Source organism: Hyperolius riggenbachi, chromosome 4 (genome assembly GCF_040937935.1).
Source record: "Hyperolius riggenbachi isolate aHypRig1 chromosome 4, aHypRig1.pri, whole genome shotgun sequence".
Lineage (NCBI taxonomy): Eukaryota > Metazoa > Chordata > Amphibia > Anura > Hyperoliidae > Hyperolius > Hyperolius riggenbachi.
Window position 1 is genome coordinate 62,942,335 of NC_090649.1, and position 144,179 is coordinate 63,086,513.

At 46.0% G+C, this 144,179-nt stretch overlaps 1 protein-coding gene across 1 annotated transcript; it reads left to right on the forward strand.

Annotated features, from left to right (window-relative positions):
* Nucleotides 1-18,587: 18,587 nt before the first annotated feature.
* On the forward strand, nt 18,588-60,751 carry CCDC25 (coiled-coil domain containing 25). The gene is made up of 10 exons (XM_068280114.1): nt 18,588-18,672; nt 23,180-23,286; nt 27,659-27,706; nt 31,947-31,986; nt 33,692-33,743; nt 37,398-37,473; nt 40,682-40,785; nt 41,411-41,613; nt 57,610-57,655; nt 60,114-60,751. Exons 2-10 carry the CDS (start codon nt 23,262-23,264, stop codon nt 60,141-60,143), a joined length of 624 nt encoding a protein of 207 aa, XP_068136215.1. The 5' UTR covers nt 18,588-18,672; nt 23,180-23,261; the 3' UTR covers nt 60,144-60,751.
* The last annotated feature ends 83,428 nt before the right edge of the window (nt 60,752-144,179 follow it).

The window sequence follows — 144,179 nt, forward strand, 5'->3', positions numbered from 1 at the left end:
ACCCACCACTGCATACCTGTGCTGTGAACCCACCACTGCATACCTGTTCAGTGAACCCACCACTGCATACCTGTGCTGTGAACCCACCACTGCATACCTGTTCAGTGAACCTGCCACTGCATACCTGTTCTGTTCAGTGGACCCGCCACTGTATACCTGTTCATTGAACCCACCACTGCATACCTGTGCTTTGAACCCACCACTGCATACCTGTTCTGTGAACCCACCACTGCATACCTGTGCTGTGAACCCACCACTGCATACCTGTTCAGTGAACCCGCCACTGCATACCTGTTCTGTTCAGTGGACCCGCCACTGTATACCTGTTCAGTGAACCCGCCACTGCATACCTGTTCTGTTCAGTGGACCCGCCACTGTATTTCTGTTCATTGAACCCACCACTGCATACCTGTGCTGTAAACCCACCACTGCATACCTGTTCTGTGAACCCACCACTGCATACCTGTGCTGTGAACCCACCACTGCATACCTGTTCAGTGAACCTGCCACTGCATACCTGTTCTGTTCAGTGGACCCGCCACTGTATACCTGTTCATTGAACCCACCACTGCATACCTGTGCTGTGAACCCACCACTGCATACCTGTTCTGTGAACCCACCACTGCATACCTTTTCAGTGAACCCGCCACTGCATACCTGTTCTGTTCAGTGGACCCGCCACTGTATACCTGTTCAGTGAACCCACCACTGCATACCTGTGCTGTGAACCCACCACTGCATACCTGTTCTGTGAACCCACCACTGCATACCTGTTCAGTGAACCCACCACTGCATACCTGTTGTGTTCAGTGAACCCGCCACTGCATACCTGTTCTGTTCAGTGGACCCGCCACTGTATACCTGTTTAGTGACCCCGCCACTGCATACCTGTTGTGTTCAGTGAACCTGCCACTGCATACCTGTTCTGTGAACCCGCCACTGTATACCTGTTCTGTTTAGTGAACCCGCCACTGCATACCTGTTCTGTTCAGTGGACCCACCACTGCATACCTGTTCTGTTCAGTGGACCCGCCACTGTATACCTGTTTAGTGAACCCGCCACTGCATACCTGTTCTGTTCAGTGGACCCGCCACTGTATACCTGTTCAGTGAACCCGCCACTGCATACCTGTTCTGTTCAGTGGACCCGCCACTGTATACCTGTTCAGTGAACCCACCACTGCATACCTGTTGTGTTCAGTGAACCTGCCACTGCATACCTGTTCTGTGAACCCGCCACTGTATACCTGTTCTGTTTAGTGAACCCGCCACTGTATACCTGTTCTGTTTAGTGAACCCGCCACTGCATACCTGTTCTGTTCAGTGGACCCGCCACTGTATACCTGTTCAGTGAACCCGCCACTGCATACCTGTTGTGTTCAGTGAACCTGCCACTGCATACCTGTTCTGTGAACCCGCCACTGTATACCTGTTCTGTTTAGTGAACCCGCCACTGCATACCTGTTCTGTTCAGTGGACCCGCCACTGTATACCTGTTCAGTGAACCCGCCACTGCATACCTGTTGTGTTCAGTGAACCTGCCACTGCATACCTGTTGTGTTCAGTGAACCTGCCACTGCATACCTGTTCTGTGAACCCGCCACTGTATACCTGTTCTGTTCAGTGAACCCACCGCATCAGTGCGCATACCTGTGCAGTTAAGTGAACCCACCTACCTACGTGAGTGCACGCAGTGTGATATACCACTCCGTGCATACCCGATATGGACAAAACAGGTAGAGGAAGAGGTAGTGCCAGAGCCAGAGGAAGGCCACCCGGCAGGTCTGCGCGAGGTCGTGTAAATGTAATTTCGTGTGGACCTGGCCCACAGTACAGTGCTCGGAAGAAGGCACGTCCCATCACCTCCCAAGATTGTCAGGACGTGGTTGAGTATTTAGCGACACAGAACACCTCATCTTGCTCAGCCACCAGCGCTACTACTAGCACCACTTCCGCTGCATTTGACACTTCGCAAGAATTATTTAGTGGTGAAATCACTGATGCACAGCCATTGTTGTTACAGCCAGATGAATTTTCACCAGCTCATATGTCTGAGTTACGCGGCAACACTATGGATGTAACGTGTCAGGAGGATGAAGGACCTACTGATGGTGCAAGTTTGGATTTGTCTGAGGCAAGCGAAGCTGGGCAGGATGACTACGATGATGACGGTAATAGGGATCCTCTGTATGTTCCCAATAGAGGAGATGAAGAGGGGGACAGTTCAGAGGGGGAGTCAGAGAGTAGTAGGAGGAGAGAAGTTGCTGAAAGAAGCTGGGGCAGCTCTTCGTCAGAAACAGCTGGTGGCAGAGTCCGGCACCATGTATCGCCACCTATGTACAGCCAGCCAACTTGCCCTTCAGCATCAGCTGCTGAGGTCCCCATAGTGCCCACATCCCAGGGTGGCTCAGCGGTGTGAAAATTTTTTAATGTGTGTGCCTCAGATCGGACCAAAGCCATCTGTTCGCTCTGCCAACAAAAATTGAGCCGTGGAAAGGCCAACACTCACGTAGGGACAAGTGCCTTACGAAGGCACCTGGAGAAAAGGCACAAACAGCAATGGGATGGCCACCTGAGCAAAAGCAGCAGCAGCACACAAAAGCAAAGCCACCCTCCTTCTCCTCTTCCTCCTCCATCAGGTGCATTATCTGCTTCTGCCGCTTTCTCCCTTCCACCTTCACAGGCACCCTCCTCCACTCCGCCTCTGCCCTTGAGCGGTTCCTGCTCCTCTGCCCACAGCAGCAGTCAGGTGTCCGTGAAGGAAATGTTTGAGCGGAAGAAGCCAATTTCGGCCAGTCACCCCCTTGCCCGGCGTCTGACAGCTGGCGTGGCGGAACTGTTAGCTCGGCAGCTGTTACCATACCGGCTGGTGGACTCTGAGGCCTTCCGTAAATTTGTGGCCATCGGAACACCGCAGTGGAAGATGCCAGGCCGCACTTATTTTTCGAGAAAGGCCATACCCCAACTGCACCGTGAAGTTGAGAGGCAAGTGGTGTCATCTCTTGCGAAGAGCGTTGGGTCAAGGGTACACCTGACCACGGATGCCTGGTCTGCCAAGCACGGGCAGGGCCGCTACATTACCTACACAGCCCATTGGGTGAACCTGGTTGTGAACGATGGCAAGCAGGGCGCAGCGGACCAAATTGTGACACCTCCACGGCTTGCAGGCAGGCCTCCTGCCACCTCCTCTCCTCCTGCTACATGCTCTTCGCTGTCCTCCTCCTCCTTGGCTGAGTGGCAGTTCTCCTCTCCAGCTACACAGCCCCAGCTCCGCAGGGCCTATGCTGCATGCCAGGTAAGACGGTGTCACGCCATCTTAGACATGTCTTGTCTCAAAGCGGAGAGTCACACTGGAGCAGCTCTCCTTCCTGGCTGCTCTTAAGAAACAGGTGGATGAGTGGCTGACCCCGCACCACCTGGAGATAGGCAATGTGGTGTGCGACAACGGCAGCAATCTGCTTGCCGCTTTGCATATGGGGAAGCTGACACACATACCCTGCATGGCACATGTCATGAATCTAGTGGTTCAAAGATTTGTGGCAAAGTACCCTGGCTTAGCGAATGTCCTGAAGCAGGCCAGGAAGTTCTGTGGGCATTTGAGGCGGTCTTACACAGCCATGGCACGCTTTGCGGAAATTCAGTGCAAAAACAACATGCCGGTGAGACGCCTCATTTGCGATAGCCCGACTCGCTGGAACTCGACCCTGCTCATGTTCTCCCGCCTGCTAGAACAGAAGAAAGCCGTGACCCACTACCTCTACAACTACAGTAGAATGAAACAGTCTGGGAAGATGGGGATGTTCTGGCCCGACAACTGGACACTGATGAAAAATGCATGCAGGCTCATGCGGCCGTTTGAGGAGGTGACCAACCTAGTGAGCCGCAGTGAGGGCACCATCAGCGACTTAATTCCCTACGCTTACTTCTTGGAGCGTGCTGTGCGTAGAGTGGCGGATGAAGCTGTAAATGAGCGTGACCAGGAACCGTTATGGCAGGAACAGGCATGGGACCAATTTTCATCAGACCCAGCTGTTTCCTTAACACCTGCGGCAGCACAGGAAGGGGAGGAGGAGGAAGAAGAGAAGTCGTGTGCAGAAGACGAGTCAGACTCAGAGGATGATGAGCAAGGTGTTTTGTTTGGGGGAGGAGGAGGAGGAGGAGGAGGAGGGGACAGCGGCAGGAGAACAACCTCAGCAGGCATCGCAAGGGGCTTGTGCTGCTCAACCTTCCCGTGGTATTCTTCGCGGCTGGGGGGAGGAGGTTGACTTACCTGACGTCACTGAGGAAGAGCAAGAGGAGATGGAGGGTACTGGATCCGACTTTGTGCAGATGTCGTCTTTTATGCTATCCTGCCTGTTGAGGGACCCCCGTATAAAAAACCTCAAGGGGAATGACCTGTACTGGGTGGCCACACTACTAGACCCTCGGTACAGGCACAAAGTGGCGGACCTGTTACCAACTCACCGGAAGGTGGAAAGGATGCAGCACATGCAGAACCAGCTGTCAACTATGCTTTACAATGCCTTTAAGGGTGATGTGACGGCACAACGCCAGCAAGGTACCACTGCCACTAATCCTCCTCCCGTGTCCACGCAGTCAAAGAGAGGACGCTCCAGCGATCTCATGGTGATGTCGGACATGCGGACGTTCTTTAGTCCAACGCCTCGCCGTAGCCCTTCCGGATCCACCCTCCACCAACGCCTGGAACGGCAGGTAGCCGACTACCTGGCCTTAAGTGTGGATGTAGACACTGCTGTGAACAGCGATGAGGAACCCTTGAACTACTGGGTGCGCAGGCTTGACCTGTGGCCAGAGCTGTCCCAATTTGCCATCCAACTTCTCTCCTGCCCTGCCGCAAGCGTCCTGTCAGAAAGGACCTTCAGCGCAGCTGGAGGCATTGTCACAGAGAAGAGAAGTCGCCTAAGTCACAAAAGTGTTAAGTACCTCACCTTTATCAAAATTAATGAGGCATGGATCCCGGAGGGCTGCTGCCCGCCCCAAGACTAAGTCAGTCCCCGCACACACAGCATCTCTGCCTGCACGCCGTGTGACTGGCTGCCTGCCCCGCCCCAAGAAGACTAAGTCGCTCCCAGTCCCTCCACACAGCATGTCTGCCTGCAGGCCGCTTGACTACCTTCTCCGCCACCACCAACAGGGTCCGGGACTCCAGGCGGATTGCTGAATTTTTTAGGCCGCTGCTAGCAGCGGCCGCTGTAATAATTTTTCTGGTGCGTGTACATGACTGCCTAATTTTTCTGGCTGCACTGCGGGCAGCTGCTGCAACAACAAAAGAAAAGGCATGTACATGCGCCCATTCCCCTTCGTGATCATTACCTTGCCGTGGTGAAGGGGCTTGCGTATCACAATGAAGCAATGACCGGCGCCTAGATGAGTGTCTCGGGGGGCACACCCACGATAATAAGGTCGTTGCCTCATTGTGGTCAGACCAAATTTGATCAGCTGGACAGTCACTGTTCTGTCATTCAGCTACATCAGCCAGGCGACCACATGGGCTGTAAAGCCACCAAAACCTGCACTCTCGCCATGGTGCGCACCAGTCCAGCACGGCCGTCACTACACAAACAGCTGTTTGCGGTGCGTTACACGGTGAGTTTGGTGTGTCAGTGTGAAGCAGTACCTTAATTACACTACCTGATTGATGTATACACATGCAAGATGTTTGAAAGCACTTTAGGCCTGTCATTTAGCATTCAATGTGATTTCTGCCCTTAAAACGCTGCTTTGCGTCAAATCCAGATTTTCCCCCGGGACTTTTGGCATATATCCCACTCCGCCATGCCCCCCTCCAGGTGTTAGACCCCTTGAAACATCTTTTCCATCACTTTTGTGGCCAGCATAATTTTTTTTTTTTTTCAAAGTTCGCCTCCCCATTGAAGTCTATTGCGGTTCGCGAACTTTAACGCGACCCGAACCTTCCGCGGAAGTTCGCGAACCAGGTTCGCGAACCTAAAATCGGAGGTTCGGCCCAACTCTAGTGAGAACCCACCTCACTGCATCTTAAGTACCTTTACTGTTGAGTGAACCCAGCTCACTGCATCTAACTACCCAGTACCTGTTGTGTTTACTTAACCCACCTCATCACTGCATATACCTAGCCTTGTGTTGAGTGAACCCAGCACACTGCATCTAATTACCTGTTGTGTTGAGTGTGAACCCACCTGGCCACCTCACTGCATCTAACTACCTGTTGTGTTGAGTGAGAACCCACCTCACTGCATCTTAAGTACCTTTACTGTTGAGTGAACCCAGCTCACTGCATCTAACTACCTGTTGTGTTGAGTGTGAACCCACCTGGCCACCTCACTGCATCTAACTACCTGTTGTGTTGAGTGAGAACCCACCTCACTGCATCTTAAGTACCTTTACTGTTGAGTGAACCCAGCTCACTGCATCTAACTACCCAGTACCTGTTGTGTTTACTTAACCCACCTCATCACTGCATATACCTAGCCTTGTGTTGAGTGAACCCAGCTCACTGCATCTAACTACCTGTTGTGTTGAGTGTGAACCCACCTGGCCACCTCACTGCATCTAACTACCTGTTGTGTTGAGTGAGAACCCACCTCACTGCATATAGCCAGCATACCCCCGAGATGGACAAAATGGACAAACCAGGTAGAGGAAGAGGTAGAGGCAGACCCAGAGGAAGGCCACCAGGCACCGGCAGGTCTGTGGCTGTGCGAGGTGGTGTTGCTGTGATTTCATGCGGACCTGCCCCAAAATACAGTGCTCAGAAGAAGGCACGTGCCATCACTTCCCAAAATCGTGAGGAGGTGATTGAGTATTTAACACAGAACACCTCATCTCCCGCAGCCACCAGCGCTACAACACGCACCACATCCGCTGCATTTGACACTTCGCAGGAGTTATTTGGTGGTGGTGGTGAAATCACTGATTCCCAGCCACTACTGCAACAACAACAAGAAGGCGCAGGTACACCACCTCATACGTCTGAGTTAGGTGGCGATAGTATGGACGTAACGTGTGTGGATGGGGATGATGGTGGACCACCTGAAGTTGGTGCACTTGAGGAGGTGTCTGAGGAAAGCGCAGCTGGCCAGGAGGATTATGATGACGATTATACGGATACCACATATGTTCCCGGTAGAGGAGATGACCAGGGGGACAGTTCAGAGGAGGAGTCAGAGAGGAGTAGGAGGAGACGACTCCATGATAGAAGCAGAGGGAGCTCGTCCTCAGAAACAGCTGGGGGCAGTGTCCGGTGCCATGTATCGCCAGCTATGGCCAGGGAGCACACATGCCCTTCAACGTCAGCTGCTGCTGATGCCACAGTAGCGCCATCACCCCAGGGGGGCTCAGCGGTTTGGAAATTTTTTCACGTGTGTGTCTCAGATCGGAGCAAAGCCATCTGTTGTCTCTGCCAGCAAAAATTGAGCCGTGGAAAGGCCAACTGTCACGTAGGGACAAGTGCTTTACGAAGGCACCTGGAGAGAAGGCACAAACAGCTATGGCAAGAACACCTGAGGAAAAGAAGCACCCCTCAAAAGACAAGCAGCGGAGAACAACCGTGGCAGCCGTCACAGGGGGCTTCTGCTGCTCCACGTTCCCATGGTATTGTTCGTGGCTGGGGGGAGGAAGAATGGATACACTTTTAAACAATTTAAAAATACAACCATCTAAACTTTCAAACAATTTAAAAATACAACCATCTAAACTTTCAAACAATTTAAAAATACAACCATCTAAACTTTCAAACAATTTAAAAATACAACCATCTATCATTTTCAAAAAATTTAAAAAAAGGGCAAAAAAACTTGCCCTCCGTAAAACATTCTTGGCAAATGCTTTCGACTTGGTTTGTCTTCCGCTGGCTCAAGGGTCCATCTGACCACAGATGCCTGGTCTGCAAAGCACGGTCAGGGCAGCTACAGCATGGGTCTCAGCAGGCTCCCACTTCGGGCCGCAATCCAACCTTCATTCCCCGCGGTGACAATGGCAGACTTGCCCTCCATAACGGATTCCCGTTAAAGGATTTAAAGTTAATTCATTTCAAATACACAGCAGGGCCTCGAAAGTCCGCCTCCTGTATTGTTATTTTCCGCCTTTCCGGAGAGACTGACTGGTCACACTGGAGTGTGCTACCTACTGGCTACCGCCGCCGCCCGCCTCAATTTGCCTGTGCTGCAGACAGTGAAGTCTCCCTGCCTGGCAGTGGCAGCATGCAGCACACCGAATCGGTGAGTGACCCTCACCCTGTGTGCACAGTGACGCCAGCCCTGCCACTTGCATGACGTGCCGCCCACGCCCACCCACCATGCCGGACTTCCGAGTCCGAGGTGAGCTCTGCCGCCTACTAGGCCTCTGTGAGGCTGTCTTGGCTGCACCGCTGCGCTGCCTCCGCTCCGCCTGCAGAATCCGGGACCGGAAGTGACTGGAGGAGTCACGCTGCCTACCGCCCGCTGCCCGCCATCACCATGATAGTCACGGTCACTGAGTGCTGCCGTGACCGTGACAATGATGAGCACGCCGTTGCCCCCCGGCCTTGCCCGCCAGCGAGAGATGGAGGAGCAAGCTCGCTGCCCTCTGCCCGCCAGCGCAAGATGGATGCTGGCTCGTGCCCGACGCCTGGCCTGCCCTCCGCCATCGTCGTCGCCGGACCCCACCATCCCCGGTGAGTCACTATGCTGCGGCTGCCCCAGGCTCTGGCTCTGGCCTCTGGCTGCTCTTCACGGTCGGGTCGGATTCCTTTTTTGTATGTTCTAATGTTATGTAGTCAGACTGACACTGACTGGTGGTATATTTATTTGGAATGTGGTAGTAGACTGCAGGGCCAGTTCTAGCTACAATGGGGCCCCTGGGCAAAAGTAACCTGCCCCCCCTCCCCCCCCCCCGACACCTACCCCGGCAACAACCCCCCCCTCCAGACCCTGAGACAAGTCAGGAGGAGACCTAGCAGGGCCCGGCAGCACTTACAGGCTCTGGAGCATTTGCTAAAGCACTGCCCCCCTCCCCTAAGTATTATAGCCAAATGAACCCCTAATTACCCCCTACCAATATTTTAGCTATATGTGCCCCTAATAACCATCCCTCCAGAACAGTATTATAGCCTTATGCACCCCTAATTACCCCCCCTCCCAATATTATAGCCATAAGTGCCCCTAATGATCACCCCTCCTCCCAGTATGATAGCCATATGTGTCCCTAACAAACAATGATAATTATATGTGCCCCTAGTGTCCACTCCCCTTCCCCCAATATGATAGCCATATGTGCTCTTAATGCCCCCCTCCCCACAATATGATAGACATATGTGCTCCTAATGCCCCCCCTCCCCCAATATGATAGCCGTATGTGCTCCTAATGCCCCCCTCCCTCAATATGATAGCCGTATGTGCTCCTAATGCCCCCCTCCCCACAATATGATAGCCGTATGTGCTCCTAATGCCCCCCCTCCCCCAATATTATAGCCGTATGTGCGAGGGGGGCCTGGGGCCCGGGGGGGGGGGCTCCTTCACAATCTTTGCCTCAGGCAGCAGAAAGTCCAGGACCGGCCCTGATGCCTACCTGCTGCCCTCCTTGGATGTGTAGTGGTAGCCGTTTCTCAGGCTCCACACCGGATTCCATCCCTCATTCCCCGGCCATTACCCGGGGTCACAAATGACAGACTTGCCCGCCTCCATATGATTCTCGTGAAAGGAATGTGGTGTCATCTTTGCCCGCCATAACTGGTTCTCGTTAAAGGATTTAAAGTACATTCATTTCAAATACACAGCAGGGCCTCGAAAGTCCGCCTCCTGTATTGTTATTTTTGGTCACTACCTCGGGGCGGGCGTGCATGCCTACCTGCTGCCCTCCTTGGATGTGTAGAGGTAGCCGTTTCTCAGGCTCCACACCGGATTCCATCCCTCATTCCCCGCCATTACCCGGGGTCACAAATGACAGACTTGCCCGCCTCCATATGATTCTCGTGAAAGGAATGTGGTGTCATCTTTGCCCGCCATAACTGGTTCTCGTTAAAGGATTTAAAGTACATTCATTTCAAATACACAGCAGGGCCTCGAAAGTCCTCCTCCTGTATTGTTATTTTTGGTCACTACCTCGGGGCGGGCGGGCGTGCATGCCTGCCCGCTGCCCTCCTTGGATGTGTAGTGGTAGCCGTTGCTCAGGCTCCACACCGGATTCAAACCTCTCATTACCCGGGGTCACAATGGCAGACTTGCCCACCTCCACAGGATTCTCATTGTAGCGGTACTGAACAAGTACACAGCAAGTAGAAAATGTAAATTAAAAACAAAACGTGAGCTTTTTAACAATGCCATGGAAAGTTGAGAAGGAAGTCACACATTACCTGACATCACTGAGTGAGGAAGAGCAATCACGCCATGTTGCGCAGTAGTCCAGCATGGCCGTCACTACACAAACAGCTGTTTGCGGTGCGTTACACAGTGAGTTTGGTGTGTCAGTGTGAAGCAGTACTCTAATTACACTCCCTGTTTGATGTATACACATGCAAGATGTTTGAAAGCACGTTAGGCCTGCAATTTAGCATTCAATGTGATTTCTGCCCTTAAAACGCTGCTTTGCGTCACATCCAGATTTTTCACCGGGACTTTTGGCATGTATCCCACTCCGCCATGCCCCCCTCCAGGTGTTAGACCCCTTGAAACATCTTTTCCATCACTTTTGTGGCCAGCATAATTTTTTCTATTTTTCAAAGTTCGCCTCCCCATTGAAGTCTATTGCGGTTCGCGAACTTTTCCGCGAACCGAACCTTCTGCGGAAGTTCGCGAACCCGGTTCGCGAACCGAAAATCGGAGGTTCGCGACATCTCTATAGGTCAGTCATATGGGCATACAACCTGACCGATAGTCATTGACCAGACAAGTCTGACATAGGTGATAAGGTAGTGGAGAGGGAGGTTAGTGTTAGGTGATAAGGTAGTGGGGAAGGAGGTTAGTGTTAGGTGATAAGGTAGTGGGGAGGAAGGTTAGTGTTAGGTAATAATAAGTTAGTGGGGAGGGAGGTTAGTGTTAGGTGATAAGGTAGTGGAGAAGGAGGTTAGTGTTAGGTGATAAGGTAGTGGGGAAGGAGGTTAGTGTTGGATGATAAGTTAATGAGGAGAGAGGTTAGTGTTAGGTGATAAGGTAGTGGAGAGGGAGGTTAGTGTTAGGTGATAAGGTAGTGGGGAGAGAGGTTAGTGTTAGGTGTGTAGAAGGGGGATTCGTGTGAAACATGGAGGGGTGATTAGTGTGAAACATGGAGGGGTGATTAGTGTTATGCGTGGAGAGGGAGGTTAGTGTTAGGCAATACAGCAGCCAGGAGGGAGGTTACTCTTAGGCATGGAGGAGCAGGGCTGCTCATCCGGATTCCGGATATCCGGGTAACCCGGTTATCCAAACTTTTTTCAGCTATCCGACCGGATTTGGATTCCGGATATGTGGGCCCAAATCCGGATAGCTATCTGCAGATATTTGGGCGCATACCGCGGATATCTGAAATACTGTAACTAAGGAGATGATGTCCTGGAGCCAATCAGAGGCCTCCCAGCCTAAGCCCTGGCACCCAATCACAGAAAGGAACACTGGCCAGCCCCCCTGTATAATAAGGAGGCCTGCCATGATGAGACAGATCGTCCTAGCTGCTGAATGCTCACTGAGAGACATGCTCCAGTGCTGGTGGCCTACAAAGGGCTGTACACAGTTATAAACCTAAAGCTGTCCAGTGATTAACCCCTTCACTACTATCACTACAGTATGGTTAAATCGTTAACCTTTTCGGGACCATGTGCATGAGATCCTACGCCGCACTTGTGGCTGTTCTAGCCTGATGCGGCGTAGGATCTACGCCGGCCCGAAATTTCCGCTCCCGACGCGATCGTGCGCACCCGGAGGGGGAGATCAAGCTGTCATATGACAGCCGACATCTCCCCCGAGTGATCAGCAGCCATCGCGTATGGCTGCTGATCACACGATCACTACGATCGCCGTCGGATCGTAGTGATCTGTTTGACAGCTGCGGCGGCAGGGGGGGAAAGAAGAGGATCCACTCACCTCCCTGCCGTTCCAGCGACGATCGGCGCCCCCCTCCGCTCTGGCCGGCATCTCCGCTTCATCTGACGTCAGCGCCGGGTCCCGGCTTGATGACGTCATCAAGCCGCGACCCGGAACTGCTCGTCAGATGAAGCGGAGATGCCGGCCGGAGAAGAGGGTCCCGTGCGGCTCATCGCTGGAGCCTGGAAGGTAAGTGAAGGCTGCTGGCAGAAGGGGGGGCCCAGGCCACCAAGGGGGGACACAATGCCCGGCAGCCACACACGGGATCCGGCCGCCTGACCCCCCCAAACGCGCGCACCCCCTTCCCGCCAAAAATGCCTGGTCCTTAAGGGGGGGTAGGTGGCCGGTCCCGAAAAGGTTAATTAGCTTGATTGTTGTCATAGACTAGTGTGACAGTTAGAGTGTGTGCTCCAGTGCTGCTAGCCTAGGGCTGTACACAGTGATAAGCTGTTCAGTGATTAACCCCTTCACTATCACTACAGTATTGTTAAATCGTTAATTATCTTGATTGATGTTATAGTGTGGCAGTTAGAGTGTGTGCTACAGTGCTGCTAGCCTAGCAAGGGCTGTACACAGTGATAAACCAAAAGCTGTTCAGTGATTAACCCCTTCACTATCACTACACTATTGTTAAATCATTAATTAGCTTGATGTCATTTTTGTGACAGTCAGTGTGTGCTGCATGCAGCTGCTATGTGTCTGTGTGTGTGCTGTGCATAGACCAGGCTAGCTGCTGCCTTCTGGCCAGCTATTAGCCTTAGGTATAGGTTATTTTAGGGATTAGGGGATAAGATTACTGTGTTATTGTGTATTTAGTACTGTAGTACAGCAGTCAGTGCTAGTAGTTGTTAGAGTAGTAGTACCACTGTGTTAGCTTTCTACAGAACAGCTGTGCCTTGAGCAGTGCCAGTGTGACAGTTAGTGTGCACTAGTGTCTTCTCCTCTGCTGTCTGACTGTCACTCGGCACTTGCCACGTGTCACTTGCTAAGTGTCACGTGGCACTTGTCACGTGGCACTTGCCACATGTCACTTGGCGCATGGCATGTGGCACTTGCCACATTTCACGTGGGACTTGCCAAGTGTCTCGTGGCACTTGGCATGTGTCACTTGGCACGTGTCACTTGCCAAGTGTCACTTGGCACGTGTCACATGGCACTTGCCAAGTGTCACATGGCACGTGTCTCGTGACACTTTGCACATGTCACTTGCCATGTGTCACGTGACACTTGGCAAGTGACATGTGCCAGGTGCCACGTGACATGTGCCAAGTGCCACTTGCCAAGTGCCACGTGACACTTGGCAAGTGCCACGTGCCACGTCCGGCATGCTCCTGGCACACGTTACACCTGCTGCTGCTGCATTGCCCTAGTCCTTCTGCCTGTGCAGCTCCCACCGCCAGGCCAGGGTGCCACAGGCCACTGATACCACCTATATTTAACCCAAAACACAATTGCTGCATAATTTTTTGGAGGTGTCTTGGCTGAAAACTGTCATGTCCCAGTTGTGCGGTTGGACTTTGGACACAATGTGGGCTGCACAACCGCTGTCTGGAATCTAGGCCTAATATTAACTGACAGCCATTTTTTTTATTTTTTGGGGGGATTTGAAGTCCCCACATCATCAATTAGTATTCCGCTTTGCAAAATAATGATGATACATGCCTTATTTACCCTAAAAACCCTTTTTAAAGCAATTTAAAGTGCACTTCCGGTTTTTCGATCCAGATATCGGAATCCGTCCGGATACCCCGGATACTGAGGTCAGATATCCGATTCGGATGCGGATTGGAAAATTTTGAACTCGGATATCTGACCCGGATCGGATATCTGGGTATCCGGATCCGGATCCAATCCAGATTTTGAAAAGGGGTAACCGAGCAGCACTGTGGAGGAGGGTTAATATTAGGCCTGGGTAAGGGGGATTGCTGCTTGCAAGAATCAGGGACTTTATACCCAGAATAATAATGCAGGCAGGTGTAGATGACATGCACCCTTCTGGTTCCCTGATTCCTGTGAGTGTCCTTCAGTGATAGGTTCTCTTTAAAGTGTATTTGCAGACAGGAATGATTGTAGAATAAGCAGAGAGTTGGCCTGGAAATGGAGCGTGTGGCTCTTTACACTGCGGTCACATTCAGAGCCTGGTAGTTCCGTACTTGGAAATGTACACTGAAATGTTTCAGCTTCAGATTTGCATCCGAGCTGTGAGCATGATTTACATTGCAACATGGAGTCACTGCTTTTACATATCCATAGTGCAGAACTGAAGCCACTAAGCTATGCTCGAATACCTTAAAGGGGAAAGCATTAGGGTTTTAATCCATCATCAATGATATCTTATTTTATGAATGTACAAGACTACAGATTAAGATAATATATTTTAACTGTAAAAAGCATTTATTTAAAAAAAATAAAATACAACATTTATTTTGCACTTTTTCCCTGGTGGACTCAAAGCACAACAGCTGCAGCCACTAGGACGCGCTCTATTGGCAGTAGCAGTGTGATGGAGTCTTGCCCAAGGTCTTTTTACTAAATAGGTGCTGGCTTACTGAACAGAAAGAGCCGAGATCCGAACCCTGGTCTCTTTTGTCAGAGGCAGAGCCGTACCTCCCAACTTTTTAAGATAAGAATGAGGGACGCTTAAGCCACGCCCCTGCCAAACCCCTAATCATGCCCCCAGCTGCACCCAAACGAGGGACAGTTCCGAGCTATGGTAGAGCCTGTAATCAATATATGATCCAGCCACTCCATGTAATGGTTCATCAGCAAGCCATCATTCTCAGTTTGTAAAGTCTGCAGAATATTCAAATAAAAAACACACAGCATTTGCTGCATGCCCAGTGCCATTTCCTGTACCCCTGGGAACATTCTACAGATATGTGTCTGAGTCTGACTTATATAGCTTCCAAGTTTACCATTTTTTTTTCTCTGAATGTAACAGCACCACTCTTTACCAAGACCTTTTTCAAGCATCCACAGTCAAGTGTACAGAAGGGGAGTGCATCAGGGTATAAGAAAATGCTCAGCTGTAGTAGATAATGACCAGCCTGGGACAAAGGTGGCACTACTGCATGGACAGCACAGCAGAGGCGGAACAGGAGGGGGGGGGGGGCATGAGCTATTCAAATTGGGGAGCTGCTGATTAACAATCGATGCACACAAAAGTTTTGGTTCAAATTTAAAGCTAATTTGGTTATTAGCTGGAATATTTGCTTATTGCAGGGCAGAGCAGGGACAAGGTCCTCCAGCACCCAAGGCTGAGACACCAATGTGCGCCCCTCCATCCCTCCCACCCCAGCCGTCACACATTGATTGCTATTAGACTAAGAGGGCCCCAGGGCACCCAACCACCCAACACCTTAATCTCTAGTTATCTGGCTTGCAGTCTCTGCTATGTATCCCCTTTTCTTATTTCTTTCTGCTTCATTTACAATTAGGAATGACAGCTGAATGAATTGTGCGCCCCCTCCTACACTGCGCCCTGAGGCTGGAGCCTCTACAGCCTATGCCTCGGCCCGGCCCTGTTGCAGGACATTCGGTTAACACTACCTCCTATTAAAATAAAAAAATAAATAAAATAAACCCTTCAAGGAGGCTTGTATCCCAAAAAAATTTGTGACTGGGATATATAAGGCCTCTTGCAAACTACATGCGATTCCAATTTTTTATATGATCTGATTTTTGATTTTGATTAAAAAAAGAGTACTGCTACGTTTTTTTTAATCGGTATAAAAAAAAACGGATCTTATAAAAAATCGGAATTGCATGTAGTGTGCAAGAGGCCCAAGGCCCGGTTCACACTGCAACGCTAATGCAGCAGATGCAGAAACAGCGCGATAAGCCTATTCACTCAGAATGTGCTTGTATCCGCGCTGCGCCATTCGCATGCCTGCCATTTTGCATCCGTTCTGTTCGGGTCACCAGTGGTCTGCTTTATCCGCTGTACCGTCCAGAGCTGTTCCTCCGCTCGTCCTGAAACTGATAGGAGCCTGGCAGAAGCATGGAGCACCCATTATATTGGAGTTCTACCTAGCAACAGGGAGGATTCTCATACGTCCACCTTCAACCAATGAGAATTTTCCCTGTAAGGCCTTGTTCACATTGCGTTCCGATCGCGTTAACATTCGCGTTGGGCGTTTTTTAATGCAAATTTTTTTTTGCGATTCCCACCACTTGGGTTTTGCGTTTTTGTTCAAAATGCTTTTGTAAGTGCTTTTTCAGAGCGTTCTTTTCATTCGCTCCTTGACGCAAGTCAGGAAGTGACCCGGAAAAAAATAAAAACTATGTATTCATTCTTAAAAACGCGAACACAATGGCTGCACAAGGCGATTTTGTGAGCGTTTCACCTTTTTCCTATACCTTCCATTGAGGCGGAATTGCCTCAAAAAAGGTACAGGCACCGCTTTGCTGAGCGTATCAAAAACGAACCACTCAGATGTGAATTCTCTCATAGGGAATCATTGCACAAGCGTTTTAGGGTGATTTTGAAAATCGCCTGCGCCTGAAAAAAGAGCAGAAACGCCCTTAGTGTGAACGAGCCCTTAAAGTGAACCCGAGGTGAAAATAAACTAATGAGGTAAAGAATTGTATTTATCCTCCTACTCCTAAAAATAACTCCTTTTTTTTAGCTATTCCATTATTTTATTTTGTATTTAAACATTTAAAAAGTAGATTAAATGTTTTGCTGTCTCTGCTCAGTTGCAGCCTATTAAGTGTCCCTAAATGAAAATGCATAAACGATTGACCTTTTCCTATCTCCCTCTGATCTCAGAAGCTGTATTCTACCAGGAAAACTTTTATGTCTGTAATCTGCTTATCAGAGACGTTTGCTATATTCCCGGCAAGCTACCCACAAGACAGAAGCTGTCACTTCCAAGCCTAGAAATTAACTCTTTCAGGCAGTAAAATAAAACAGCCTGGTTATTAATGTTTTGCCATGGGGTAACAATCACCCCTGCGACCTCTGCCATCGCCCAGAGGCTTTGGGGGCCCCGCCCTTTCCCAATCGCACATGCAGCCAAGTGGCAAACTCCCCCCTCCCCCCATTTGCTCACAAAACCCATCCCTACCACCTTCTCCCAGCATGCAGAGTAGCAGGAGCATCTGTCATTTTTTCCTGCTTCCAGATGCTGTTTCATGGCAAAACACTCTCTGCTGCCATTTGCCGTCTCCCGATCACGTGACCCTCATGGTGTTTGGGGACCAAGTGGGGCCCCATGCTGTCATTTTTGCAGGGGGCCCTATTAAGTCTAATTACACCACTGTGTTTTGCACTGCGCATACACATGTTTATGTCATCATGTCACATCGGGTACAGTTTAAAGCAGGATTTCCATTGGTGTTTGCAAAGCAATGGGGTGCCCCATACTTCTGCTGGGCTCTGAACTGCTTCACCCCTGCAGTGGACCAAATGGCAGCGTTTCACATGTGGCAATTCGTCTAGTGTCAACGGATGCTGCCTGTTCCCATAGGCTTCTATTATGTCTGATTTGCTGCGTTTGCGATCACAGACAAATGATCAAGGGTGTGGCAGGGGCGTGTCTTAAATGTCCCTCTTTCTCATCTCATAGAATGCGTTCACACTGTCAATTGAAAAGTGAATGCAAGGACCAGATTGCAAACACAAAATAATTTTGTGTTTGCGATCTAGTCCTTGCATTCACTTTTCAATTGACAGTGTGAACGCATTCTATGAGATGAGAAAGAGGGACATTTAAGACACGCCCCTGCCACACCCCACCACACCTATAGTCACGCATACCATAGAGGTGTCAAAAGAAAAATATGTTATTTTATAATTCAACCCACACCGGTCCTTTCTATCCTGGTTCATTTTCCTTCATAGTAACTTTTTAAAATTAGTAATATATCAATTTAAAGGATAAGAATAAGGTTTAGAGTCAATCAAACACATTTTTCAGTAGAGAAATATAGATATTTACATAGAAAGAGGGACAAAGTCCTGAAAGAGGGACAAATTAGGAGTAAAGAGGAACAGAGGGACAGGCCTCCCAATGAGGGACTGTCCCTCCAAAAGAGGGACAGTTGGGAGCTATGCTATTGGTCGTGTTGGAAGCCTCGCACACTCACTCCCTCCTTCAAGCCGGAACGCAGGGCAGGCGGCGGAATTATGGGTAACTAACCCCTTCTCGTACAGCCAATTAAGGCTAATTTAAATAACGAATTTGAGTGCTTAGGCACTAGTGATCCCATCCCTACTGCCAAGGGCCTCAGTATTCACTATAGCTTAACCCATCTCTGTATAAAATAGTAAAATGATGATGAAGATTATTATAGATCATCCTTATTATTGAAGAATGTTATTATTATTCAGTGTAAATAAATATTATTAGTAATGTGTTATTAATGTTCAGAAAACAGATCAGCGCAGTTTGCCAAGATCCCAGTTCTGCATTTCTCACAGTGGTTGTTCCGCTCTCGGCCAGCAGGTGAGGCAGTCAGTAAGGATTCTCTCTGTACTGTGCTGTGCTGTACTGGGCTGTCTCGCCATTCTCGGGCGCTAGGTGGCAGTGTGAGCAGCGCCTCTGCACGGAATGACGCTCTGCACACATTCCCATCTCACCGCTGTGTTCCGGTGTGTGAGGACTGTGAGCAGCAGAGGTGCTGCCGGGAGCTGCGGGTGAGAGATTGGGGTGTGTTGGGGGCAGCGGGTGAGAGGGGACCGTGCTGTTAGGTGGAGGGGGACTATAATTCCCATCCAGGCACACCTGATGCGCTATGCAGGGGTGCACTGCAACTCCCAGCATGACCTGTGGCAGTGCAGCAGGGGGTCAGGTGGCTGCTGTGCTATATGGCAGTGTCTTATGTAGAAATAGCTGCTGATGCACTGCAACTCCCAGCATGACCTGTGGCAGTGCAGCAGGGGGTCAGGTGGCTGCTATGCTATATGGCAGTGGCTTATGTAGAAATAGCTGCTGATGCACTGCAGCTCCCAGCATGACCTCTGGCAGTGCAGCAGGGGGTCAGGTGGCTGCTATGCTATATGGCAGTGGCTTATGTAGAAATAGCTGCTGATGCACTGCAACTCCCAGCATGACCTGTGGCAGTGCAGCAGGGGGTCAGGTGGCTACTGTGCTATATGGCAGTGTCTTATGTAGAAATAGCTGCTGATGCACTGCAACTCCCAGCATGACCTGTGGCAGTGCAGCAGGGGGTCAGGTGGCTGCTATGCTATATGGCAGTGGCTTATGTAGAAATAGCTGCTGATGCACTGCAACTCCCAGCATGACCTGTGGCAGTGCAGCAGGGGGTCAGGTGGCTACTGTGCTATATGGCAGTGTCTTATGTAGAAATAGCTGCTGATGCACTGCAACTCCCAGCATGACCTGTGGCAGTGCAGCAGGGGGTCAGGTGGCTGCTATGCTATATGGCAGTGGCTTATGTAGAAATAGCTGCTGATGCACTGCAGCTCCCAGCATGACCTGTGGCAGTGCAGCAGGGGGTCAGGTGGCTGCTGTGCTATATGGCAGTGGCTTATGTAGAAATAGCTGCTGATGCACTGCAGCTCCCAGCATGACCTGTGGCAGTGCAGCAGGGGGTCAGGTGGCTGCTATGCTATATGGCAGTGGCTTATGTAGAAATAGCTGCTGATGCACTGCAGCTCCCAGCATGACCTGTGGCAGTGCAGCAGGCGTACGTTAAAAAGGGGCGCTGGGAAAAAAGGGCGCCGGGTTTTTAACGATAAGCATGGATAACGTTTAAAAATGTATTGTACTGTATTTCGTTTAAAATTAATGTTTTTTAAAGTTATAAATCATTAAAGAATGTGCATTAAATCGGCAATTGTAAAAACGTTAATCTTTCGTTTAAATACTGAAACGTATAATAACGTTAAAAAAAAAAAATTACTAAGTAACCCTCTCTGTACCTACCCCTAACCCCTAGACCCCCCTGTTGATGCCTAAACCTAAGACCCCCCCTGTTGGTGCCTAAGTAACCCTCCCTGTACCTACCCCTAACCCCTAGACCCCCCTGTTAGTGCCTAAACCTAAGACCCCCCTGTTGGTGCCTAAACCTAAGACCCCCCTGTTGGTGCCTAAACCTAAGACCCCCCTGTTGGTGCCTAAACCTAAGACCCCCCTGTTGGTGCCTAAACCTAAGACCCCCCTGTTGGTGCCTAAACCTAAGACCCCCCTGTTGGTGCCTAAACCTAAGACCCCCCTTTTGGTGCCTAAACCTAAGAACCCCCTGTTGGTGCCTAAACCTAAGACCCCCCTGTTGGTGCCTAAACCTAAGACCCCCCTTTTGGTGCCTAAACCTAAGACCCCCTGTTGGTGCCTAAACCTAAGACCCCCCCTGTTGGTGCCTAAACCTAAGAACCCACTGTTGGTGCCTAAACCTAAGACCCCCCTGTTGTTTTTTTCGTTTAAAAATAATGTAAAAAAAAAAAAGTACTGTTTTTCGTTTAAAAATAATGTTTGAAAAAAAATTGTACTGTTTTTCGTTTAAAAATAATATTTAAAAATGTATAAATCATTTAATAATGTGTAATCATGAGAAGCAGTAATAAAACATTAAGTCTCCGGGCGCCGCTTTTAAAACGTTATTTTTCACCGGCGCCCTTTTTTCCTATCGGGCGCCCATTAAACGATATTTATTATAGGAGTGAATGGCGGCGCCCGATTTGTCCACTAGCCTCAGGCGCCCGAATTTACTGTTTCCGTGCAGCAGGGGGTCAGGTGGCTGCTATGCTGTATGGCAGTGTCTTATGTACAAATAGCTGCTGATGCACTGCAACTCCCAGCATGACCTGTGGCAGTGCAGCAGGGGGTCAGGTGGCTGCTATGCTATATGGCAGTGTCTTATGTAGAAATAGCTGCTGATGCACTGCAGCTCCCAGCATGACCTGTGGCAGTGCAGCAGGGGGTCAGGTGGCTACTGTGCTATATGGCAGTGTCTTATGTAGAAATAGCTGCTGATGCACTGCAGCTCCCAGCATGACCTGTGGCAGTGCAGCAGGGGGTCAGGTGGCGCGTACATTTGAATACGGCGCTGGTAGACTTGGGCGCAGGATCCAGCTGTTAAATGGCTGGTCCTGCTTCTGCACAAGTCCGGGGCGTTTTAATTACTATTCCCCCTCCAGGCCGACATGGATAGTGGGGGAATGAAATAATTCGGCTTCCAGCGATTGCTGGAGGCCGAATTATTGTGTTTTTTAAACAACTTCGGCTCCGTCTTCTGACGGAGCCGACCTTCCTCACTGAGCGCCGCTATAGACTGATTCCCATTACAGTCTATGGCGGCGCTGGCTGCGCCCAAAGCTAGCAGCGCTGAAAAGCACTGCTCCGTCAGGTGGCTGCTATGCTATATGGCAGTGTCTTATGTAGAAATAGCTGCTGATGCACTGCAACTCCCAGCATTTTCTCTGCTAGCTGTTAAGCCCACCATATACACTGGCAGACTTTCTTCCATCGTGGCCAAAAGATAGATCCTCCCTGACATCTGATCAGAGAGGGATCATCACTGCCACACATGCAATGGCACATCAATTTGTGGTAGCAAAGCTCCCAACTGTCTCTCTTTGGGAGCCCTGTCCCTGTGTTCATCTTTCCTCCTCGTTTGTCCCTCTTTCAGGACTTTGTCCCTCTTTCTATGTAGATATATATATATATTTCTCTACTAAAAAATGTGTTTGACTCTAAACTTTATTCCCATCTTTTAAATTGATATTACTAATTAAAAAAAAAAAAGTTAATATGAAGGAAAATGAACCAGGATAGAAAGCACCAGTGTGGTTTGAATTATAAAACAACATATTTTTCTTATGAAAACTTTATGGTATGTGTGACTAGGGGTGCGATGGGAGTGGCTTAAGTGTCCCTCTTTCTTATCTCAAAAAGTTGGGAGGTATGTAATAGATTTCCACATTGTTTACAAATGACAAAAAAGGGATGATGGACGCAGACCCTTATCTAAAGCTATGTACACAGGTATGATTTGAGGTGGACAATAATGACCGTCTCATTCAATAATCAGGCATGTGTACAGTAGCTGCCGCCTTGCAAGCAATCCGCCAGGTGCATCAACTCGGTCGAGCAACGGCAGTTGCACTGTGCACGCTGCTCTCCTGCCTGGTGCGTGATGTCAAATACGCGGTTCTCTGTTGTCTGTAGTCCCTCTGCCCCCCCCCCCCCCCACACACACACACACACTAACACACACGCACACTAACACACACGCACACTAACACACACGCACACTAACACACACACACACACACACACACACACTAACACACACACACACACAGCATCAAGACACATTATCAGCCCTAGACTGACCTCACATCTATACATTGTGGGGGTGACATTAACATTTGGGAAGCAGACGGGTGGAATTGGGTTCGGCTTTAGGCCTCTTGCACACTGCAAGTGATTCAGATTCCGCTTTTTAATCTGTTTTTACTTCCGATTCTGATTCAGATTTGCAGTTTGCTCCCTGCAAACTGCAAATCGGAATTTGAATCGGATGTAAAAACTGATTAAAAAGCGGAATCTGAATCGGAATTGCTTGCAGTGTGCAAGAGGCCTAAAGCTGATTCCAGAGAGATCTCATGCTGAAATCGAGCGGAAATCGGCCTGTGGTGTATTGACTGCCAACAGATTTTTTCCCAGATCAGATTCAATCAGAGAGAGATCTGTCACTTTGTCGATCTACCCACACATCTCTAGATGTATGGTCATCTTAAAGGTGTGTACATGCGCACAATTACGGTCTCTTGCAAGGAGTGGGACTCGATGTATCACACAACAGTTTGGGGCCAAATTCTGTTGCTATGGTGCACACAGAAAAGCTGACAGTGCAGCACCGAACGGTTTGGCGGAGTAGGAGGACAATAGCGTGTGCTTCTCTGAGATGATCCACTAATCTCTCAGCCATTTATTGGGGAGGAATAGGGGGGTCGCTACACATGGTAGAATTTTGGCAGATGGCCTTGAATAATAAAAATCTAGCATGTGTATAAGGATTACGGTTTCAACCAATAGACCTTCTTCAGACACTATTCATGTATGCTGGGAAAATGGAGATAATATTCATATCCTACGACGTTCCTGTAATACCCGTGAAATCATGTTAATTGTGAACTGGATATGAATGTAACTATTAATGTTGCTGTATGTTTGCAGACTTGTGGATAATCTGGCTCCCGGTACACACGAGGAGAGATAAGCGGGCTTGTGTGGCGCAGCGTTTCCTCAGGGAGTCATCATGGTCTTTTACTTCACTAGCAACGGTAATGTCAGCATTCAGTTACTGTGTTGTAACCGTACATACTGTATGCCATGTCATCTGATGTAAGTTTCTGCATTATGCTTTAAAGTGTACCCGAGGCTGCGCAGGGAGGGGGGCAGATGGGACACAGTGTCATGTTCCCTGCTCCATGAAATGCCTCTGTGTTCTCTATGGGCTGCTCCAGGCTCCCCCTCATCCCCTGAAATTGCCGACATGCAGCTTTGGGAGGGAAAGGGGCGTTCCTGCATAACGCCCACTCTTGCATTAGGAACTCCCCTTCCCTAGCTCTAATTGGGCAGCTCTGCCTCTCTCCCGCCTCCCTGCTCTGTTGAGACACAGAGCCAGAGCTGCTGCAGCACCATGACCCCAGGGGTCGCAGCCTTGGGTTTTTTTTTACTTTATGTTGGCAATTGTGGGACGTTGGAGCAGCGGTAGTTGACTCTACCTGATCCAGCTTGCCTCCCAGATCAAGTAACGTGGTTTTGTTTTTGTTTTTATCTATCAAAAATGCCAAACTCTGGTTTGCTTAAAGGTTGACTTTAATAATAGCTACATTCATACCTTGGTAGTGGTAAGCTCCTGGGCAGTCCAGAGGTTTCCTGAATCATCCTGCTGATCTAGTAAAGGGAACCTCTTTACCTTTTCAACTAAGTCAAATGGATTTTTTTTTTGTTTTGCCTATGGATGAGCACATCTGTACTGGGCCCGCATATGACCATTAAAACAAAAAGGTTAAGATTCATTATGGGAAAGGGGGTTTTGACGGAGACAGGGATGGAATGATGCTGCTACAGGTGCCTATTGTAAAAGCCGCAATTTGCGACAAGGCGGAAATTTGGGCACACATCGGCACACGCTAGCGGACACTTCCCGGGGGCCCAAGTTTGCCTTCTTTTCCTCATGGCTTCTACATTTCCACAAGCTCCTTTACTGTGTCTGCCGCTTAACAGGCTCCTCCCAGCGCCAACATTTACCTCCCTAACCGCATTTTGCGGCAGAGGGTTAATTAAAGCGGTATTGTCACCATAAAAAACAAATTTCAACAGCAACTGGTCTGAGTGTCTTATGTGATAAAGATGCTATTCCTGCATTCAAAACTTGCAAAACTTTTTCTGCTGTTATGGTTTGGAGTGATCACATACTTTAGGAGGACTGGCCCTAGTGCCAAACAGTGCCAAAGAGTTGAATGCTGGGAGTTCTTTTTATCTATAATATATTCCTCCTCTTCCATTTATTTCCCTGCCTTGCTTTCTTATCTGAAACACCTCTGCTCACTTGTGTTTACAAGCAAGGCTGAGGTGATTCAGTGATTGGAGGATAAGACAGTGCAGTTCCTAGTATACACCTCAGTGGGAGTGTCTGAAGACTCTGGGAGGAGGGCAGCTAATGAATACACATTGAGCAAATAAGGGAGGGGGGAAAACAAGAGTCAGGGAGGATATGATGTCAGCATTAGCTTGGCAAGATGGCCACTGCATAGAATAGGATTTTCTGCTTTTCCTTTATAAAATTCACAGGAATCATTACGTGGATAGCACAATACATCTGTTATGTAAGTAGAGGTAGTATTTATCTACTTATGTATGTGTTTTTATTTCCAGGTTAGCATGGGTGTCGCTTGTTCTTTAAGGTTAATAGGGAAGGTAGGCTTAGGTGCCATGGGGATTAGACGTGCGGGGGGTTCTTAGGTTTAGGCACCACCAGGAGGACTTTTAGGGTTAGGCATCACCAGGGGTGGGTTCTGTGTGAGAATAGGGTGAGGTTTAGCCATAGTAAAATATCCACACTATCAGAATTCAGCAATAGAATATCACTAATCGTAGCGACATTCTACCAGCCGCAATCCCCTGTGTTTAAGCACATTGGAGCCCACAAACAGCCTAAGAAGCTGGCCTTCACCGCTGTGAGGACTGCCAACGATTTGTGCTGGTTGGTTGAGTTCTGGATAACTGGGACTCTACTGTACCAACGTATTAGGGCGCCTTAAAGAGAACCTGAACTGAAAATAAAAAGTCAAAACATACACAGGTCATACTTGCCTCCCATGTAGTCTACTCATAAGTCTTTCTCCTCTTCTGCATCCGGTTTGTCCTCTGTGATCGATGGAATTCTCTGTCTTCCATTTTGAATATGGCCATTACCCCATAACAGCTTCCTGGTCAGCACACTGTTAAACAGTTATATCACCCACTTGAGCCATAGGGAAACATGGACATTACCGTGCACATTCAGTTGTAACTGACAGCAGCTGATATATAACTGACAGCAACTGGTATATTTCAGTTCTGACAAAATATTGTCAAAACTGGAAGGGATTATTGTTAGAAGAAAATGGTGAGCTTCTGAGAGGAACTGATGGCGAGGTAAGTATGTAATATTCATTTGCAGCTACGTCGTGTGTTTATTTTAAATAATTGTACCCGCTGCATGTTCCCTTTAAGAACAGTGATCAAATGATGTAATAATAGCTGTGCCCGAAAATGCATTACTTTAAAGCGGTATGAAACTGCATTTTTTCTTTTCTCTAATGGTACGTTTCCATTGGTGCGGTGCGATTCCAGTGCGGAAAACGCATGTGCGATTTTGCATGCGTATGCAGTTTTCTATGCGTTTTGTGGTCAAGCGTTTTTAACCATGTTAATGCTGGTGTGCTTTTTACATAGTTTTTACACAAAAACGCATGCGGTTTTCCTATCTAATTACATTGTATGCGATTCGCACACCGCTTTGCGGTGGGCAAATTCTGATGGCTCTGCCGTGCAGATTTTTTCTGCACAGAAAAACTCTTAAGAAATCCTGACAAGTGGAAACCGTCCCATCCACTTGTATTGGTTATGCGAATCTGCATGCAGAAAACGCATGCAGATTCGCTCTAGTGGAAAGGGGCCCTTAAAGATTACTTACAGCATAAAATTTACTACCAGAAAAAAAAATTGTCAGCACAACAAACAGTAAAACACATCACTTTCTGCTTCAGTGGACAACTTATTGTGATTACATTGTTTTTGTTTACATTTCTTTATCAGCCACAGTGCTGAATCTTAGCTGCAGGCCAAGATTTTAGAAAAAAAATAAAAAAAAGTTAGCTACCTGTGTCAGCTTGTCAGGCACGGAGGACGCCGTCCGCGCCCTCCGTGCCGTTCCGCCGGGTCCCCGCCGCTCAGTAGCCCCCCGAACGGTCCCCGATCGCGCGGCCCGGGTCGGGCTCTCCAGCCTGTACAAAGATGGCGGCCGGAACTGGCCGCGGCTGCGCAATACGTATAGCCGCGAGTGCGGCTGCGCAGCTCTGAGGCCAACCCCCCGATCCACGTAACAGTAGCGTGGATCGGGCGGGTTGGTCTTAGAGCTGCGCAGCCGCACTCGCGGCTATGCGTACTGCGCAGCCGCGGCCAGTTCCGGCCCCCATCTTTGTACAGGCTGGAGAGCCCGGGCCGCGCGGTCGGGGACCGTTCGGGGGGCTACTGAGCGGCGGGGACCCGGCGGAACGGCACGGAGGACAGGGACGGCGTCCTCCGTGCCTGACAAGCTGACGCAGGTAGCTAACTTTTTTTTTATTTTTTTTCTAAAATCTTGGCCTCGTAAGTCCTTTAAGGGGCCCATACACTAGTCTATTTCATCCATCAATCGGAAATCGATTCTATCGAATTAGTCAGTCGATCAATTTGCATCCGATTTCGATCTGTTTTGATCTATCTGACTGGATAGAAAATCTAGGTCGGTCTGCTGCTGGCAGCAGATCGATGGCCCATAGAGTTGCATTAGATCTAATGGTCCAATAATGCATTTAGATAGATTTCCAATAGATTTCATTCTGAAATCTATTGGAAATCTGATCCTAGTGTGTGGCACACATCAGATATATTCCTTCAGATTCGACTTGAAAGACATCTGACAGAAATCTATCTGATGGTCAGATCTGCTGCAAACCTATAAGTGTATGGCCACCTTTAGAAGAAGAGTAGAGAGGTGAGAAATGATCACTAATTACTTTGTAATATATTACAGCAGCTATGCCTGTGATGGCTAACCTTGGCACTCCAGCTGGGGTGGAACTACAAGTCCCATGAGGCATTGCAATAGTCTGACAGCTCTATGCATATCTTGGGCAGGCAGAGGCATGATGGGATTTGTAGTTTTGTCACAGCCAGAGTGCCAGGGTTAGCCATCACTGGGCTATGCAATAAAATGCAAGAACAACTTTCAGAGAATATAAATGTGCGCAAAAGCAAATATGTTACCAGCATGGGTAATTCAAGTAGGAAAACATATTTTTTATTGGGTGTTATGTCAGAATTTTATCCTGTTTTTATTAGTCATGTGAAAATTGGCATTGCTTAAAGCTGTACTGACTATCTTCCATTTCCTTTGAACAGTTGTTTCCCTTCCATATACGATATACATGGGAAAGGACAAATATGAAAGTAAGTCTTCATCCTTGTTGGCAAATAATCATGCCGGTGGTATTAGTGTTGTAAGATTTATTCTTTCAAGCCCAGGCTTGGGTAAGAAGATAAGACAACCCGCTTATATTGCCTACCTATCCAGTAGGTTAAGTTAGAGTTCAAGGGGAAGGGAAACAAAATAGTCAAATCTACAGTCAGGTGCCTATCAACATGGGCAGTTATAGGAAATCTACGTGAGTCATCCTGCTGCTCATTGAGCTCCCCCAACTGCTTCTTGAGCTGAGTGACTCAGTTTACCTACTTTAGGACCACAGTGATTGAAATCTACGGCCTGTTTTGGTGGGTTCCTGGCTGGCAGGGCGTAGATTTCAGTCACCGCCTGTAGCGCGCATCCGCCGTTTTTGTCGCTCCCCACCGATTGTGCCGCTCAAACCCGACGTCTCTCGCCGCAGCTCACTGTCTCTATAATGGCAGAGCCCTGTGAGCCGGTCAGGCGCCCATTTTACTGGCTCCTGGCCGTGTCTATCAATGTAAGGCGCTCCCATTGGCTTACATTGATAGGAAGCAGTCAGGAGCCAATAAAAGCGGCTTCTGACCAGCTCACATGACTCTGCTGTCAAAGAGACAGCAGAGTCTATGTCAGGAGGATCCCAGCGTGTAGCGGTTATGCGCGGCGATTTGTCGGGATTCCGTCTGTACTGTACCAGCGGTCTCTGGTCCTCAAGGGGGCAGAGACCGCTGGTACTTAAGTGGTTAGAGGTACTGTAGAGAAGGAAACATAATGAATAAAATTGCTTATTTTTTACAATATTAATTTATAGATTATTTAGTCAGTGTTTATCCACTTTAAAATCTTTCCTCTCCCTGATTTACTTTCTGAAATGTATCACTGGTGGTGACATCTTTAGTTGAGCTTCATTGCAACAGTTCCTCCTGCTTTTAGGAGACATCAGCCTGTGTAACAAAGCATGGAGGTGCGAGGTGCTGGGCAGTCAGATTTCAGGAGCTTAGAAAAGGCAACAAATAGACAAGGTGTAAAAAATATATAACTTAAAAAACCTTAAAGAGACACTGAAGTCTCTTAAAAAACAATTTTTAAGCAAAATCCTCTAACATATTATCCCTAACTAAACCATCTAAACCACCAAACGCGCCCTCCCTCTCCCCTTCAAAATCCATGACTTTGTTGGTCGTAGATTTTGCTGCCCTCTACTCTTCCATGTGAGGCAGGGCTATGAGCTGCAGCCCTGCCTCACATGCGTCTGTCAGCGGCGGATCTCCGCCTCTCCCCCGCCCCTCTCAGTCTTCCTTCACTGAGAGGGGCGGGGGAGAGGCGGCAATCCGGGCTGACAGACGCGCTGAGAGGCAGAGCTGCGGCTCATAGCTCTGCCTCTCACTGAAGCGCTGCCCAGATTGCCCCCCGGGGAGTTTGGGGGGATTTAGTTAGATTAGAGCAGCGGGAATGCGGCGGTTTAGGTAGGACTATTATGTTAAAGTGGATTTTGTAATAAAAAACAAATTCTTTTTTAGAGACTTCAGAGTCTCTCCCACTTAACGACCAGCCAACGCCGATAGGCAGCGGTTGATCGCATGTGGGTTTCTATGGAAGCGGCCGCTTGTTCGAGCTGCCATTTTCTGACAGTTCACAGCGGGCGCTCCGTGAGCAGCCTGCGAGCCTCCGATCGCGGCTCGCAGGCTAAATGTAAACACCCGGGGAAATAATCCCCGGTGTTTACAACGTAAAGAAGATCGGCGATCCCCGGCCTCTTTCCGGGAATCGCCGGCATCTGATAGGCTGAAGCCTATCTGAGGCGGTACATGACGGATCGCTGTCCTGTACCGCCCATAGTGAGGAGGGGAGGGGGCTTTGAGGAGCCCCCCCCCCCCCCCCCCGCTAGGCACAAGGCAGCGGCAGCGATCAGACTCCCCCAGCAGGACATCCCCCTAGTGGGGAAAAAATTGGGGGGGGAGTCTGATCGCCCTGCCTGCCACCTGATCTGTGCTGGGGGCTGAAGAGCCCACCCAGCACAGATCATACAAAAATGCTGCGGTCCTTAAGTGGTTAAGTCAACGGAAAAGGCAGTTTTACTTACCTGGGGCTCCTACCGGCCCCTTACAGACGTCCTGTGCCCATACCGGTCCTCAACAATCTTCAGGTCTCCCGCGATGGCACAGTTTTGTGTTTAGCGACTAAGCATTTTACCAGCCACTACGCCAGTGCGTCCTTGTTACCGTCACTGGGAGTGCCCTGCACAGGCACAGTAGGAGAAAATCTCTACTATGCCTGCGCAGGATGCTCCCGGCGAGGTGAACGAGGACGTGCGTAGCAGTGGCCATCAACACGCTTAGTCGCCGAAAATGAAACTGTGCTGCTGCAGGGGACCGGAGGATCGTTAGGGCCGGCGCGGGCATGGGGAGACTGCAAGGCCCTGGTAGAAGCCCCAGGTAAGTAAAACTGCCTTTTCCATTGTGACTTAAAGAGAAACTCGGAGCAAAAATTGAACTTTATCCCAATCAGTAGCTGATACCCCCTTTTACATGAGAAAGCTATTCCTTTTCACAAACAGACCATCAGGGGGCGCTGTATGACTGATATTGTGGTGAAACCCCTCCCACAAGACACCCCTCCCACAAGATAAGTTCAAACTTTTGGCAGTTTCCTGTCTGGGAAACTTGCTGTATTGCGGGAAATAGCTGTTTACAGCTGTTTCCAACTGCCAAAAACCATGCAGCAGCTACATCACCTGCCAACAGTAAAATGTTCACTGGAGTTCCTCTTCAAAGCGGAAACTGCCAAAAGTTTGAACTTTTCTTGTGGGAGGGGTGTCTTGTGGGAGAGGTTTCACCACAATATCAGCCATACAGAGCCTCCTTATGGTCTGTTTGTGAAAAGGAATAGATTCCTCACGTAAAAGGGGGTATCAGCTACTGATTGGGATAAAGTTCAATTTTTGGTCGGAGTTTCTCTTTAACCACTTCGCATCCAGACCTTGTTTTCCCCTTATTGACCAGAGCAGTTTTGACGCTTTAGCGGTGTACCTGTTTAATCACCAATAACTTAATCTGTACTCGTGCCACATAAATTATCTATATATCTTTTTTTTCAAGACAAACTAAGCTTTCATTGGGGGGTATTTGGTCCCAAGTAAAATGTTCCTCTCTATGCATGTTAATGGGAAAAAGGGGGGGAAATAAAAAAAATTCACTATTTCTCAATTTTGACCAATTTCTGTTTAAAAATAAAAAGTACGATTGACATAAAAACTGTGCCCCCAGTTAAAGTCGCCCCAGTATAGATATCCAGATGTGTCCCTAGTATCACCCCACCCCCCCAGCATAGCCAGATGTGTCCCGTGTTTGCCACCCCCAGAATAGATTGACAGATGCACCCCCAGGAATAGTGCCCCTCTTTATAGCCAGATGTGTCCCTAGATCAGGATTACCCCCATTATGGCCAGATGTACCCCCAGGATTAGCGCTGCCCCCCCCCCCCCCCATTATAGCCAAACGTGCCCCCAGTATTAAGTTATGGGCCCCCCCAGGTGCCCAGATGTGCAAAATTTGTAAACCCCCCTCCCCTTGGTTCCTCAGATGCCCCCCCAGTAAACATGTAAATCCCCCTTTAGGTAATCCCCCTCCCCTCCCCCCAAGAAACTATAGCCAGATGTCCCCCCCCCCCCCCCCCATCAGGCAGCCCCCTCCGTGCACATATAGTTAATACGTCATCAAGCCGGGACCCGGGTTTCCGGCAATATGCGCTGACTGCAGAGCGGGGATCGGAGGATCAGCCTTCAGGACAGTCGCAGGAACGAGGTAGGTGAGTGTGGCTGCTTGCTTGTGCATTTTTATTAACTATATGTGCGCCGAGGGGGACAGGTGAAGGATCGCTGCAGTTCACTACTGCAGCGATCATTCACGGGAGGGGGGTGGACTAATTGGCCAAAAGGGAACATGTTTCCTTCCACCAATTAGTATTGCAGCTGACAGTGCCGGAGGGTGCACTCTAAAGAGCACCCGACCGTGCACAGCAGGGCTGCAGCCAGGTCAGTATATCTACGTCGCTGTGGCTTGGAGGATGCCACAGCTGACGTAGATATACTGTAGTGGAGGGGAAAGTGGTTAAGGATCGTTTGTCCTTTCCAGCGCTCACTGAGCCACTTATTATGAAGACTATGCTGTTACTGTAAATCCATGATATGGATGGGGACCCTTGTCTATGTTATGATGTTTCTTATGATGCATTTTCCTTCGATTATAGATGAAGATCTTATCAAATATGGATGGCCGGAGGATGTATGGTAAATATAGAAGAAGGCTACCTTATAAAGACTTCTTGATCTATCTAGCAGGGGGCTCATTTTTGTCGCTGGGTGTTGTTAAGGTCAGTTGCCTGCAGGTACTAATACTAGTTGTCTGCCAGGAGGTGCAGTGTTCTCTCCAGGCTCTTTAGGCCGGGTGCTCCACCCGGCTAGTTTTGGTGAGCATCCGGCTGTCATTGGCTTACCACCGCCTCTGCTGTAAGCATAGTTGTGCAGAGAAACGCCGGGGCCTGCATTCTATCGTCTCGCCCCATCTGGCTACTTGTTCATGCCACCCGGCTGGAAAAGATTTCTGGGGAGAACACTGGGGTGGTTATTAGTTGTCCACAAATGTGTGTGTCGGATGGGTTATTAGTTGCCCCCCACGGGAGGGTTTTGAGAGTAGTATTAGTATTATTATTTATTGTATTTATAAAGCGCCAACATATTACGCAGCGCTGGACAATAAATATATACAATGATACAAGGATGACAGACATAACAAGGTTATACAACATAGAACAAAGTTATACATGCAAATTCTACAAAATACATGATCATGCAATGTGGGCTGGTTAGGTAGGCCTAGTAATACAAGTACAGGCTGTCCTAGGACAGGAGCACACAATCCTGTAGATTACACTAGGGAGTGGAGGACTCTGCCAGAGGCTTACAATCTAAAGGGAGGGGTGGAAGAGAGTAGGAAGAGATTTGGTCATAGTGAGATATAAGCAAATATTACTGATATTTCACTATATTAATTAAGTAGTAGAATATCGGTAAATTTACCGATATTTTACTACCGCTATTTTATGCACCCTTAACCAATTTTTTTTTCTGGGTCCCCAAATTAGCCTGCAGCGTATTGGAATGTATGTCTCAGAGGGGCTCTCTGTCTTATCTCTGCCATGTTCTAAAGCCAGTTTTTGGGACGGAAGCCAATCAACTTATCTTTTTATGTTTTTGGGATATGGGAGGAAACCCACGCAAATACGGGGAGAACATGCAAACTCTGCAGATAGTGCCCTGTCTGGGATTCAAACCAGGGACCCAGGGCTGCAAGGCGAGAGAACGGTTCACTGCACAACTCTGCCCAAAGCAATATACAAAACTCAGCTGAAAGCATTGTTTCTTTTCTACATAAAAATGCAATTTCCCATTAAAGCGAAATATAACCCTGCATTTCAACTTTGCTCTAAAACATTATTTACTGCATATTATATGCAACCAGCATTTTTTTTTTTTTACTAGACCAGCATTGGAAGGGTTACACACAGAGCTTTAAAGTTCCATGGAGAGAAATGCTGCCGCATCCGAAGTTTAGATAGATACATTTAAGTAAACACAATGTAACAAGTGTGGAATGTGACACACACTCTCTGACTGTGCAGGAGCTGGAGGACAGCCAGAGAGTGTGTAACATTCACCACTTGTTACATTGTGTTTACTTAAATGTATCTATCTAAACTTCGGATGCGTCTGCATTTCTATCCACGGAACTTTAAAGCTCTGTGTGTAACCCTTCCAATGCTGGTCTAGTAAAAAATATTTAACAACTTATGGACATTTTATCCCTTTTCTTTTCCCCCGTGCCTGGATTTGGGCTGTACCGTACGTTGATGTGACCAGAGGCTGTTGAAATGTCTGTTTCAGTCTCATCTTCCTTCTGCTTGGCTAAACTTGTGCTTCCTTCTCGCCTGTGCAGGTTCCATGTAGATAAACACTCCTCCGCCCATGTTTATCTCCGGCTACAGAAGGTAAGAATAGCCTCTCCTAATATTATGTTTGGAGATACAACATGAGGGAGAGTCAGCCCACACACTACAGTGACAGCGTCCAACCAAACCCTTGTGACTGATTCATATAAACACACCAGCACCTCCTTCCTTCTGTTTATCTGTATCCTGCCTGTGAAGAGGAGAGTTAGCAGTGGGGTCAGTGGAAAGCACAACAAATCTGTGCATTCAGTGTTGGCTGAGATGTGGTGTAAGCTGAGGAGACCTCAGTGCAGCCCACAAAAGAGGCCAGAAGAGGGGAGGTTACAGAGAAACACACAGTGTAAAATGCAGACGGCACAGCAATGTGTGGCCTGCAGGAAAAAGGATTCCTAAAGGAAGACTGAAGTGAGCGGAACGTGGAGGCTGCCATATTTATTTCCTTTTAAACAATACCAGTTTCCAGGCTGTCCTGCTAATACTCTGCTTCTAATACTTTTAGCCATAGCCCCTGAACAAGCATGCAGCAGAAGAGGTGTGCAGGTTCCTGGTGTGGGCGCAGGCGCAGTACGGCTACATTCATGTATGAAGAGGAGTGCGGTCACAATCAGAAATCTCACAATCTGCTGAAGATCCGTTAACCCAACATGCCCAGCTAATCAACTTTTGGTCAATGTTGGGCAGTTAATCGATTGAAAGGGTGATCAGGCATGTTGGAACGACTCCTATAGAGCAGATAGGAGAAGGGGCAGCAGACGTGTCATTGACATCAAAGCTTTGTACTATTTAAGTAAAAAAAAAAAAAAAAAGAAGAAAAAAGTGTCCCTATGAGTTACTTGCCTCGGGAGGTGAAGCCTCTGGATCCTATTGAGGCTTTCCCCATCCTCTTTGTTCCCAGCGCTGTCAGCTGCCGAAAATCTGCCGACAGCCTTTAGGATCATAACAATCTTGGGTACTATTCCGTTAGCCGGGCGCAACCACTAGGTGACGTTAAAGCGGATCCGAGATGAAAAACTAACTATAACAAGTAACTTGTCTATATATCTTATGTACAGTTTAGATGGTTTAAACAGCAAATCTGTCTGCATACTGCTTTAATAGAATATGATTATTTCTTCCTGTGATACAGTGACAGCAGCCATGTTGTTTGTAAACATTACACAGAGGCAGGCTTATCTGCACCATCAGCACTCAGACTGAAAAAAAGCTAATCTCCCCTCTGCCTCTGAAATCTCTGGCTAGTAATACCTCCCCCTCCTCCTGCCCAGACTGAGCTCCCATGAGCCCTTGTTATGCCAAGGCTCTCTGAAATCTGTGGGTGGGGCTTGTTTAGTTTATAGAGAATTAGAGTAACAAAACAAAAACAAAAAAGTATTTGGCTTGAATGCCCTATAAACAATCGGAAAGGAACACAATTATGCAATGAGTAAAAGTTCATCTCGGATAAACTTTAATTACTATTCCCCCTCCAGGCCGCCATGGATAGTAGGGAAAGATGTAACTCTGCTGGAGTTTCATCGCCACCTAGTGGTTGCGCCCGGCTAAGGGAACAGAACCCAATCTTGGAGCCTCACGTAGGCGCAGTAGAGAGGTTTCCGATCAGGCTCTGCTATTACTGCCTGAGCCAGAACGAAAGCCACTACTGCGCCACGCAAGATTATGATCCTGGAGCCTTTTGGCGGATTTTCGGTGGCTGACAGCACTGGGACCGAGGAGGACGGGGGGTAGTCACATAAGGATCCAGAGGCTTCCCCTCCTGAGGTAAGTAACCCACAGGGACACTTTTTTCCTTTTCTCTTTAAAAGCCTTCCACTACCTTAGGTCTGTCGTCCACAAATCCTTTGTGGTAATTTTACGCAATAGTCTGATCACATCTGATAGACATCAGCTGCATGCCATCCTCCTTAGGGGTCAGAGGTTAGGAATTGGCTACATTCTTTTTGTTGTAGCCGTTGCTGTTGTCCCCATGACCGCCCTCCACAGCACAGCACATACCGCTTGGCAGAGAGACAAGTGCACATTCTTATTGGGGAGACTAATAGTCTTATGCAGCCTCTCTGTTATCTCTGGGCTGTACGCAGCCTAATAAAAGCCAAATCAAATACACTGCATGCCAAGCAAGGTCTGTGCCGGGCTTGTCAACCAAAGCTGCAGCATGTTCATGTGGCTTTTCTCATGTGAAGTTATTGAGCTAGCTTAGTTAATGTCTCAGTTTAGCTAACAAGCCCCACTGCAGTTATGGGAGCTTTCAGAAGAGGAAAAACTCTGCTGTGGCTTGTGGTGTTTCTCAGATCACAAAGGTATAAGCTGTGGTATCTGTTTAGCAGGGAGTGAATGTCAGACTGAAGCTGCAGCATGGAGGAGGGGCTTATCATAATCCGAATCCGAAACAATAATCCGAACATTTGTCTAGCGCTTTTCTCCTGTCGGATTCAAGAGCTGCAGCCACTGGGACGCGCTCTAGAGGCCACCCTGCAGTGTTAGGCAGTCTTGCCTTGCACTCCTAATTGAATAGGTACTGACCCTAGCCAGGATTTGAACCCTGGTCTCCCATGTCCAAGGCAGTGCCCTTAACCAGTACACTATCCAGCCTCTGTCAACATGTTACATAGAATATACTAGACATGTTAGGGCAGTGGTTCTCAAACCAAGGGTCGCGGGCCGAATGCAGCTCCCTGAGGCCTTTTTACCGGACCCCCACACATAAAATATAGTACTCATAGCTGCAACCCACTGCATCTTTAAATATTGGCAGCCCGCATGTAGAATAGCAGTGCTGGCACCACTCTTCCACATGGAAGCCAGAAAACAGTCATTCGCTGGCTTCCAAACCAATTCCACATCAGGTTGTAACCTGGGTATATTTCACTGTCTAGTTTACAATAGCTAGGTCCATTGTAATGTTTTTCTTCATCATTTTATGTATACTCCGGCCCCCCAGCAGTCTGAAGTATGTTGACCCAGCCCCTGACTGAAAACGTTTGGGGACCATTGCATTAGGGTATCTTCTGCTACATTACTGAGGGATGCACAATTTATTTATTTTTTTAACACATTTTAAAGCGGGATTGTCAACCATAAAATCAAATTCCATTTACCCACTGCTCTGTGTTTATTATGTAGTCTACATCCTGACCATGCATTGCAAGCATTCCAATATAATCATGAATGTGTCTACTGTAATGAATCTTATCTCAGTCAGCCTGGCTCTATTCTTGTAAATTGCCGGAGAAGCTTATCTCCCGGCCCGCATTCCTGCTCCTCTTTGATTGGCTGAGGGCAGTTCAGTGTGATACGAGGCTGAGAAGGGAAGCACACCTCACCCCTCTGAAGAAGCTGCGGAAATGAGATCTATGCGGTGCTCACATGTTTACAAAGCAAGCTAGATATGACAGTGCAGTTAAGGTACAGAGCTCAGTGGGGAGGAGGATTGGCAAAGCATACACCATTTCAGTCAGGAGAATGAAAAGAGTAAGGGAGGAAATGACACCAGGATTAGCTTCAGCCAGAGGGACATTTTTTGTTTTTATTTACTGTATAAAATTCATATATTATGTAAGTAGAACAAGTATTTATTTATATATTTTTTTCCTGGGCTAGTATCGCGGTCTCTGCTGCTTTAATGTTTCTTTGTACGATTCTTGATCGGTCTGTATGCTAAAATGCGATATTCTGATCTCTTTGTGTACATTTCAGGGACAGACAATAGACGACATACCGAAAGACGTCCTGACAGACTGCGCACAGCTAGTGAAAGCCAACAGCATACAAGGTATGTGGGCAAACATCACATTATCCTTCTAGTGTTTCTTTTCTTTCAACTCTTCCCAGAAGTTGTTTTTCTGTCTTGGATGCAGTGATGAGGGGTGTGAACTTCCATTTATTTAATTTTTATTGCTGTCTGTTTCCCTTTTGAAAGATTTAATCTCACTTACTGTCTTTTCTGACATTGTAAAAAGGTTTGAAGTCAGTAAACATTCTCAAGCACAGACATTAGCCTCTTTATCCACCACTGCAGTATATCTACGTCCTCTGAGACTTCATCTAAGCCACAAGTCAGTAGATATAAGTCTTGTACGGAAGCAGTGCTGTGCAGGATTGGGCTCCTGTGCACATTTCTGGCACTATCTGATGCAGCATTAATTGGTGAGTGGTAATAGGTTTCCTGAGCTAATGAGATTGATTTTTATGTTAAAAATACTTTTATTTTCTCATTTCATAGTGAAAAATAAACTCTGTAGCATTATTTCAGAATCAAATACCTTCACCATAAATTCTGACAGGAACATAATCTAAATTTTGTGATAAGCGGTAAGAATGGGCAAACAAAATGTGTTTTTTTTTTATCTACAGTGCACTTTTTTATTTTAAAACTGGAATTAGTAAAACTGAGAAATAATGTGTTTTCTATTTTTTTCCCCCCCTTGTTTTCCCATTAAAATTCATAGAAGACTAAATTGTTCGAGGGAAAAATAGCGTACAATGAAAGCCTAGTTTGTCTTGAAAAAAACAATATATATTTCATTTCTGTGTCATAAGTAGGGATAAAGTTATTTCTGATTATATAAGGACATAGCTAAAATGTCAAAACTGCTCTGGTCCATAAGTGGGAAACAAGGTCTGGATGTGAAGTGGTTAAAATTAATACCTGAGACAAAATAAACTAAAAGGATTTATACTTACCTGTGGTCTGTTAACTCCTTTGCTCTCTTCCCGGGTCCCCTCCGTTGCGCGTCTATTCATCTCAGTAACGTCCCGGACTGGGGCAGTCAGGGACTACAGTGCATGCGTGGCCCTGGACGCGCAGACCTCCCGATCGCTGTACTTGGACAGTTTTCTGTAGACTGTAACTGTGTGGCCATGAGAGTGCGATCATGGTTTTGGTGGGGGGGGGGGGGGAGGTGGCTGGGACTGTGCATGTGCAGTGACCTGCAAACTGGCTGGATCCACAGTGGCGCAATGGAGGAGCCCAGACGGACAGGGATGGAGCTAATGGATTACAGGGGCTGGAGGAAACCCCAGGTAAGTATAAAACGGTCTCAGGTTTACTTAAGGTTCATACACACCTATCAACTATCTGCCAAACTTGTCTGTTAAGCCCCATACACACGCTTAATATCGGTCTTTTATGCAGCACAATTGTTTAGCAACTTTTGTTGTGAAACAAGTTGAAACAGCTAAAAAAGTATTTTGCTATTGTTCAAAAATCTGATAAGACTGATAAGAAGTCAATCCAACAGTTGGATTGACTTTTTATCAGTCTTATCAGCTTTTTGCAGAATAGCAAGCAACTTTTTTTGGGTTGTTCAACTTGTTTCACAACAAAAGTTGTTCAACAATTGTGCTGCATAAAAGACCGCTGTTGAACGTGTGTATGGGGCTTTAACCTTCCTGGCGGTAAGCCCGAGCTGAGCTTAATTAAAAAAAAAAATGGAAAAAATTCATTATTTCTCAGTTTTCGTCCATTATAGCTTTAAAATAATCCACACTACCATAATTAAAACCTATGTATTTTATTTGCCCGTTTGTCTCGGTTATGACACCATTTAAATGTTGTCCCTATCACAATGTATTTTATTATTATTATTATTATTTATTTATTTATAAAGCGCCAACATATTCCGTGGCGCTGTACAATGTAAGAAAACAAACAAGGGATACATAATGATACAGACAATGATATACATCAAATATAAACACTGATACAAGATACAGCACTGCTGATTACAATTTAATTTAACATGATGACTAAAATGTATAAATGTCTAACAGAGTGCAAGCAATTAAATTAATAACAGTCCATGACACAAAAGGGTGAGTGCCCTGCCCTTGCGAGCTTACAATCAAAAGGAATGGGGTGGAAACAAGAGGTGGGGTGCCAATATTTTATTTGGAAATAAAGGTGCATTTTTTCCGTTTTGCATCCATTACTATTTAGAAAGCTTATAATTTAAAAAATGTTTGTAGTATACTTCTTTCACATGCATATTTAAAAAGTTCAGACCCTTAGGTAACTATTTGGGGGTTTTTTTAATTGTAATTTTTTTTTTTCCATTAAAAATTTTGTTTGGGTAATATTTTGATGTGGGAAATAAACAGTTCATTTTTTAATGTTATTATATGTGTAAATTGTAATGTAAAAAACATGTAGATGTAGTTTTACTATTTGGCCACAAGATGGCCACCTTGAGTTTTTTTTTATTTGTTCTCCTTGTGCTTCTCGCTAACCGGAAGCACAAGGAGGGCACGGAAAATTTTATTTGCAGAAAGACTGAAGCCTCTAGTAAGAGCGCTTCGGTTTTTCTGCTGGGGACATGGATCAGTGATCATGTTCCCGTTCACTGATCCCAGGGCTACCGGTGGACAGCACGGGGCGCGCTGAAGCGCGGCAGAGCAGGCGCCTGGACGTGAGCATCACATCCGGGCGGCAGAAATGGTTAACAGACAATTTTGGCAGATAGTTGGACAGATAGTTGGCAGGTGTGTATGAACCTTTACAGTCTTATCTGTTGTGGAGATTTCCCTTTGCGTCAGAGAGCAGCAAAGGGTGAAATGGAAGTGTGAGATTTATCTTTACTTACCTGGAGCTTCTCCCAACCCCTAGAAGTCATTTATGTCCCTTACTGCAGCTCTGGTCTTCTCATGGGTCCCGCTGGCCACCTCTGAAGGATCGGCGTCTTCTGTGCAGGCACATGCGAGCACCTGTGTGCAAACGCGCTCTCGCCGTCGGGAGAGTACTGTGCTAACGCAGTACGCTCCTAGTGACGTGGGCGTGTTCTCGCGCAGGGCAGGTGACACTTTAAAGTGGCACTTCAGATAATATGCTTACAGATTTGAAATAATTCAAGAAAGGATAACTATGTGGTCATGTTTTTATTGTTTTCTTTGACTCTTGGTGCTGGGGACTTGTGTAGTATTGTACAGCTCTGTGCTGGGCAGGGATACACTCACTGACCATCATCTTCTCTCTCTGTCACCAGGCTGCAAAATGAACAATATCAATGTCGTGTACACACCGTGGGCTAATTTAAAGAAAACTGGAGACATGGACGTCGGCCAGATTGGCTTTTACCGGCAGAAAGATGTAATTTTTATTTCTGTTTTCTGGGTTTATACAGGGACGGTTCTAGACTTTTTGCTTCCTGAGGCAAACTTGTGAGGATGCTGACCCCCCCCCCCTCCCTCCCCCGATGGGTAGCTTGGAGGGGGGTAGCAGCCAGGAAGGGGGAGCAGCAGGCACAGCGGTAGGGAGGGTGGGCGGCCCCCCTTCCTCACCTGGGGCTCCCCCGTCCTTGCCCCCCCCCTCCAGCTATTTTTATTAAATTAGCCAGCAGCGAGGGGGGAAGCAATTAACTACTTCATTACTTGCATTCCACCGCACGCCGCGTCACTTTCTGCAATGCCGCCTTCAGAACCGCAGTGGACGGCATTGCAGGAAGTGATGCGGCGAGTAGTGGAACACAAGTAAGGAAGTAGTTAATTGCTTCTGAGCTCGCTGCTGGCTAATTTAAATTTAACAAAAATAGCCTGTAGGGTTGCACAGACGAGGGAGCCCCAGGTGAGGGAGGGGCCTGCCCCACCTCTCCACCACTGTGCCCGCTGCTCCTTTTTCCTGGCTGCTTCCCCCTCCAGCACGGCGCGACCCCCCCCCCCGCCCACCCACCCACGGCCATGCTTTCCATATTCAGCTTTATCCAATTGTACGACAGGTGAAATCTGTGACCGTGGAGAGGAAAGACAACGAGATTCTAAATCGTTTGGAAAAGACCAAAGACGAGCGTTTCCCGGACCTGGCGGCGGAGAAGGAGTCGCGGGATCGGGAGGAAAGGAACGAGAAGAAAGCCCAGATCCAGGAGATGAAGAAGAAGGAGAAGGAAGAGATGAAGAAGAAGAAAGAGATGGAGGAACTACGGTAAGCTGCTCTGTACTACACAGCACTTTACTCCCTTCACCCCCAGAGATCAGCAAGTCACAGTTTGATTCTGCTGACCAGTGGCCAGAGATGGTCCATGATATGCAGATAAAAGCGTGCATGAGGCTTGGGATTGGGTCAGTGAGGCGCACTTGGGGCTTGTTCACAGTAGAAGACCTTTTTTTTTATAGCACTAGTGATTTTGAAAAGCTCTTGCTAATGCCTTGCTATGGGGGATTTTTACAATATCACATTGCTCCAGTGTGAACACACACATAGGATAACATTAGCAACAGCTTTTATAATCACAAACGCTTAGAAAAGCTCTTGTAGTGGCAACAAGCCCTTGGTGTTGATTTTGATTGGGCCAAAAGCAAACTGCATACAATTTAGAATTATAAAGATGCCCATCCATCTAGCGATGTATGGGCAGATCGATTAAGAGACATCTCTCTCTGATCGGAGAGAGATCTGTTGGCGCGTACAGGTTACGGTGCCGCTGGCGAGCTGGACGCAGCACGAGTCTATTGACGGCTCTCCCTGCTGCCGTTCAAATCTCCGGCGGCGTAAAATACTATTCCCCCTCTGAGTTGTAGCAACTCAGAGGGAGGAGTAATTCGGGGTCTGTTGATCGCCGGATCTCCCAATTACTCTTGTGTGGGTTGCGCAGCATAGCGCTAGTGCCGTGACAGGGCCCAGCTGACGTGCCAAAATAACTTGCTGTGAGCTGCCCATACACCGCAGGCCGATTCCTATAGACTTCAGCATGAAATATCTCAGGAATAGGCCGTGTGACATCTCTGATGCCACTTGCTTGGCTGACACCTGGAAGCTGGACAGGCGAGATTTACACTGCGGGAGGATAGCGGCTAGGGGTGTGTTGGGCGTCGCAATATCGTACGCCGTTACCTCCTCACACCCGATTTTACATATTCAACCGAGATTTTTAAGCTTGCTCTATTGATTTTGGCCTGAAATCAGTCAAAACCATCGATCAGGAATGCTTGTTGCAGCACCCATTTTTGTCTGATTATATTAAACTAGCCGACCCGCGGTGTAGCATACGCCACATAAGAGGGTAGAGGGCAGGGAGGGGGGGTTGGACCCCCCTACCTCACTTGGGTCTCCCATATGTGCTCCCCCTCCAGCTTAAGCTCAGCAGGAAACCCCCCCCCCCCCTACCCTCACCTGGGTCCCCCATGTGCGCTCCCCCTCCTGCTTAAGCACAGTAGCAGCCGCCACTATTAGTAAGAGGCAGCGGGCGGGGATGACTCACCTCTTCCGTGTTCCATTGTGCGTTCCACTGTCGTCACTTCCTGCAATGCCGCACACTGTATTGGTGTAATTTGCCTTTTTAAAACAGAAGGAAATCTGCAATAATTCAGCTATAAGTGAACATTTGTGGTTACCTACAATGCACTGCTACTAAATATGTAAATTCCCCCTTTTCCCCCTTGGTAAGCTAAGCAAGCATCCAGAGCGCTGGTGTATAACAACCATATAGCTTTACATTTTACACAGTCATATCAAACCCACATGTAGACAATCTGTTTTAGATTTTTGGTCCTCATCTATACATGGCAGGAATTGATACACCTGTATGAGATAGGGCTTGGACCAGTACAACAGAGTAACCAAGCAGCTCAGGGTGACCCAAACCACTCGGAATGTATAGGGGGATAAAAGGGACCAAAAAGACCTCCTACTAAAAAAACAAAGCTTGGTGTAATTTGCCTTCCTAAAACAGAAGGAAATATGCAATAATTCAGCTATAAGTGAACATTTGTGGTTACCCACAATGCACTGCTACTAAAAATGCAAATAATTCCTTTTCACCCTTAGCAAGCCAAGCAAGCATCCAGAACCACTGGTGTATAGCAAGCCTATCTATCTATATCTATCTATATATATATATATATATATATATATATATATATATATATATATATATATATATAAAATAGAGTAAGTGCCTTAACCTTCAAGCAAGAAGAAGAAGTAGCGCCTAGCCCCCAGGGCCGGTCCAAGCAAGAAGAAGGGGTTGGTCCAAGCAAGAAGAAGTAGTGTCATATCAAACCAAGGGCAAAGAGGGATAATTTGCATATTCAGTAGCAGTGCATTGTGGGTAGCTGAAAATGTTCACAGGAAGTGACGACAGTGGAACACGCGATGGAACACGGAAGAGGTGAGTCATCCCCGCCCACTGCCTCTTACTAATAGTGGGGGCTGCTACTGTGCTTAAGCAGGGGGGGGAGCGCACATGGGGGACCCAGGTTAGGGGGGGGGGGGGTTCCTGCTGAGGTTAAGCTGGAGGGGGAGTGCACATGGGGGACCCAGTTGAGGGGGGGGTCCAACCCCCCTCCCCGCTGCTGTGCCTAATACCCCCTTCCTGCCCTCTTATGCGGCGTATGCTACGCCGCGGGTCGGCTAGTAGCTTTAAATTTTACACAGCCATATCAAACCGACATGTGACAGCCTGTTTCAGACTTTTGGTCCTCATCTGTACATGGCAAGGATTGATATGGCTGTATGAGATAGGGCTTGGACCAGTACAACAGAGTAACTAAGCAGCTCAGGGTGACCCACACCACTCGGAATGTATAGGTGGATAAAAGGGACCAAAAAGACCTTCTACTAAAATAAATCAAAGATTGGTGTAATTTGCCTTCTTAAAACAGAAGAAAATCTGCAATAATTCAGCTGTAAGTGAACATTTGTGATTATCCACAATGCACTGCTACTAAACATGCAAATTATTCCTTTTCACCCTTGGTAAGTCAAGCAAGGCTATAGCTTTAAGTTTTACACAGTCATATCAAACCCACATGTGACAGCCTGTTTCAGACATTTGGTCCTCATCAGTACATAGCAGGGTTTGATAAGGCTGTATGAGATAGGGCTTGGACCAGTACAACAGAGTAACCAAGCAGCTGAGGGTGACCCAAACTTCTAAGAATGTATAGGGGGATAAAAGAGACCAAAAAGCCCTCCTACTAAAAAAAGCAAAGCTTGGTATAATGTTCCTTCTTAAAACAGAAGCAAATCTGCAATAATTCAGCTATAAGTGAACATTTGTGGTTACTCACAATGCACTGCTACTAAATATGCAAATTATCCCTCTTTGCCCTTGGTTTGATATGACACTACTTCTTCTTCTTGCTTGGACCAGCCCCTTCTTCTTGCTTGGACCGCCCCTGGGGGCAGGGCGCTACTTCTTCTTCTTGCTTGACGGTTGAGGCACTTACTCTATTATATATATAGATTATCGAATCGTATGACCGCCATATTGCTAGACGTATAAAAACAAGGAACAGCAAGAGCCCCATTAGTGTAAAATGTACTTGTAAATGGTTACTAGATAGAGTAAATATTAATACTCACAAACCAGGGTTACCATTAGGCAACCACTGTAAAGGCAGGTGGGGAGATTTTCCTGACCCCACTCAGGAATAAGAAGTCGCTCTCTGTAGATGAGAAAAAGGGGGTTCAACCCTCCACCCAGGGTGGACTCAATATTATGCAGGAGAACAGAGGCGCCAAAAGGATAAAAGGAAGCTAAATGAGCTTAAAAAAACAAATTCTTGGTAAATAGAGGAGGCAGTGGTAGACTTACCTCCTCCAAGTAGACACACAACGACTGTAGTAAAGACAGTCAATATATTTTATTTCTGAACTCCAAATATGCAACGCGTTTCGCAGGTTTGATCTCGCTTCATCAGGCAATAACAACGGAGCAATAGCATATGTGGTCAGTAGAAGAGCCAGGCACCTCTGCCTCTGCTAGACGTACAGCCAGCTTTAGCATCTCACTGACCATCTCTGCTGGTGGCCAACCAAAGCTGACTTCTGAATAATGTTACGTGTCTGATGGTTGTGTATAGCCAGATCCCTAAGATTTTCTTTATAACATTTTTTTTTTTTTTTGCGTACCCAAATAATTATGCAGCACATTGCGTTCTTACTGTAAGTCCCTAAACCCTATTTCAGAAATCCTTTCATGATCGGGCTCATCAGGAATTAGCATGTTTTTTGCTTTCACACACCTGCACGCCTCACAAAGCCTGACTATTAGCAGCGTTTATTGACTTAAAGGGATACTTAAGTAAAAAAAAATATAAGAGCTTTACTCACCTGGGGCATCCCTCAGCCCCCTGAAGCTGTATGGTGCCCTTGCAGCCTCGCTCCGATCCTCCTGTCCCCACCGGCGGCTACTTCCGGGTTCGGCGACAGGCTGGAAACGCGAGTGATCCTCCGCGTTCCCAGCCGCTATATCACCCTCTATGCTGCTATAGCGTATAACATATTAAGAGCACCAAACAGCTTCAGGAGGCTGAGGGATGCCCCAGGTGAGTACAACTTTTTTCTCTTTTTTTTTTTTTACTTAAGTATCCCTTTAAGGTGCCCATACATGGTAGAATTTTTCATTTTTTTTCCGATTAGATAATTTAGTTTGATTATTCCGTTAGATCGATTATAAAGATTTTGCCAGCATGTCCGATCAGATTTTTCTTGAAAAAAACGGGATAATCATTCTAATTTCTTGATCGGAAAAAAATATTTTCAACTTTCATTCGATTCGATTATTTAGTTTGAATAAACTGGAAAATCGAATGTTTTTATTGTATAGTGTATGGGCACCGTTAGAGTGTTCTGTGATGATTCTAAAATCCATAACTGCTACAGCTAGGAAGGACTTTTGGTACCAGGATTTATTCTGTGGCTGCTGTGCAGTTGGTAGGCAGCATATATGTATAAATGTAGTTGGTGCTCATCGGTCAGCATGAGGGTGTAGTGGTCAGGGCCGGAACTACCATAGGAAAAAAATGGGCAATTGCCCCAGGGCCCCAGAGCCTGTAGGGGCCCCCAAGGTGTCCTTCCCTATCTTAACTGTTGCTCCCCAGGGACTCTGCAGAGTCTGTTAAGTTGGGAGGTGATTGGGGGAGGGTCAGCAGCCAGCTCAGGGGCCCAGGAGGGAAATTTGGCTGCAACAAAGGACCTATAATGATGCTTTTTGGTAGGGGGTGTCTGTTGGGGGGCCCCCAGGCTAATTTTGCCCAAGGGCCCAATTGTTACTTGAACCGGCCCTGGTAGTGGTTAGCACTCTCACCTTGCAGCACTGGGTCCCGGTTCGTATCCCAGCCAGGGCACTATTTGCACGGAGTTTGTATGTTCTCCACGTGCTGGCGCAACTTTCCTCCCATATCCCAAAACCATATAGATAAGTTAATTGGCTTCCCCCTAAATTGTCCCTGGGCTACGATACATTATTATTATTATTATTATTTATTGTATTTATAAAGCGCCAACATATTACGCAGCGCTGGACATTAGTTTAGGTTACAGACAATATTTAGGGGTGACATACAGCAATATGACAATACCTGAATACAAGAAAGACCAGATCACGCAGCACAGTATGAGTACAAGGTAATGCTTAGTCAGTCACTGGAGGGGAGCATGGAGATTAGGCAGGTTAGGTTCACTCAGATGCCTAGCATGGGTGCACAGTAATGGAGGTGCAAGATCAGGTAGGACACAAAAGGAGGAGGACCCTGCCCAAAGGCTTACAATCTAGAGGGAGAGGTAAGGACACGAACGGTAGGGGACCAGAGTTCAGCTGTGGGTTTAGAGCACTTGTGAGGAGTAGTAGGCCAGAGTGAAAAGGTGAGTTTTGAGGGCTTTCTTGAAGATGTTGAAGAAGGGGGCTGCCCTAATGGGTGGAGGTAGGGAGTTCCATAGTGTTGGAGCAGATACATACACACTACCAGGCATGGGCGCAAATTCAGGTTCGGGTGAGTCCGGATAGTTCTATCCGGGGGGCAAGGGGGGTCAATCTTACCTGTCTGACGTCTTCTTCGTCCATCCCTGGCGCCTCCCACGTCGGTCACGTGAGTACAAACGCTTCCTCTTTCCGGGTTGAAGGAGGAAGTGTTTGTAATCACGTGACGTGCGTGGACCGCATGGTGGGAGGCGCCGGGGGACGACCGAAGAAGACATCAGACAGGTAAGCTTGACGCCCCCCGCCCACACCGCACAGCATTACTGGGTGAGATCCGGCTAGAACTATCCGGACTCACCCAAACCCGAATTTGCGCCAAGCCTGCACACTACACAATACAAATGACTGTTAGGGATTAGATTGTGAGTCCCTCTGAGAGACAGTTAAGTGACAAGACAATATATTCTGTACAGCGCTGTGGAAGATGTCAGAGCTATATAAATACTAAATAATAATAATAATCTGCTTAGCAGACAGTCTTTGGAAATAGAGGCTGCAGTACAGGAAGCTGTCCAGCAGATGGCTCCTATGTTCTTTTTCGCTCGTCTTTCATCTGCGTAGCAGACATCATTGTAAATAGAGGCTGCCGTATAGCAAGTTGACCAGCAGATGGCTCCTATGTTCTTCCCCTGGTCCTTCACATCAGATGAAAACAGTTGAGGTGTAAAGGGAATGTTTGTCCATTATGGACTCATTCATGTCCAGTAATAAGCACAAGTTATTAAAGAGAACCAGAGATGAAGCACCCTCATGTATTTTACCTTATAAATCAGTGGGAACATGACAGTAAACACCTAATCTGCTCTTTGTTACATTGTTCTCTGTTTAATTTGCCTGTTATCACCTCTAAGATAAGAATCCCGACTAAGCAGTCAGCTGGCTTTGCTACAGAAAGATTATAGCTGAGACTGTGTTCTTTTGTGTCTTTTCAAGTCCAAGCCTGCCCCCTGCTGGCTTTGCTCAGAAATCATTATAGCTGAGTCATTATAGCAAAGCCAAACTCAATGCTCAGTCCGGGATTCTTATCTCAGCTAGATAACAGACACTTTTAGCAGTGAGGATGGAACAGAGAGCAGGGTAGGTGTTTTCTCTAATGTTCCCACTGATTTCTATGGTAAAATACACGAGGGTGCTTCGTCTCTGGTTCCCTTTAAGTTGTGTCCAGATAACAATTAAATGTTACTTGTTAAGGTTACTGTGGGAATGATTATTCTTTATCTTTATAATCTTTTAACTTTTTCATTTATGACAAGCTGACAGATTGCACAACACTGTATGATAAATTAAGAAGTTTTGAGTCAGGATGATACCGTTTATTAGCTAACTTAAAAGCGTTATGCTGGAAATACACGGTAAGATTCAGATGGCTCGATAGATAATTTCCGCGCTCGATTCTGCATGGGGGACAGTGGGAAAAGATAAGAAAAACAAATGGAAGATAACAGAATCGCCCGCAAAATCGAGCGCGGAAAACGATTGGGCGTGGAATCGAGCGGCAAAATCGACCCGTGTATTACCAGCATAAGAGTAAGCGAGCTTTCGGCTGTGCAGCCTTCATCATACTCAATCCTGTTTTCGTGGAAACCGATGGAACAGACAACTATATACATGCAACATCAAAAGGTGATACATAGATATTTTTTTTTTTCCAGGCATAAATACATGTCATTAAGATGGCTTAAATGAAACATAACATCTAAATGGGGTGAGAGGTTGTTTGCTGGTTAATAGATTAGACCCCTTGTTTACTCAACCCCTCAATTGTGATCCACACTCTCACAGAGGCATCGTAAATTCTGAGTTCACACGTTTAACTACAAGCAGAGAGCAAGCAATATAGGCTAAGAAAGAGTTATGGCATTAACCACTAGGCCCCAGGACCGGCGACCGACGTAAAGTCCTGGGGCGGGGATTTGCAGGAGATCTCTGCTTGGATGACGGATCTCCGCTCCGCCATCAGTCTCCCAGCGGCATTTGCCGCTAGGAGACTGTTAGATGGCAAAACCGCCGTCTAATAACACTGTACAGCGCTGTGATCTAAGGCAGCGCAGTACTAGGGACAGCCGTGTGACACGGCTCTCCCCCTGAGACACTCAGGAGTGATCCGCTGTCTTTGGCTGATTATGGGAGGGGGGGGGGAGGGAAGGGATAAAAATAGTAAAAAAAATCGTGTGGGGGGGGGTTGTGAGGGAAGGGAAAGAAATCGTTAAAAAAAAAAAATAAACATTTGGGGAGCGATCAGACCCCACCAACAGAAAGTTCTGTTGGTGGGCAGAAAAGGGGAGGGGGAATCACTTGTGTGCTGAGTTTATCAGTCTCATACCAATATAAAAAGTTGTCCTTATTCAAGCCTTTGTCCATAACTTTGAACCATTTTTATAAATTTTGTTTCTGCTATTAACCACTTGATGACCCAGCCTTTACCCCCCCCCCCCTTAAGGACCAGCACTGTTTTTTGTGATCTGTGCTGGGTGGGCTCTGCAGCCCCCAGCACAGATCAGGGTTCATGCAGTGGGATCAGATCGCCCCCCTTTTTTCCCCCCTATGGGGATGATGTGTGTGTGGGGGGGGGTCTGATCGCTCCTGCTGGCTGGCATGTTGCGGGGGGGGGCACCTCAAAGTCCCCCTACGCGGCGAAATTCCCCCCCTCCCTCTCCTACCTGTCCCCCCGGTGATCGGGGCTGTACAGGACGCTATCCGTCCTGTGCAGCCTGTGACAGGATGTCCCCTGTCACATGGCGGCGATCCCCGGCCGCTGATTGGCCGGGGATCTCCGATCTGCCTTACGGCGCTGCTGCGCAGCAGCGCCGTTCAATGTAAACAAAGGAGACAAATATCTCCTGCGTTTACATTTAGTCTGCGAGCCGCGATCAGCGGCTCGCAGGCTATTCACGGAGACCCGCTCCGTGATCTAACAGGAAACGGCCGCTCGTGCGAGCGGCCTTTCCTGATTAATTAGGGAGGCACCTGACGACGCAGATCTGCGTCGCTGGTCCTCCAGCTACCACTTTGCCGCCGCATGGTATGAGTGTGCGGTCGGCAAGTGGTTAATCTATCTTTTGACGATTTGAAGCACCCTTCAGGGCAGTGACACGAAGATCATTCTTGCTGTGTCCGTTGGAGTTCAGATCCGGTATTCTTAATGCCTGTGACCGTTCATACATTTGCGCAGAGTTTGTCCAGTTTCTACCACATACATACCTTTGGGGCATTTAGCACACATGATCAGATACTCCATATTAGTGGAATCACAGGAAAATGTGCCTTGTGTACTCCAGTTGTGAACCTGGCATTGTTAACTTGTCAGTGGAGTAGATGTTGCATGTATCCATCAGCTTGTAAGCAAACAGGATTGAGTCTGATGAAGGCTGCACAGCTGAAAGCTTACTCTTACTCTTTTAAAGAGAGTCTGAAGCGGAATTTGTTACCTTTTTTATTCTGCAGCCATCTTCAGCATTCAAATTCAAGTTGTTTTGCCGCATCCCCGCGGCAGGACGAGTGTCATGTCCTCCAGAAATGCCCTAAATTAATTCCAGGATCGCATCACTTTGCTTCCTGGAAAGGGCAGAGCTATGCACAGTAGCTCCGCCTGTTCTTCAGTCCATCTCTGCCGATCTCCGCCTCTCCCCGCCCCTCTGCCTTCTTTCACTAAGAGGTGTGGGGAGAGGCGGAGATTGACTGGAGAAGAGGCAGAGCTACAGCGCACAGCTCTGCCTCTACTAGGCAGCAAAATCCATGACCTGTAAAGTCGTAGAATTTAGGTAGGGTATTTCGGGGGCATAACTAACTCATTCTGCCGCGGGAATATGGGAAATCAGCTTGACATTTAATGCTGAAGATGGCTGCAGAATAAAAAGAGGTAAAAAAATTCCGCTTCAGACTCTTTTAAGTTAGCCAATAAATGCTATCATCCTGATTCAAAACTTCTTGCTTTTACTTGCGGCTAACGCGGTACAACCCTTTACTGCTACTAGTATGAGAAACTAATGATGGGTGCTGAATAATTGTGAATCAGAATACATTGACATGAGACTAATGCCTTGTACACAGGCTAGATAGTTCTTGGCTGCGGCCGCTCACTGGAGCCACCTCTGCTAAGATCTAGGGCTTGATTCACAAGAGTGCTAACTGTTAGCACGGCCGTTTTCGCGGTAATTTTCGTGAGAAATCGATAGCGGTTTCACGCAAAAATTCGCGTTTGCGCGCGAAAACCATTATCGATTAACGCAAACATTTGCGATTGCGCGCAATGCGAAAATTCGCACGAAAACGGCAGTGCTAACAGTTAGCACTCTTTTGTGAATCAAGCCCCTAGTGTGTGTACAGCAGCCCCCGATCCTCCACAATGCCTCAGAGAGTGATCAGCCTGACAGATCATTGTTCTTCTACTCATGCCATGCTGTGCTCCGACGTGCCAACAGCTATTAACCACTTGCCGACTGCGCACTCATAACGCGCGTCGGCAAAGTGGCAGCTGCAGGACCAGCGACGCACATCTGCATCGCCGGCTGCAGGCTAATTAATCAGGAAACAGCCGCTCGCGCGAGCGGCTGCTTCCTGTCAATTCACGGCGGGGGGCTCCGTGAAAAGCCTGCGGGCCGCCGATCGTGGCTCGCAGGCTAAATGTAAACACAAGCGGAAATAATCCGCTTTGTTTACATTTTTACAACGCTGCTAACAGTAGCAGCATTGTACTAGATCAGCGATACCCGGCCAATCAGCGGCCGGGGATCGCTGTCACATGACAGGCAGGAGCCTAGAGGCTGCACAGGACAGATCCGTTCCTGTGCAGCCTCGGATCTCCGGGGAAGGGAGGGAGGAGAGGGGGAATCCTGCGGTGGAGGGGGGCTTTGAGGTGCCCCCCCACCCCCCGCCACCCACAGGCAGGCAGGAGCGATTAGAACCCCCCAGCACATCATCCCCCTAGTGGGGAAAAAAGGGGGGCGTTCTGGTCGCTCTGCCTGTTGTTTGATCTGTGCTGGGGGCTGTAGAGCCCACCCAGCACAGATCTTCTAAATCAGCGCTGGTCCTTAAGGGGGGGGGGGGGTAAAGGCTGAGTCCTGAAGTGGTTAAATAAGGTCACAAAGCGCAGTCCTTCTTTTGCTTAGAAGCAGAAAGTTTTGAATCAGGATGATACCCTCATTTGGCTGACTTAAAGAAAACCTGAGGCAGCATCACCAAAATATAAAATAAAAAACCATACTACCTGCACCACGCCGCCTCCAGAATGCACCATCGCCGCCCGTTCACTAGGGCTGCACGATATATTGGTTTAAAATCGATATCGTGATTTGCGGCAAGGCGATTTCCTAATCATCAGTCGTGATTTTTTTTTAATGCGCACAATTTTACGCATGCGGGCTTTTTACGCGTATTGTTTTAAGCGTTCCATGCGTAAAATTATTTGTGTTTGCCGCTCGCCACGTTTCCTCCTTCCAGACCTTTGACCACTTTATAACAATAATTCCAACGTGTGTGGCGCTTTTCTCCTGTCGGACTGAAATTTGCTTGAGAGGCATTTACTATGGGTGCATTCTCGCATTGAGTCTTGCCCAAGTACTCCTTACTGAATAGGGAGAACTGAGATTTGAACCCCTTTAACCAGTACACTGTCCAGCCACTACCCTATGAGTTTCCTGCCAGTCACACCATCTCTGCTCATGCTGTGCTGAGCTCCTCAGGCTCTGGCTGACCCACACTAATGTGTCTTCAGAACAGTTTACATATCTGAAAGGTCCTGAGAGGCAGCTCACTAGGGGGTAAAGTGTTGTTTGACAAGCATTAGAAATATGCATGACGAGCCTCCTGAGGGAGAGTGGGGAAATCGGATAGCTGTGTTGATGGAATGTTTTTGCATTGATGTAGTAGTAGGTCACCTCTATGGCTGCCATTCAGTCTCTGGTTATTTGCTGCTTTGCGTCTCTACAGAGAGTCCCTGAGACACGTCTGAGGCGCCATGTGTTTCGGTCTGCGTCTATCTAACGCCTCTGATAGTTTAATATATTTTTCATTCTTAAAACAGAAAATATTTGCCACTACTCAGCTATAAAACTATACGGCTGTAGTACTTATAAGCTATGGGCATGCTTTACACCAGCGGTTCTTGATGTAAGCCTGACTTCAGGGGCATAAAGGGATAATTTGCATGTTCAGCAGTGGTGCATTGTGGGTAACCACAGTTACACACTTAAAGTTACACACTGTAGGGGGGTCGGGGGAAAATGAGTTGAACTTACCCGGGGCTTCTAACGGTCCCCCGCAGACATCCTGTGTTGGCGCAGCCACTCACCGATGCCCCGGCCCCGCCTCCGGTTCACTTCTGGAATTTCAGACTTTAAAGTCTGCAAAGTTGCACCCTCCTAGGTGTATAACAGCTGATGTGCCACAGCAAGCCTGGTCACCAGCCAAGCAGTCAAGTAGAAGAAGATTCAGCCGGCACCATCATATGCTCTTTCAAAGATTTATTTGATCACTGTCAAGTAGTACACAGGTACATCATGCGACGTTTCGGAACGATGGTATGTTCCTTTCTCAAGCCATGACAGTTACAGCCTTACACAAAAATTACAGCACTTTTATACTACATCATAACATTCAAATTATCCAATCACAGTCCTCAATACAATAAGGACCAATCCCTGCCCGCTATGTCATAAGCGGACCTGATAGGGAACAGACTTTAAAGTCTGAAAACCACTGCGCCTGCGTTGCCGTGTCCTCAATCCCGCTGATGTCATCAAGAGCGCACAGCGCAGGCCCAGTATGATCTGTGTCTGCGCAGTACACTCCTGGTGACATCAGCGGGAGCGAGGACACGGCAATGCAGGCGCAGTGGTTTTCTGACTTTAAAGTCAGAAATTACAGAAGTGAACCGGAGGCGGGGCCGGAGCATTGGGGAGTGGCTGCGCGGGCACAGGATGTCTGCGGGGGGCCATTAGAAGCCCTGGGTAAGTTCAGCTCATTTTCCCCCGACCCCCCCTACAGTATTCCTTTAAATCTGAATTATTGCAAATACCTTCTGTTTTAAGAAGGCAAATCACACCAAGCATTGCGTTTTTAGTGGGAGGGCTTTTCGGTCTCTTTTAGTCCCCTATAGTTTCCTAGTGGTTTTGGGTCACCCTGAGCTGCTTGGGTATTCTGTTACTCAGCTATAAGTGGCCTAGTATGGTTTCCCATGATGCATCTCTACCCAATGTGCAAAGCATCTCTTTACGCCCCTAAAAGCCAGACACACACACCTAAAACTACTGATGGTATAGTGAGCCTATAGCTTAGATTTTATAGGGCCACGCCAATCCAGCATTCATGCAGCTGTTGCATGAGCTGCTTGGTTACTCAGTTGTACTGGCCCAAACCCCATCCCATAGAGCCACATTAAACTCTACCATGCACTGAGGAGGATCAGAAAGTCTAAAACAGTTGTCTGCATGTAAGCTATAGGCTTACATGCAGACAGGCTCACTCACTGTATAGGGAGTATATATGCTCACTATACATCAGCAGTTTTGGGTGTGTGCAGTTTTCAAGGGCGTAAAGAGACAATGTGCATATGACACCCCTGTTTGTGGTTTTCTTTCCACAAAAGAGGGGGGCGGTGAGCCTAGACCCCCTCATATCACAGACCTATACCCCCAGGCCATCCTGCCAATAGGCAGTCATTAGGAGGAACTTACAATGTTTTGTACATAAGTTATTGTGATATTTTAAACTATTGAATAAAAATTATATTTTAGCTCATACAGTGGAGGAAATAATTATTTGACCCCTCACTGATTTTGTAACTTTGTCCAATGACAAAGAAATGAAAAGTCTCAGAACAGTATCATTTCAATGGTAGGTTTAATTTTACAGTGGCAGATAGCACATCAAAAGGAAAATCGAAAAAATAACCTTAAATAAAAGATAGCAACTGATTTGCATTTCATTGAGTGAAATAAGTTTTTGAACCCTCTAACAATAAAAGACTTAATACTTAGTGGAAAAACCCTTGTTTGCAAGCACAGAGGTCAAACGTTTCTTGTAATTGATGACCAAGTTTGCACACATTTTAGGAGGAATGTTGGTCCACTCCTCTTTGCAGATCATCTCTAAATCCCTAAGGTTTCGAGGCTGTCTCTGTGCAACTCTGAGCTTGAGCTCCCTCCATAGGTTTTCTATTTGATTAAGGTCCGGAGACTGATTAGGCCACTCCATGACCTTAATGTGCTTCTTCTTGAGCCACTTCTTTTTTTGTTTTTGCTGTATGTTTTGGGTCATTGTCGTGCTGGAACACCCATCCACAACCCATTTTCAGTTTCCTGGCAGAGGGAAGGAGGTTGTCGTTCAGGATTTCACGATACATGGCTCCGTCCATTTTCCTGTTAATGCAATTAAGTTGTCCTGTGCCCTTAGCAGAAAAACACCCCCAAAGCAAAATGTTTCCACCCCCATGCTTGATGGTGGGGACGGTGTTTTGGGGGTCATAGGCAGCATTTTTCTTCCTCCAAACACAGCGAGTTGAGTTAATGCCAAAGAGCTCTATTTTGGTCTCATCAGACCACAGCACCTTCTCCCAGTCACTCACAGAATCATTCAGGTGTTCATTGGCAAACTTCAGACGGGCCTGCACATGTGCCTTCTTGAGCAGGGGGACCTTGCGAGCCCTGCAGGATTTTAATCCATTGCGGTGTAATGTGTTTCCAATGGTTTTCTTGGTGACTGTGGTCCCTGCTAATTTGAGGTCATTCACTAACTCCTCCCATGTAGTTCTAGGATGCTTTTTCACCTTTCTCAGAACCATTGACACCCCACGAGGTGAGATTTTGCGTGGAGCCCCAGAGCGAGGTCGATTGATGGTCATTTTGTGCTCCTTCCATTTTCGAACAATCGCACCAACAGTTGTCACCTTCTCTCCCAGCTTCTTGCTAATGGTTTTGTAGCCCATTCCAGCCTTGTGCAGGTCTACAGTTTTGTCTCTGACATCCTTGGACAGCTCTTTAGTCTTTCCCATGTTGGAGAGTTTGGAGTCTGCTTGATTGATTGATTCTGTGGACAGGTGTCTTTTATACAGGTGACTAGTTAAGACAGGTACAATTGAAGGTATCGACTTGTTCATTTGGCACTTTTATTGGCCTGATGAAGCGGGCTGGGACCCGCGAAACGCGTTGCCTGTGCTAAATAAAAATCTTTTGTCATATACAAGGATTTTGTTATTGAGGTAAGCCACCTCATATTATTTCCTCGATTTTAAGATGTTTTTAGATGCTTTTATTTCAGCCAGGGCGTCTCTTTACCTTCAATTGTGCATAGCTATACCCCCAAACAATCTGTGTTTGAGGGGTGGTGACAGACCACCTGTGGGTGCCCCACAGTGGACACCTGTCCCTACTTTTTCAAGGAGAGCGACCACATCCAGGTCCCGGCTGGGACTACCCCGAGTGGAGTCGGGTTTATGGTCTCCACCTGCTTCCTACGGTTGGTTGCCCTTGCAACCTCCTTTTGTGAGTAGTAATTTATTGAAATTCCTTTTTTCAATTGCATACTAATATACTACACTATTGGGCTCCCGTATTTGTCTCCTATATTTTTTTCCTGCAAGGTGCTGAGACACCCCCACTACACTAAGTTAAGACAGGTGTCCTTAATGAGGGTGACTAATAGAGTAGAAGTGTCTAACCACTCTGTGGGAGCCAGAACTCGTAATGGTTGGTAGGGGTTCAAAAACTTATTTCACTCAATGAAATGCAAATCAGTTGCTATCTTTTATTTAAGGTTATTTTTTCGATTTTCCTTTTGATGTGCTATCTGCCACTGCTAAAATAAACCTACCATTGAAATGATACTGTTCTGAGACTTTTCATTTCTTTGTCATTGGACAAACTTACAAAATCAGTGAGGGGTCAAATAATTATTTCCTCCACTGTATATATATTTTAGCTCATACTTTCCCAGCGTCTCTTGGTCACCATGAGCAGTGTTCTCCCCAGGCTTTTAGCCAGGTGCTCCACCCGGCTAATTTTGGTGAGCACCCGGCTGCCATCAGAACACCTCATCTTCCTCCTATGCTGTAAGCAAAGTTGCGCAGAGAAGCCCCGGCCCTGCATTGCCCTGTCACGCCCCACCCGGCTACTTTTTCATGCCACCCAGCTGGAAAAAAATTCTGGGGAGAACACTGATGAGCTGTCTGGGTGTTCCGAGGGTCTTATGGTTCACTAACACTTCTTCTGTTCTTTCCCCAGGAATTACACATCTCTGATGAAATCAGAAAACATGACTTCAAATCAGGTGAGTCAGCAAAGGATCACATCTACATGGGACCAAATGGCGATTTTTTTTTTTTTTTTTACTATTTGTGCATTTGTATAGAGGCTACTGAAATGCCCTAATCATATTCTGATTTGACTACTGCTGCTGTATATCCTAGCCAGCAGTTCTACAGAAAAACACACTGGCACCTCTTCCAATGGAATTATTTTGCTGAAATAACCTCTTTTCTAACACTGCCTCTCTTTGCCAGCCACTCTACTCAGAGGACCTTAAAGAGGGAAAAAACTGACATAGCATTCAATAAAAATGTGTTTTCTTACTTTTTTATAACTCATACAGTTACCATATTTGCTTTTGTGCACAAGTAATATTGTCTGATTACAAATTCCCAAAGTACAGTTTATCTGCTCTGAAAGCTACCATTGCATTTCATTGCATAGCTGCTGTATTAGTATATTAAAATCTTTCTAGTGATCTCAGCTCATCACAGCTCAGTTTCGGTAGTTTGCTAATGTTTACTGAATATATCTGACAAAGTAATGTAAACAAAAGATTGTTATCACCTCTTTGGATCTGGCTAGAAGCTTTCCACTGAAGCAAGGAACTTTCCACTGAATAACAAAGTGCTGTGTTTAACTGTTTGAATGCTGTTCTGCTACAAACATTTTTATGGTAGTAGATTTTATGCTGTAAATAATCTTTTAGAGCAAAGAGGGACTGCTCAAATTTCATCTACGGTCTAAAGCAGCCGTCGGTCGGCTAGGGGGACGGATTCTCCTTCTTCCATCTTTTGCCTCCCACTAGCCTTTAAAGTTGCGTGCAGCATGCAACAACACAAGGAACTTGTCCAATCACCTGTTCCAGCTGCAATCTCCATGGCAATGACGCCATCATTTGAAACCGTCATTACGTACCAGCATGTCAATTGATGCCACTGTCGTCATGGAGACCGCCCGCTGGAACGAGCGATTGGGTGAGTTGCACCCAGCCATTTCCGCTCGCTTGTTCGCGGAAGGAAGGGAGGGAGAGACACAGGAGGGGGCCATATTCTAGAGGTATGTGGCTCAATCGCATAAATCTTAGCTCACCCTTGGTCTAAAGCTTTAAACACAACACAAAATGGAGGAATATATATTTTTGGTTTCCAAGTTACTAGAAGGGCTAATACTCAACATTTTCACTTCACTCAGGAGCTGGTGTTGCCTTACTAAATTGATCAGATTGGGTTGAGCCATACTAATGTGAAAACAATGCAGAATAGCTTCTACTGTACGCTGGGGGGCATAGAAAACTTTCTCTGATTTGTTTGAACAGCCATTCGTTAATTACAAGACAATCACAGCAAGACAAGGCAATGTTGTCAGTGTGCTTCAGTATAGTGTTAATATGCCACCAAATGACAAAAACTAATTTATACTTTTTTTTTTCTGTGTTTTATGTCTTAAAGCGGTTTAACACCCAGCATTACAACTTTGCTTTAAAAGATTGCTTACAGCTTAGAAACTTTTATGCCAGATTTTTTTTAAGCAGAAATTCACTGAATGGGTTAAACATGACATTTTAGTGTTGCATTTAACTAGGAATCCACATCAGTGCTTAGCTTTAGTTACAAATGTATCTTTGTTTGGAATGCAAATAGACCTCTGAAAAGTCTGTCTGGGAAGCCCTCTTTGTTCTCTCAGAGAGGTGTTTGTTTATTACATTGTAAAAAGATACATTTGTAACTAAACCTAAGCAAGGATGAGGATTTCTAGCTAAATGCAGCACTAAAATGTCATGTTTAACCCATTCAGTGAATTTCTGCTAAAAAAAAAAAAAATCTGGCATAATAGTTTCTAAGCTGTAAGCAATCTTTTAAAGCAAAGTTGAAATGCTGGGTGTTAGACCACTTTAAAGTAAAAATGTAATTTTTGTATCCTATTCACTTTAATAAGGCTGTATGTCAAAACATGACAACCCCTTTTGTGTCTTAACCTCTTCGGCGGTATTATTATTTCCATATTTTAGGGTGTAAAAGCGGTGCAGTTTTCTCGCACACTTTCAGACCCCAATACTAGGAAAACATCATACCGCAGAGAGATCTGTGGCAGCCCAGCATTTATTCACCTCCCTGGAATCCAATGCTGCAATTCTACCTCCATCCCCCGGATGGTGCTGTAACCCTGTAGTGAGATTGCCATCTGTCATCATGACAACAAATGGCGATCTAATCAGAGGGATGCAGTGCCTCCGAGGACAGGAAGGAGAATGACTGCCAGCGTCTGGATCCCGGGGGAGGTGAGTTGAAACACCCACTGCACGCTATATTCAGCACAGACCTCCTGTAGGCTACCACGAGTCAGGTTCGGGGTTACCACTCTGAGCTGTGGTTTTCCACCCCGAGCCTAACTCCAGGGAAGTTAATAGGCACATTTTTGCTTGTGTGATGTATGAATTATTTCTGATACCGATAATTGCTCTCTCTTGTTTCTGGCAGGATGGCAATGACTCTGACGAATTCATGTAACTTGGGTAGTTGGTGTCGGGATGCTTTTTTTCCCTATTATCAGAATAACCCGGAGGCTGTATGTTTAAACTCCAGCATTGGCCTTGCGATCTGCTGGCTGGACCCATCACCAGTGGACTGCACAGGCTTCCGAGAACTTTCCCACCCAGCAGATTTGGGTTCTGCCTGCTTCTCTGAACTTGTTACTTGGAGACTGGGGGACCTACAATGCAGGCTGAGTACCTTTTCCAGCTAACGCACCCATCTGTGGAGCTGAAGCCAGTCTCTTGTGCGAGGTCATTCCATGCCTGAACCTTGCTCGAGAACATTGCTTGTTGGTATGTTAGGGTTTGGCTGCTGTGTAACACGATCTGCTCCTTTCTGCCCCAACGCCTCGCTGGGCTTGGTTTGTTTTGAACTTGTGGTTGTTCTGCTTTCGCTGGCGGCTCCAAGGACCTTCAGGGAAAATCATATTTTTGTAGATGTCATTTGAATGCACAAGTGTTCAGATTTCTTTTTTTTCCTCTTGATTGCTTCGGAATATACTAAGTTGCTGTCAGTACCTTGTGCCATGCAGCATTGGGGCACGATCAGTAAGTAAGACAAACATTAAAGTATTGGCCATGGAACATTGTTGTTTTGTCTTGTTTATTCTACCACAAAGTGAAAACTAAAGGTGGTCGTCAATCTAACCTACATTCCTATGATATTTCTGTCTCTCCCCTAACCTTAAATCTTTTGCCTGTGCATGTAGGCTGATTTGACGCTCAGGCAGAAATGATGGTACAACGGCCATACATCTCTTGACTTGGCGGCCAATCGACCATACGATTCATTAATTATCAAATCTAGTGAAAATTGGAAGCAATGTGTAGAGGATAACGGGTTGGCACTACATTAGACAAAAACAAGTTGTGCTTTGGTTTGCCTTGTTCTTAGCCCAAATAATCAGCTTTAGCGTGCTTCTGGTATACAGTTCATTCAATTGCAGAAAAGGAAAAACTGCGGAGAAACCGGCACTGCTAAAATGCTGATTTATTGTATCAAAAATAAAGTGCGTACATCATGTGCAAAAAAGTCACATAAACAAAGTTGCTGTATAAAACATACCAAACTGGAGTGGGCTATATTCTGGTGCGGTGGGTGCTTAAGCCTGACGACCGTTTCGCGCACGTCTGCGCATGTACGCCTCCGTAAATGCGCAAACGTGCGCAAAACAGCCTTCATGCTTAAGCACCCACCGCACCAGCATATAACCCACTCCAGTTTGGTATGTTTTATACAGCAACTTTGTTTATGTGACTTTTTTGCACATGATGTACACACTTTATTTTTGATACAATAAATTAGCATTTTAGCAGTGCCGGTTTCTCCGCACTTTTTCCTTTTCTGCAATTGAATGAAAGTCGGTGCTGCCAGGAGCATGCTGATCAACAGTGCGACCAATTTTGGGCCGAAATCGGTTGCATGTATCGATCGGACACGATGTCAGGTCGTCACCTGTCCTGTGTCATCCATCGCGCGTTTCCCTACCATCTTTGGAATCCCTCGCTCTTCTGTTAGCACTATGCATGCTGACGGTGTATAGCACGCAGCGCATGTGTGATGTCACATACGTGCCACACCCGCTGCGTGTTTACCGGTAATGGAAGAGTGGGAGATTCCAAAGACGGATGGGTGCCGCACGGTGGACGACGCAGGACAAGTAATGTATAAATGCACAATTGGTGGGGGGAGGTGGACACCGATGATTCCAGAGAGATTTCATGCTGAAATTGATCGGGATTCGGCCTGTGGTGTATGGGCAGCCAACAGATCTCTCTCTACTCAGATCCGATTACAGAGATTTGTCTCTTGGTAGAATTTTCCCATCATTGCTAGATGTACGGCTACCTTAAAGCGGAATATAACCCTGCATTTCAACTTTGCTCTAAAACATTATTTACAGCATATTATATGCAACCAGCATTTTTTTTTTTTACTAGACCAGCATTGGAAGGGTTACACACAGAGGTTTAAAGTTCCGGGGAGAGATATGCAGAAGTTCAGATAGATACATTTAAGTAAATAGAATGTAACAAGTGAGAAATGTTACACACTCTTTGGCTGTCCTCCAGCTCCTCAGTCAGAGAGAGTGAGTCACATTCAACACTTAGATACATTTATGTAAACAAAATGTATCTATGTCAGCTTCGGATGCATCTGCAGAAATCTCCAGGAACTTTAAAGCACTGTGTAACCCTTCCAATGCTGGTCTAGTAAAAAAAAAATGCTGGTTGCATATAATATACTGTAAATAATATTTTAGAGCAAAGTTGAAATGCAGGGTGTTATTCCGCTTTAAAGATGCTTGGGTATAGCAGTAAGCTATGAGAAGCATAACCTCTGCTTTATCAGTGGACAGATTTGCATAATTAGCATAATTCTCACTAGTTGCATCTCCGTGACATCCCTACTGACTAATGTGGACTTTCGTCCATGTAGATTTGGGCAAGACATTTAAAGCTATACTGAAGCGAAAATAAAATGAGATAATGAATTGTCTGTGTAGTACGAATAATGAATAGAACATTAGTAGCAAAGAGAAGTCTCATATTTTTATTTTCAGTTGTATTGCTTTATTTATAACATTGCATCAGACTGTCACAGTTGCAGTTTAGAATCCACACACTGATTTTAAAATGAATGACCCCATGAACTTTCCTGCAGTAAAACCTTATCTTAAAGTGGACCAGAGCTGAAAACAGTAAAAAGATTTTATACATACCTGGGGTTTTCTCCAGCCCCATCCGCTCGGATCGCTCCCACGCCGCCGTCCTCCGCTGCCTGCAGCTTCAGGAACCGGGTTCCGTCACTTACGTCAGTCGGCTCCAGCCCACGCAGGAGAAGTGCGCTGTTTGCGTATCTCTCCAGCAGCTGCTGGACAAGGATGGCAGCGTAGGAGCGATCCGAGCGGATGGGGCTGGAGGAAGCTCCAGGTATGTAGAACATCTTTTTTACTGTTTTCATCCCTTTAAAGGGATTCTGTTGAGGTTTTAAAAAAAACAAAAACTTACCTGGGTCTTCTTTCGTCCCCCTGCAGCTGGAATGTCCCGTGCCGTCCTCTTCCGTGCCGTGTGACACGGCTGTCCCCCTGGGGGACAAGAGAGTGATCGGCTGTGATAGGCTGAAGCCTACCATAGCCGATTGCTGTGATAGGCTGGCTGGGGGAGGCAGAGAAAAGGGTTTTTTTTTAATACAAAATGCGAACATAAATATTTATTAAAAAAAATAAAATAAATAACTGAGGGGCGATCAGACCCCACCAACAGAGAGCTCTGTTGGGGGGGAATCACTTGTGTGCTGTGTTGTGCGACCCTGCAGCTGTGCCTTAAAGCTGCAGTGGCCATGTTTGCAAAAATGTGCCTGGTCTTTAGGGGGGTTTACCACTGTGGTCCTCAAATGGTTAATAAACATAATTCAAATATAGCTGGCACTGGCATGTAGTTTTTCTTAAAATACACTGGCAGTTTAAGGGTTATAATTGAGGTTTACCAGATCACATCCATTTTTTTTTTTTTATGGGGAAGGCGCCTGAAAACAAAGCACAGTAATACGACTCAAAAACAGGTGGAGTTTGTGCTTGTGCTCTCGTCAGTCTTATGTATATGCAAATTTAAATATAAAAGTACATTTCTAATGACATTAAAAAAAAAATGCAGCACTAATATAATTAGAATACTTTTATTCATCTGTAATCTGTGAAAAGATTCATGTGACCACCAATCAGAGAGCTTCTAAACAGACAAGCAAGCTGTTCCACTCATTGCCTTGCCTAGCCTAGGGAACGTGTGTTTGTAATGTAGTGCTTCCACTGTCCACTAGAGGTCAGCTTCTCCCTGACTTCTGGAATGTATGCAGCGTTTATGTATTGATTAGACGTTTTCCTGGCTGGTAGCAGTGTGTGGATTCTGTTTGCTAACAAACTTAGGAGTGTAATCAAAGCAGGTTATATTTGGGTGTCAGGCGTCGCATGTAAGAAAAACTCTTACAGCATTTTATGCATTATATGAAGAAATATAACACACTCTCTCTCTTCGGTAAAATGGGCGCCAATATGAATTGCGGCTATAGTACGGTGGAGGAGTGGTTAGCACTCTCCCCTTGTAGCCCTGGGTCCCTGGTTGGAATCCCAGCTAAGGGAACTGTCTGCCTGGAGTTTGTCTGTTCTCCCCATGTCTGCGTGGGTTTCCTCCTTTCACTCTGGTTTCCTCCCACATCACAAAAATATACAGGTAATTGGCTTCCCCCTAAATTGGCCCTAGACTACAGCCCTTAAGGCATAGAGATCAGCAGGACAGCCATTCCACCAGCTTGGTTTAACCTCCGTGGCGGCAATCTCGAGTGTAGCTCGGTGCTAAGTTAAAATGTCCTAAAACCCCGAGTCACAGTCTTTAAGAAAGCGGTGAGCCGCACCATGTGCTGTAAGCACAATGGAGGGGCATACAGCTTACCTCCTCAGGATCCAGCCACACGCAATCCATCTTCACCCTCTCTTCCCAGGCACGCCATCTCTATGGTGTAAGTGACGTCTATCACATGATGACAAATGGAGCTCTCACCATAGAGACGGAGTTTCTAGGAGGAGGAGAGGATGATGTTGGGTCACGTGTCTGCTGGATCCTGGAGAGGGGAGTTGTACATCCCTTTGCTACACATTCTGCATGGGGATGGAAGCACCCTAACTGGTTATCTACACTGGGGGGCCTCTCTGGCAACCTCTAGTGGGGAGGGGGTTACCCTATGTACACTGGTGGCATCTTATTGACCATTTCTGTATGGAAACCTTCATATCCCTCTATATCAGGGGTTCCCAACCACTGGGCCGCAGCCCGGGATGTTTAGCACCGGGCCACAGCTAATCCCCTGCCTCTGAATGATTTTCAAGTTCTGTCCCGTCAGCCTTCATTAGCCGGGAGTGCACGCATCTGGATCCAGGCCTTTACGCATCGCAGAGCGCAGCCTCAACTATGATAACGTCATCGTCCTGTCACACAAGCCGGATTTCCCGCCCATCCCATCTCTACTGCGGCTGTTTTCTCTTTCATATTCTGCTGGTCGGCCCCTCTCCTCCATGCTGTGTCTTTCACAGCAGCACGCCCCCGGCTTAACTGGTGTAAGTATACTACCTATACTGGGGCAACTATACTCCTTATACTGGGGCAACTATACTGCTTATACTAGGGCAACTTTACTACCTATACTGGGGCAACTATACTCCTTATACTGGTGCAATTATACTCCTTATACTGGGGCAACTATACTCCTTATACTGTGGCAATTATACTGGGGCAACTATACTCCTTATACTAGGGCAACTTTACTACCTATACTGGGGCAACTATACTCCTTATACTGGTGCAATTATACTCCTTATACTGGGGCAACTATACTCCTTATACTGTGACAATTATACTCCTTATACTGGGGCAACTATACTCCTTATACTGGGGCAACTATACTGCTTATACTAGGGCAACTTTACTACCTATTCTGGGGCAACTATACTCCTTATACTGGTGCAATTATACTCCTTATACTGGGGCAACTATACCCCTTTACTGGGGCAACTACGCTCCTTATACTGGGGCAACTATGCTCCTTATACTGGGGCAACTATACTCCTTATACTGGGGCAACTATACTGCTTATACTAGGGCAACTTTACTACCTATACTGGGGCAACTATACTCCTTATACTGGTGCAATTATACTCCTTATACTGGGGCAACTATACTCCTTATACTGTGGCAATTATACTGTGGCAACTATACTCCTTATACTAGGGCAACTTTACTACCTATACTGGGGCAACTATACTCCTTATACTGGTGCAATTATACTCCTTATACTGGGGCAACTATACTCCTTATACTGTGGCAATTATACTCCTTATACTGGGGCAACTATACTCCTTATACTGGGGCAACTATACTGCTTATACTAGGGCAACTTTACTACCTATTCTGGGGCAACTATACTCCTTATACTGGTGCAATTATACTCCTTATACTGGGGCAACTATACCCCTTTACTGGGGCAACTACGCTCCTTATACTGTGGCAACTATGCTCCTTATACTGGGGCAACTATACTCCTTATACTGGGGCAATTATACTCCTTATACTGGGGCAACTATACTCCTTATACTGGGTCAACTATACTCCTTATACTGTGGCAATTCTACTCCTTATACTGGGGCAACTATGCTCCTTATACTGGGACAACTATACTCCTTATACTGTGACAACTATACTCCTTATACTGTGGCAACTATACTCCTTATACTGGGGCAACTATGCTCCTTATACTGTGGCAACTATACTCCTTATACTGTGGCAACTATACTCCTTATACTGGGGCAACTATGCTCCTTATACTGTGGCAACTATACTCCTTATACTGTGGCAATTCTACTCCTTATACTGGGGCAACTATACTTATACTGGGGCAACTATACTCCTTATACTGTGGCAATTATACTCTTTTTACTGGGGCAACTATACTCCTTATACTGTGGCAATTCTACTCCTTATACTGTGGCAATTCTACTCCTTATACTGGGGCAACTATACTCATACTGGGGCAACTATACTCCTTATACTGGGGCAACTATGCTCCTTATACTGGGGCAACTATACTCCTTATACTGTGGCAACTATACTCCTTATGCTGGGGCCGCAGCACCAACACCACGGCCCACACAGGAACCCACTGCGCACAAGAAGAAACTGGTGAGCCGTAAGCACAACGGAGGGGTATACAGCTCACCTCCTCAATTCTCAGTCATCTCAAATTTATTTCCACTGCAGTGACAATTCCAACTGATTAATGTGGATGTCTTTCAATTATCAGAACGCCTGTGAATACAGATGGGCAAATACCTTATATACACGCGGATAAATAATTGGCCAACAGCTACGGCCCACCAATGTCTAATGCTGTCTCCCTACATGCAGAGCGCTGATTTGTAGCATGCTGACGGGTGCAGAGTGCCAAGGCCGAATTTATACTTTTACTGCCCCCTGGCTCAACTTTCCTGCAACTTCCCTTCCATATGAAGCACCCCCCTCCTATTCCTTGTGCAGCCCCCTCTTCCATGTCTAACATTAATGTGCAGCCCCCTCTTCCATGTCTAATATTAATGTGCAGCCCCCTCTTCCATGTCTAACATTAATGTGCAGCCCCCTCTTCCATGTCTAACATTAATGTGCAGCCCCCTCTTCCATGTCTAACATTAATGTGCAGCGGCCTCCTTCACAGAGGCGCCTGGCTCTTCTACTGACCACATATGCTATTGCTCCGTTGTTATTGCCTGATGAAGCGGGATCAAACCTGTGAAACGCGTTGCATATTTGGAGTTCATATATAAAATATAATGACTGTCTTTACTACAGTCCTTGTGTGTCTGCTTGGAGGAGGTAAGTCCACCACTACCTCCTCTATTTACCAAGAATTTGGTTTTTAAGCTCATTTAGCTTCCTTTTATCCTTTTGGCGCCTCTGTTCTCCTGCATAATATTGAGTCCACCCTGGGTGGAGGGTTGAACCCCCTTTTTCTCATCTACAGAGAGCGACTTCTTATTCCTGAGTGAAATCTCCCCACCTGCCTCTACAGTGGTTGCCTAATGGTAACCCTCGTTTGTGAGTATTAATATTTACTCTATCTAGTAACCATTTACCAGTACATATTACACTATTGGGACTCTTGGTGTTCCTTGTTTTTAGCAGCCTCATTCAGTTCTATACAGGTCCCTTGGGCAGCAGCTCCCTATCTCCATGTGTTGCTCCTTATTTTGCAACCTTTGTATTCCATTTTCTTCCATAGCCAGGGCCGGATTTACTATAAGGCACTGTAGGCACGTGCCTACAGGCATCTGATGATGGAAAGGCGGCTCGCTCCCCTCCCCAAGTGCCTCCCTCCCTCCTTCTGTATGTAGAGTCCTGCTGAGAGTGTAGATCAGATCAGAGGATACTCACCCTGCTTTCAATATTCAACTGACAAGATCTCCCTTCAGTCAGGGGCACCTCTAGGTGAGGATAACAATAGATACCTAATACTAAGGGGCCCCTCTAGCTACTTAATACCGAGGGTACCTCTAGCTTCCTAATGCTAAGGGGCACCTGTAGCTACCTATGATGAGCAAGGGAAGTAAGGGAGAAGTGACAGCGGGGAAATCCAGCACACTTCCAGCGCAGTTCGTGGGTGTTTGTAGGTTCATGGAGGGCGGAGTCTAGGGTGCCATGACATCTCTGCCTATAGGCTCCTGTGATGTAAATCCGGGACTGTATGCAGCAATCCCTCTTCCATGTCCAGCCACCCCTTGGCCAGCTGCCGCCCAAGGCCCGGGCCTTTCCAGAAATCCGGCCCAGTAGAGTGCGCATACTAGCGTGCTTTAGCATGTATAGCTACCTATCCTCACTTGCCACCTTGCTTCATGTAGAGTCACTGTCATGGGACCACAGTGAGTGTGAAGCTCTAGTGACCAGATCGGAAAGCTGCAGGGAACACTAAAGGATTAAAGCCGGAGTGAGAACGGGTAGCTATACATGCTGCAGCAAGTTATACAGGTCCTTCTCAAAAAATCAGCATATTGTGATAAAGTTCATTATTTTCTGTAATGTACTGATAAACATTAGACTTTCATATATTTTAGATTCATTACACACAACTGAAGTAGTTCAAGCCTTTTATTGTTTTAATATTGATGATTTTGGCATACAGCTCATGAAAACCCCAAATTCCTATCTCAAAAAATGTGCATATCGTGAAAAGGTTTTCTAAACGAGCTATTAACCTAATCATCTGAATCAACGAATTACTCTAAACACCCGCAAAAGATTCCTGAGGCTTTTAAAAACTCCCAGCCTGATTCATTACTCAAAACTGCAATCATGGGTAAGACTGCTGACCTGACTGCTGTCCAAAAGGCCATCATTGACACCCTTAAGCAAGAGGGTAAGACACAGAAAGAAACTTCTGAACAAATAGGCTGTTCCCAGAGTGCTGTATCAAGGCACCTCAGTGGGAAGTCAGTGGGAAGGAAAAAGTGTGGCAGAAAACGCTGCACAACGAGAAGAGGTGACCGGACCCTGAGGAAGATTGTGGAGAAGGACCGATTCCAGACCTTGGGGGACCTGCAAAAGCAGTGGACTGAGTCTGGAGTAGAAACATCCAGAGCCACTGTGTACAGGCGTGTGCAGGAAATGGGCTACAGGTGCCGCATTCCCTAGGTCAAGCCACTTTTGAACCAGAAACAGCGGCAGAGGCGCCTGACCTGGGCTACAGAGAAGCAGCACTGGACTGTTGCTCGGTGGTCCAAAGTACTTTTTTCAGATGAAAGCAACTTTTGCATGTCATTCGGAAATCAAGGTGCCAGAGTCTGGAGGAAGACTGGGGAGAGGGAAATGCCAAAATGCCTGAAGTCCAGTGTCAAGTTCCCATAGTCAGTGATGGTTTGGGGTGCCATGTCAGCTGCTGGTGTTGGTCCACTGTGTTTTATCAAGGGCAGGGTCAATGCAGCTAGCTATCAGGAGATTTTGGAGCACTTCATGCTTCCATCTGCTGAAAAGCTTTATGGAGATTAAGATTTCATTTTTCAGCACGACCTGGCACCTGCTCACAGTGCCAAAACCACTAGTAAATGATTTACTGACCATGGTATTAATGTGCTCAATTGGCCTGCCAACTCTCCTGACCTGAACCCCATAGAGAATCTGTGGGATATTGTGAAGAGAAAGTTGAGAGACGCAAGACCCAACACTCTGGATGAGCTCAAGGCCGCTATCGAAGCATCCTGGGCCTCCATAACACCTGAGCAGTGCCACAGGCTGATTGCCTCCATGCCATGCCGCATTGAAGCAGTCATTTCTGCAAAAGGATTCTCGACCAAGATTTGAGTGTATAACTGAACATAATTATTTGAAGGTTGACTTTTTTTTGTTTTAAAAACACTTTTCTTTTATTGGTCGGATGAAATATGCTAATTTTTTGAGATAGGACATTTGGGTTTTCATGAGCTGTATGCCAAAATCATCAATATTAAAACAATAAAAGGCTTGAGCTACTTCAGTTGTGTGTAATGAATCTAAAATATATGAAAGTCTAATGTTTATCAGTACATTACAGAAAATAATGCACTCTATCACAATATGCTAATTTTTTTAGAGGACCTGTATATACAGGGGACCCAGACACACATCACCTGTGGTATATCGTCCATGGATAAACCAACCCCCCACTTTACACTCAAAATTTGGGTATTAAATTGTTGACCTATCCGTGGTGATCTACAGTACGTAAAAGCAACTACGGCAATGGTATGCAGTGTTCATAGTTCATTGATATTTATAGTAAAAGTACAGATTTATCAAGCTTGGATTGTGACTTTCATGAAATTGTTTATTAGCGGCCAAGCCAACTCCTGGCTGACTCGTTGCTCTCCATCTCCCGCTGGCCCTCCGCTGTATCCGCCCTTCCACTCCACACACAAGCTTGTTATCTTGCCCTGGCATTGTCATGGCACGCAGACACGGTGCCAGCAGCGGGCGGGAAACACATGATATTAATCACTGGTAAACATTCTCTAATGCTGGCGGGGGTTCTGGTCCGAACCATTCCAGCGATTGGCTGAGTTATTGCTATAATCCGGTAAACAAATCTTTGGAAGTCATCCGGTGAGGAGAGTGACGAGTGATATGTAGAAGGTGGAGGCCGCTCCAACTCCAGCACAGAAAGTGAGATGCTGAAACCTGACTACATGTTCATGTATCCGATGTTAAAGAAAAACTCCAGTAAGAAGTATAGAATGCAGCATATTATTCAGGATACTCACTTTCAGGCCTGGAACCCACTACAAATCGCAATCGCTGGCATTTTTAATGAGCATTTTGTAAGAGATTTCATGAGCGTTTTCCGGTGCTTTTTGGAGCAAATTTAAAAAGTGTAAGCTTTTTGCCAGCGATTGTGATAGCGATTTGCAATTAGCGATTTTAATTCTGAATGTTTTTTTTTTGTTTTTTTTTACAGTTTACACGAATTTAAAATTGCTCTCAATTCGCTATGTGTAGCTATTCACGAGCGATTACGCCAGTGTTTATATACTTTACATTGCATAATCGCTAACGCCAATAAAATGCTGCATGTCCTGCAATAGTGATTTTGCTAATCGCAATCCCTCCAGTGGAATTTGGGCCATCCATTAACATTAGCTGAGAGTTTAGGGAAACATTTTGAATCGCTCAAAAAATCACACTAGGGGGTTCCAGGCCTTACTTGACTTTTGTATATGGCTGTATATTGGTATGTAGCCCCACCGTCCCAGTAATGTTTAGCCTAGCTTGTGTAACTATGCAGAATTCTCCTATCAGTGTACTCTGAAAGACCAGGGCCCATATGCAATTCACTTCTCCTAAGTTTTCTCCTAGGAGATATTTATTTTTCATCTTCTGATTAAATCAACTATTTCTTTGCTTGCTAGTGGTTTAAAAGGCGTGATAAGGTGGGAAAATATTACCTAGGGGAAAACTTAGGAGAAAAAGTGAATTGCTCATGGCCCCGGGTGTTTTTTCTGCTGACTTCGAAACACAGTAAGCAAACATTCCACAGTGATGCACCTACCAGCATTAAAGAGAACCTGTAACAAAAAAAAAAGTTCCCCTGGGGGGTACTCACCTCGGGAGGGGGAAGCCTCAGGGTCCCAATAAGGCTTCCCCCTCCCCTGTAGCTGCAGGCAGTCCAGCGCTGGCTCCCATGAAGTCTCCAGCAATCCTCCCTCGACAAGCTGAATTCATTTACCTTCCTGACTCCAGCGGGGGCGCTGTTGCGGCTGTCCGCACAGAGATGGGCGAAAATAGCCGATCTCTGCTGGGTCCGCTCTACTACGCAGGAGCAGGAGACCTGCACCTGTGCAGTAGAGCGGCCCGACAGCGATCAACTATTTCCACCTATCTCCGAGCAGAGAGCCGATACTGCGCCTGCGCTACAGTCAGGAAGGTAAATATTTACATCCCCACTGTTTGGAGGGCCAGAGTGAGACCGCCGTGGGTCGCAGAAGGACAGGGGAAGCCTCGTTAGGATCCGGAGGCTTCCCCCTACCGAGGTGAGTACCCCCCAGGGGAACTTTTTGTTGTTACAGGTTTTCTTTAAAGCTGTCGTGACCAGCTGACTTTACTAGGGCTGACAGCAGATCAATGAATAGGAACACGAGAACACCAAGGGACCTTAAAGAGGAACACCAGTGAAAATGATGTAATAAAAAAGTGCTTCATTTTTACAATAATTATGTATAAATGATTTAGTCAGTGTTTGCTCATTGTAAAATCTTTCCCTCTCCCTGATTTACATTCTGACATGTATTACATGGTGACATTTTTTACTGCTGGCAGGTGATGTCACTGGAAGGAGATGCTGCTTGCTTTTTTGGGCAGTTGGAAACAGCTGTTATTTCCCACAATGCAACAAGGCTCCCACAGTGTGATGTCAGAACCATGGTCCTGTCATCACACTGTAGGAGGGGTTTCACCACACTATCAGCCATACAGACTCCCCCCTGATGAACCGTTTATGAAAAGGAAAAGATTTCTCATGGGAAAGGGGGTATCTCCTACTGACTGGGATGAAGTTCAATTCTTGGTTACGGTTTCTCTTTAAGAGCCTTAAAGGGCAACTGAAGTGAGAGGTATATGGAGGCTGCCATATTTATTTCCTTATAAGCAGGCTAAATGGGGCCCTAAGCAAAGTAACTGATTGCCCCCCCCCCCCCCCCCATCATGTCGTAATAAAATCAGAAGATGCAGCTGCACAGCAACATGCCGCACACACCGGGGCAGCCAAGCTACTGGTTGCTATGGGCAACAGCCCGCTTTCCTCTGTGGGTGCACAATGCAGGGAATAGCAGCAGCAAAATGCAGAGTGAGAGATAAATGGCTGGGACATTTGCACTCGGGCTGGGGCACCCCTGTGAAGAGGGTGCCAGATATCACAGCAGCAGCACTTTCCCCCTGCATCTCCAGCCTGGCAATAGCAGAAAGCTCTGGACACCGCCAAACCGGAAGCCGTTCCCCAGATAGAATTACATAACCACCCCCACCACTGAACAACCGATTTCCTCCCAAACTAGACAGCCACCGTGCAGCCTCCATCCCAGTGAATACGATAGTCCAGCAGAGAAGGCAGCCGCATCGGGGAGAATGACAGCACCAGATGACTCACATTCACCTTTTGCGATCCAAGCAATAGAGGTCCCGTCATCCGTAGCCCATATGTCTCCTCTAGAGTGCTGCCGCTCTGTTACTACTGCTATTACTACTTACTGCTTCCTGCCTGATCTGAGAATCCGGAAGTTCAGAGCGAGGGGCTGCACTGTAGAAGAGACAGATGGGTTTCAGATTACGGGATCTCTATCGCTTGGATCATGGATAGGTGAGTGAGCGTTTGCCATCTGCCCCTGACACAAAAAAAAATAAATGAAATCAATATTTAGTAGATCCTCCTTTTGCAGAAATTACAGCCACTAAACGCTTCCTGTAGGTTCCAATGAGAGTCTGGATTCTGGATGAAGGTATTTTGGACAATTCCTCTTTACAAAACATCTCTAGTTCATTCAAGTTTGATGGCTTCTGAGCATGGACAGCTCTCTAACTCACACCACAGATTTTCAATTATATTCAAGTCTGGGGCCATTCCAGAGTGTTGTACTTGTTCCTCTGCATGAATTCCTCAGTGGATTTTGAGCAGTGTTTAGGGTCGTTGTCTTGTTGAAAGATCCAAGCCCGGCGCAGCTTCAGCTTTGTCACTGATTCCCGGATATTGGTCTCCAGAATCTGCTGATACTGAGTGGAATCCATGTGTCCCTCAACTTGGACAATATTCCTAGTCCCTGCACTGGCCACACAGTCCCACAACATGATGGAACCACCACCATATTTTACTGTAGGTAGTAGGTGGTTTTCTTGGAATGCTGTGTTGTTTTTCCTCCATGCATAATGCCCCTTGTTATGCCCAAATAACTCAATTTTAGTTTCATCAGTCCACAGCACCTTATTCCAAAATGAAGCTGGCTTGTCCAAATGTGCTTTAGCATACCTCAAGCGGCTCTGTTTGTGCTGTGGGCGGAGAAAAGGCTTCCTCTGCATCACTCTCGCGTACAGCATCTCCTTGTGTAAAGTGACTCCATCTACAGCAACATAATGTAGGTTTTGTGGTGCTGGTCTGTGGGTTTACTGACTGTTCTCACCATTCTCTGCTTCTGTTTATCCGAGATTTTTCTTGGTCTGCCACGTTGAGCCTTAACTTGAGCTGAGCCTGTGGTCTTCCATTTCCTCAATATGTTCCTAACTGTGGAAACAGACAGCTGAAATCTCTGAGACAGCTTTCTGTATCCTTCAGCTAAACCATGATGGTGAAACAATCTTTAACTTTAGGTCATTTGAGAGTTATTTTGAGACCCCCATGTTGCTACTCTTCAGAGAAAATTAAAAGGGAAACTTACAATTGACCCCCTTAAATACTCTTTCTCATAATTGGATTCACCTGTGTATGTAGGTCAGGGGTCACTGAGTTTACCAAGCCAATTTGAGTTCCAATAATTCGTTCTAAAGATTTTAGAATCAATAAAATGGCAACAGTGCCCACGTTTATGCACCTTTCTAATTTTATTAAAACAATTATTGTGCACTTTCTGTAAATCCAATATACTTAATTTCACTTCTCAGATACCTGTGTGTGTCTCCTAAATGATATATTTAACTGACATGTTTTTCGTAAGAACCAACAATTTATACAGGAAAATCACGGTGATTAACAAGGTTGCCCAAACTTTCGCATCCCACTGTAAATTCCCATAGAGTGAATGATCCACATGGATACATACTCCATCAAGAGACAGGATGACGCCATCAATACCAGTTGCCTGGCAATCCTGCTGATCCTCTACCTCTAATACTTTTAGCCATAGCCCCTGAACTAGCAGATCTGACAAGATTAGCTGCATGGCTTATTTCTGGTGTTATTCAGGCACTACTGCAGCCAAATAGATCAGCAGGACTGCCAGGCAACTGGTATTGTTTAACAGGAAATAAATATGGCAGCCTCCATATTCTATTTGAAAATACGCGGCAGGTAGTCTTTAAAGATTAAGTCCACTTTCAGGCACACGAAAATCTGTCCATACACTTTTATGCTAGGTACACACCATACAATTTTGTGTTAGATGGTTTGATAGATAATTTCCGTTATATCCGATAATATTTTCGATTTTTTGTTTTTCTGGTCGATTACTCATAGAAGTGAATGGAAATTGATAAGAAAAGATAAGAGAATTGAGGGGAAAAACAAATCGAACATCAACCAAAAACACGCATTGTGTGTACCCAGCATAGGAGAGCCCGCCGTAAACTGTAGCAGTTGCACACATCTATTCCATCCTCAGGGTTAGCTGCACAGAAGAGACACACGTGTATTCACCCTGATGACTCGCTCCCTGCGTGCCTACAATGCGTTTATCATCCGTACCCCATCCCTGCTGACGGCAAACCCTCTGCTATTGCTACATTCATATCCCGTGCTGACAGCCCATACATTACATAACAGATCCTGTTATGTAATCAGCAAATACGTCTGCTCTGGTGAGCATAATATATTACAAGCTATACAGAGCAGCCATACACCTTCATGTGAGTTATGTACATTAAATGACACCGGTCATGAGAAGAATATGTAAGTAGAACTTAAAGGGAATCCGAGGTGAGAGACATATGACGGCTGCCATATGTATTTCCTTATAAAATAACATAACATGCAGCTAATCAAGTCAGACTTGAGTCAGAGGTATCTGATCTGCATGTTTGTTTTGGGTCTGTGGCTAAAAGCATTAGAGCCAGAGGATCAGCTGGACAGTTGGGCAATGAACATTATTTTTTTAACCACTTCCCTACCCTGGTCATTTTCACAGTTCAGCTCAGCTCTGATTACTTTGGCAATAACTGTATCAATAATTATCACAACTAAACGATCTACTGTTTTTTAGGCTTTTAGTGGCTGATATTTGTTTTTAGTAATGACCTTATTTTCTATGCATTTTAAAAGGAAAATAAGGGGGGAAAAGTAAAAAAAAATACACAATGTATCCACTTTCATACATTATAGCTTTAATGTAAACAGTTCTTTTGTAAATTAAACCCACACATTGTATTTGTCTATCCCTCCTGTTTATTTAAACAGTTCAATTGTTTTGATAATGTATTAGATGTAACAATTAAGTAATGTTTACAATCTGCTACTGTCTGCCTCTGGAATGTGTATTTTAAGACTCATCTACACACTTCTAGTTTCCATCTATCACTATTTTCATCAGATAGACGGATCTATTAGAGAGCTCTAATAAGAAATTGCATCGTGTGTAGACGTCCACATTGTTTTAGATCAATTTTGTGATAGATTTTGCTTTGATAAGTACCCAAAATCTATTGCAAAATCTAACGCAATCCGATTGCACTGGCTGGATAGATCCATCTAATAGATTCGATCTGACGAAAAATTGTACCGTGTAGATGAGACTTTACACTTGTTTACTAATTAACTCTGCTGTTGAATTCCCTGGGAGGATGACAGGGGTTTGCTGTCATTACTTTACAACTCTGTAGTGATGTTTTCAGGTAAGAGATAAACAGTGTTAGCTATGATTTTGTAGGGAGGAGAGTGCAGAGACTTATTTTCACGTCATAGGGACAGGAAGTGGTTAAGGGAAATAAATGTCCGCCTCCAGACTGTATGTCTCTGACCTCGGGTTGAACTTAATCAAAATTATTGAAGTGGCCATAACTGGGGCTTCTGTAGTGTTTCCATATACCGAGTGGCCCCTCAGCTTCGTCAGCCTCCCCTCTTGTGGCCCTCCTCCCCCCTTGTTTACAACTGAAGAGCTCATGCTCTATCTGTTATGCACACACCCATTTCGTGGGCACTTCCTTCAGCTTGGTGCATTCTGGGCATGTGCGGTTATGAACATTTCTGAGCCAGGCATGCCCAGAACATTCCTGGCCGCAGCTGCTGTGCACGGCTGTTCAGAAGTACGATCAAGGAGGCTTTTCCAAGTGGATAGCATGCGCCCTTGCTCTACCTGGGTCCATTCTAAACTTTGAATGGGGGCACAGCTAGAACACGGAAGAGAGACCGGTGAAGCTGATGAGCCATACAGTTTATGAAGACACTGAAGAAGCCCCAGGTATGGCCACCTCCTACATTTTTTCCTTACTTCAGGTACCGTTTAAAGTAATAGTAGTATTTTTTTCTGGTTTCCTAATTTACATAAATGCCGTTTAAAGTAAACCAGGGGTGCTGCTAAGGTTTACATGGCCCCAAGGAGCACATCATTTGTAGCCAAAGGTCCCCCCCCCCCCTACAAAAAAAAAAAAAAAAAGAAAGAAAAGTAGCCCTCCAGTATCGGTACATAGCTCCGACTACGGGTAGCCACCTTCAGTATAGATAGCCAAAGTGTCCCACAGTATAGATAGCCACCCCAGTATAGGTAGTCAAAAATTTGTCTCCCACACCCTATAGGGCATTGGTTTCAGTGGGGGTATGTAGCTTCCTGCTGCCTCCCCATTCCCAGCACTTGTAGATCTGCAACAATGCGAAGGGAGGAGAACGGCACACAGCAACTGTACAGCACACTTCAAATGCAGGACAAGAGCAATGACCCCACTTTCGTATATGCAGTGTACTCCGTGGTCACGGCCCCCCTCTCCCCTTTCTTCACGTTGCTGCTGATCTAAGGTCTGTGAGTAAAGGGTTCAGCTGTGGTAGCCATACAAGTCACAGACGGGGTGGCCCAGTCAGCATGGGAGGCCCCTACTGTGGGTGAGACCTCAAACAACTGCTTGGTTCTCCTGGGCCTAGCTTCACCCATGAAGTAAATCTTTTCTGGAAGCAGTTCCCAGAGATGAAACGTAAGGACATGGCTGCTTAAGGCTCGGTTCATACTTGTGACAGATCTCCAACGGCCAACTGGAGTGGACAGTGCAGTATCCATTCCAATGGTTGTTTGAAGTCTGGAGGCGTTTCGGTTCCATCATACGCTTCTATGAGAAACGCATCCGCTTGTTCGGAAAAATCATGTAGCTCTGCACTTTGCACTCCGTATTCGACTGCTTGGGCAGTCAAATACTAAAATGGCACAAAACAGGGAACAGAAGGGACTCCGAGTGCAACGAGCGTCAATAAACAGTTTAGCACTGAGTGCTTTATCTCACTAATTTTCACTTTCTGTATTCATTTTGTGTTTGAAAGCATCTGGTTGTTGTTGTTAGAAAAACTCTGGAAAAGTTTGTTGAACCAATACACCTCTCATCGGGAGACTTTCTTTAGTCAACTGTTAAAAGATATCCGTTTACACAATATTTTTCATCTTGTTTTTTTTCTGTACTCGCATACAAGAAGAAAGGAAGACATTTGCCACAACAGAGCTAAAATTGGATTTGTTAGCTGGTTTTGCCCCCCGTAGGCCTCTCCTCTATTAGAACATCAAGGCATTGTCCGTAGCATGAGAAAAGGAGGGAATTGTTTTACTAACACACTTTTAACCTTGATTGTTTTACATCTCTGTCCAAACCCAATACCGCACGCTGTCTTTCTGCGCCCTTCTTTTCATCCCGTGGAACGAGGATTAAACATATTCCGGAGTGCATGTCTAGGTCTCGTCTAAACAACTGCCAAGGTCAGAGTGGTACCCGCGACTAGGGGAGGCTGCGGAGAGAAGCCAGAGGGCTCTGATTAAGTTTCTGGGTGGAACCGCCTTTGTTGTTATGGTACGTTGTCACATGCGTTCTGTTTTCATGGATTCCTCCCTATATACATATTGCGTCTCACCAAAGTGCTATTTCCTGTCTCTGAACCTTAGGGCGCTGCAGAAAATTAAACCCAGCTGAGAGAGGGAAGGAGAAAGTGATTAACCGATTGTGCTGCTCGCTAGTGCATGGATCTGTACTGAAGGTTTTGTTAATCTCGTGTAGGCCTAATGTTATCCCAGAAGTTATCTGATTCTGAAAAAGAAGGCTAAGAACTTAGTAGGAAATATTAACTTTAATTAACTTTCTTAACTTCCTTCCTTCCTTCTTTCCTTTCATCCCATCTTTGTCATACCTTAAAGGGAGTCTGAAGTGATGTAAAAAAAAAAAAAACCTATACTTACCTAAGTAGAGGGAAGGCTCTGGGTCCTATAGAGTCTTTCTGTTCCTCTCCTAGGCCCCTCATTCCACCGCTGACTTATGGGTCAGAGACTGCTCTCTGCCGCTGCGGTAGGTTTCGGAAGTCTGCAGGAGCCCAAGTACTCCCGAGGGCGGGCTGCACCGTACTGCGCATGCACAAATATGGTCTCTCGTGCTCCCAAAGACTTCCGAAGCCTCCCGCAGCTGGAGATGTTAGCGGAGTAGTCTGCGGTGCAATGAGGGGACCAGGAGAGGAACGCTCCAGACTCACTTTAAAGGAGACTTGAATTGACATGGGTCACAATGAGATAAATATATGAACATATAGTACCAGTCCTACTTAGAACTTGTCTGTGGACAGGACTCAGAAGTCTGCCTATGTGGCAGGGGTCCTGCGATGGTTTAAACCTGGTACATCCATGCTCCAGGGTCGTCTTGTAGATTCCCCCCTCCCAATTATTGTACACTTCTCATGTAGCCCTTGTGTCCTCCTCCTGTCCCCCTTGTTTCCTCCTTCTGTACCCCTTTTTGTAGGGCAATATGAGGAGGGTAGTTAAAGAAGAAATTCAGAATGTGTTATATGGGTTATTGTAATTAGTCTTTGAATAATGCTTAAACAGTAAAATGCAGTAAAAAACTACCAAAAACTTCATTGTCCTCATTACAGACACCTCATGGAGTGAGATAATTGGATCGTTTACCAATTTTCAGTTGTTTTAAGATTGACCAGGTGTTTTTCTTGGGCATCCTTGTATGTTTAAAGATAAAAGTTTTTATCCTTGCAGCTGTTATCAGAGCAATCTACTTCTTCATTCTCCAGACTCATTCAGAGAGCTCAGTCAGCCAGCTGGCTAGAGAGAGCTTTAAAGGGAACTATTAGCTGTAGGAGCTGCCATGTTCCCCCCTCCCCTTCTAGCTGTCCATTATTTATCCAGGGGAAGGTGTGAAGATAGCCTCTGTGGCTTCTCTAAAATCTTTGAGGTATAGAATCCTATCTCACCACTCCCCCCTTGCTGATGAAAGCTTTTGTTTGCTCTCTGCTAATGTGTTCAAATAAAATAATAATATCAGTCCTTATCTAATTGAAAGTCCTGCAGTCAGACAGGCCTCTGAAGTAGAGTAATAAAGGCCTTTGTTAAACTTTTAAAGGGACACTTAAGTCAAACAAAAAAAATGAGTTTTACTCACCTAGGGCTTCCAATAGCCCCCTGCAGCTGTCCAGTGCCCTCGCTGTCTCCCTCCGATCCTCCTGGCCCCGCCGGCAGCCACTTCCTGTTTCGGTGACAGGAGCTGACAGGCTGGGGACGCCAGTGATTCTTCGCGTTCCCAGACACATTAGCACCCTCTATGCTGCTATATGGTATATGATATATGCTATAGCAGCATAGATGGCGCTATTGTGGCCAGGAACGCGAAGAATCACTCGTGTCCCCATCCTGTCAGCTCCTGTCACCGAAACAGGAAGTGGCTGCCGGTGGGGCCAGGAGGATCGGAGGGAGATGGCGAGGGCACAGGACAGCTGCAGCGGGCTATTCGAAGCCCCAGGTGAGTAAAACTCATTTTTTTTGTTTGACTTAAGTGTCCCTTTAAATGTAAAAAGTGGTAAAATTGAAGTGTTTTTTTTATAATGAGCCACATTGTTGGCATGCATTTTTAATGTGTTATTGAGACACCCTGGGTGCTAAAAATGGTGTTTGGTTCACTTTAAAACCTGCTCAGATGATTGCTTTTTAAAAGAAAAAAACATTTTTAAGAAGTATAAATTAGAAATATTATACATATTTGATGCTCAGTTTAATGACATTGCGTGACATTCACCTCCAGTGACACAATACAGTTCAGATGTACCATAACCTATAAGCTAGTTTGGAATTAAAAAAATAAATATAAAACTGCTACACTTTAGTGATCTCCTTTTTGTATGTTCTGTGTATGAGGATGCAGCAGTAGATGCACACTGGAGTATACAGCATAGCAACAGTAACTAATAAGAAACATCCCACCTCATGGAGGGGCCCCAAGTACTTCCCAGAGTTCCAAGTGGACTAAAGGGAAACTGGCTGTGAATCTGCAGACCTCACACAGACTGGACCTGAACCTCTGGATCCTCTCAGAGAGACTTCTGGCCTAACTGAACAACAAGGCCGTGAAATATCCGTGAGGGGTGAGTAATAAAGTAAAGCAGACACTAAAGACTCCATTTTTCCTTGTGTTGTTCACAGTTATGCACCGCCGCGTCTCTCCAGATGCAGCACCTGGGATTGACATTTGGACAGTGTGTGTATAATAAACTCTTTACAAAATGGGTGGAGTACTATTATATGTGATTTTTTTTTTTTTTTTTTTTTTTTGCTTTAATAAAATTGCTCCTTTCATTGAATTGCAGGAAATGAGAACTGAGCTGTAACACAAGAATATCCAAACATGAAGACCTGTTCTGGGACTCATACTAATTTTTATATGGGTAGTAGGGAAAGTAATGTGTTTTTTTCCAGTTCTCATGCACTGTGTACCCAAATGTGATGATTTTAAGGAGGAACTGTAACCAAGGATTGAACTTCATCCCAAGCAGTAGCGATACCCCTTTTCCATGTGAAATCTTTTCCTTTTCTCATATAGATCATCAGGGGGGTCTGTATGGCTGATATTGTGGTGAAACCCCTCCCACAGTGTGATGTCAGCACATATGTCCTGACAGTTTCCTGTCTGTGAACCTTGTTGCATCGTTGGAAACAGCTGTTTTCAACTTCCAAGCAACCGGTATCTTCCTATCTGCGTATGTATATCTATATAAAAAACAACATTTTAGCCTATCCCATTGTTAGGGTGTGTGGTTATAGTTAACCTCCCTAGCGGTATGGACAGAAATGTCCGTTCAAAAAAACATGCTGTGAACAGTATAAATATGCATGCACATCAATACTCTCCTGCACTGTATACTAGACCCTTGCTTGACACATTTTGGCAAGTTACAGGAAAAAAAAAGTTTTAAAAATAAATTTTATCACTGTTTGCACAGAAATCCTGGGGAAATTGAACGCTGGGTAGGTTAATGGCAGTTGGTGCTGTCTGTTTGTTTTCAGTCTGCCAGTACTTAAAGAGGAAATCCAGTGAAAATAGTGTAATTAAAAAAAAGTGCTTCATTTTTACAATAATTATATATAAATGATTTAGTCAGTGTTTGCTCATTGTAAAATCTTTCCTCTCCCCGATTTACATTCTGACATTTATTACATAGTGACAATTTTAATGTGGGCAGGTTATGTAGCTGCTGCTAGCTGTTTTGGCTGTTGGAGACAGCTGTAAACCGCTATTTCCTGTCTGTGAACCTTGTTACATTGTAACAAACTGCCAAAAGTACTGCGGTCCTCAGAGCTTCTTGTGGGAGGGTTTTCACCACAATATTAGTCATACAGCGCCCCCTGATGGTCTGTTTGTGAAAAGCAATAGATTTCTCATGTAAAAGGGGGTATCAGCTACTGATTGGGATAAAGTTAAATTCTTGGTTGAAGTTTCTCTTTAAGATGATGACGTGCAGGCTGATTGTGGATCAAACATTGTGAACAAATAACATGGTGAATATCAATTATTTCTTGATCTCTCTTCTATTTTTTAACTTCTCACTCTGCAATGTATTGATTTATTTTTTCCCCCTTTTCATTAAAGTTGCTGTTCCATGATACCACCTCCTGCTCCATTTCCTACACTGGTATTTTTCCCCATGTTAGTACACAGACAATGCAAATGCGCCTGCTATAAAATGGTGAGCTGGTAGAGGCATAGCAATAGGGGATGCACTGCAGAGCTTGAGACTCCACCGGGTCCCCTGGACCAGAGGGGCCCACTAGGGGTCCTCCTTCATCCATCTTACTAGCTTTTTATTGGCGCTATGCTGGTAATGAACACCTCTACATGTGCATTGCATAGTGGTAATCCTTAAAACGTTTACTTACTCTGATTACACCTCTTGGGCACTGCAGCTGTCCTTGGTAGGTTTTCGGGCTCCAGGTCAAAACAGTGGTTGGGCCCCATGTAAAACTCGCACTAGGGCCCCAAGCTCCTTAGTTATGCCACTGTGTGCTGATCTCAGCTGGGAAGGATACAGACACTTAGCGAGGTCCAGAACAGGGCGGGGTCAGCAACAAGTGATGACCAACAAAAGACAGCAAGCAAAAGAACAACTATTCTGGGACGTGCCCAGTTGCAGTTGAAAACTCTGCAGCCCCTGTTGCTACACCATCACCATACCTCCCAACCAGGGCCGGTTCTCTCATGAAGTAAGGTGAAACATTTGCTTCAGATGCAGAGATTACAGGGGCAGCATGTTTGTACTGTATGATTACACTTGCAGCATGCAGTTAGAGTAGGAGGAGAAGCAAGAGGAGAGCGAGGTAAAGAGGTCATCATGAGGGAAAAGCAGCTTGTTGTGCTGTGTGAGGAGTCTGACAGTGATTGAGGAGGGGGGAGGCAGGAGAGCAGCAGGAGGAGTCAAGGATGGTGATTGCGCTGGTAATCTTCTTCTTCCATTTGGCTGCACCGCGTGTCACCAGCTCCCTAGCGGTTATGTCCTTCTGCCTAAGGACCCCCCTTCTTCTACCTGCCGGTCTGCGGCTAGGACGCTCGCCCTGCCCACAATGCCCAAGAAACGTCCCTGGTCCTAAAAGCGGGACAAATGAGGAAGAAAGAGGGACAGGGAGATTTAGATCCCAAAGAGGGACTGTCCCTCTGAAAAAGGGACATCTGGGAGTTATGCCATCACCCCATGCGCCTTTTATATGATTTATTCTCTCTGAAGCACATTTTTTTCCATGAGAGATTACCTTCTATAACATACGGAACTGGCTCAGTCTTGTTCAGCATGAAGCTCTATAACCACAATGACAGTGTGTGTCTTGGTGTATTTTTGGAGATGCCTTCCTCCATTATATTAGCCCGATCATGCCCTTGGTGATTTTTTTAATATTGAAAAGGAAATGGGGTCCTGCTGACAGGCCACCTCTCAGGCCCCTGTGTGACAGGGTGAGTCAACATGTAGTTGCACAACTTCTTCAGCAAATGTTGTATCTTCAGTCAAACGGGCGGATTCTCGAAGCGCAGACTGCTGACTCGTCACCGAGCAGATGGGCACATAGCGTGTTAGTCAGGCTGCTGAAAAGTGCTGATTTCCTCTCACATTTGGCTCAGAGTAACCCGCCTGTATTTCCAATGTTTGTCCTGTAATGAAAACCAACCATCGCCTCCCCTCCTGTACTGAGAGGAATTAAGCTAAAATACAACGTTTACGTAAAAAAGAGCTGTCATTGCAGAAGAAGTGACAGTCTGGTCCTCCCTCGCAGTAAAAAAAATGGCAGGGCGGTGTCACCGAGGCCGATGTTCAGAGCCTGGTCAGGTGTGGTGTCAGGGGAGCGGTGGTGGAGGTATAGGTTTTCAGGAAGAAGGTGTGACCGCGGCTGCTGAATTACACAGCCGCCATTCCCCTGTATTTCCATCACTGAGCAGGTTTATTGTCGGCTTTAAAGAGACACTGAAGCGAAAAAATATATATGATATAATGAATTGGTTGTGTACTATGAATAATTACTAGAAGATTAGCAGCAAAGAAAATATTCTCATATTTTTATTTTCAGGTATATAGTGTTTTTTCTAACATTGCATCATTCTATAATATGTGCAGATTACACAACACTCAGCATTCAAAATGAGTCTTTCAGAGCAGTCTGTGAAGTAATGACCTCTCCTCTGGCAGAGGAAAAGTAAACAGTTCACTTACAGTTGAGATAATAAAAGTCAGATAACAGCCCTCTCCAGGACTAAGTTAGTCGAGAGCTTAATAGCTTTTTTGCATAGAGATAACAACTGGAGTTTCTCAACTCTTCCTGTACTGCAAACAATTACACTGATGTATCTGATCTTAATGTTTTATTTCTTAGCTGTACTACACATACAAATCATAATATCATCATTTTTTTTTCGCTTCAGTGTCTCTTTAAGAGGAACTTTACTGAATGTAACTTGATGGTTAAAATTTCTTATACTTTACGATATTCATTTATAAGCTATTTAGTCAGTGTTTGCCCGTTGTCATAACTTTCCTCACCATGATTGGCATTCTGCAATTTATCACAGATGGTGACATCTTTACTGCTGCCAAGGTGCAACAATGCGGAATGTTTGTTTGTTGCGTGTTCAGAAGTCAGTAGAAACAACACCTGGGCCCATATCCAATTAACTTTTTCTCCTGATTTTTCTCCTAGGTGATATTTTGAAACTTGTCTATAATATGCCTTTTATGCCACCACAACGCAAGAAAATATTCAAAATCATTTTGATGGTACTTTTCTCCTACTTTTGGGTACTTTTTTAGTTGAAAAATGCTGGAAAGTTATTTTAAACTGAAGATAAAAAAATATCACCCAGGAGAAAACTCAGAAGAAAAAGTGAATTGCATATGGGCCCTGGTCTCACAGAGCGCACTGGGTGGAGCAGGCTGCATAACCAAATAGCCTAGGCAAAACATCACTGGGAATGAATATACTCTATTAGATATATATAGTTATAGGAAGTGTGTCTGATGCTAAAACCAAAATAATTACAGTAAAATTGTGTATACTAAATAATGTATTACTTTCTACTATGTTTTCTGTTGTGTCTGTGATTGCAATTCATTGCTTAACGCGTACCTGAGGTGAACTCTCAGGTCAAACATTAAATACTTACCTAAGTAGAGGGAAGTCTCCGGATCCTGTGTAGAGCAATGTTCCGCAACCATGTCTTCAAGGCCCACCAACACTATGGGCTCGATTCACAAAGCGGTGCTAACCCAGTTAGAGACTTTAGGCGTGATAACCAATTTTATCATGCCTAAACTCAGTTTAGGCATAATAAGTTTAGGCGTGATCAGTGGCGTAGCTAAGGAGTTATGGGCCCCAATGCAAGTTTTACAATGGGGCCCCCCAGGCACTCTATACATAACAATTGATACGGCGCACCAAAACCTGCCAATGGCAACTACAGTGTCAGAGGTGCAAGAAGGGAATAGGGAGCACTTTGTTAATGATAACCACTATTCAAAGCATCTATAGAAGTGATCATTATGATCACAGGACCAACAGAGAGCTAATACTGCAGTTGAGGGAGGGCCATTCGGGGCCCCTCTTGCCCAAGGGCCCCGATGCGGTCGCTACCTGTGCAACCCCTATTGCTACGCCCCTGGGCGCGATAAGTTTAGGTATGATAAGTTTAGGTGTGATAAGTTTAGGCATGCTAAGTTTAGATAAGTTTAGATCGCATGCAAAGTCCCGCACGCAAAGCAGCGCCATTAAACTGTATGCAAAGTGCACCAGACTTTGCTAGCGCAAAACTTTTGATCAACTGTGCACTGCGGTGCTAACCCATTTGGTGCTTAAACTTATCACGCCTAAAAACTTATCACACCTAAACTTATCATGCCTAAACTTATCACACCTAAACTTATCACACCTAAACTTATCATGCCTAAACTGAGTTTAGGCGTGATAAAGGGCTTTTCACCAGCGTGCTAACTGTTAGCACCACTTTGTGAATCAGGCCCCATATGTTTTGTATAAAGCCACAGTGGAAGTTAATCAGCTCTGCTGAGACACTAATGACCTCACCTGTGAATGTTTGTGGTTTCCTGTAAAACGTACTGTTGGTGGGCCTTGAGGACAGGGCTGGGGAGCTCTGCTGTAGGGGCTTCCCACGCTGTCCTCCAGTACACCGTTGCCAAGCGCAGACCCCCCCCCCCCCCCAAAGGGTCGGCTTTCAAGCTCATGGTCACACTCCTCTTGAAGCACAAGCGCGGCCATATTGCACCTGTGTCTCCTAACAGCACTATTTGCTATTTGTTTTGCTGCCTAATGCAGAGCTCTTTTATATGTACCTGTTCCAGGAAGCTGGGTCGGCTTCTCCTCTTCTTCCACTCCTGGCGCTGCACTCCCGACATCCTCTTCTGAGTTCTGATCACATGGTATGACGTGATCGTAACAAGGGCCGGGCCGCCCATAAGGCGGAGTGAGGCGGGTTGCTCAGGCGGCAAAGTTGGAGGGGCGGCACCCGCCTGGCTGTGGGTGTGGGGGGTGGGGCGGGCCGCTGAGCTGAAGGGGGTAGCAGGCAGGAAGGGGGATAGAAGGCACAGTGTCGGGGGGTCGGACCCCCCTCCCTATCCTGGGTCCCTCGATTTGCACTCCCCCTCCATCTATTAAGCGCAGCAGCGTATATGATCAGGCAGAGGGCGGGGATGACTCACCTCTTCCACTCTTGTCACTTCCTGCAATGCCGCCCACTCTACTGTAAGTGGACGGCATTGCAGGAAGTGACGAGAGTGGAATGCACTCTGGAACGCGGAAGAGGTGAGTCATCAACGCCCACTGCCTGATCATATATGCTGCTGCGCTTAATAGCAGGAGGGGGATTGCAAATCGAGGGACCCAGGTGAGGGAGGTGGGGGCCAACCCCCCTCCCCTCCACTGTGCCTTCTGCACCCCTTCCTGTCTGCTACCCTCTCCAGGCTACCTATTCGGGGGGGGGGGGGTAATTATACTTGGGGGGGCGGCGGCATCTCACAAGTTTGCCTCAGGCGGCAAAAAGTCTAGAACCATCCCTGATCGTAACCCAGGGGATGGTGTCAGCGTTGCAGTGCCGCCCGATAGTGGAAGAGGGGTAATGGAAGAATCCCTTTCATCACCCCTTTTCCACCACTGGGCGCCGTTGCAACGCTAACATCATCCCAAGGGTAATGATCACATGTGATCAGAACTCCAAAGAGGATGCTGGGAGTGCTGCGCCGCGGGTGGAGGAGAGGAGAAGCCGATCCAGCCGCCCAGAGTAGGTAAATTTGACATCTCCTTGCGCCACTTTGCACACCCTAGCAGGCAGGGGGCCAGGGGTGTAACTAGAGGGGAGCAGTACCTGCAGTCACAGGGGGGGCCCAGAGGTGTTTTGGAGCCCCAATTACTAACCTTCCCTTCATCTGATACAGGGGACTATATACTTCAGATCAGGTGATTTTGTGGCCACACTTGTTATGGGTGGGAAGATCATGATGGCCACACCTGTTTTATGACCCTTGTGAGACCGTGACGCTCACCAAGGTGACGCAAGGGAAGGGGTGTGGACATTGGGGGGGCCCATCAAAGTTTTTCTGGGGGCTCCATGAATTAGTTCAGCCTGTGCTGGGGGCCCCACATGTAGTTTTGCTATATGTGGCTACTGAAGGGTTAAAGGCCCTCTGTTTTTTTGTTGTTTTTGAAGCAATGATTCAGAGACAGTGAGTTATCTAGGCTCACATTAGCTGACACCAGACTCCACCTCACAATAAGTAGCAACTTCTTTTATGCTAGGTACACACCATACAGTTTTCTGTTAGATTTACAGATTATTGTATGGTGTGTACCTAGCATGGCATCGATTCATCAAAGGCTGCTAGGCGGGGCCAGGCCGGGTCAGAGGCGAGAGACGCAAGGGCGTAACAATAGACCCTGCAAGGGATGCAGCCGCAGGGGGGCCCAGAAGCCACAGGGGGCCCTGTCCTGAGAGACTGACAACTAAGGGCAAGGAGAAAAAAAACTTTCTGGTCTAGGCACAATTGTTCTAATGACTGCATCTGCTCAGCCGCTGATAAGGAATCATACAAAGTTTTGCAGACAAAAATTTGTAGACAGTGCCTATTCAGTGTGCAGCAAGGTCTTGTGTATAGCACTGTTCTACCCCCAGTCTTTCCCCCTCCCCAAGTGCTGTGTCCTGTAGTGATGCTTGAAGTGTCTGGGCACAGAGAGGAAGGCTTTCTATTCTCTGCACAATTGTTCTAATGACTGCATCTCAGTTTACCTGTGCGGAAGGGGGGGGGGGGGGTGTTAGGAGGCCCCATCCAAAGTTTTGCAAAGGGGCCCCATTCTAAGTTTTGCAGGGGGGCCCAGTGTTTTCTAGTTACGCCCCTGCAGAGAGGCTCCAGCCTCAGGGCGCAGCATAGAAGGGGGAGCACAACTCACTCAGCTATCATTCCCCTATTGTGTTTGAAGCAGAGAGAAATAGGAAAAGGGAATACATGGCAGTGACTACAAACCAGATAACTAGAGATTAAGGTGTTGGGGGCCCTGGGGCACCTCTTAGTCTAATAGCATTCAGTGTGGGACAGCTGTGGTGGGAGGGACAGAGGGGCGCACTTTGGTATCTCAGCCTGGGGTGCTAGAGGACCTTGTCCCGGCTCTGCTGCTAGGTACACACCATACAATTTTCTGTTAGATTTACCTGCCAGATAGATTTCTTCTAACATATTGGCAGGTAAATCCAGGGCCGGGCCGAGGCATAGGCTGGAGAGGCTCCAGCCTCAGGGCGCAGTGTAGGAGGGGGCGCACAATTCATTCAGCTGTCATTCCCAATAGTGTTTGAAGCAGAAAGAAATAAGAAAAGGGGATACATGACAGTGACTGCAAGCCATATAACTAGAGATTAAGGTGCTGGGGAGGTTGGGGGCCCTGGTGCACCTATTAGTCTAATAGCAATCAGTGTGTGATGGCTGGGGTGGGAGGGATGGAGGGGCGCACTTTGGTGTCTCAGCCTTGGGTGCTGGAGGACCTTGTCCCGGCTCTGGGTAAATCTAACAGAAAATTGTATGGTGTGTACCTAGCATTACAGTCGGTACATTTCTGGGCATCTCACAGGGCAGCCCAGGGCAACCACTAAACCAATCAGGCCGGCTTTCAGCAAGTGGATCAACACCAATAAAAATGAAAAAAAAAACGAATTCTGAAAAGCAAAACCACAGGCTTCTCCACCTGGTGTAAATCCTGAAAGTTATTTGCCGTTGTGTTGATGTCACAGCTCCGGTTTTATTTACAAAGTAATACAAAGCAGGAGTAAGTTTATTGTTTTCTGTTCTCGGGATGTTAGCGGGGCCACGGGAGAGAGAGATTTAGAGGCCTCATGTGTTTTATATTACATGAAATCCTTGCGCTGGTTCCCTCTGGAATTATAACCCAGTAATGTCTCCAGGCTGGGGTCATATCTGTACCGCGTACTACATGAAAGGCCCAACTTTCACTAACCACGGCCAAAACAAGGAAGAACACTACTACTTCTATAATAAAGAAGAACTCTGGGTCAAATAGAAATCCCTTGCTGTACAAATGTTAGAGTGAGTTTGAAGCGATTGAAAAAAAAAAAAAAACAACAGATATTTACCTAAGGAGAGGTAAGCCTCTGGGTCCTATAGAGCCTATCTGTTTCTCTCACGGTCTTCTTGTTCCAGTGTTGGCTCCTCTGTTCAAATCTCCCACTGGGGAGGCTTCAGAAGTCTTTGGGAGCCTTATTGCTCCCAAAGATGGGCGGCTCCGTAATGAGCATGTGCGAGTGCGTGAGAGAGTGCACTCACGCATGTGCACCGCGAAGTGGCCCGTCTTCAGGAGCACTTGGGCTCCGGAGGTCTTCCGAAGCCTACTGCAGCGGCAGAGAGAAGTTTTTGACCCAACGGTCGGAGACTTGTAACAAGGGAGCAAGCGGTGGAACGAGGGGACCAGGAGAGGAAAGGGAAGGCTCTATAGGACCCAAGGCTTCCCTCTCCTTAGGTGAATATCTGTTTTTTTCAAAGAAAATCGTTTCAGACTTCCTTTAACCACATATATCCGTCAAGAGCACTTGAGGACCGCAGTGTTAAACTCCCCTAAAGACCAGGCCATTTTTCATTAAATTGGCCACTGCAGCTTTAAGGCCAAGCTGCAGGGCCACACGACACTGCAAGTGATCCCCCCCCTTTTCTCCCCACCAACAGAGCTCTCTGTTGGTAGGGTCTGATCGCCCCCAGATGTTTGTTTATTTATATTTATGTGTGTGTATTTTAATCAAAAATGTGTGTTTTTTTTAAACTGGTATACTCCCTCCCCCCACCAGCCAATCCCTGTGATCTGCTGTCATAGGCTTCAGCCTATGACAGCCGATCATCTCTGTGGCTCAGGAGGAGACAGCCGTGTCACACGGCTGTCCCCAGTACAGCGCTGCTGTAGATCACAGCACTGTACCAGTAATGCACCAGTAATCTAACAGTCTCCCCGCTCGGAGACTGAAGGCAAGCAGGAGATGCGCGCGCAGTCTGCGCATGATCTCCTGCAAAACAGGGCCCCAGGACAATCGGCGTTAAGCGGTCCTGGGGCTGCTGCCACGGCCACGCCCATTGGCGTGACGCAGTCGGCTAGGAGTTAATAGATGAAATAGCTTCTTTTCTTTTTTTTTTCTTTACAATATTCATTTATAAATTATTTAGTCAGTGTTTGCCCACTGTAAAATCTGTCCTCTCCGCTTTACATTCTGAAATGTATCACAGGTGGCCACATCTTTAGCCCTGTCAGATGCAGCTCTGTGGAATGTTTGATTGCTGAGAGTTGCAAAGCCAGGGGAAATAATACCTGGTCTCCCAGACGAGCGCTGTTATTACAGTGCAGGAGATTTGGGCGCAGCCGGCGCCACCATAGGCCGTAATAGGAATTATAGCTATAGCGCCGCACAATGAGGAACTTCGGCGCTGTCAGAAGACGGAGCAGAATTTACATCTAAAACACTGTAATTCGGCCACCAGCAATAGCTGGAAGCCGAATTACATCATTCCCCACCATCCACGTGGACCTGGAGGGGAAATAGTAATTAACACCGCAGGGAACTTGTGCAGCAGATAAGCTATATACCGGCTGTATCCTGCGCCCAAGTCTCCCGGCGGCCAATTCATATGTGTGCCTCCCAGAATGCTTTGGGTGGAGAAATCCCCATAGCTAAACAGCTTAGATTAAGCATCATTGGAAGGGCGGGGCTTCATACCAGTATACAACAGTATACATATATAGGGAGTTTTGTGATGATGAAACCAGGATGATTACGGTAAAAGTGAGTATCCGGAATAATTTACTGCATTCTATGGGCTTGATTCACTATGCGGTGCTAACCTACTTAGCACGTCTAAAGTCTTCAGGCGTGCTAACCAGGGTGCTAAGTAGGTTAGCACCGAATTTCTCAATCAGATCGCGCGCTAAGTACCGCGTGCAAAGTAAGTCCCATAGGCTTTAATGGGCACTTCGCACGGAGCGCCCTGCGCTCTGTGCAGTACGCGCGTAAAGTTTTACGCGCATAAAGTTTTGCGCGCGAAAAGCTCGTTTACACGTGTTAAGGGGGTTTTCACAAGCGTGCTAACAGTTAGCACCGCTTTGTGAATCAAGCCCTATATGTCAATACAGGGCCTCTTTGAGCATATATTTGCTTTGCAGTTTGGTCCTTCGCTCATTCTCCTTTGTCACTGAGCCAGGCCGCCCAGGGAAACCTTCTCTTTAAATCATCATTTCTCTCATCTGCAGCAGTTCTGCCAATCAAAAAAATGTTATTCCTTTTTTTCTCCAAGGGAGATTTATCGAACTGATGGAACTGCTACAAATCAGACATTTATCATCAATGATTTTGTATAACCTGCTTCATAACTCTCTACCTGTCATTCAGTGCTAATACTGCGCAAACACGGGAAGTGCTTCAGGTCACTTCTTATTTTAGCTCCTGCTTGTGGTCTTGGACTAGTTCACACTCGGCGCTTGCCCCGCGATCCCCCTTGTTCCACGCTCGCAATTTGGTGGCAAAATCTCACGATTTCAGTGCAATTTGCTCTTGTGGTTCCCGGCAATACAGCGAGAATCGGTGCACACCAAGAGCGTTTCTGAGCACTTTCAAAAGCGCTTGGCTAATGTATTTGAATGGGATGGAGCACACCAGAGTGATGTGGTTTTCTCCCAAATGCAAACCGGGGTCCTGCAGCATTTCGATCGGGTCCATACTTAACATGCAAAATCGACGGCTGTATCGATCGAACATGTCGGAAATAATCGATCGATCCCGCGGATCGAGCGGGAAATCGCATCATGTTTGTCCAGCATACTTTTAGCCATAGACGTTTGACTATATTTTTATTGGTTTTGCCGCATGCTGATGTCATGTGTGTGATTCAGACAGTACTGATGCATGAAAGATCAGCAGGATACCAGGGTAATGGAATAGTTTAAAAATAAATACATATGGTAGCCTCCATATTCATATCCCACTTCAGGTGTTATTTAGAGTATCTGCTGGCATTGTCTTGATGTTAAACATCAAAGGACACCTTCGGAGGTCTCGAAGAGTCCAAGCTTCAATAGATCAGAGCAATTTTGGTGACACAAGGGGAATCTACACAATATTAGCCAGATGGTTTTAATTTTTTGACCAATTAGAATTGTGGCTTTGTGGCAGGGGTGTAGCTGAAAGGTTTTTTGGGGGGACGTTAAGTTTTAGGCGCCTATGGCGGTGTCTTTTTTTCCACAAGGGCTCCTGCACCTTTTTTTCCAGTTTTGCTCACAGGGCATCTGTGCTGGGCCTTCACTATCCACTCTGTGATACACGTAGCAACGGCAGAATGGGGAGCACCTCTCTGTCAGCCATACTGATGATATGAAGAGGGGTTGGAGCACCTCTGAAGATCAGTGTAAGCAAGTGATAGGGGGAGCATCCAAGGCCTGAGCTTGCAATTATGTTTGGTTGGGTGGGTGGGAGGGGGAACACAGTTAAGCATCTGTGCTGCCCTGGGGTGTAGAGGACATTTAATATGGTTTGCCTCTCCTCAGGTGTAGTGCAGCCTTAGCTGTCTCAATCTAATGATGCGCAACACATTAATTCCAGGAAAAGTGTTTATGCAGAAGCTCTGAGCAGACTTGGATGAATTTCATATTTAATTTATTGCTTGAACAGAACAGTAAAGTCCTCTGGATTAGGAGTTTTCCGGTGAAGCTTCTCCGGAGCTCAGTGCAGCCACGTCCTGTGTGGGTCAGAGGTTAAATGGATAATTTGGACCTCTCAGCTTCCAAGACACACAAGCTGAGTAGTTATAGCCAAGGAAAGCTGCTGTAAGGCCGGTCCACTCAGCATGGGATTTTAGTGCCTAACGCTATATTACTGATAATTCACTATCAACTTCTGTGTCACATACCTAACACTAACACCCCCCCACACACACACACACAAACACACCCACGCCTAACATTATCTCCTAACCCTCCATTTATGCCTAACACTAAACCCTCTCTTACTCCTAACACTACCCCCCCCCCCTCACCTTGTACTAATCAGAATCAGAATCAATTTTATTTAATCAATCCCTCGTACATCTCACACACTAACTCACCCTATGTATGCCTAACACTATCTCTCCCTACCTAAGCCTAACATTAACCCCTCATCAAGGTCTAACACTAACTCCCCCAACCTACGCCTAATACTAACATCCATACCTAAGCCTAACACTAAACCGCCACCTATGCCTAACTCTATGCCCCCTTCCTATGCCTCAAGGGGCCCCCTAATGATCCAATCCTTTTTGTCCAATCACCATTTTTAAGTAATACAAAAGACTGCCTACAGTATCTATTCAATATATTCACTCAGTTTACCCTTCTACTACATACATTTGGTAAAATTGGACAAAAAAAAATAGTATTATTAGTAATACTAACAACCCCCCCCCCCACCACCACCAGACATGCCTAACACGAACACCCCTACCTATGCCAAACACTATCTCCTCTACCTATGCCTAACCCTAAGCCCCCCCCCCCCCCACACACACACACACACTTAGGCCTAACACTAATTTCCCCATAAGTATGCTCAACACTATGTTCCCCTACCTATTCCTAACACTAACTCCCCATATGTATGCCTAACACTGTCCCCTACGTATGCCTAACACTATCTCTCCCTACCTATGCTTAACACTAACTTCTCACTTACTCTTTACTCTAACCCCTCTTACCTAACCCTAACACCAATCAACCCCATTTATGCCTAACACTACCCTGATCTGACCGAATCGCAAGTCGCTCCTCTGGGTTCCCCACGATTCACTTTCATCAGCCTAGTACTTTTTGGGATCATCGGTGATTCCAAAGCGCAGGCGAAAGTGCTCTAGTGGGACCCAGGCTTGAGTGTGTTGTGTATTTGGGTGGGTGGAGGGTGGAGAGCCAGAGGTCAACACTGAAGACCTGTCCATACGCTTTAAAGGCATCAAGTGCTGCCCGATGGTACTGAGTTTCCCCTTTGCGAGTAACAGCATGTTCTTGGAGTCCATAAATTACAAACAGGCGTAACACAAGGACGTTCCCAGATCACAGAAAGCCAAAACTGGAGGATTTCCCGAACATGAAGGCATCCTGCCCAGAGCTTAAAGGATTGCTACAGGAAACAAGAAGCTACAACAAATAAGCAGCTAGTTTATGGCGTTAACGTGTAATTGAAATTTCAGTCTTAATATTGCTGCAACCAAGTTATACAGTATGTGTGCTTTTGTGAAAACGTACCTTAGAAGCCTTTCGTGGTGCGGCATATTTGCCACTTCGTAACCAGGGCCGGTTCTAGACTTTTTGCTGCCCGAGGCAAACTACAGATCGCCAAACGCTGTAGAAAACGCTCAGCGTTTTTACTTGCATTTGCTACAGTGATTTCAAGCAATATTTGTACAGTAATTGGAATCATTGTACAATCTAATGCAGGTGATTGTACAGCGATTCCGACTTGCAGAAACGCTGGGAAGCAGTTTTAGTCCTTGCATTTCACAGTAGGCACCTCCTCTCTAGTTCTCATGTCTTCCTTAAGGTGACACCACCAGTGTAGGCATCTCTGGAATCCAGTATAGATTTCACAGGGTGCAGAGGAGGATGCAAGAACTTGTGGCAGCAGAAGACACCCAGCACAGAACACTAGTGGCAGCACCCAGTGGAGGATACAAGGGCTTGTGGTACCACTCTGAGGAGGCCACAAGGACTATTAGTGGCACCTGGATAATGTTAGGATTGGCAGAGACCCTCCAACGCAAGCTCTGCATTTAGCATACTTTCTAGTGCCTGCTCTGCAAAAGGACTATGGGGACCCAAAGGACACGTGAGAAGGCTGAGCCTATTGGACTGTCACAGTATTGTGTGTTTCTCCAGCATATATTTCTAGGGACCGTCTTGTACTCAAATTGGTGTATGTATAGTGATATATGGATATATGACATAATATGGTATGTAGCATTGTATATCTCGAGATCTACAGAGAGTAGAACAACCATATCTGACTGTAGTTCCTAGCTTTATGCCTGCTCACACTGGAGTTTCACCTCTTTTTGCCCACTTTGAGGTCGTTACACACGTCCATAATCTGTATTAGGGCTGGATTTACCATAAGGCATTGTAGGCACTTGCCTACGGGCGCCTGGTGATGGAAAGGTGGTTCACTTCCCTCCCCCAGTGCCTCCCTCCCTCTGCAGAGTCCTGATGAGAATGTAAATGAGAGGTTACTCACCCAGCTCTCGGCATTCCACTAATGAGATCTCCCCTCAGTCAGGGGCACCTCTTGCTACCTAATACTGAGGTTCCTCTAGCTACTTAATACTGAGGGTGGGTCAGGAGAACCAAAGATCAGTGTCACGTGCCCCTGATCTATTCTGGGGTGCCTGGAATGTCCCCCAGCCAGAGTCAACTTTGGTGCTTCAATGACGGGTATGCTAGGAGCTTGGTGCATCAATCGAGGTTATGCTGGGTGCTGTGGTGCCTCTATGTGGGCATACTGAGTGCTGTGGTGCCTTAATGGGATGCTGTGATGCCTTTGCCATGCATGGAGCTGTGGTTCTTCTATGGAGCATGCTGGAGGTTGTGGTCCCTTAATGGGAGGCCCGTGGGAGCATGGGAGGGGGTCCAGTAGAAGGTGAGAGAATGCGATGGGGGAACTACCAGATACCCTGGCATCAGGCCAGCCCACGCAGCAGAAATCAACACCAGCCAGCTTAGAAGCCAGGTAACTCTGCCTAGTTAATGTGCCACTGCATGTTTATTTTATTTTTTTGTATTAATGGAGAGGGGACTTCATCCAACATTTTGCTGGGCAGCCCTACTTAGACTGCTGTTAAGTTCATGCAAATTTGGCTCCACCCATGGCCACACCCACATTCTGGTGCATGGCCATACCCATTTTCCAGCTAAAGTGCCCAAAAGTGCCCCAGATCTCTTAGGATCCTAGCAAAGCCCCTGCTGAGGGTACTTCTGGCTACGTAATACTAAGGGACACCTGTAGCTGCCTATGACAAGCAAAGGAAGAAATGACAGCTCGGCCAGCCAACACACTTGTGCTGCGGTTTGGCAGGGCGGGAGGGAGAGCAAAATCTATGGTGCCAGGACATCTCTGCCTATAGGCTCCAGTGAGGTAAATCTGGGCCTGATAAACTGTACAATGGCTGGACAGGAATTTCCTCCTAATGACCACAGCAGGTGTAAAGACCTGAGAAGAAGCTCAGAGATCTCACCACTGCAATGTAAAGATCAACTTTGTGCACGTTTTTGGGTGATGGACTCTTTAAGCGAAGCTGGACTGAAAAGTGAAAAAGGAACAGCTTTGGCTGATCCTTTTACAAACATCATCTTGGCAGGCTTTCTGCAGAATCTGTGAAATCCCCCCTCTTCCTGCCACAAGAGCTGAGTCACGACCACAGAGGGGATCAATCCTACTATTATGGTATAGAATGAAACAGATTGAAGTGTATCTATTACTTATGGTGTGGGATATGGACCCCTGTTGGGAATAGGAGATATGGCCCATGAAGCTTGGTTGGCCAACTTTCCTTAGCCTGTGTCTTGATAACATTTTCTTTAGTTCCTCTGAAGTAGTCTACAAAACTGTAATGAGGGGTATTTATAACCAACGATCTAGAACTGTTCAGCCTTGCAAGCACCACTCCCAAAACTTCTGGCTTCGGCCAATATCCCTGGTGGCCTAGCAACTGACTAGGAAGTCATAAACAGCAGTGTAGCAATCAGGAATGCAGGAACGTTATAATAACATACATCAGGACATTTATGCCCAGCTCCAGGATTTTTTTTTAATTTTAGAGTTTTGGTAAGTGTGGAAAGGAAAGTTTTTTTTTGGGGGGGGGAGGGGGGCACTTACTTGTTACGTGTTCATACGCCGTCGGTGAGTTGGGCGCCAGAAAAGCCGAATGATGGCTCGCCCTACTGTCGCTAAACTCCCCGGCAGTGTTCAATACTATTCCCCTTCCAAGTTGGTGTAATTCAAGATCCGACAATCGCCGGAGCCCTAACTTACTCTTACGCACCCTGCGCAGCATAACATTGCTGCTATGGGGCGCCTGGTTTCGGCCCAGTGCACCAAAACCACCTGCTTCGACTCAATGGGCCTTTCCAGATCTGTTCTGGATACTATTCGTCGAGTCCTGGAACTCCAGTAGACCAGTTTTGGGCCATCTGCTCACTGACTATAAGAGCTGTTTTCCACTTTCAGAGTTTTGCAATCCATTTCTGAATGCTTGCGGTTGCGGAACGCAAAACGCTAGATCCTACTTACCTACTGGAAAAAGAATGTTTGCTTTAGTGTATTATGACTGTGATTCTACATGAATGCAAACGTTAATCCAGCTGCATGTATGCGCTCGTGTTGAAAGCAAAGGCGGCATGACACACATAAGATTTTGTCTTAGTCATGCATGTTGGGCACACTGAAGTTCGCAATCGCAGCGTGATCGCAATTCCTAGTGGAAAACTTCCCTTAGACTGGCCACTTTAATCGTTCCAGTCCTGGCTGGTATACTGACATATTCTGATGCTCAATGCACATTGCAGCAATGCTTATTTTCTCTTATCTTCTTTGCAGCATGTAATCTCTTGTTTTTTACCTCTGCCCCTTTTCTCAGTTATTAGACAGTGAGGAAGAGCAGGCCATTCACCAGGGCCCATTAATGGGGTCTGATCAGGGGCATAGCAATAGGTGTGGCAGAGGTTGCAACCGCATCGGGGCCCTTGGGCCAGAGGGGCCCCGTAGGGCCTTCCCTCAACCACAGTATTATCTCTTTGTTGGTCCTGTGCACTTCTATAGATACTTTGAATAGTGGTAATCATTAACAAACTGCTCCCCATCCCCTTCTTACACCTCAGACACTGTAGTTGCCATTGGCAGGTTTTGGTGCGCCGTATCAATTGTTATGTACAGAGTGCTTGGGGGGGCCCAATGTAAAACTTGCATCGGGGCCCACAGCTCCTTAGCTACGCCACTGGGTCTGATCTGTCTCTTGATTCTGACACTGAGGAGTGAACTGTTACTAAGATTTGTTACTGGAGTGTCTTATCAATACCGGGGCTTGTGATTGGGTCCATGTCTTTTACGTGTATCTTTCATGGGGCTCTGGCCTGTTTGCTTAGGATATTTGTTGGGCGTGTCTGCCTAATTATATGTTTTGGGGGAACATACTGCCTAATGTTTCTAACATACTACCTAATAAAGTTCTGGCTGTTGGAATTAGGTATTTATAGGAAATGCATTATACAATGTGTACTGCAAAAGAGACTGCCATAATTCTTCCCACAAACAGTCTCCATTATAACACTGGTTCCCCCACTCTTCTCCGTACATTCCACCACTGGTGCTCTCATCCACCTGCATCCACTCAACCCTCCATTCCACCACTGGTGCTCTCATCCACCTGCATCCACTCAACCCTCCATTCCACCACTGGTGCTCTCATCCACCTGCATCCACTCAACCCTCCATTCCACCATTGGTGCTCTCATCCACCTGCATCCACTCAACCTTCCATTCCACCACTGGTTCTCTTATCCACCTGCATCCACTCAACCCTCCATTCCACCACTGGTGCTCTCATCCACCTGCATCCACTCAACCCTCCATTCCACCACTGGTGCTCTCATCCACCTGCATCCGCTCAACCCTCCATTCCACCACTGGTGCTCTCATCCACCTGCATCCACTCAACCCTCCATTCCAGTCCACCACTGGTGTTCTCATCCACCTGCATCCACTCAACCCTCCATTCCACCACTGGTGCTCTCATCCACCTGCATCCACTCAACCCTCCATTCCACCACTGGTGCTCTCACCCACCTGCATCCACTCAACCCTCCATTCCACCACTGGTACTCTCACCCACCTGCATCCACTCAACCCTCCATTCCACCACTGGTACTCTCACCCACCTGCATCCACTCAACCCTCCATTCCACCACTGGTACTCTCACCCACCTGCATCCACTCAACCCTCCATTCCACCACTGGTACTCTCACCCACCTGCATCCACTCAACCCCCCATTCCACCACTGGTACTCTCACCCACCTGCATCCACTCAACCCTCCATTCCACCACTGGTACTCTCATCCACCTGTATCCACTCAACCTTCCTTTCCACCACTGGTGCTCTCATCCACCTGCATCCACTCAACCCTCCATTCCACCACTGGTGCTCTCATCCACCTGCATCCACTCAACCCTCCATTCCACCACTGGTGCTCTCATCCACCTGCATCCACTCATTCCTCCATTCCACCACTGGGGCTCTCATCCACCTGCATCCACTCAACCTTCCATTCCACCACTGCTTCTCTTTTCCACCTGCATCCACTCAACCCTCCATTCCACCACTGGTGCTCTCATCCACCTGCATCCACTCAACCCTCCATTCCACCACTGGTGCTCTCATCCACCTGCATCCACTCAACACTCCATTCCACCACTGGTGCTCTCATCCACCTGCATCCACTCAACCCTCCATTCCACCACTGGTGTTCTCATTCACCTGCATCCACTCAACCCTCCATTCCACCACTGGTGCTCTCATCCACCTGCATCCACTCAACCCTCCATTCCACCACTGGTGCTCTCACCCACCTGCATCCACTCAACCCTCAATTCCACCACTGGTACTCTCACCCACCTGCATCCACTCAACCCTCCATTCCACCACTGGTACTCTCACCCACCTGCATCCACTCAACCCTCCATTCCACCACTGGTACTCTCACCCACCTGCATCCACTCAACCCTCCATTCCACCACTGGTACTCTCACCCACCTGCATCCACTCAACCCTCCTTTCCACCACTGGTGCTCTCATCCACCTGTATCCACTCAACCCTCCTTTCCACCACTGGTGCTCTCATCCACCTGCATCCACTCAACCCTCAATTCCACCACTGGTGCTCTCATCCACCTGCATCCACTCAACCTTCCATTCCACCACTGGTTCTCTTATCCACCTGCATCCACTCAACCCTCCATTCCACCACTGGTGCTCTCATCCACCTGCATCCACTCAACCCTCCATTCCACCACTGGTGCTCTCATCCACCTGCATCCACTCAACCCTCCATTCCACCACTGGTGCTCTCATCCACCTGCATCCACTCAACCCTCCATTCCACCACTGGTGCTCTCACCCACCTGCATCCACTCAATCCTCCATTCCACCACTGGTACTCTCACCCACCTGCATCCACTCAACCCTCCATTCCACCACTGGTACTCTCACCCACCTGCATCCACTCAACCCTCCATTCCACCACTGGTACTCTCACCCACCTGCATCCACTCAACCCTCCATTCCACCACTGGTACTCTCACCCACCTGTATCCACTCAACCCTCCTTTCCACCACTGGTGCTCTCATCCACCTGCATCCACTCAACCCTCCATTCCACCACTGGTGCTCTCATCCGCCTGCATCCACTCAACCCTCCATTCCACCACTGGTGCTCTCATCCACCTGCATCCACTCAACCCTCCATTCCACCACTGGTGCTCTCATCCACCTGCATCCACTCAACCTTCCATTCCACCACTGGTTCTCTTATCCACCTGCATCCACTCAACCCTCCATTCCACCACTGGTGCTCTCATCCACCTGCATCCACTCAACCCTCCATTCCACCACTGGTGCTCTCATCCACCTGCATCCACTCAACCCTCCATTCCACCACTGGTGCTCTCATCCACCTGCATCCACTCAACCCTCCATTCCACCACTGGTGCTCTCATCCACCTGCATCCACTCAACCTTCCATTCCACCACTGGTTCTCTTATCCACCTGCATCCACTCAACCCTCCATTCCACCACTGGTGCTCTCATCCACTCAACCCTCCATTCCACCACTGGTGCTCTCATCCACCTGCATCCACTCAACCCTCCATTCCACCACTGGTGCTCTCATCCACCTGCATCCACTCAACCCTCCATTCCACCACTGGTGCTCTCATCCACCTGCATCCACTCAACCTTCCATTCCACCACTGGTTCTCTTATCCACCTGCATCCACTCAACCCTCCATTCCACCACTGGTGCTCTCATCCACCTGCATCCACTCAACCCTCCATTCCACCACTGGTGCTCTCATCCACCTGCATCCACTCAACCCTCCATTCCACCACTGGTGCTCTCATCCACCTGCATCCACTCAACCCTCCATTCCACCACTGGTGCTCTCATCCACCTGCATCCACTCAACCCTCCATTCCACCACTGGTGCTCTCATCCACCTGCATCCACTCAACCTTCCATTCCACCACTGGTTCTCTTATCCACCTGCATCCACTCAACCCTCCATTCCACCACTGGTGCTCTCATCCACCTGCATCCACTCAACCCTCCATTCCACCACTGGTACTCTCACCCACCTGCATCCACTCAACCCTCCATTCCACCACTGGTACTCTCATCCACCTGTATCCACTTAACCCTCCTTTCCACCACTTGTGCTCTCATCCACCTGCATCCACTCAACCCTCCATTCCACCACTGGTGCTCTCATCCACCTGCATCCACTCAACCCTCCATTCCACCACTGGTGCTCTCATTCACCTGCATCCACTCAACCCTCCATTCCACCACTGGTACTCTCACCCACCTGCATCCACTCAACCCTCCATTCCACCACTGGTACTCTCACCCACCTCCATCCACTCAACCCTCCATTCCACGACTTGTACTCTCACCCACCTGCATCCACTCAACCCTCCATTCCACCACTGGTACTCTCACCCACCTGCATCCACTCAACCCTCCATTCCACCTCTGGTGCTCTCACCCATCTGCATCCACTCAACCCTCCATTCCACCACTGGTACTCTCACCCACCTGCATCCACTCAACCCTCCATTCCACCACTGGTACTCTCACCCACCTGCATCCACTCAACCCTCCATTCCACCACTGGTACTCTCACCCACCTGCATCCACTCAACCCTCCATTCCACCACTGGTACTCTCACCCACCTGCATCCACTCAACCCTCCATTCCACCACTGGTTCTCTTATCCACCTGCATCCACTCAACCCTCCATTCCACCACTGGTGCTCTCATCCACCTGCATCCACTCAACCCTCCATTCCACCACTGGTACTCTCACCCACCTGCATCCACTCAACCCTCCATTCCACCACTGGTACTCTCACCCACCTGCATCCACTCAACCCTCCATTCCACCACTGGTACTCTCACCCACCTGCATCCACTCAACCCTCCATTCCACCACTGGTGCTCTCATCCACCTGCATCCACTCAACCTTCCATTCCACCACTGGTTCTCTTATCCACCTGCATCCACTCAACCCTCCATTCCACCACTGGTGCTCTCATCCACCTGCATCCACTCAACCCTCCATTCCACCACTGATACTCTCACCCACCTGCATCCACTCAACCCTCCATTCCACCACTGGTACTCTCACCCACCTCCATCCACTCAACCCTCCATTCCACGACTGGTACTCTCACCCACCTGCATCCACTCAACTCTCCATTCCACCACTGGTGCTCTCATCCACCTGCATCCACTCAACCCTCCATTCCACCACTGGTACTCTCACCCACCTGCATCCACTCAACCCTCCATTCCACCACTGGTGCTCTCATCCACCTTTTTGTGCTACTAGGCCAAGTAAGTTTTAGTGTCCCTTTAATGTGCAGCGGGGCCCCTCCCATTCCATGTGTAGCCCCCTCTTCTATGTGTAACATTCATGTACAGCAGCCCCCTCCCATTCCATGTGTAGCCCCCTCTTCCATGCGTAACATCCATGTATGCAGTCCCTCTCATTCATAAACAGCTCCCTTGGGCATCAATTTCCCCTTTTCATGTGTTGCTGCCAATTTTCAGCCTCCTCTTTCATATGTATCAGCCCCCCTTTTAAGTTCAGCTGCCCCCCTTCGGCTTCAACCACCCAAGGCCAGGGCCTTTGCGGCCTTTCCAGAAATCCGGTCCTGAGCAGGTCAGCCAGGCAACTGGTATTGTTTAATATTGTTTAAAAAGAAAAACTATGGCAGCCTCCATAGTCCTCTCAGTTCAGGTGTCCTTTAAAACAGCTATAACCTTTTTCAGTACACTTTATGCTGTCATGTGGTGAACCGCATGTTAATACTGGGATTAGCTGTTTGGGTATATTTCTTTAGTGCACCTGCAACCCTTCAAGAACTCTGGAGTGCATTGAAAAAGTTATGTTGGCCCGGGATTTGCAAACTGTTCAGTTCTACCTGATCTTGTGACTGTTCAGACAAAGCCCCTTGTGTTGCCTGTTCACAGCTCATGAGCCAATGTTGGGATGAAGGAGTATTTTCCTAAACTAGAGAAAGGGCACCAGTGAGCACATGTTGTGTGCTGGCAGGACCCTCCCTGGCCACCACAAAGCTGCTACACACCCTACACTACTCCTCCACTCATTGCATGGAACTGTGGTCTACCCATTCGCCTCGCCAAACCAAACAGACCAGTCCTCAGATCTAGCTAAGCAAGGGCTCCTTCACGCTCTCTTCCAATGAGAAAAACATGCTTGAGGTACCTGTTTATTTGTAGAAGCTGAGTGCCATCACATGGAAAGTAGTCTGCTCGAAGCCTTTATACTTGTTTGTGTGGCCCCTCTGAGCATTGAAGTTTTTCATTATCAAAAACTGACATGGAAACATTTGATTTTACCATGTGGTGAAAATTAGACTGAGAATAACATGCATTAAGGGGGAACCTGAACCAAGTAAAATTATTTAAAATAAACACATGATGTACCTGCAAATGACTATTACATACTTACCTTGCGCTCAAAACAAAGCTCACTATTTTCTTCTAACAATGATTCCTTCCAGTTCCGACTAGATCTAGTAGGTGCTGGAAGCCTTAGGGCCCTTTTCCACTATATCAGTTGCTGTCAGTTATAACTGTAGGTAATATTACCTACAATAAAGGCCAAGCAAAAAGTGGGGTCGATGACAGAAGACTGGGGACCAGAGGAACACCCTCTGAGGAGATACAAATAATGTTTTCTATCCACAGGAAGTATCTCACATGTTCCTCAGAGATGGGCTTCAGCCAGGGCCTTCACTTCTCCATCTCCTTTCTTTGTAATTGTTTCAGGTTTGTAATAAGGTTGCTGCTTTAGAGATAAATTATAATAATAAACAGAGGTTTCCTGTGAGCACAGACCACTAAAAATAAGCCCTTTGCACAGAGAAATGGACTTGAGGATTACCTCAGAAATCATTAGACTGAAAAATGAGGTAGGTTCTGTTTATCATTATTTTAGTCAGAAACAAACCTAAGACATTATTGTTCACAAGCAGTTAATGTAAAAGTTATGACAAGACAGATTTTCCATGTTTGGCTTTTTCTAGAGCTGTGTGGGTAAATGTGATACCTCCTGCCAAACTCACGCACTTTCATAAAAATCCTCCAAAAACCACACTTACACTATTCGCCGAATGGGGAGGATCCTGACAATAATATAAAAGAGAGAGAAATAAGAGAAAATGGAGGAAAAGTTAAATTCAGACTTAAGACAAATGTGAACATTTTAGATTTAAGTTTCAAACATTTTTATTGAAATATAGCTTGATACAAAAGTAGCATTATCAAGGCCAGATGTATACTTTTTTCTCATCTAGGCTCCCCATTTGCAACCTCTTTGCATACGAAACAGCCCCTGTTCCATGTCCAACTGCCCCCCTGGGAAGGCAGCCGCCCAAGACCTTGGCCTTTGTGGCATTTCCAGAAATCCAGCCCTGGCAAGATTAAGTAGCATGTTCATATACTTACAGAGTACCTGAATTAACTCAGTCAACATCGCCAGAAGCCCTGGCCAGGATGCGGGAGTAGAGGCCACCCTACTGCAGAGCACCACAGCTCTGCTAACCACTACAGACAAGGAGGCAGCAGCACCTTCAGCAGGAAACATCTAAGAGTAGTTTCAAACTTTCTTCAAGCCACAGTGAGAGAGCCTGTCCTCAGCTAGCACACCCAGTCATAGCTTTCCCATGATGGTCAATAAGTAGTACTGTGTGTCTAAGGTGGACCAACGGCTGGAGGTTGTAGACCATGCGCTAGAGACGCTGGCCTGCCTTTCTGCAAGTATCTTATCGAAAAACGGCGTTACTGTTAAACACAGCTGAATGGGTAGTAACCAGCAAATGCATCGCTTCTATTCTCAGACAACATGGACTACTCAACAGCGGTGTAACTAGGAACCACCGGGCCCCCCTGCAGAAATTCTGACCCCCCCTCTCCTAGGGCCCACTCAGGGCCTTTTTGAGGGGGGAGGGGGGGGCTAGAGGGGTCGCAGCATGAGGAAGTAGCGTCAGACACTAGAGCGAGGAACATCCGCGGTGGAATGCAGGAAGGTATGTGTATCTGCCACTGCCCGCCGCCTGCACAGCCACCGATTGATGCAGGAGCAGAGTGCAAAGGGGAGAGCCTGAGGTGAGGGAGAGGGGGACCATCCCCCCTCCCCACCGATGTGTGTCCATGGCTTTCTCTTCATGCTGCGCCCCCTCCAGCCCCCCAAAATGGCAATGAGCGGGCCCCAGGTGGGGCGGGTGCAAGGGCTGCAGCCCCTATTGGTACGCCCCTGCTACCCAACCTCCATGAAACTCTTCACATATGTATTTAAGAGGATCAGACAACTTGTAAGACCACACCAAATATAATTCGATCCAAAATTCAGTATCACATTTTATTGTATCAAAAAAGTTGCAAAAACTTGGATAAAAACTTTTTGTTTCTCAAAAGAGAGAAGAATCTTTCAGAGACAAAGTTTAAATAAATCACAGAAAATCATACAATTTTGACAAAAAAGGGCAGACAATATACAGTGTGCTTTATCTGCCCTTTTTTGTCAAAATCGTATATGGTTTCTGTGATTTATGGAAACTTGAAAATTCCTTTCCTTTCTCTTTTTACCAAAAAAAATGTATCCAGATTTTTTGAAACTTTTGTTATACAATAAAACTTGATACTGAATTTTGGATTGAATTATATTCGGTGTGCTCTTACAAATTGTTTGATTCTCTTAAATACATATGTAGATCAATTAGAGTGTGGTGGCCTCGTGTAAGGATACCTGTTCCAAAATAAGTCAATTAGGACTAAAGGTGGCCACTAATGATCCAATTTCTAGCGAAAAATCGTTCGAGCGATCAGAAATTCTGATTGAAAGTGAAGTATTGTAATACATCGATCACTACACCATCAACGAACCAATCTTTGCTTCCTATCTATCACAACCAACAAGAAAATCCAAATTTTGGTTCGACAAAAATTCATTCGGACGACATTTTTTTTCACTCGTTCATAATCGATTGTGTCCATCAATGGAGGTTATTTACAACCAATCCGATCAGAATTTCTGATCGCTCAAACGATTTTTCGCTAGAAATTGGACAGTTAGTGGCCACCTTTACTCCCAACACTATGAAAATCACCCAGATTTACGTCATCATCAAAATGTCAATCTCATATCGATATACACCTCCAACCATGCCTCTTCATATGACAAGGTGACAAGGGGTAGAGTTCTTCTTTACATGTGACGTTCAGAATATATCACCAGGAATGCTCATGCATGCCTGGGTTTCGTTGAGGTCTCGTTGAGGCCACCATATCTTGAATCTCAGTGTTTGGCTAAACAGACCCGTTTGGGGGAATGGAACTGATTAAGCAGGACTTTGGCTTTATTGTAATGTGAACTAGGAGAGGAGATCAGTGTGTGGAGCCTTTGTACAAGCAAGCAGAAGTTTGTAGCATATAGTTAGTGATGCCTCAGGACCACAATTACAGTTTTATGATAAGTGTAGATAACTACTGTTTAGAGTGGCAGCTACTACTTATAAGCCATTATCTGATGTGCCCACAGCCCTGTTTCCTTTTTGCATTCATTCTGGTCATTTTCCGCAGTGTTCTTCTGTTGCTTGGCCTTATGGGTGGTCTCTGTTCTGACAATCCCACTGAGCCATCAGAGTGCTTAAACCCTCCACTGAGACCTGACGCTGCATATTTTACTGCAGAGCTCCGTATTCCGCTGTTTATGGAAGCCTCACTGTAACTCAAGTTCAGCAAGAGGGCCTGCCACTTAAATACTGGCACAGACACAGTAGTTTTAATCATGAAAATGCAAAATAACTCAACCTATAGTGAAGTATAGTTGGCACCATCAAAGTAAAATACACTCTTTAATGCAGACTCATGTGAGTACAGAGAGCCCACACAGTTTGAAGGAGGAATTGTTTTCGAAACAGCCGGCTGTCACTTTTGAGGCAGTCTGTTTTCACATGAGTCTGCATTAACCACTTGAGGACCGCAGTGTTAAACCCCCCTAAAGACCAGGCCTTTTTATTGTTAATTGGCCACTGCAGCTTTAAGACCAAGCTGCAGGGCCGCACAACACAGCACACAAGTGATTCCCCCCCCCCCTTTTCTTCCCACCAACAGGGCTCTGTTGGTGGGGTCTGATCGTTCCACAGTTTATTTTATTTATAAATATTTTTTATTTTCTTTTTAATAAATTCTTGCTTTTTTTATCTGTCCTCCCCTGCTCCTTCCCTCCCTCCCCCCCGCCAGCTAATCAGGGCTTTAGCCGATGACAGCCGATCACTCCCCAGTCTCAGGAGGGGACAGTCTCAGGAGGGGACAGGTGTCACACGGCTGTCCCCAGTACAGCGCTGCTGCCGATCGCAGCGCTGTACATGTAAATAGACGGCGATCACGCCGTCTAACAGTCTCCCGATCGGCGATTGCCGCTCGGAGACTGAAGAGGGGGCGGAGCTCCGCCCCCCAAGCAGGACATGCGCACGATCTCCTGCAAAATGCAGCCCCAGGACTTGATGCCAATCGGCCTTAGGCGGTCCTGGGGCTGCCGCCGTGACCACGCCCATTGGCGTGGGGCGGTCTTTAAGTAGTTAAAGATCCTATTTTTGTATCTAACCCATCTATTTGTCATAACTGTCTGCAAAGCCAATAAATATAGGCTACAGACTTCATATTCATGAGTTTAGGGAATGAGGACCACAACAGCTGCCTTGCCTTTTATTTATTAGCTAAACAATGCATTTGTATATTTTTACGTTTGCATGGGTTTTCTCTAGGTCCTACATTCCCCCAAAATATAGATAGGTTGAATGGTCCCATCCCCCCCAAATTCCTTTAGATTATGAGCTCCTCTGAGGACAGTCAGTGACATGACTATGTAGTCTGTAAACTGCGGCAGAAGATGTCAGTGCTATATAAATGCATACTCATAATATGAGAGGACATTAGATTATGACTATGGTAGGGATATTAGATTGTGAGCTCCTCTGAGAACAGCCAGTGACATGACTATGTACTCTGTAAAGTGCTGCAGAAGATGTCAGTGATATATAAAGACATAATAAAATGATAGAATATTAGACTATGACTATCATAGGGATTAGACCAGGCATGGGCAAACTTGGCCCTCCAGCTGTTGAGGAACTACAAGTCCCAAAATGCATTGCAGGAGTCTGACAGCAACAGTCATGACTCATAAAGGCAAATGCATTGTGGGATTTGTAGTTCCTTAACAGTTGGAGGGCCAAGTGTGCAGGGCCGGCCCGCTCATGAGGCGGGGTGAAACATTTGCCTCAGGCGGCAAACTTCAAAGGGCGGCACCCGCCCGGGGGGGCCGGCCGCCGAGCCGGAAGGGTAGCGGGCAGGTCGGGGGTATTGTGCCTAGCGGTGGGGAGGGGGGTCGGACCCCCCCCTCCCTCGCCTGGGTCCCCCGATCTGCGCTCCCCTCCAGCCTGTAATTAGTAAGCTGCTGCCAGATCGTAAGAGGCACGGGCGGGGAGGACTCACCTTTTCCGCGTTCCAGCGAGCGCTCCACTGACGTCACTTCCTGCATCGCCGCCCACTGTATTGTAAGTGGACGGCGATGCAGGAAGTGACGTCAATGGAGCGCACGATGGAACGCGGAAAAGGTGAGTCCTCACCGCCCGTGCCTCTTACGATCTGACAGCAGCTTCCTAATTACAGGCTGGAGGGGAGCGCAGATCGGGGGACCCAGGCGAGGGAGGGGGGGGTCCGACCCCCCTCCCCACCGCTAGGCACAATACCCCCGACCTGCCCGCTACCCCTCCGGCTCGGCGGCCGCCCCCCCCCCCCCCCCCCGGATGGGGGGGGGGGGCGTCGGCAGCAGCTCTGCCACATTTGCCTCAGGCGGCAAAAAGTGACGGGCCGGCCCTGCAAGTGTGCCCATGCCTGGATTAGACAGTGAACTCCTTTGAGAACAGTGACGTGACTATGTACTCTGTAAAGTGCTACAGAAGATGTCAGAGCTATATAAATACGCAATAATAATATGGTAGAACATTAGACTATGACAATGGCAGGGCTTTTACTGTGTGCTCCTCTGAGGACAGTCAGTGACATAACTATGTACTCTGTAAAGCGCAGTGGAAGATGCCAAATACAAAATAATAATAATGAATGCTTTCTGGTGTTCTTTTTGCCTGATGGTGATTATGGCTGGATAGTGTACTGGATAAAGGCTCTGCCTGTGACACAGGAGACCTGAGTTCCAATCTCGGCTCTTTGTGTTCAGTAAGCCAGCACCTACTTAGTGAGAAGACTCTGGGGCAAGACTCCCTAACACTGCTACTGCCTATAGAGCGTGCCCTAGTGGCTGCAGCTCAGGGGCTTTGATTCTGCCAGGAGAAAAGTGCAATATAAATGTTGTGTGTCTTGTCTTCTAATAATATGAAAATGCACAAAAATTATCATTTTGCTTATGAATTCCTAAAGTGGACCCAAATTAAAAATACAAGATATCAGAAATAAAATCTATTTTTCTAAATTAGAATAATAAATAACAGCCTTTTTTTCAGCTGCATGATGACAAATATAAAATATTTTAGATTTATTGGTGGAACCCCTCCCTTCCTTTCATATTGCCGGGACAGAATCCGGCAGACTGGTGGAGGAGATGGTGTCCAGCAAAGGAGGAATTGCTAATTCTCTGGTTAAATTGTTATTTATCTAAATATTTTTGTCTGTTTGTTATTTCTAAGAGTTGAGTGATGTGTATTTACTGTAAAGCGCGGTGGAATTTGATGTTGTACGCAAGACATGAAGAGGACCATAAATAATCAGAATAACATGGTGTTCACCACTCGATGTACTGTACATCTTCTCACTCTGAGCTGAAAGCACTGAACTTTTCTCCATCTGTTCTCTCTGACCCACATGTTTATTTTGCTTACATGAATTTTCTTGACTTTGCTAAAAAGTGATTTAAAGGAATCCTGAAACCTCAGGCCCGGCTTCCATGAACGGGGCACTGGAAAGTTTGGAGAGTGGGCGTCACTGTGTTTTTCTGATTCAGCAGCTGCGAGGCCCCGGCCAAGACAAATCTCGCTCGTGGGGCTCAGGCTGCGGCTAGACAGGTGGGAACACCTTATCCCGACTGTTTTCCTCCGCGCCGCTTCCTCGCTCAACAGCTGGCTTGTGGATTTAAAGTGAAACTCCGCTTTATTAAAAAAAATATATATCGTATGGAGTACAGGAGGACCCTCACTAGTCCGTACGGGGCGGGAAATTCTCTGTAAGCCTTGTTGATGGTTGCAAATTTAATGCAACCTGAAATTGGTAAGTTACTTAACATAGTTTGGTGTTCCATGGACTGAAAACGCAAGGGAGACACACGTCAGCACACCAAAATATGTTAAGTACAGGTAGTCCCCAGTTAACGAACGAGATAGGGACTGTAGGTTCATTCTTAATCTGAATCTGTTCTTAAGTCGGGACATTGAGCCATTTCTGTCCCCTGTACCTCCTCTGCGCCCCCCCCCCCCTCCCTATGCCTCCAGTGTCCCACTCTGTGTCACCTCTGCCCTCTGTACCTGCTTATACAAGTTTAAAAAACATTTTTTCTTTGCATTTTTTTTACATCGATTTTCTCAAAAACTACAAGTCCAATTTGAAATTCTTTTTTTGACTTGTTCCCATGGAAACACAGAATCCATGTCGTTCGTAACGGTGGGTCGTTCATAAGTCGGGCTTTTGTAAGTCGGGGACTACCTGTAACTCACCTATTTCAGGTTACAGTAATTCTGCAGCCGTCAACAAGGCTTACAGAGGATTTCCCGCCCCGTACGGGCTTGCGAGGGCCTTCAGAAGTTCGCACTGCCAGTAGTTAGTAGAGATGGCCCGAACGGTTCGCCGGCGAACGGGAAACGGCAAACTTCAGTGGTTCGCGTTCGTGATCGAGCGCAAAGTTTATGGCGGTTCGATTTGCCTCCTATACTACATCATTACACCTTCTACATCACAGTCAGCAGGCACATTGTAGCCAATTAGGCTACATTCCCTCCTGAAGCCACTCCACCCCTTATAAAAGGAAGGCAGCGTCAGGCTTTTCACTAACTCGTGTGCCTGCATTATTTAGAGAAGGGAAAGCTGCTGCAGACTCTCATAGGGAAAGCTTAGTTAGGCTCTTATAGACTTCTTAGCTTGCTCCTTGCTGATTCTTATTGCTAAAATAGCACCCCTCAACAGCTCTTTTGAGAGCTAATCCTTGTTCTTGTGATCCAATTTTTTTTTGTGAGTGTGTCCCATTGACACTTGTGTTGCATAGACAGCCTTGGTAATTCCTATTGTGTGTGCCACTGCCAGGCCCAGCACATTCAGTGACTACCAGTGTGTGTGACAGGTGCACATTGTAATACCTCTCACTGCATATAACTACCTGTTGTTCACTGTGCACCCACCTACCTACGTGAGCGCACACAGTGTCACTGTGCCTGTTTGGTACCTGTCTGTGTGTGACAGGTGCACATTATCATACCCATCACTGCATATACCTACCTGACAGTCACTGTTGTTCTATCATTGAGCTACCACAGCCCGGCGATCATATGGGCTTTAAAACCGCCACGGCCTGCACTCTGGCCATGGTGCTGCTGTTTGCGGTGCGTTACACAGTGAGTTTGGTGTGTCAGTGTGAAGCAGTACTCTAATTACCCTCCCTGATTGATGTATACACATGCAAGATGTTTTAAAGCACTTTAGGCCTCCAATTTAGCATGCAATGTGATTTCTGTCCTTAAAACGCTGCTTTGCGTCAAATCCAGATTTGTCCCCGGGACTTTTGGCGTCTATCCCACTCATCCATGCAAAAACTCAGATGTTAGACCCCTTGAAACATCGTTTCCATCACTTTTGTGGCCAGCATAAGTGTTTCTAGTTTTCAAAGTTCGCCTCCCCATTGAAGTCTACTGCGGTTCGCAGGAGTTCGCGCGAACCGAAAATCGGAGGTTCGGACCATCTCTAGTAGTTAGGTAGAGCTACTCTGAAAAATGCAACCTCCAAACAGAGGTGTTGGTGGGTGGAGGTAGCCAAAGAAAAAAATTATTGAAAACAGTTTAATAAGGAGAGGCGTAGTTGGTTTACCTCTTCTGAAGAAGATCTCAAAATGGCCAATATGACTCAGTATTCTTTCAAAAATGTATTGACCCTACCATGGGCGTAACTAGAGGGAAGCAGCAACTGCGATTGCAGGGGGCTTAGAGCTGTTCTGGGGCCCCAACTACTAACTTTCCCTTCCCCTGATACAGGGGACAATACTTCAGATCACGTGTTTTTGTGGGAATGGGTCAAACAGTACCAGCACCTACTGCAAGACCATAATATTTACAATTGTCTCTTTCCTGAGCTGTGCTTGCTTCATTTTGCTCCTTCTGAATGAACCTCAATCTGTAGCCGTGTTTGGGCCTGTGTGGCAGATATTAGCTCCTCATTGTATGTTTTTGATTTACGTAACTACCAAACTAAGGAGTCGGTTCTCCCGAAGTGCCAGTCCTGCAGTTTGTTCAATACAGAAACTTCAGAGCGTGACTCTAGGTAGCAAGTGGATGTGAGCACTGTCACAGGACCCCTAGTGGCCAGACCACAAAATGCCTTCCAATCAGTTTCAGCACACAGACCATGCAAGCTGTGGTCGCAATCGGTGCGCAGAAACCGCTGGAATATTGGTAGCAGACCAACTAGAAGGGAGCCTGTGAGTTATTGTAATTACAAATTACACACTATTTCAGGATATAACTGCCACCACCTCTGTTACCATGGGACAGAGGGACCCACTGACTGGCTAGAACTGCGCTCTGAGCGGAGCTCCCCCGTGAAGATTAGCGGTGGATACCGGTAGCGTAAGTGCCGACCAAAAGCTTCCCACAGTCACACTTGCTATAAGCTGCTAGCTTGCTATAGTTGCTCTGCTGTCAATAGAGGACTTTGCTTCACAAGAGGGGCATACTGACATCCACGGATGTGCCGTGTATATTGCAGGGGCTTTACAACCGATTTGGGGAAAGATCCAACAGGAATATTACATATTAGCAACATACCACTGCGCCTGAGAGACACCTTGCATAGACATTAAGGAAAGCCGCAGTCTGTTGGTGAAAAAGCCATGTGTTGAATAGCCTGGAGTTAGCAACTTTGTGCATAGGAATAGATGGCCATCTAGGAGTGTGTGAGTGGAGGCCTCGCGGTGTGCGCTGGTGGTGGGCCCACAGATGTCAGACAGCGGTTGGTGGACCAATGTGATTTGCATAGGCCTTGGCTGGGCGATCATTTTTGAGAGTAACCATCACTGTGACAGTGGGGTGTTGAATTAGATACGTGTAGTATGGCTCCATGTACCTACCAGTATTGGTTTTAAAGGTTTTAAAGGAGAGGGTTCCGTTTGACATTTGCTGGGATTTTTGTATGCCACCAATAAAGTATATTTTGTTATAGCACGTGAAGAGAGGAAGGTTAATTTTTGTTGTGGACACTGTAATCTGTACTACCGGAATCTCTCCTCAGAAGTCTGAGTGGTGCTACAATTAAATCGTTGGCCACCCAATTCTAATTTTTTGTGCATATGGAGGGCCTGCCAGCCTGGCAACTCAGGAAATATGACACATATAGCAGTTTATGGAATATTATATACATCTAGGAGGTACAGCAGGTCAGTTCTAGGTGAAGGCTCTTTGAAGCTAGGACAGCAGGCTACGTGTCTCTAAATTGGTTCTGTCAGGCTACTTACCTGACTTCATCTGATGGATGGGCCTTTAGCACAGCTGGGTGCCTGGGACACTCTGCTGAAGGCTTCATGCCATTTGGTGAAAGGAAAAAAAACCTGTCTTTTAAAAGAAGGAATGTCATTCTGTTCGCTGCAATGACTGCACAAATCTAACCAGGAAGCGATCAGGAAATGGACTGCGCAAATCTTCCCGATTCGCCTGTGTTTCTCACGGCTGTTCTGTGACAAGCACCTGCATTCACCAGTATTATTATTAGTCCCATGTTTTCCAAAAAATTATAAAGGAATGCTTCCAATTGTTTTTTTGCTGTGGTATTTTTTTTATATGTGACAGTATCCAAATTGACTCCAGTAAAATTCTTGTTTCTGGTGTTTGATCAGTAGGATCAGCAGGACTGCAGGGCAGTTGGTATTCTTTAAAAGGAAATAAATATGGCAGCCACCACGCAGAGCCGGGACAAGGTCCTCCAGCACCCAAGGCTGAGACACCAAAGCGCGCCCCCCTATCCCTCCCACCCCAGCCGTCACACCCTGGTTGCTATTAGGCTAATAGGTGCCCCAGGGCCCCCAACCTCCCCAACACCTTAATCTCTAGTTATCTGGATTGCAGTCACTGCCATGTATCCCCTTTTCTTATTTCTTTCTGCTTCAAACACAATTAGGAATGACAGCTGAATGAATTCTGCGCCCCCCTCCTGCACTGCGCCCTGAGGCTGGAGCCTCTCCAGCCTATGCCTCGGCCCGGCCCTGCGCACCACGTGCCTCTCACTTCAGTTTTTCTTTAAAGTAATCCTGAAAGGAAACAAGTTCCCCTAGGGCAGTGATCTGCAAACTTGGCTCTCCAGCTGCTAATGAACTACAAGTCCCACAATGCATTTGCCTTTATGAATCATGACTGTGGCTGTCAGACTCCTGCAATGCATTGTGGGACTTGTAGTTTCTTAACAGCTGGAGATCCAAGTTTGCAGATCACTGCCCTGAGGGGTACTTACCCAATGATGCTTCCTTGGTCCTTTTCAGCCTCGGGGATCCAGCGCCCCCAAACAGTGTGCAGCAATATTTACCTATCCACGCTCCTGCGCAGGCATAGTACAAGCTTCCGCTCGGGTTTCGGTGGAAATAGCCCAGCCCAATTGGGTCTGCTCTACTGCACATGTGCGCCTGCAATGCCTGCAGACAAGCTTGTCGGATTTTCAGGGACTGCCTGTGCTGGATCCCCGAGGCTGAAGAGGCCAGGGAATCCTCATTAGGATCCATTGGTTTCCCCTCCTGAGGTAAGTACCCAATAGGGGCACTTTTTTTTCCATGCAGGTTATCTTTAAAGGATATCCGAGGTGAAAATAAACTAATGAAATAAACAATTGTATATATCCTCCTTCTCCTAAAAATGACTTTTTAAGATATGCCACAGGTTTTTTTTTTCTATATTTAAATGTACTTATTAAGTTTTTACTGCGTTTTTGCTCAATGACACAGTCATTGAAGTATGACAGAGCTAAAATCTATGAACTATTGTCCCTTTTTATCTCTTTCCTGCTCTCAGAAGCCATTTTCTGCTCAGAAAGAGTTTTATAGTTTTAATTTCTTATCAGTGAGGGTCGCACTGTAGTCTGACCCAGTCCAGACTCAGACAGGAACTGCCACTTACATACCTGATGTTTAACTCTTTCAGACAAAGGAATTAAAAAAGGAACACAGCTTAGTTATTTGTGTGCTAGGCACTGTACATACACATGTCTATCTCATCATGTCACGTTACCTCGGGTATCCTTTAAAGAGATTCCGTAACAAAAATTGCATCCTGTTTTTTATCATCCTACAAGTTCCAAAAGCTATCCTAATGTGTTCTGGCTTACTGCAGCACGTTCTACTATCACCATCTCTGTAATAAATCAACTTATCTCTCTCTTGTCAGACTTGTCAGCCTGTGTCTGGAAGGCTGCCAAGTTCTTCAGTGTTGTGGTTCTGTGATGCATCTCCCCCCTCCAGGCCCCTCTCTGCACACTGCCTGTGTGTTATTTAGATTAGGGCAGCTTCTCTCTTCTCTCTTATCTTTTACAAGCTGGATAAATCATCCTCTGAGCTGGCTGGGCTTTCACATACTGAGGAATTACATACAGGCAGAGCTGCCTGCACTCTGCAGGAAGAAACAGCCTGACACTTCAGTGGAAGATAGCTGCAGGGGGAAAGAAACACACAAATGATCTCTTGAGATTCAAAAGGAAGGGTGTATACAGCCTGCTTGTGTATGAATGTATTTTCTATGTGTGGACATACTGTACATCAACCTACTTCCTGTTTTGGTGGCCATTTTGTTTGTTTATAAACAAACTTTTAAAAAACGTTTTTAACCACTTTTAATGCGGCGAGGAGCGGCGAAATTGTGACAGAGGGTAATAGGAGATGTCCCCTAACGCACTGCTATGTTTACTTTTGTGCGATTTTAACAATACAGATTCTCTTTAAGGAAGTGACAAAAGGCAAAGACCCATCAGATCTTCCTTGTATAAGTAGTAATTAAGTAGTAATTACAAGGCAACTGCTTGAAAACTATTTTTTTTCCCCCTAACTCGAGCCTGTCTTTGGGATTTATGGACTTCTCTTCTGTACAGTTTATTATTACTGCCTGATCCACCCATTAATTCTTCCATTATTCTCTCCTCGCTGCTTGTTCTGGACGTGTCTGTGAAACCTATTTGGTTGTGACGTGTTTTGCTGAACATGTGAGGAGGGAGATCAGCTGTAAATGAGTGATTATTAGAGCAGCCTCTGCAAGTTCTCAAACCAGAGAAGAGAGGACTTAACAAGAAACACGTGTCTCAACCGCAGCCTGCCAGAGCCTTTCCCAGCAAAGCTCAGCAGCTCTCCAACCCAACGTGTCCAGAGCAGCAGCTGTGAGCGGTGCTAAGCATGGCTGCTGAATAACACGGATTCAGGCTCTGCAGCTTCTCATTAAATCAAGCTTCTTGGCAAAGCCATAACGCCACACATACATTTGACTCAGTTCACCAGTGGCGTAGCTAAGGCGCAAAGGGCCCCAGTGCAAGTTTTACATTGCCCGCTAAAACACTATACATAACAACTGATATGGCACACCAAAAACCTGCCAAGGACATCCACAGTGTTTGGGCCCATTCACACTAGAGCGTTTTGCCGGTGATTTCGGCAAAACGCTCAAGGGCTAGCGCTTTTTAAAGCGCTAGTGCAACCATACCCTATGGGCCCGTTCTTACTTGGGCAATTTGCCTTAATTACCGGCGATTAACGCAAATTTCCACACGCAAACGTGTAGCCTAAACCATTTTCAGGCAATTTCTATTGCTAGTATTCTAGTGCTATAGAAGCGCTAAACGCGATCGCTAAAAAATCCCCAAGTGTGAATGGCAATTTTTTCGCGTTCAATGGAAAAAAATTGCCTTAGCAAAACGCTAGCAAAAGCGTTAGCGTTTTGCGTTTAGCAAGTGTGAATGGGCCCCCATAGAGGTTCAAGCTGGGGAGGAGTACAGGTGGTAATGGTTACTACTATACAGAGTATCTACAGAAGTGATTATTACCAGCACACAACCAATAGAGAGCTGATAATGTGGTTGGCAGAGGACTCCTCAGGGCCCCTCTGGCCCAAGGGCCTTGGTACGGTTGCAACCTCTGCCCCCCCCCCCCCCTCATATTTCTACGCCACTGAAAGTCACATTATAATATAAAATATAACAGCTCCCGACCGTCCCTTTTTGGAGGGAAAGTCCCTCTTTGGGAACCCTGTCCCTCTTTCTTCTAAATTTGTCCCTCTTTCAGGACTGACATACATACTGTATCTATGTAAAAATATGTATTTTTCTACTGAAAACAATGTGTTTAAAGTCCCTGGCGGTAAGCCCGAGCTGAGCTGTGGAGGATTTCTCAGGCCCTGGTGGGCCGATTTGCATAATTTTTTTTGTTACACGCAGCTAGCACATTGCTAGCTGCGTGTACAAACCAATCGCCGCCACTCCGCGCCGATTCGCCGCTACCCGCCGCTCCCTCTGACTCCGTCAATGACGTCATCCCAATCATCTCCATGGTGAGGGGGGAAGCCAAACAGGAAATTCCGTTCTGAATGGGATTTCCTGTTTGCTCTGATCGCCAGAGACGATCGGAAGGGGTGGGGGGATGCCGCTGCACAGCGGCTATCGTGTAGCTAGCGCTAGTCTAGCTACATGATTTAAAAAAAAACAAAAAAAGTGCTGCGCCGCCCCCCTGGCGATTTTATTGTAACGCCAGGGGGGTTAATTGACTCTAAGCTTTATTCCCATTTTTTAAATTGATATATTTCTTATTTCCAAATATTATGAAAACTAATGACCAGCACAGTTTGAATGATAAAACTGCATCTTTTGCTTATGAATTCTTTATGACTTTGTGTGACTAGGGGTGTGACTGGGTATGCGAAGAGGTGTGTCAGGGGGCGTGTCTTCAAGTGTCCCTCTTTCTTAACTAACAAAGTTAGTAGACATGAATATATGTTACAATAATAGAGCATAGAGGCTTTGATGCTGAATTGCAGTCTAACATAGAACCTTACTCCCCTAATTAGCCATTCTTATGGCCAGGCCGAGGCAAAGGCAAGAGAGGCTCCAGCCTCAGGGCGCAGTGTAGGAGGGGGCGCACAACTCACTCAGCTATCATTCCCTTATTGTGTTTGAAGCAGAGAGAAATAAGAAAAGGGGATACATGGCAGTGACTGCAGTCCAGATAACTAGAGATTAAGGTGTTGTGGGGTTGGGAGCTCTTGAGCATCCCTCAATCTAGTAGCAATCAGTGTGTGACGGCCGGGGTGGGAGGGATGGAGGGGCGCACTTTGGTGTCTCAGCCTTGGGTGCTGAGGATCTTGTCCCAGCTCTGACCATTGTACCTGACTTTGTCCCAAAGTAATGTCATGAACACAATTCCTGTGACTTTGCGCCAATCACACCATAAAAACATAAGGTGACTTTATGTATTTTTTTTTTAAACTGTCACTATTTTTATGTTTGGTAACTATGGGGGGAAAGGGGGGGGGGGGGCTAATTGGGTATTAATAACTGTTAAATGTATTTGTATTATTTTACTTTAATTTCACCTTGTGGCCACTAGATGGTGCTAGAAACACTATCCTGGGTTACCAGGAAATGTTGCATTTTATTTTTTTTACCTTTCCATTTTACTTTCATTGTTATGGATGAACATTATTATGAATGAACATTGGGGTCATGTTTATTCATTCCAGGCACTTCGATTGGCTCGGGGAAACACATATTCCCTTTCACCAATCGCTGACATGTAAATCTGCCATGAACGAGCAGTGGGCACGGGTGCACGTAGCCTCCACTGACTGACAAGACACACCAGTACGCCCTTTTAGCAGCAACAGTGCTGAAACTGCATACATAAAAACATCCAGTTTGAGTTAAGTGGTACAAATTCTTCTAACTACTAAACATTTCCCTAGAACACTTAATCAATGATCATAAATCCATTAAGAAAATGCTCACACCCAGGACTTAAGGTGGTCATACATCTAGCGATTTGGCTGTATGATCGACTAACAGATTTGATAAATGTATTCAATCGAGAGAGAAGCAAGTATGTTGGATTATGCACGATCAATGAAAAGTGTCCGATATCATGTCGAATTGACGAAGATGAAAGATAGTGTCCGATCGCTTAGGAATCGGACATTGTTCACACTGCCTCTCATATGCACTGTTGTTCATCAGAAACATATATACTATGCCTCCACCAATGTTATTGTCTACTGTTCACAATCATTCGATCAACACTAAATCAATTTTTGCATTGAGTGTATGGAGGGGGCACAACATCGTTCAGATCAATTAATGAAGGTGAATCGTATAAGATATCGCTTGTAGTGTGTGGGTCCCTAGTGGATCAACTTTTGGTCAACCAAACGTCAGTTTATTGCCCAATAATATTCATCGCTTAATCACTGATGTATGGCTACCTTAACCACTTCCCTACCACAGTTTTTTTCCACTTCAAAACCAGAGCAATTTTCACATCACGCTCCTCCCATTCATTCGCTAATAACTTTATCACTACTTATCACACTGAAATGATCTATATCTTATTTTTTACGGGACAAACTAGGCTTTCTTTGGGCCATATATTTTGCTAAGAATTATTTTATTTTATATACACTTTACAGGTAGGAAGAAGAAAAAAATGGCAACAATTCATAATTTCTCAGCTTTCAGCCATGGTAGTTTAAAATAAAATGGGCTATTGTATAAAACAGACTATTTGTCCTAGTTATTACAACTTTTAATTTGTGTCTCTATTAAAATGTATGGTGATAATATTTTATTTGGAAATAAAGGTATATTTTTTTTCAGGTTAGTTTCTTTTTTTTGTGTTATAACAATAATTACAGGCCCTGATTTACAAAAGCAACAGTAATATACACTCATGACATGCATATTAAAAAAGTCCCTAAGGTAACTATTTATGTAGGGTTTTTTAAATGATCTATATATATTAGTGTTTTATTTTGGTAACTATGGTGTAGGGTGGAGGGGTTTAAAAAAGAATAATAATTTATTAAATTTTTCTATGTAAAAATGTATTATGATGTATTTGGGTGTATCTTACTTTTTGGCCACACGATGGCACTACACTTAGTTCCTGTCTGCTGTTAAAGGATATGTCCAGGCACACAAAAAAATAAAAAATAAATAAAATCCACTCACCTGGGGCTTCCTCCAGCCCCTGACAGCCGACCTGTGCTCTCGCCGCAGCTCCGGTGGCTCCCGGCTTTCTCCGCTGCAGAAGCCAGATTTTATTTAATTTTTTTGTGCCTGGACATATCCTTTAACTGTAGACAGAAACTAGTGTGTGTATCCGTTCGCTTTTGGTTTTGAATGTGAGCTGCGTCTTACTTCCTCAAGGTCCCATTCATCACAGGCACGGTGATCGGGGTTGGGAACAGCTGTTCCTCATTCCCTGATCACGGAGGGACATGATTGTGGCAAATGCGAACGGGTGAGACGCAACGATCATGAGCGGCAGCGGTAAGTAAACAGACACGCTTATCTATGCCCCCAGGGACATAGATAAGCGTGGCAAAAGTAGGGAAGTGGTTAGGCCAGTGCTTGTTTTCTGACCAAACAAAAAGTATAATTCTACTTTAGTTTTACTTCCTGTATTGTCATGTAGAAGTGACCTAGTGAAGAGGGGGATCGCTGTGCACACCACCAGCCTGACATATAAGTCGCTCTCAGATATTCAAATGTGGCAATTTAGTCCTTTTCAGTGTTTTTTTTTCTTCTTACATAAAGTATATTGAGGATTTTAACCACCAATTTAATGAGTGGCTTGCAAGTGCTCCAGGCTATTTTAATTTAGAAAATGTTATTTTATTTAATATTCTTAATATTTCCTTGTTACTATTAGTATTCCGCTGTCAGCAGGGCGCACACTTGTTAAAATCTAGTGCATGCTGCCGCCTAATGTGAAACATGCACTGCCGTTATTATTATGGAAGTCAATGGGACAATTGCAATTCAGTATTTTTTCCATTTACTTGTTTTTCCGCTGTTGTGTTTCATTTCCGTCAAAAAAACCAGGCACCTTTCTTTTCTTTTTTTTCTTTCATTTTTTTTCTTTATATGTGTTAATAATCATATGTACTGCTGCAAAAAATTGCAGAAATTACAAAAGCACACAGACCAATTTCAAGACACAGAACAGAACATATTCACTAGGTCACGTCTACATGACAATACAGGAAGTGAATCTAAAGTAGGATTATCTCTTTCTCCTGGCGGACTCAAAGCAGCAGAGCTGCAGCCACTAGGACACACTCAGTAGGCAGTTGCAATCAGGGCAGAGGCAGAGGCGAGAGAGGCTCCTGCCTCAGGGCGTAGTGTAGGAGGGGGACGCAGGGCGGGGCTGAGGCAGAGGCAAGAGCGGCTTTAGCCTCAGGGCGCGGTGTAGGAGGAGCGCACAACTCACTCAGCTATCATTCCCCTATTGCGTTTGAAGCAGAGTGAAATAAGCAAAGGGGATACATGGCAGTGACTGCAAGCCAGATAACTAGAGATTAACCCTCCTGGCGGTTTATTAAAATCCGCCAGGGGGCGCAGCACAGCCTTTTTTTTTTTTGTTTTTTTTTTAATATCATGTAGCCACTGCTCAGAGGCATCCCCCCAGCCCCTCCGATCGCGATTCAAAGAACGGGATCTCCTGGAGGGCTTCCCCCGTCGCCATGGCGACGGACGGGATGACGTCACCGATGGCCTCGACGTCGTGACGTCAAAGGGGACTCCGATCCACCCCTCAGCGCTGCCTGGCACTGATTGGCTAGGCAGCGCACGTGGTCTGGGGGGCTGGGGGGGGGGGCTGCAGTGCGGCAGATAGCGTCGGAGCGGCGGCGATCGGATTGCACGCGCAGCTAGCAAAGTTCTAGCTGCGTGTAGCAAAAAAAAATTATGCAAATCGGCCCAGCGGGGCCTGAGCGGTGCCTTCCGGCGGGCTTACCGCCAGGAAGGTTAAGGTGTTAGGGGCCCTGGGGTGCCTCTTAGTCTAATAGCAATCAGTGTGGGACAGCTGGGGTGGGAGGGATGGAGGGGCGCACTTTGATGTCTCAGCTTTGGGTGCTGGAGGACCTTGTCCCGGCTGTGGTTGCAGTGTTTAGGCAGTCTTGCCCAAGGTGTCCTTACTGAACAGTTGCTGGCTTACAGAACAGGAAGAGCCAAGAATGGAACCCAGGTCTCCTTAACCAGTACACTATCCAGCCACTACAAAATTAGTCTAAAGTCAGTATTAAAGAGACTCGGTAACAAAAATTGCATCCTGTTTTTTATCATCCTACAAGTTCCAAAAGCTATTCTAATGTGTTCTGGCTTACTGCAGCACTTTCTGCTATCACAGTCTCTGTAATAAATCAATGTATCTTTCCCCTGTCAGACTTGTCGGCCTGTGTCTGGAAGGCTGCCAAGTTCTTCAGTGTTGTGGTTCTGCTATGCACGCCCCCCTTCCAGGCCCCTCTATGCACACTGCCTGTGTATTATTTAGATTAGGGCAGCTTCTCTCTTCTCTCTTATCTTTTACAAGCTGGATAAATCGTCCTCTGAGCTGGCTGGGATTTCACATACTGAGGAGTTACAGACAAGGGCAAAGCTGTTTGCAGGAAGAAACGAGCAGCCTGAAACTTCAGTGCATGAGAGATGCAGGGGGAAAGAAACACACAAATAATCTCTTGAGATTCAAAAAGAAGGGTGTATACAGCCTGCTTGTGTATGGATGTATTTTCTATGTGTGGACATACTGTACATCAACCTACTTCCTGTTTTGGTGGCCATTTTGTTTATTTATAAACAAACTTTTTAAAACTGTTTTTAACCACTTTTAATGCGGCCAGGAGCGGCGAAATTGTGACAGAGGGGAATAGGAGATGTCCCCTAACGCACTGGTATGTTTACTTTTGTGTGATTTTAACAATACAGACTCTCTTTAAGTCAAATGTATTACATCATTATAGCTGATAATACAGCCGGGCAAAGAGGCAACATACTGGCCCTGTATTGTACAAAAAAAAAATAGTCATAAATAGATATTGTGGCTCATCAGCAAGAGGTGGCCATACACTGATAGATTTGCAGCAGATTTGACCATCAGATAGATTTCTGGCAGATGCCTATCAAGTCCAGTCTGACAGGAATCTATCTGATGTGTGCCACACACTAGGAACAGATTTCCAATAGATTTCAGAATAAAATCTATTGGAATCGATATAAATGCATTATTGGACCATTAGATCCAATGCAACTCTATGGGCCATCGATCTTCTCCCAGCAGCAGATCGACGTAGATTTTCCATCCTGTCAGATCAAATCGATCGAAATTGGCCGCAAACCGATCAATTGATAGATTTGATAGAATCGATTTATGATCTTTGATCGATTCCATAGAATCGATTTATCGATTGATTGATCGTTGGCTACAATCGACCAGTGTATGGGCCCTTAAGAGGTGGTACAATATCATATACAGACAAAGCCTAATAAAATAAACATGCAAGAGATCAAAAAACAAAACTATAAACATTAAAGCTACAGCACCTGTCGAAAAGAGAAAAGGTCAATTAACTGTATCTGCATAATCTTGCTGCTGGACCCATGTTACCATGGTATTCTGACTATACTCTGCAGTGGCACCACTGTAAAGTGTTACCTCATATGAGATAACTTGTGCATGGTGCCTAAAAGGTTTAATTATTTGACATGAATACTTAGGGGCAGCAGAAAGTAGTAATTTTCCCCATATTAGTTCTGTAAAGCATACCGGACCTGTGACATGATGAGATCGATATTGGTGTATATAGTACTAAGCCTAGTTACAACCTTCCTGTATTCACTTTTTTGGTTATCTGCATTAAAACAGCTAAAAGGAACAGCAGGGGTGTAACTAGAAATCACTGGGCCCCCCTGCGAAAATTTGGATGGGGCCCTCTCCCCCCTTGATTTCTGCACAAGTAAACTGAGAACCAATGTTATTCAGTTGGCTAGTGCACACTTGAATGTGTTTTCCCCATGCAGATAAAATCAGACAGCAGTGAAGCACTGCATGCATTTTCTCTATCAGTTACATAAGCTTTGTGATAAAATGTGCACGTTTTCACACATACTGACACACATGGTGTGCAGAAAACGCATACAGAAAACTGACAGACGAGTGTGCTCCCAGCCTCAGCTTATTACACTCACTCTGTCCATCTCTGATGTAGCAGAACTGGCTCTGCAGACTTCTCCAGCATCACTACAGTACAGAGCATTTGGGGAGGGGTAAAGAGGTTGGGGGTAGGGCATGTACACAAGACCCTGCTGGGCACTCAATAGGGACTGTCTACAAATCTTTGCATGCAAAACTTTGTAGGATTCCTTATCAGTGGCTGAGCAGATGCAGTCATTAGAACAATTATGCAGAGAGGAGAATTTAGTTTCTGTCTGTGCCCTTAGTTGTCAGTCTCTCAAGGCAGGGAAAAGAAACATCTCCTCTCATGGGGCCCCTGCTGCTTCTGCTCCCCCCCCCCCCTGCAGCTGCATCCCTTGCAGGGTCTATTGTTACACCCCTGAGGAGCAGTGTCATATTTATGCAACTAAAGCAATCCAATAGCAAGTGGAATGCAGCGCTGGCCTGAAGAGTCAACAGAATGAAATTAGTTCTATCTGGGTGAGCAAACACTGCCCATAACAAAACAGCTGAAAAGTTTCATGTTCATAGCAGCTGACTGAACCAGATTGCATGTCACACCAAAATGACTCCTGTTCATATTTCAGAGACTACATTGAACTCCTTAAAGAAGTGATCCCTTTGGCTCGGGATCAAAAACAGATACTTACTTTAAAGAGACTCCGTAACAAAAATTGCATCCTGTTTTTTATCATCCTACAAGTTCCAAAAGCTATTCTAATGTGTTCTGGCTTACTGCAGCACTTTCTACTATCACCATCTCTGTAATAAATCAACTTATCTCTCTCTTGTCAGACTTGTCAGCCTGTGTCTGGAAGGCTGCCAAGTTCTTCAGTGTTGTGGTTCTGTGATGTATCTCCCCCCTCCAGGCCCCTCTCTGCACACTGCTGTATGTTATTTAGATTAGTGCAGCTTCTCTCTGCTCTATTATCTTTTACAAGCTGGATAAATCCTCCTCTGAGCTGGTTGGGCTTTCACATACTGAGGAATTACATACAGGCAGAGCTGTCTGCACTCTGCAGGAAGAAATAGCCTGACACTTCAGTGGAAGATAGCTGCAGGGGGAAAGAAACACACAAATGATCTCTTGAGATTCAAAAGGATGGCTGTATACAGCCTGCTTGTGTATGGATGTATTTTCTATGTGTGGACATGCTGTACATCAACCTACTTCCTGTTTTGGTGGCCATTTTGTTTGTTTATAAATAAACTTTTTAAAACTGTTTTTAACCACTTTTAATGTGGCGAGGAGCGGCGAAATTGTGACAGAGGGTAATAGGAGATGTCCCCTAACGCACTGGTATGTTTACTTTTGTGCGATTTTATCAATACAGATTCTCTTTAAGAGAAGAAGCCTCAGGATCCTATTAAAGCTTTCCTCGCTACTCCGTGGTCCCCTGTTGCTGAGCCCCTCTCCACATCGGGGCTGCGCAGCTCCTCTTCCTATAGCGTGGTCGGGCAGTAGGATCCTGAGGCTTCCCTCTCTTTAGGTATCTAATTGTGTACCCGAGCTTCGGCTGGGGTACTCTTTAACCACTTCCTGTTCCTATGAGGTGAAAATAAGTCTCTGCACTCTCCTCCCTACACAATCTTAGATAACACTGTTTATTTATCTGTAACCTGATTACATCACTACAGAGTTGAAACGGAATTACAGCAAACCCCTCTCCTCCTCTAGGGAATTCAATGGCAGAGTTAATTAGTAAACACGTTTAAAATACACATTCCAGGAGCAGACAGTAGCAGATTGTATACATTACTTAATTGTAACATTTACTATATTATGCACAGGGGGTAGAGGAACTAGGCCCTTTAGAGACAGCACCACACATATAGAGTAATGAAAAGATATAAGCAATTTATTCAATACAATAACATCACTATACACATAAAAACAATTAAAACACATATGCCACCTGTGTAATCAATAACCATGAAATAGCAGCACTCAATGGATCAATGTGAATATACTTGTCATAGATCAACCTCAGGGGTGCTCACATAAGAGCCACCCGCTGGGTATGAACCCGGGTTCAATTGTAAACCAGTACACTAGTGCAAATCTGTCCTAATGACAGTAACTCCCAATACAGTGCTAAATGCTATCAATATGATGCAATGATACAAACGATGCAATATGATCAACCAATCCTAAGTGACTACACAATACCAGTGAGGCTGAAACACACTTAAAGGAGTACTATCGATTGAAACGACTTTTTTTTTTAATACTGTATATTAGTGTACACATTACCACTAGTGCTAGGGGCACTTTATTTATTCACCCAGGTCTCTCTCTTGCTATCCCTGCTTAAAAATTCATTTCTCACACAGCTCATAGTAGTTTGGGTCACCCTGAGCTGCTTGGTTACTCTGTCACACAGCTCACAAATATATTTCACTGTGTCACTCACAGCATGCAGGAGACATGAGGAGAAATAGGCTGATCTGAGGTGGTAACAGGTAACTAAATGAGCTGGAATATTGCTGGAATATAACTAGCCTTTAACAATAGTCTGTGTTTACACTCAGTCTGGCTGCCTGCTTGTGGTGATTCACTCCAGGCTGCATCCACTTTACAAGCTGCTGAGAGGGGCAGACCACTGTTTACAATTAGCATTATTAGTATCTTTATCAGTCAAGAGAAGCAAAGATAATAAACACACATTGCTAGAATCTTTAACCCCTTACCACCATATCAATAAGATTCTTTCAGCAAGGTGATAATTAAACTATAAACTGAGGAGTTGATAGCAACTCCCCTGTGCAGACATGGGCTTAGCCCTCTGGGAGCCCTCAGCATATAGATACATTTGTATCAAACACTGACGGCCAAAACTGACGGAGGATTTTACAGCTGAGAGGAACAGCTGTGTGAGGAATCAAATTGCTCCTAGTACTTGTCCTAATGTGTGCTACAACATACAGCATTTAAAAATAAATGCATACATCGATAGTATTCCTTTAACAAAAGTGACTATGACACTGCATACTGGACAAGAACCACGGAGGACACATGTGCAATATACTTATCAGGATAAGAGCGCAACATCAGGCTGGCAGAGAGAAGAAGGACCCCAGGCGGATGTCTGACATCCGTTTACAGAACTGAAAACGGATGGTGCTGTCTCTAAAGGGCCTAGTTCCTCTACCCCCTGTGCATTTAATTTTGGTCCTAGCACACACATCAATAGTGTTGCAGAGATATTCCTCTCTTACAGTATTGATTTACTATATTATCAAAACAAATGAACTGTTTGAATAAACAGGAGGGATAGACGAATAAAATGTGCGGGATTAATGTACAATAGAACATTTAAGCTATACAGTATGATTGTGGATACATTTTGTATTTTTCACTTTTTTCCTTATTTTTCTTTTAAAATGCATAGACAATAAGGTAATTACTAAAAACAAATATCAGCCACAAAAAGCCTGATTTGTCCTGAAAAAAAAATATATAGATCATTTAGTTGTGATAATTATTTATATAGTTATTGCCAAAGTAACCAGAGCTGAACTGAACAGACAAAATGACCAGGGTAGGGACGTGGTTAAGAGCCCTTTTCCACTGAGCAATTCAGTTCTGTAAACTGTGGCTGCTTCACATCACATCCATTTAATGTCATAAGTTTATTTTCAGTTCAGGTTTGCTTTAAAGTGTAACTGCCGGGCATAAAATCAAAAATCAATTCTTCATTTTTATCTGGTAAACAAATTATAATGATGCACCTCTAGATTGTAAGCCTTTGGGCAGGGTCCTCCTCCTTTTGTGTCCTACCTGATCATGCATCTGCATTACCGTACACCCATGCTATGGATCTGGGTGAACTCAACTTGCCTAATCTCCATGCTCCATCCAGTGACTGACTAAGCATTACCTGGTACTCATACTGTGCTGTGTGATCTGGTTTTTCTTGTATTCCTGTATTGTCATATTGCTGTATGTCACCCCTAAATATTGTCTGTAACCTAAATTAATGTTCAGCGCTGCGTAATATGTTGGCGCTTTATAAATACAATAAATAATAAATAATAAAATAATGCTAACCAGGCAATCCAAAAAATTAAAATCACTATTACTTTTCTTGTAGATAACTGATCTACATAGATCATTCCCCAGTTTGCCTGACTCTTGTTTGGTACATTCCCGCACAAAGGAAGCCGCAGGGCATGCTGGGGTGTCCTTTTTTGCTTCTCTACTTTCCCCTTAGACTTAAAGCGGACCCAAACCAAACATTTTTTTAATTAAAAATATTTAGTTGCACCACTCTGACACATACAAAGATAAATAAACACTGCTTCAAGGCTATGAGCATTTCAGTGCATGCTTTTCACCCATATCTTTTCATAACTAGGGTTATACAGGTGGCAGCCATTAACAATTCCTCCATTGCCAGACACCATCTCCTCCACCAGTTTGCTGGAAAAATCCCGGCAATTTGAAAGGAAGGGAGGGGTTCCTCCAATAAATGTAAAATATTTTATATTTGTCATCATGCAGCTGAAAAAAGGCTGCTATTTATTATTATAATTTAGAAAATAGATTTTATTTCTGAAATCTTGTATTTTTAATTTGGGTCCACTTTAACTAATGTACCCTGATTGGCTGAAGCCTCTTTCCTTCCTGTCACCCCCCCCCCCCCCCCCCCATGCACACACACACACACACACCTCTGTTCCTCTCTAATTGGTCAATATTTATCATTCTGAGACAGTACACTTTCTATTGCAGAGCTGGGTGGGAGTGCCTGAAGACTGAGAGGAGGGCGGGCAATGCATACACAATAAGGCAGAGGAGAGTAAGGGAGGAAATGACATCAGGATTGGCTTCAAAATAGACACAGTTAAAATGGAGAATCCTAAGAAGGATTTTCTCTTTTTTTACTATAGAAAAATCACTAAAATCAAAACATAGTCAGGGCAATACATATGTTATGTAATTAGAGCAAGTATTTATCTACTCATATATGTTGTTGTTTTTTCTGAGATAGTATGGCTGACAGCTCCTCTTTAACATCGGGGGTATGAAAATTACTTCTGGAAGTCAAATACAGTGGGATGCGAAAGTATGGGCAACCTTGTTAATCGTCATGATGTTCCTGTATTTGTTACGATAAAAAATGTCAGTTAAATATATATTTGGTTGTTACGATAAAAAAATGTCAGTTAAATATATCATATAGGAGACACACACAGTGATATTTGAGAAGTGAAATGAAGTTTATTGCATTTACAGAAAATGCGCAATAATTGTTTAATAAAAAATAGGGAGGTGCATAAATTTAGGCACTGTTGTCATTTCTTTGATTCCAAAACCTTTAGAACTAATTATTGGAACTCAAATTGGCTTGGTAAGCTCAGTGACCCCTGACCTACATACACAGGTGAATCCAATTATAAGAAAGAGTATTTAAGGGGGTCAATTGTACGTTTCCCTCCTCTTTTAAATTTCTCTGAAGAGTAGCAACATGGGGGTCTCAAAACAACTCTCAAATGACCTGAAGACAAAGATTGTTCACCATCATGGTTTAGGGGAAGGATACAGAAAGCTGTTTTAGAGATTTCAGCTGTCTGTTTCCACAGTTAGGAACATATTGAGGAAATGGAAGACCACAGGCTCAGTTCAAGTTAAGGCTCGAAGTGGCAGACCAAGAAAAATCTCGGAAAAACAGAAGAGATGAATGGTGAGAACAGTCAGAGTCAACCCACAGACCAGCACCAAAAACCTACAACATCATCTTGCTGCAGATGGAGTCACTGTGCATTCGGCACACTTTACACAAGGAGATGCTGTATGCAGAGGAAGCCTTTTCTCCGCCCACAGCACAAACAGAGCCGCTTGAGGTATGCTAAAGCTCATTTGGACCAGCCAGCTTAATTCTGTAATAAGGTGCTGTGGACTTCTGAAACTAAAATTGAGTTATTTGGGCATAACAAGGGGAGGAAAAACAACACAGCATTTCAAGAAAAACACCTGCTACCTACAGTAAAATATGCAGGTTGTTTCACTATGCTTTAGGGCTGTGTGGCCAGTGTATGGACTGGGAATCTTGTCAAGGTTGAGGGACGCATGGATTCCACTCAGTATCAGCAGATTCTGGAGACCAATGTCCAGGAATCAGTGACAAAGCTGAAGCTGTGCCAGGGCTGGATCTTTCAACAAGACAACGACCCTAAACACTGCTCAAAAGCCACTAAGGCATTCATGCAGAGGAACAAGTACAATGTTCTGGAATGGCCATCTCAGTCCCCAGACCTGAATATAATTACAAATCTGTGGTGTGAGTTAAAGCTGAGCTGTACATGCTCGGAACCCATCAAACCTGAATGAACTAGAGATATTTTGTAAAGAGGAATGGTGCAAAATACCTTCAACCAGAATCCAGACTCTCATTGGAACCTACAGGAAGCATTTATAGGCTGTCATTTCTGCAAAAGAAGGGTCTACTAAAAATTGATTTAATTTCTTTTTCATGGTGCCCAAATGTATGCACCTGCCTAATTTTGCTTAAACAATTATTGTGCACTTTCTGTAAAACCAATAAACTTCCTTTCACTTCTCAAATATCACTGTGTGTGTCTCCTATATCAGTGTTTCTCAACATTGTGTTGGTATGGACCCCTTTTAAAACCCTTTACTCACCAAGTACCCCCTAGCATAGTAAACGTTCTCACAAGTACCCCTTGACAAATATATATTTAATCGTAGTACATGATAATTAGTTCTAAACAATTTCCATGCTTTTACTATTGCTTTTAATTAGCTAAAATACAAATTTGGTGTTGTTTAAATAAGATTTATCATTTTCTAAAATTCTAAATTTATTATTCTTGGTTAAGTATATCAAGCCCGAGTACCCCCTGGAACCATCAGGGGTACCCCTGGGGTACGCGTACCACACGTTGAGAACCTAGGTCCTATATGATATATTTAACTGACATTTTTTATCATAACAACCAACGATTTATACAGGAAAATCATGACAATTAACAACGTTGCTCAAACTTTTGCATCCCATTTCTTTATCCATTTCTGCCGCCCGGACGTGATCCTGACGTCCAGGCGGCTGCTCTGCTGCGGTGCCACGCTTTGGCGTGCGATCGCGGGCGCGCCCCTGTGCTGTCCCCCGGTAGCCCTGGGATCAGTGAACAAGAACATGGTTCCCGATCACCGATCCGTGTCCCCAGCAGAAAAACCGAAGCGCTCTTACTAGAGGCTTCAGTCTTTCTGCAAAAAAAAAGTTTTCCCGTCCTCCTTGTGATGGAGAAGCACAAGGAGAAAAAAATAAACTCATCTCATACATCTTGTGGCCAAATAGTAAAACTACATCTACATATTTTTTACATTACAATTTACACATATAATAACATTAAAAATTAACTGTTAATTTCCCACCCTAAAATATAACCCAAATAAAATTTTTAATGAAAAAAAAAAATTACAGTAAAAAAAAAACAAACAAACAAAAAAAAACATTAATAGTTACCTAAGGTTCTGACCTTTTTAAATATGCATTTGAAGGGGTATACTACGAACATTTTTTAATTCATAAACTCGTAAATAGTGATGAACGCAAAACGGAAAAAATGCACCTTTATTTCCAAATAAAATATTGGCACCATACATTGTGATAGGGACAAAATTTAAATGGTGTCATAAACGAGACAAACGGGCAAATAAAATACATAGGTTTTAATTATGGTAGTGTGGATTATTTTAAAGCTATAATGGCCGAAGACTGATAAATAATGATTTTTTTCCATTTTTTCCTTATTAATCCTGTTAAAATGCATTTATAAAAAAATAATTCTTAGCAAAATGTACCACCCAAAGAAAGCATAATCAGTGGTGGAAAAAAAAGATATAGATCAAAAAATTGTGATAATTTGTGATAAAGTTATTAGCGAATGAATGGGAGGTGAAAATTGCTCTGATGCATAAGGTGAAAAATCCCCACGGGCTGAAATGGTTAAAGAAAAATGGAAATAAGGTCTAAAAAAAAATTACTTAAGAATTACGCATTATAAACCGGGTAAAAGTAAAATAAAGAAAGGAAGAAATAAAACACTAATGAGCTGTCAGAGAAATGGTGTTTGTTAGGCAAGTGAATGACAGGCATGCTATTTAACATTTTGGCGTAGTCGCTGTAACAATGTTTTTTTGGCATATTCTGTTTTTCCAGAGTTGCAATCCAGGGGACAGCCAGTTCCAAAAACCGTGCCAGGAATACATTAAATCCATAAAACCCATGCATTATTATTCATAATATTTACAGGCCTAATTACTCTACCCCATCATAGCACATAATGAGTAACAAATTGAAACGTTATGCGGTACAGGGACAATATTTACTCCTCATACAGAGTTCTGCATGCTTTCTTTGTACTCGCAGCTCATAAGGCAGTAAATGAACTCCTCTACCAGCTGACAGCGATCTGACAGTGACCTCAGACTGGGAAATGTACCTGGAAAAAACTGCAAGATCAATCTCTATAAACTGTGAAAGTGTATCCACAATTATTTTCACATCTGATTCTACCCCCCCTTTCCCCGCATCAAGCACAACAGTACATACTTGCTGGAATTTTTGAAAGCTCAAATAGCTTCGAGTTCTGACCAATGACCAGCTGTCCATATAAAAAAAAAATTCTACTGTCTTTAGGCCTCTTTTTCATCTACCACATTGCGTCCTGTCACCTACTTCTGCCGCATCTCGCCTCAATGGCCATTAAAGACAATGGAACATGTTACACTTCCTGCAATGCGAAGGAAATGCTCTGGCTAACGCAGAGGCTGCAGTGCTTTATCGCGCACCGCACGTGGCACTGGAGGCATTGAAGGTCAATGGTAATATTACAATTAAAATTTAAAATTTTTATTGCGCTGCAAATGCGTATATGCAGGTTTTCACGTGGCATGTTTCCTGTCCGGCAGTGTGCACATGACTGAGGGGTGCGGCTTTTTGGAGTCGGGTTGGCTCTGGTCTCCGTCAGTGCACATGTACTAAAGTGTGTGCAATAATGTTTTGCGCACAGCAAAAATGGCTACCGTACTGCGTTAAACCACACCAAGTGTAAAACGACCCTTAAAGTGAACCTGAAGCAAACTAAACAATAAAATATACTAACATTTGTAGTGGCAAGTCTCAGGAGTCCAGAGGCCTCCCTGATCATCTTGGGGCCCACCATTTTAGGGCTGAGTCCCTCTAAAGGTGGCCACAAAAAAGATCGGATTTCCTAAAAAACTGAAAGCTTTTTTTTCATTCGAGCAAGAAATGCGATCGTATTTCCCATTTTTATTCGATAAAATGAACGGAAGCGTGACCACAAGGGTTGTGGGCAGCAGCGGTGGGCTTGCAGAGGATCTGGCAAATCTCTTAGGTGCCTAGCTAATATAAACTGCTAAACAAAGAAGGTCCTTTTTGGTGCTTGCGCCTCATTTCTGAATGGGGCCCCAGCATAGAGCCACACGTAAAACTACAGCTTGGCAGTGGAAGGCCTATTGGCTTATGCTTTGATTGATGAACTAGTCCAGCACCTCGTAACCTTACATGGTGTGTGATTCTACATATATTTTCAGGGTTTGGAGTCAGGTTAGGCATTATTTTAGAAGGGTTAGCGTTAGGAGATAGGGTAAGAAAAGAGTACATTTAACGCATAGGTTATGATTAGGCATTAGGAGATGTTGTAGGTTAAAGAGGAACTTCAGTCTAAACAAAAATACTGTCATTAAGTTACATTAGTTATGTAAGTAAAATAGATAGGTAATATAATCTCTTACCCACCCTGTTTTAAAAGAACAGGTAAATGTTTGATATCATGAAGGCAGCCATCTTTTTGGTTGAAAGGAGGTGACAGAGCATGAGACACAGTTCAAACTGTCCTGTGTCCTGATCACCCCTCCCAGTTGCTAGGCAACGAGAAAAACATCATCCGAAATCCCATCATGCTGTGCACAGTATCAGGGGAAAAATGCCTGGGCAGTTTTCTTTGATGGGGCGGAGCTTAGCTTTTGTACAGTCAAAAATGAGGCTTGGATAAGAAAAACAAAGTTCTAATGCTGTGAAACTGTTAAGGAAACACCAAGCCTTTTCAGTGCTGCTGAGTAGAGTTTTAGTCTGGGGGTTCATTAGTCTGGAGGTTCATTTTTAGTCTGGAGGCCCATTTCACAAGGGCAGCTATGTGGAGAATCCCTGGCCTGTCAGGTGCTGTGGTGCACCCACTGGGTACTGGAATGTGCTTGGTTAAGGCAGTAGAGAGATTTCCATCTCATAGAGACACATCTGAGTGTGGCTGTAGCTGCATCCTTATTTGTCATTGTCCCGTAACCGCCCTGTGTTCAGTTTCGAAGCAGTTTGCAAATACCGTGCAGCAATGGACAACCTCATGTCATGTTTGAGCGCAGCGGAGGCCATGCTCAGATGTGCCTTCATGAGACAAATGCCTCCCGAGTCTGCCCAAACCAGAGGGTGAGGCTACAGACAATGCTTGAAAGCACTCAGTGATTGGCGTGACAAGGCATTAGAAAGCAATTTATATAGTGAGAAGGTTTGGTTTAGGGATAATGAAACACTTCAAATTTGAAGAAGGGATTTATATTTGGCAAGATTAGGATTAGATGTTAAGCCCCGTACACACAGGGAAATCTCCAGGGGATCTCTGTCACCAGCAGGGATCAGTATACATTCCTTGTGCAACAGAGTAGAGCCGGCCCGACATTGTACAGATGCATCATCAGCCTCCTGGCTAGCCATGCGTCTGTTGCTATGCGTGCGGGGTGAGTCAGAGGGAGAAGGAGCGGCACATGAAGGAGCAAGTAGGGACAATGTTGTCATGCGTTGCTCGGCGCTGGGGATCGCTAAAGATGTGGCATGATGGGCACCTCAGGCAGCTGCTGTCCACACACTGTCCTGATTCCTCATTCTTGACCATGGTGATCTTTATAGTCCTCCAAGGCCGAGTTCTGAACAGTATTTAAGGGAAAGACATAATTTAAATAGGATAACCAATCGATGGGGAACAGCACCAAAAATATAGATAAAGTACCATTGCATAGCCAAGTAACACTATATTTCCAATATTTTAACTATTGGTTTCATTAATACTATTATCACCTTGTGACAGAAGGATCCCATGGAACTGTCCATCCTCTTGTGAGTTAAAGCAGACCTGAGCTCAGAACGTCCTCTCTGCTCTAAAAGAAAAGCAACAGCATAATAACCTTTAAAGAAAAACACTTTTTTTTGTTACAGCTGATACAAATCCTACAATACATCTGCAGTGTGTCTACTTCCTGCTTTCATGGACGCAGACAAAGGGTTAACATCCTGTGTTTACCTATTAGCTGTGTCTTCCAAGGACTACCAAATTTCTATGCTGACACAGCTGAGAAATCAAATTACACTTGTGGTTACTTGAAGTTGAGGGGGGATTAGACAGGCTCTTCTCTCTAAAAACACATAGGGTGAATTTCTCTCTGTTTTCCTTGTGTCCTGTGCAAGAGTTCAGGTCGACTTTCACCTTTTGCCGACTATTCTATACCGATTGTCGTGAGCAGTGCGGCAGCCCTACGACCACTCCACGCCGACTGGTGTGAATGGCTTTCAATGGGGCTTGCAGGAGATCGCATGCGCTTATTCGCACGCATCTCTGCTCTGATGACGAAGTTCTGCTCCGCCTTCAGTCTCGCCGCTCGGAGACTGTTAACGAAACCCCCATCTAATAACTAAGTACAGCACTGCGAGCTATAGCAGCGATTTACTGGGGACAGCCGCGTGACACGGCTGTCCCCCTGGGAGGCAAAATTGTTATCCGCTGTCACCCGGATTGGCTGGCGGGGAGGGAGGGGGGGCGTTTAAAACATAATTAAAATAATATTAAAATGTATTTAAAAAATAAATACGTAAATATATAAAAAAAAATAAACACTGGGGGAGCGATCAGACCCCACCAGCAGAGAGTGGGGAAAAAAAGGGGGGGGAGACACTTGTGTGCTGAGTTGTGCGGCCCTGCAGCGAGGCCTTAAAGCATTTGTGAAACAAAAGGTCTGGTCACTAGGGGGGTTTAACACCGAGGTCCTTACGTGGTTAAGGATCGTGTTCTATTGTCTCTTGAGGGAGAAGTCCTCTGTAGTATTGACCCCTTGTAAAAGGATCGAGTAACATTGATATCTTATGAGGAAATGACCCATTCCTATTTTCCCCTTGCGAGAGTCTATTGTCCCCTTTTGAGAGAAGTAGCCCACACTATTACAATCTAAAAATCGGAGCTCTGCTTTAAGATATACATTTAGCCCATGTTACCATGATATAATTACTGCAGGCAGCATGAGCTCAGTTAGGAAATTGAACGGCACTAAACAAATCAGTCTAAAGCATGTAATCTACTTTTCAATGACACCCCCGCGTTAAGGAGCATCATGCAATATCAGATGGAGCCTCTGAAGTCATAGCGGGAGAAATTCTTTAGTTGTCTTGTTTGGATGCGGTTGTTTCATGTATGAGAGCAGAGTCTGGTGCAGAGGAGACGTTACATCACAACAAACTAGGAACAGACTCTAACCGGGAAAATAAATGGCATCATGCTTTGCTCCATGCGAGTCATTGTATATTTATCTTCCGGTCAGTGATCCACAAGTTCTCCCCAGAGGAATGATGGCAGGACCGAAGAAACACTTTCAACATTCCGTTTAGATTTTAATTTAAAGCAGATCCCTAATTTCTTGCCCCAACCAAGTAATATTTATTCCATGCAACAACATGGACCTGATCAACGGAAATGGGAGGGGCTAGGACACAGTGGGGACACCTCCTTAATAAACAGGCCCTATACTTGTCACCTGTAGGGTTTGGGACTGGATCCCTAGGGTGGTCATTGTGGGCTCAAAGAGACATGGCCCTCCACCATAGCCTAGAGACTGTTGCTATTGGCAGGGCTGAGTTTCTTGAAAGGCCACGAAGGTCTGGGCCTTGAGCGGCTGCAGCTCACGGGGGCATATGAAGAGGGGTTGCTACATATGAAAGGGGAGCTGAAAATGGGGAGCAACGCATGAAAAAGGGAAACTGATGCTCAAGGGAGCTACTCATGGAAGAAAGGGGCTGCTGTACATGGGTGATACACATGGAAGAGAGGGATTACAAGTGAATTGGGAGGGGAGTTGCTGCAGAAGAAAGGCGAGTCACAACATACTCTGTCTAGGGACACAAAAAGTACAAATCCGACCTTGGCTATTGGAAAAGGGAGTAGAGATGACAAAGCAACACACGATGGAACATTTTTCGGCAGGCAGGATGAGGAGAGGAACAATGCGCTCATCTATCACTGTCACTTAGGGTCAATTCACACATGCTTCGATTCCGCATGCTCAAACGCTTTTTTGCTACCGAGCAGAAAAGCATAAAAAAGCATAGGAGAAGTACAGTGCAAGAAGAGAAGGCCCTAGACCAGGTAATAGTGCCCTGCTGCGACCATTCTGCATAATGTATGGTGGGGGGGTTTAAAGAACACACTGGCAGCGCTTCTGGTTTGCCCAGGGGTGTATGTGTGTGTGTGTGTGTGTGTGTGTGTGTGTGTGTGTGTGTGTGTGTGTGTGTGTGTGTGTGTGTGTGTGTGTGTGTGTGTGTGTGTGTGTGTGTGTGTGTGTGTGTGTGTGTGTGTGTGTTGGGAGGGAGGGAGGGTGACACATGGGCCAAATCATACCTATTTGGGGGGCCAGCACCTATTGGGGACATATAAAGTGGCCCAATATATGGCTTCACTGTCATGTGGTCAGGTGGCCAGGACTAGTGTTGGGCGAACAGTGTTCGCCACTGTTCGGGTTCTGCAGAACATCACCCGAATGTTTGGCTAGCGCTGTGATTGGCCGAACGGGTCACGTGGTTCGGACCCGAACGCGCTCTGATTGGCCGAACGGGTCACGTGGTTCGGGTAAATAAATACCCGATCCACGTCATTTCTCCGCCATTTGTCTGTGGGTTTAGCTTTGGGTAGGCAGGCAGGGTAGTTCACTCTCCAGCCAGGCTAGCCAGGGTCCCCCGGTCATTGTGTCGCTGCTGGGAACAGTAGTACACCGCTCACCCACACTATATAGCATTGTGTTTACTGCCACTCTGTGTCTCTGCTGGGAACAGTAGTACACCGCTCACCCTGTATAGCATTGTGCTCTGTGTCGCTGCTGGGAATAGTAGTACACCGCTCAGCCTCCACTGTATAGCATTGTGTTTACTGCCACTCTGTGTCTCTGCTGGGAACAGTAGTACACCGCTCACCCACCACTGTATAGCATTGTGCTCTGTGTCGCTGCTGGGAATAGTAGTACACCGCTCAGCCTCCTCTGTATAGCATTGTGTTTACTGCCACTCTGTGTCTCTGCTGGGAACAGTAGTACACCGCTCACCCACCACTGTATAGCATTGTGCTCTGTGTCGCTGCTGGGAATAGTAGTACACCGCTCAGCCTCCACTGTATAGCATTGTGTTTACTGCCACTCTGTGTCTCTGCTGGGAACAGTAGTACACCGCTCACCCACCCATCAAAGCGTGGCCTTCTCCTCCTGCGCCTCCTCCTGTTCCATCACGTGTGCTGCTGCTGGGTTAGCGTTACCGGTCCCTTTTCCTGGAACCTCTCATCTGTGTTACATTTATGACTGCATGCCGACAAAAAGCAAATTGCTATCCGCACGCTTCTTGTCCGCATGCAAGGCCTGGGTTGTTGTGTCTCAAAGCGTGACCTTCTCCTCCTGCGCCTCCTCCTGTTCCATCACGTGTGCTGCTGCTGGGTTAGCGTTACCGGTCCCTTTTCCTGGAACCTCTCATCTGTGTTACATTTATGACGGCATGCCGACAAAAAGCAAATTGCTATCCGCACGCTTCTTGTCCGCATGCAAGGCCTGGGTTGTTGTGTCTCAAAGCGTGGCCTTCTCCTCCTGCGCCTCCTCCTGTTCCATCACGTGTGCTGCTGCTGGGTTAGCGTTACCGGTCCCTTTTCCTGGAACCTCTCATCTGTATTACATATATGACTGCATGCCGACAAAAAGCATGTTACCTGTGCAAAGAAAACAGACATTTCCCGCATTTAAAAGACAGTTTTCCCTTTGAAACTTTAAAATCGATTTTCTCAAAAACTATAAGCTCTTTTTGCTACATTTTTTTCCTCTTGTACCCACTCCCAAGGTGCACATACCCTGTAAATTTGGGGTATGTAGCATGTAAGGAAGCTTTACAAAGCACGAAAGTTCGGGTCCCCATTGACTTCCATTATGTTTGGAGTTCGGCGCGAACACCCGAACATCGCGGCCATGTTCGGCGAACGTTCGCGAACCCGAACATCCAGGTGTTCGCCCAACACTAGCCAGGACATGTCTCAGCAGCCTTTTTTGAGAGATTTGGAAGAATTCTCCGAGCCCTTGTTAATTACCCAGTTAAGCCTTGTGTACATGTTACTTTACCATCAGCTTTCTCGATTGTTAATTGATTGTTAGTGTAACAGGAACAGGCATGGTACCGGCACGTTGTTTTGTTATAGCTGAGCAGCATGTGCTATTCTACAGAGAAAGCAGGTGTGGCAATGGGTAGCAAACAAGTGAGCACGAGAAACACAATGTGCTCCTTCATCATTTTGCCCTGCTGTGGGTGTTTGGACCCTTGGAAGTTGGTCCATTATATTTTCAGAGGGGTCTCCAAGGATGTTTACTCATGAACGAGTCCCTGCTTTCGTTCTGCTACCTCATAGAGGGTCCCAGTCTGATGGAGGCTGGACTGCAAATGCTGAAACCCTGGAGGTGGTTTCATGGACTAAGGCCCTGGTACAGCAACAGCTAAAAAGTGGCTTCCCTTTCGGGTCCTGCTGACTCACCAACTGAAGCGTAGTCTCCCCAGCACCTAGCTCACTACATGCTGACCATTTGCTTCTGTTACCAGTTAAACTTTGAAAAGGGTGATGTTACCCTTGTAAAACAGAACATACTGTATACAGCATATGGAGAGCTTGGAGAGCTATGATGTCACTCCAGTAAGGGGCATTTTACAAGAGTACTGTCAGGGCTATCAAACACATTTTAACCCTTTGTTTGGTGCCCTGTATGGTCTTAATCTGGCTTTGGCCTACACCACCACTGTGAGTACCATTTGCGATTTTTGCTGGTTGGTTGAGACAGTGAGACTGCTGGTTAGATGAGTTCCATATAACCGAGACTTTACTGTAATGAATTCTATGCATAGTACAGATGATAACTAGAACATTAGTAACATGGAAATAAGTCTAAATTTTTTCCAGTTAATGGCTTAATTTTTAAAATTGTGTCACAATTGCTGTTCAGAACCCATACTTGGCCTTGTTAAGCTGAAAGACAAAGGGATGTAATGACCCTGTGAATTTTCCTGCAGTTTCACTGTTTCTCAGGTGTTTTAACCTCTGTTAACTTTTCAGAAAACTAGAATGAATTTGACATGCTGTCAGCAAGCTTTTTTGCATAGATAACAACTCACGTTTTTTTAACTTTTGCTGTACTGGAAAACAGAAAGGGACTTTAGAGAGTTTCTTACTAGGGCTAGTATTATATGTACCTTTGCTTATCTCATCATATCACATGCCACTTCAGGTATGCTTTAAAGGACTATTATCGCAACAAATTGTAAAATACGTAATGTCATACATTTCTCCCAGAGTAAAATTTACTATAGATTACTTTTGGGTGAACAGCTTGTTAAAGTGGATCTGAGGTGAACTTTTACTCATTGCATAATTGTGTTCCTTTCCTATTGTTTATAGGGCATTCCTCAAGCCAAACACTTTTTTGTTTTTGTTTTAATACTCTAATTCCCTATAAACTAAATAAACCACGCCCCGTTTTCAGAGAGCCTTTGCAGTAGCAAAGGCTCATGGGAGCTCAGTCTGGGCAGGAGGAGGAGGAGGTGTTACTAGCCAGAGATTTCTGAGGCAGAGTTGAGGAGGGAGGAGGAGGGGGGGATTAGGTTTTTTTCACAGGCTTAGTGATCAAGATAGAGATAAGCCTGCCTCTGTGTAATGTTTACAAACAACATGGCTGCTGTCATTGTATCACAGGAAGAAATAATCATATTCTATTAAAGCTGTTTGCAGCTAGATTTGCTGTGTAAACTTTAGATAAGATATATAGACAAGTTACTTGTTGTAGTTAGTTTTTCATCTCTGATCCCCTTTAATGATTATCACTATTCAAAGCATCTATAGAAGTGATTATTATGAGCACAGGACCAATAGTGAGCTAATACTACAGTTGAGGGAAGGCCCTTCGGGGCCGCTCTGGGCCAAGGGCCCCAATGCAGTCGCAACCTCTGCAACCCCTATTGCTACGCCTGCCTCTAATCTATCACTTACAATAATAGTCCATCTCCTCATAGGGAATTCTCTGGATAGATATTGTTCGATCCAACTTCCAAAATTGGATGCACATGAGTAAGGTCATTTTGTAAGGGATAAAGGAAATTCTGAGAATGCCCTATGAGGAAATAGACTAGTCTAAAACCTGCCAGATTTTTTACTATCTACTGTAAGTGACAGTGTCATAGGACAGTGACATAGTCATTTATAATGCATTTTACTCTGGGACAAAAGTACATCGGGAACTGTATCCCAGGATTGAACCTCATCCCAATCAGTAGCTGATACCCCCTTTCCCATGAGAAACCTTTACCTTTTCTCAAATAGATCATCAGGGAAATCTGTATGGCTGATATTATTATTATTTAGTATTTATATAGCGCCAACATCTTCCGCAGCGCTGATATTGTGGTGAAACCCCTCCCACAGTGTGATGTCAGGACCTAGGTCTTGACAGTTTCCTGTCTGTGAGTCTCATTGCATTGTGGGAAATAACGGCTTTTTCCAACTGCCAAGCAACCAGTATC

What these genes read in the sequence shown, in the direction of transcription:
- CCDC25 (XM_068280114.1), top strand. Translation starts at nt 23,262, where the DNA reads ATGGTCTTTTACTTCACTAGCAACG. An exon ending in GCTTTTACCGGCAGAAAGAT is followed by an intron (nt 40,786 to 41,410) that starts GTAATTTTTATT and finishes ATTGTACGACAG; the next exon opens with GTGAAATCTGTGACCGTGGA. An exon ending in AAAACATGACTTCAAATCAG is followed by an intron (nt 57,656 to 60,113) that starts GTGAGTCAGCAA and finishes TGTTTCTGGCAG; the next exon opens with GATGGCAATGACTCTGACGA.